This window comes from Miniopterus schreibersii (genome assembly GCF_964146895.1).
Source record: "Miniopterus schreibersii genome assembly, chromosome: 4".
Classification (NCBI taxonomy): domain Eukaryota; kingdom Metazoa; phylum Chordata; class Mammalia; order Chiroptera; family Miniopteridae; genus Miniopterus; species Miniopterus schreibersii.
The window spans coordinates 75,002,809-75,121,853 of NC_138105.1; the positions used below are offsets into that span (position 1 = coordinate 75,002,809).

Here is a 119,045-nt window from a genome sequence, read left to right on the forward strand (position 1 = left end):
AAAAGGGATGTTGTAATAAATCTAACCAAAAGTAACCTTGCGAGGTGATCTGATCAAAAATTCCTAACTGGGTAGGTCATGGTGGGTAGTCACACCCCAGACATATAACTTCTTTAGTAAAAGGTATATCTTGGCCTTAAGCAAGCCTGTCCATTGCTTCTGTGCATCTAGGTCAACACACCTTTGAAACGCCCCCTTTCATACCCTGGAAGTGTAACCATCCTTGAGAGCACATAATCGTGTTAACTAACTACCCTGTAATTCAATCCCCACCTTGCTTTCCCCACCTTCATATAATCTTCCTTATGTTCCCTCCTTAATTTCAAACACATAAAAGAAACTGCAAAACAGTCATTCTCTGAGGTATTTGAGGATAACAATTATCAATTCCCAGCAATTTTTGTCAGTCTTCGCTCAAATGAACTTCTAAAAATTCTCTACAAGTTTGGATATTTCTTACATCAACAATTATTTTATTTTATTATTAGTTATCATTGTTAATCTCTTACAATGCTTAATTTATAAATTACACTTCACCATAGATATATATGTGTAGAAGAAAAACATAGTATATATAGGGTTTGGTACTATCTGGTGTTTGGGGCATCCACTGGAGTCTTGGAAGGTATTCCCCATGGATAAGAAATACTGTATGTATTCAACTCTGGACCCAGTTTTGATAACTTCACAGAAAAGAGGACTATCTGCACCCATTATTTAGAAAATCTTACTTTGCTCTCCAGATAAAAAATTAATATTTCTAAAAATAGCCCTTGGTACCCATCAGTAAAAGCACTGAATAAAGAGAGGAGAGACCTGATTCTACTTCTTAGCCCGATCTTCCTTATCGTGTGACTTCTCTTAGGCTTCCTGAATAAATTGTATAAGATTATCTCTTTCAATTTTAAAATTCTATACCTGCCCTGGCCGGTTTGGCTTAGTGATTAGAGCGTAGGCCTGGGGACTAAAGGGTCCTGGGTTCGACTCCAGCCAAGGGCATGTACCTTGGTTGCAGGCTCGATCTCCAGCCCTGGGCAGGGCTTGTGAGGGAGGCAACCAATCGGTCACATCGATGTTTCTCTCTCTCTCTCTCTCTCTCTCCTGCCCACTACTCTCTGAAAAGTAATGGAAAAAATATCCTCAGGTGATGGATTAAAATAATAATAATAAAATAAAAAATTCCATACCCGATTTCTAAACATCTTAGCAAAAGATGGCCTCTCACCCTCAGGGGAACCCTCGGGAGAGCCACAGAGACGCTGGCCCCCAACAAAGAGCCTGGCTCACGTGCTCTATTACTACATCTCTCTGCAGAGATGGCCTGATCATCAGGAATCTTGGATATCTGGCTCAGTGTTTCCTTTTCAGTCAAAGGTCAGTGATTTCCCCATGTCTGTCCCTGAGACAGAGGAAGATGAGAAACACAGAAGCAGCTGGTTTGGGACTCTGGCGCCCGAGACAAATGGGAGCAGGGACGTGGGTGTACTGAGGCGCAGCTTTGCGTTTCCAAACCCTCGGGACCCGTGAGCCATGGGAAACAGATGGGGCAGCAGAGCAACCTTCCGAAACCCAGTGGTTCTAACTTAAGCCCACCTTCCACCAGATGACCCTTTCGAAGAGGAAGCAAGAATTTAGGCAGACAGTTGGGGACATTCAGTGCTCACAGCGACTTACTGACTAGGGTGTTTCAGAGCAAGGCTGTGGGCCACAGAAGTGAGGAGACAGGAAAGGTCTGTTGGGACAGAGGTGAGTTTATATCCCAGCTCTGTGGCTTTCTTTTTTAAATATATCTTTATTTTTTCATATATGTCTTTATTGATTTCAGAGAGAAGAAGGGAGAGCAAGAGAGAAAGGTAGAAACATCAATGATGAGAAAGTCATCATTGGACACCCCCAGCTGGGGATCGAGCCCTCAACCTGGGCATGTACCCTGACCGGGAATCGAACTGTGATCTCCTGGACCCTAGGTCAATGCCCATCTGCTGAGCCATGCCCGGCCAGGCTAAATATATCTTTATTGATTTCAGAGAGAGGAAGGGAGAGGGAGAGAGAAAGAGAGAAACATCAATGATGAGAGAGTCATTGATTGGCTGCCTTCTGTACGCCCCCAACTGGGGATCGAACCCTCAACCCGGGCATGTGCCCTGACCAGGAATCGAACTGCGATCTCCTGGATCCTAGGTCGATGCTCAACTGCTGAGCCACCCCCGGCCGGGCGACAAGATATTTTCTGAGCCTTAGCTTCCTCAACTATGAAATCTTTATTACTCACCTGACCTACCTCCCAGAATTACTACAAAAATGATATTACAGGTGCGAGAGCAAATCACAGCAAGGCTTATTTCTCAGTGCACATCCTAGATGATCTCCACAGCAGACATAAACTTATTTGCCTCATTGCATTCAACAAGAAATGTGGCCATGTGAGGTGCTTAGAGTAATTGCGGACACATTGTTTTCTTGGTCTCCATTCCCATGGAGCGATCCTCTCGCAGAATTCTGCTGGGATCAGTCTTGGGAAGGGAATAAAGAATAAACAGAGGTCAGGGAGGGACAGGCTCTGAACCAGTAAACCCCAAACTCTGGAGCGCCTGCAAGGCCCTGGGCTCAGGGGGCCGCTCCTTCGCGTGCTCTGTGTTTTCAGCCATGCAGAACCCCGGAAATGGTTTCTGGATCGTGGGTCTTTTGGAATGTACTTGTAGGAAACTTTTTGCTATAAACAGAGCTATCCCGAGAGTGTGACGAATCACGGAATCTGTCCAGGGCCCCAAGAGAGCCGGGAAAAGAGATCTGATGGGTAAACAAAGTGGTTTTGTCAATGGCATGTAATCTTTGAGGGCAATTTCTTACACTGATACACAGAACGGAAAAGTGTTTTCAGACACATCACCTTTTAATTTTTCCCTTAACCTTTATTGAGCTCTTACTGTGAGGTTGGCACTGTTTAAAGGACTTTTGGCCCTGGCCGGGTAGCTCAGTTGGTTGGAGCGTTGTCCTGATACACCAAATTTGCATGTCTGATCCCTGGTCAGGACACATGCAAGAATCAACCAATGAATGCATAAATAAGTGGAACAACAAATCTCTCTCTCTCAAATCCATAAAACAAATTATTTTTAAAAGTACTTTACATGTGCTAATGTATTCATCATGTAAATTTAATCATGTCTGTTTCCATAACCACACTCCCTCTCCCATTATTATTCGAGTGAAAGGGTAAAATGTTCTGATTCCCTCGTTCCCTGTTGGTTGGCCTGACAGAGAGCACCCCCAAGCTCCCTGCGCTTCCCTTGCCAACCACACAGCTGTTCAAGTAGCTTAGGAGAAGATCCGTGGAGCTCCACATGCTTCTCTCAGGACTCCACCCCCTACCCAGCACCCACAGCCTTACCCCCATAGTCTGCCAGAAACCTAGGGCTCATCTCATGCCCCATACTGGTCAGCCTGCAAAACTCCTGATCACCTCTCACTGCCAGACCCCTTGCCCAGATGACCCTCCCACCCCCCAGGCTGGCCCAGTGCCCTCTGCAGCTTGTTTCCACTCATTAGGAAATGCTATTTAGTCTTAAACTCTTCCTGAACTTTACCTTCACTTTCTTGGTCTAGCTCAGTGGTTTTTATCCCTGGCTGCATATTAGAATTGCTTGTTATGCATAAAAATAATTTACAAAAATTTAAATCCATCCCCTCTCTCCCAATAATTAAGTCAGAATTGGGGGAGGGGGAGGGGATGGAGTTTAGGCATTTTTAGAAAGTTCAAACAAGAAGGCGTTTATTAAAGGATATTAGTGTCCTGGGTCTCCAGGAGAGCCAGAGCACCGGCTGGGTCCGCTGGGCAGCCAGGAGCAAAGCTGAAGCCTATTTCCGGGGGCTGCCCTGGAAAGAGGGATATCAACGCTACCACCTTCACCAGAAAAAGGAGTCTGCTCACTGCATGGCCCTCATTACCAGTAAGAGTCTTTTTTTGGGGGGGAGGGGGTATTAATATACAGTAAAATTGACTTTTTAATTGATGCATAATTGTATAAGTTTAACACATGTACATAGAACTGAACCCCTCTATAGTCACACCCTCCTCCCACTACCACCCCCGGAAACCACCCATCTGTTTCCCATCACTGTAATTGTGCCTTTTGGGTAATGTGGCTTAATGGAATCATACAGTATGTGACCTCTTGAGACTGGGTTCTTTCACTCAACATAATGACCTTGAGATCAATTCAAGTTGTGCATGAAGCGCTTGCTCTTTTTATTGCTGAGTAGCGTGGTCCATGGCATGGACGCACCAGTGTACTTGACCATTTGTCTGCTGAAGGACATTTGGATTGTTTCTGGTCTTTGGTTACCAGGAATGGAACCGCTATAAGCATTTATGTCTAGGTTTTGGGGTGAATAGAACTATTCATTTCTCTTGGGTCAATACCTTGAAGTGGGATTGCTGGTTCATAGAGTAAGAAACTGCCAAACTGTTTCTGAAGTTGCTGTGCAATCTCCCCAGCAGCACGTGTGGTTTTAGTTGCTCTATATCCTTTCCAGAAGCTGGTGTTGTCAGTGTTTTGTTTCTTTCTTGTGATCAAAACCTTTCTCTTTTCATGAATTATTGTTGACGTATAATGCATTTCAGGTATACGAGGTAATGATTTGGTATTTGCATATATTGCAAAATGATCACCACAGCAGGTCTAGTTAACATACATCACCACACATAACTGCAGAATTATTTTTCTTGTGATGAGACCTTTTAAGATCTACTCTCTTAGCAATACAATATAGTATTGTTAACTATCGCTGCCATACTATATGTTACATCTCCATGCCTTTTTTTTTTATAACTAGAAATTTGTATCTTTTGACCCCCTACACCTTTTTGCTCAACCCCCACCCTCCACATCTGGCAACAACTAATCTGTTCTCTGTGTCTTTGAGTTTGTGCCTTTTTTTTTTTTTTTGGTCATTATATTTTATCTTAGCCATTCCCATAGGTGTGTAGTACTATTTTATTGTGGTATTAATTTATATTTCTCATTGATATTTTTTAATGTCCCCATGTGACTCTAGTAGTAGCTAGAGTTGCAAACTACTGAAAAACTAAAACTTGGCTGCCCCACAGGACCGGGCCTCTGCTACCAAATCTATCAATGAACCTGCACATATATGCTATGTCTCTGTTACAATGGCTGATCTGTCCCTCTTCCCACCAACAGCTCCATCTACACACTGGATTTGTCCCTTCTTCCCTGCCCAGTGACATTACTTGTGGGTTGTTCCTTCTCTTTCCTAACATTATAATTATTTTCCTACTACTGGATCATATTATCAACAACATATAAATATGCTGCGGTAAAAAAAAGTTCCTTTACCCACCACATCCTGCCCAAATCACCACTTCAATTCTCTGCTCCCCCTTTAACAAAACTTGGTTGAAATAGCTGTCTAAAGGTACTATCCCCACATCCTTCTTCCACTCTGTTTTTCCCCTGATCTTCTTTTATATCTACTCCAGTCAGGCTTTCATCTTCGCCATCCATGAAAACTGCTCTTGTCAAATTTACCAGTTACCTTTATGTGCCAAATCCAAAGTTCAGGCATTCTCAGTCCTTAACTATTCAACTATAACCAAGAGAATTGACCTCTGTCTCTCTTTCTTAATTTTCTTTGGACTGGCATCAGGATTATCCTTCCTGATAACCTCAGTAGCTACTCTGTCTTGGTTTCTTTTGCTGGTTCCTTCTCATTTCTTTGAACTCTATGACTTGGAGTGGTCCTGAGCTCAGCCCTCATATGGCTTCTTGTTATACTCACTTCCTAGGTAATCTTCCCACAGACTCTAAAACCATCTACAGGTTGGTGACTTCCAACTTTATATCTCTAGTCTAGACTCCTCCACTAAACAGTCCACTAGGCACCTGCATTTGGGTGGCTAATAGGCATCTAAAGCAACATATGCACAACTGAATTCTGAAATAATTTCCTAATTATGTTTCCCAACTGATCTCCCCCATCTCAGATAACAGCAGGTCCATTTTTCCAGCCACCCAGGTAAAAAACCTTGGAATTCATGCTTGATCTCTCTTCCTCAAATACCCTACATCCATTCAACCTGCAAATCTTGTTGGCTCCATCTCTGAATATATCCAGAAGGCAGATAATTTTCTCAATTCCCATTGCTACATCCCAGTACAAGCCACCACCAGCTCTCCCTGGAATATTGCAATGGCCTTCTCAACGATCTCTCTGCTCCCACTGTCCTCCTTCAGTTTATTTTTCACACAGCTCAAGAGTAAGCACTGAAAACATTCAAACTTTCAAAAGCGTTAGTCAGAAGATATTACCCCTCCAAGCAAGAAGCTCCAGCGGTTCCCCACCTCATTGTGAAGAAAACGTGAAGCCCTTTACACCGACCTCTCTGTGGCCTTTTCCTGCGGCCTGGCTAACCTCTTCTGCCCTCCATCTGCCTCCTGCACGTCCCACTCCGCTCATCAGCCATCGCTGTGGCTGGCAGCTTACAACAGACACAGAGTGGCTGTATTCTTAGTGGGTATGACCTGGCGAAGGGGGTGATCCCGGGCTTACCTTAGTGTGATCACTGGCCATGCCCAGCAAGCTCCCCGTGCTCACTTGCTTTTCTCTCTGCCCGGATGACCTTCTGGGCATCTTCTTGACACCTCCCTCCCTGTACTCAGGTCTCCGCTCAAATAACATTCTATCAAAGATGCTTCCCTGACAGCACTTTCTAAAACAGCATCTCTCTCTGCCACTGTTAGCCCAGTTTTTCTTCAAGACACTTATTACCCTCTTACATAGGATTAACTCATTTATTTATCATAGGTCTCACCTCTACCTCCCACTTGAATGTGAGCCCTATGAGACAGGGATCTTTCCAGGCGTGCTCCTTGGTGTACCCCACTGTGAAACAAAAAACTTTCCCAGGTGAAAGCTTTTGTAAAAGAAAGGATTTTTGGAGCAGATGCTGCCAGAAAAGGACCAGGCTCTGGGGTGTGAAATCTAAGCCACCAGCAGCAGGGCTAGATGTCAGAGCAGACAGCATTCTGGAGTCCGTGGGTGCTTCTATACATTATGTTGGGGGGAAGAAAGGTGTGACTTGTTTTGAAAGCATTTACATTGGTTACAGATGAGGGGAATGGGAAAAGGTGAAGCAGGTCAGTTCTGTGAAAGGTGCACAGGCTGTCAGGAAGAAATATTTACTATTTTTGATTGGTGGCAGGCAACAGTCCTGAAAGTTCACGCACACACAGGATGTGTTGGCATCTGGTGGTCACTACAGAAGTTGATTCAAAGGCCCAACATACATTCAAGAATATGAATAATCTTTTGTTAGTTGGCCCACAGTTTTAACTTGTTCACTACTCTTGTCTCTTTCTCTCACTCTCCAGCCTGCTGTCATTAATCAGGACATCTCAGAATTTTTCTCCTTTCACCGTGTGCCCAGGACAGTGCCCAGCACATTAAAGGAGTTTAATAAGAGTTGAATAAGTGAGTGAATCTTCTCTCACTTAACCATTTAGTGATGCTTTTTCTCTCTAAACATTCCTAACTATCATCTGAGCTGAGTTTCATCTGTATCACAACTCTCAGAGGGCCCCGTATACTGTGTTTTTCTAACCATATTGCCTCACGATGACTCTGAGTCCCTGAGGCCCTCTAGAGATGTCTTCTCTCTAAATTAGCTTATAACAGCATCACTTCAAAGGAGAATTATATTTGGAAAAGTTAGGTAAGTGGAAATTAATCATAAATAAAGTGCTCTGGGTTAAGAGTTCACACACACACGCACTAAATATTCACACACACACCATCACACACACTCATACATCAACAATTTAGCCTCTTGGTAAATACTATATTTTGTCAACAAGTCAAAAATATGTTCTATTTATCCTCTGAAACATGTCTTTTAACTTTTAAAATGTTTTAAATAAGAACCAAAGAAGTTCAACTCCACAGGGATCCTTACTGGAACTAGTTGGCAGATTCAGTATTTAAAACTAGGTCATCCACAATGTGGAAACTGACTAAACACAAAGCAAAATAGAACCCAAAATGCATGCATGTGTGTAACAAATTTGTACTTTTAGGATAGAACTTGATAAAATTTTAATCATGTTGATTTTAAAAAAATTTTTCAAAGTCCTAAAATGACATCATAGCAAGTTACAAAATTACCTGCTGACAAACATGCCTTGTATAGTTAACAACTCCATAATTAAACTGGTGCTATTATTTTGAGCTATTTCTATGTGGAGTTATATTTTATAAATTTGCCCACCTCAGAACTCTGTATTTACTCCATTACTCAGCTTATTTGCAGATATAATTACAGTGTGTCTGTAGTATTTATGTTTTAGAGGAATAAAGGTAAAAGTAAATTAGCCTAAGCCTAAACATTTGCACCTTTCTCTCTTCTGAGCATTTTTTTTTCTTGCTAAATTGTTAGAGTATTCTTAAGACACTGTGTAGTGTAAGCCCTGATGATATAAGCTTTGACTGCTGAGACATCCACTTCAAAGGGGGCTATAGGGCTGTCTTGCCGGCCACTGGACTCATTGAAGAGCTAGGCCACTGCTGCTCCCACCCTCTGCCCCAGGATCCTTTGTTTTAGAAATCGAGGTTGATTTCATTAAATGACCATTTGGGCCACTATGTTTGTTTTTTCCCCCCCAGCACTTTATTTTGTTTAAAAAAATAATTATCATATTTATTTTTTATATTTTTATTGATTTTTTAGAGAGAGAGGGGGAAAGAGAGAGAGAAACATCGATGTGAGGCTGCCTCCTGCATGCCTCCTACTGGGGATTGAGACTGAAACCTGGGCATGTGCCCTGACTGGTAATCGAACCGGCAAACTTCAGGTGTATGGGAGGACACCCAACCAACTGAGCCACACCAGCCAGGGCTCTTTCAGCATTTTAAATTCACCAATAAAATGAGCCCTAGCCCCTACCCTGGACCCTAATAAAAGCAGAGTCCCCTAGTCTCTCTTTCTCTATCCCCCTGACCTCACTGTGTGGCACCTGGTGTGCCATGTAGTTTCCAGGACTTGTGAATAATAAACCTTTCTTTTCAAAGTTTCCTGCTGAGAGTGTCTTGTAATCATAGTAAGAACTACAAGGGCCAGTCCAGCCACAACACTGGTTATTGATAGGCTGAGACTGATTGGCACAAAACACTTTGGCACCATTTTAATAGCCCATTTCTTCCCCAATCCACTCAATAAATATTAACTGAGACCTACTGTGTACCTGTTTTAGGAATTTGGTATATATTCATGAAGATCATTAGACAAAAATCTCTACTGTCGTAGAGCTTACTTTTTATTATAGGGAGACACATAATAAAATGCATTTGTTTCTATTGTTACATAACAAATGACATGAACTTAGCAGCTTAAAACAGCACACATTTGTTACTGCACAGTTTCTGTGGGTCAGGAGTCAATGCACAGCCCTTGCCTTTTAGGAGCTTTCAATCGAGCTCTGGAGAAGAAAGAGACGTGGAAAAATTACCAATGATTCAAGACATTAGATAGTGAAAACGAACAAACAAAAAAAGACCTTAAATGTGTTAATAAATAGGTACATCAATTTAAGACCATTCCATTTTAGTTTAGGGACAAAGAGGTCATCTCTATAATTTCCAGTGTCCTTAGGCCCAGGCTGGAATCACTGTTGTCCCAGTCCCACCAGGACTGTATTTCTAATGGTGACCCTCAGTCACATGGAAAAAGTAGATCCATGTGATCTGTACAAAAGGCTGCAAAGGTATATTTTAATCTGATTTCTATCCCAAACAGCTAGAATGTGTTCATATTTTGTATATTTAAAGGCATAGACCCTCCAGTATTAAAATAAAAATTGGTCCTGAGAAATAGCTAATTTCCTAAGGTTCTGAGCATTCAGAATTTGACTGCGTTTTGAGGCTGGGGAGGGAAGGCCGTGGAAGGTGCTTTGGGGAATGGGGCGGGGGACTTCCTGCCGTCTGGGTGGTGCGGAAGGCCCTGAGCCCCTGACCTCTGGCCAAATTTCTGGTGGATGTGTGAGTTTAAGGCGCTACTTCTCCTTTCTCCTTAAATTATTTTCCACTTTTTCTTTTTTAAGACAAGTGGCAGCATGACTCATGCAGTTCCTTCCTCCTCACCCCACCCCACAATGTCTTAGAAAAAGCCTTGGAGGTGAAAAAGAAAAAGGAAACAGATTTCTACAGCAATTTAGTGGCAGGCCAGTAAGTTAGCTTACTGACTTGCGAAATCCCCCCTTCTCCTTTTCATTCTGTTTTATTCTAAAATAGGAAGAGTTGGGTGGAATGTATTTGAGCGTTTATGTCCTGAGTGATGTCCACCCCCAATATGTTCCATTCCTCGTGACCTAAAGGACAGGGTTTCACCCTGTGATGCGCAGTTCTGCATGGCAGCTTTATTAGGATGTAGATATTCTAGCATTCATAAAATATTTTTTTTTCTAATTGCTGCAAATAAGTTAGACTACAAGAAACAAAATATATATGTGTATATATATTCATAGTAAAAGCAATGTTGGAGCTTAGAAATGTTACTTTATGATTAAGGGAAAGTCACCTAAACTCAATGGGCCTCAATTTCTTCAAAGGAGATGAAGAATATATGTTTTGCTTAACTTACAGGCTTATTTTGAGGATGAAGTGAGCAATACTTTATAAGGGTGCTTAATTATAAGGATTACTTGAGTAACTTATTTAAAAATATATCTGTTACCCAAATTCTTATGCTTTCCAGAGAACTGAGTACCGTAACCCCTGCCTACCCATGAGAGACATGTTCAAGACCCTAGTGAATGCCTGAAATCACGGGTCGTACCGAACCCTGTATTTTGTACTATGCACTATGTTTTTCCTATGTAGATATGCCTTTTCACTTAAAGGAGGCACTTTACAGCTTCCCTTTGGCACATCCAAATTGCCAGCGTCACTACTCTTGCGCTTTGGAGCCATTCTTAAGTAAAGAAAGGGGGATTTGAACACAAACCCTGTGCTAGCACAAGTCGAAATGAAACTGGGACAGCTACTAAGTGACTAATGGGCAGGGAGTGTCTACAGTGTGGACACGCTGGACAAAAGGACAATTCACATTCCTTGTGTTATAGTCACTGACATGTGAATAATTATGTGTGAACTAACAAGAGGACACTTGATAATTAAAAAAGAGACATAAGTGAATATGTGTAAACACATGTAAGGGAGATACCGGTGTGGGCAAGAGCAGCCACAAAAAGCTTCATGAAAGCTTTATTTTTATTCTTCTTGTTATTCTTAATGATAAAAGTTTTATTATCTTTAATAAAATAAGACAAAACATGTATATTTTAAAAATCAATAGGACCCAACAACAAGCAATGGGAAGTGAATTCTCCTCCTGAACCGGATTCCCAATCAGTCCTTTCTCAGAGGTCAACTTAGTGAATTCTGCATCTCATTTTCCAGAAGTAGTCCATTCACACACACATGTGCACACACACAAATACCATGAACACAGCTCTACTCGGTCCTTTGTTTTTTTTCAAAGATAGCTCATTAAAATATCTTGTAAATCAATTCATTCAGCACATAGAAATCAACCACATTGTACCTCACATCTGTAGAGTGTTTCATTCCGTTGCTCCATCACTAACGTTATCATTCCTCATGTTGAACATTTGGAAGGCTTTCATTTTTTTGCTGTTAACTAACCACTAAGCAGTCTTTAAATGAATATCCGTGTACATAAGTCTTTGCAGGTATCCTACGGGTTATCTGTAGGATACATTTTTGTAAATGAAATGGCTGGATATGCGTGTAGACTTTCCAAAGACATTGAAAGACATTGCCAAATTGTTCTCCTTTTAAAGTGTAGCTGGGTATTATTTTCCTAAACTCATAAAAATTCTGTTGATGAACAGCTTTTTTGATCTTTGACATTTTGATAAAAATGGAGTCTCATTGTTTTCATTTATGTTTTTTATAGTGAGACTGATTTTGAGACTATTCTGGGATTTTTACTTCCTTGTTTTCTGGAGTTCTTGTCCATGACTATTGGTCATTTTTCTATTTGACCTGACTCCTATTTAATCATGAACTCTTTATATTTTAAGGAATTAGCCCATTGTTTCACCACATCTTGCAAATATCATTGCCAGTTATTTTTGTCTTTTACTTTGTTACTATGTTTTTGTGAAGCACAAATTTTTATTACATAAAATTATCAGTATTTTCCTGTTATGGCTCCTAAGAATTATTCTTAACAAAATACTTTTATTTTTTTCTTAGCTTTTACTCAAAATACTTTTATTTATTTTTTTCTTGTCTGTGGTTTTATTATTTTTTTTATGAACTACCCAGGAAAGGATTTAATGTAAAAAGTAAGGTAGGGATTTAGTTTTCCAGATAGTGAACATGTTGTTTTGACACCATTTATTGAACAATCCATCATTCCCCCAATGAATTGAAATGCCTTCTTTATCATATGTTAAATTCACACATGCATTTGGCCACATTTCTGGTATATCTGTTTTGTTTTATTGATTCATCTGCAATTGTACATTGCCCCATAATTGCTTTAATTACTATACCTTTATACTATATTTTAGTAACTGTTAGGATTTGTACCTCAATTCTCTTTGACATTTTTCTAGTTATTCTCACTTGTTTATTTTCTATATTACAATTTAGAAGAACCTAAGTCTAGCTACTAAAAATATTCCCTTGGTATATTTACTGGGATCATATTAATTATAAATTCTTTTAAGGAGACCTGATCTGTTTGCAATATGAGGGTTTTTTTTCCTATCCCAAACTAGGTTATATCTTTCCACTTATTCAAATTTTCCTTGGGTGTTTGGAGAGGAGAGAAACAGAAATGTAAGAAGAGTGGTAAGACTCAGATGCCATGAAAGACACGCTCCAGAAACCCTGGGCAAGATGTACTGTTTGGAGTGAAAGGGAGAGTAGATAGGCTGGGAGGTAGAGGAGGCGTCAGGTTGTTGAAATGTCTTTAGTGTCACATCAAAGAATGTGCACTTGGCCAAGCTGGTGAAAAGCTTGCTTCTGGAAGATTCCTAGTGGTCCCCAACTAAGGGTGATTTAGTCCCCAGGGGACATTTCACACTTTTAGAGACATTTTTGTTTGTCATAGTAGAGGGGAAGGTGCTACTGGCATTTAGTGAGTATTGACCATGGTTGCTGCTAACCGCCCTGCAATCCACAGGATAGCCCCCCAAAAAGAACTGTGTGGCCCAAAACATCAGTAGTGCCAAGACTGAGAATCCCTTTACTAGAAGGGTTGAAGGGCAAACAGACTATAATCAGGAAACAATTTCAGAGGCGAGTGTGGGCACAGTGAGCTCTGACCATGCCTTAATGTGGTTCCAGTTGGCATCTTCCTTCCCAGAATCTCTGTGCAAAAGCAGATGGAGCCCGTGAAGCCTGGAGGGCCCTGGTCTGGCTCTCATGCCCCTCCTGGCAAATGAATTGTTATTTGGTGGTTTGCATACTTCATACTTAGCTACGTTAATTAAAACAAACACATAAAAAAACCTCAGTCCTTTCATCCAGAAAATGTGTTGAGAAATTCTTGCTGCAAAACTTTCTCTGAAAATAAAAGCTTGTTTAGAGTTTAAACACTCAGAATTAGGGAAACCTAATTCAGGGCTGATTTTAGAAAGGTCATAATTCAATGCATATGGTGTTTTTTTCTGGTTTTGAGAAAAATGAACAGCATTTCCTTCTGAGGAACCACATCCCTGAAAGTGTGATGCCTCCCCCTTCTCTAAGTGGGCCCTGATCCCGGGCTTCTAACACACACTTAGCATAACGCATGTGATCGTAGGCACTGGGTTGACAAAGGTGAGTGGATGCACAGCATGGGGAATGTAATAATATAACGATTTTATTTGAAGCAACTTAATAATAGGAACGAAGAACAATAACTAACATGTATTTTGCACTTAATATGTGCAAACACTCCGAGTGGATTGTCTCATTGACTCGTCATGACATGAGGTGACGAGGTTGGTATTATCATTGCACATGAGGAAATAAGGCCCAGGAAGTAAGTGGATTCCCACCATCACCCAGTCGGGGAGTGAAGAGCAGGGACTCGGGCAGCCTGTCACATGAACACGTCATTGTAAACCCCGGGCTGTCCTCATGCTGCTATTCCTCTTGTTAATGACACACAGTTCCCACCCTCTATCTTGTTTGATCCACACACTGGCCTTGAGGGGTAAGGATGTCAGATCCCATTTTGAAGTCATACGATTTAAGGCTTGGAATGTGGGCTTGCTTGATGTCCGGTGTCTGCTGAGCCACAGTGCTGGGTCTAGAAGCTTGATGGTCCTCTTATATGTCACGGGCTGTGTCAGTTATCAATTTATTGCCTCCACTCAAAAGCCACCCTTCATCTGTGTAAGTGGAGCGGGTCCTGTGACTGTCTCTCCTTTGAGAGCTGGCACAGTGTTAACCTTGTTAGTAGAGGGCGCTGGAGGGACACTGTCAGGAAGGGGGCTTCTCTTCCCGGCCCAGAGCGCTCACTCCTCCAGGCCCAAGGTGTGCAGGGTCTGTCCAACATCCCACTCCTGTGTGAGTGGCCCTTCAGGGCCCAGGGCCCAGCTGCCCCCTCCGAAGTTTTGCAGTGAGTTCTGAGACCTCCCAGTGAATAGCCCTCCCTGACACCCCAGAGGGCAGGTTTCCAGCAAGTTCTGCCAGCGTGTTACCTCAGCAACTTCATGGCCATTGAGTGAGCCAGGACTGTACCCTCCAGGAGGTCTGAATCTCAGCCGCAGGGTAGTGACTGCTCTTTAGATCTGCAAATTCTATAGCCTGTAGGGCTCTTTTCCTCCTTGCTAAACAATTCCTCATAACTTCAGTATCTTGTTATAGTTAATAATTTCTTATCTTAAACCTTCCCTGTTCATGTGACTGTGTGGCTTTTGTGTCCTGGTTGGCCCCTGACTGAGACAGGTTGGTGCCCTTCAGAGCATCTTACTGCAGAGATTAAGACCTGAAAATTACCTGGCACCCCATAAACACGAACAAGAGAATCATGAAGCCAGGAGCCAAGGGAAATTTGCTCTCATCTTTTTTCTCGACGTATCATCTAAGTTTCATGGAACGCAGGATAAAAAAATCAACCACACTGCGCTTTTTATCAGCGATACCTACAAAAATACAGATTGTTATATGCTCGAAAAACAATTCAAAGTCTTTTTTATTTCTAAGCTATGTTTCAAATAGATCTCTGAGTACAGTATCCAGCACCCACTTCTGCAACCATCTGACTGATGAATTTCGACCCCTTTTCATCTCAGTATGTTCCCTCTCCCAGGAATGAGAGCATTTGCTCAGCTCTCATGCTAATGACACTTCCTCACGTGCACACAGCGGCTTCACATTAGTTAGGCCATTAAACCATTAAAGCAGCTCCTGGGATGTCCATAGTAAGTTGCTGTCCCCACTTTAGACACACAAACCTGTCACTGAGAGAGTTCACTGACTCCAAAAGGGCATGTGATCAACAGCAAAGCTGCCCCTGGGACTGAGAGCCAAGTCTCCCTGTTCCCTGGTCTTCCGTTGCCTCCCTCCGTGTCTGTTTCTTGGGCAGAAGCTTTACTCTCTGCTAAGGAATTTCAAAGATCAGCAAATGGGAGTGTGTGGGGACTACTGGGGGGGCTGCCAGGCTCTTCCAGCACCCCTCCCATCACTGCTGATCAGGGGGCATCTCATGCACTGGGCGCAGAGGCAGGGGTGGGCGAGGGCTGGGTGCAAAAGGGGGTGGAAGTGGTTGCCCTGTCTGACAGGGACTCCTAAGGGCCTTCCCCAGGGGGAGCCAGGGCGCAGTGGGGGAAGAGTGTGTGTGTGTGTGTGTGTGTGTCCGGTTGTTCTGTTGGTCCTGCTTGGATGCTAGCATAGCCCTGCGGGAGAAGTTGCCTGCCATCCGAAGGTGCACGCTGGCTGCCCTCGCATGCTGGTTTAGGACTTGGACACAGCAGAGAACCAACCCCACAGCATCCCTTTGCAGATAAGGTATTGGCATGCCATACTCTTGCACCCACTCTCTCTAGGGCAATTTCTTTCCGCTGATTAGTTTTGGCACCCCTTTTCCTCTCACCTTTAATTATGTGGTCCCCCTGTTAGGTCCCCCACACACAGCAGACACTGGAGCTCAGGACCGAGGCCTGCATAAAGCTGCCACCACTCTGAGGGTGTGTGTTCTCTCCAGAGAAGCGCACTGTGCGTACAGTGATTCGATGTTCTTTGAGTTTCCTTCATTTTGTGAAAAAAATTCTTTCTTCCTTTTTACATTTCTGGTTCAGTTCTGCTTTAGCACCTCCATCCAAGGTTTCATAGGTTAAACTCAAATTGAATCTCTGACTAATTCTGTGGTCCTTGGATAGTATCTAAGGACACATTGATAGATAAATAAATAAACAAACAAGTAAAGAAATAGATAAAACCTAATTTTAATTTCCTAACAAATTATGGTACAGTTGAGTAAGAATCAAACTGAGAAATCTGTAACTGGGAAGAAGATATGTGCAGCTGTGAAATGCGTGTGTGTAAACAGAAAATCCCAGGCTTCCTTCACCAGCTTGTACAACCACGATGGCAACAGTGAAGATGACGATAGCAGTGACTGGCATCTATTCTAGGCACTCACCACAGGCATTTTATATGCACTATTCCACTTACCCCAAAATAGACGTATAAAGATGTGAATAAAAATGTTATATTTAATATAGCATTCAAATGGCATAGGTATTAGTTTCTACCTGGAGGACATCTTCACTCTCCCACACCTTACCGAAGACCACCTCCCCTCCCCACCCCACCTGCTGTTATTTCTGGAAGGCTGGAGAGTCTCACAAGCATTTGTGCGGTTTTTGTTTTTCTTTTCTTTTTAAAAATTTTTCATTTTGAAATAATTTTAGACTTACAATGTAGTTGCAAAAATAATATAAAGAATTCTAGTACAGTTTCACTCGTCTCTCCCAAATGCTAACATTTTATATAACCACAGTACAGGGATCACAAAGAAGAAATTATCACTACTATCTGATCTACTAATCACTCACTAATAAAACTTTCTGGCCCAAGATCCAATTCAGAATCACATGTTGTATTTTTTTTAACCCTCCCCAGAGGATATGCTTATTGATCCTAGAGAGAGAGGGAAGAGAAAGAGAGACAGATTCATGTGAGACAGAAAAACATCTCCTACCTCCTGTATGTGCCCCCAACCGGGGATCAAACCCAAAACCTTGGTATGTGCCCTGACCCAGAGTCGAACCCCAGACCTTTTGGGATAGTTTCAGGTGTACATAGTGGTTAACCTCTCTGATTTTAAAGTTTGTCTCCAACTGAAGAGGAGATAGGTGATTGTATGACTCAAGACCCTTCAGCAGAGACTGCCAGACACAGAGCCCTCTGTCTTGGGCTGAATGTAACTCGGCACATGATAGCACATGATATAATAATGCTATTGCTTCGACAGACCCACTTTCAGGACAGGTGGCTTGTCAGTCAACTTCTTATCCTGGGGGGGTCTTCAGAACAAGGCTGACTCGACAGTGGACCACTCTCCAGGAGCCGCTGGCTTTAGTGTCAGGAATAATCATGTCTTTACATATCTAAGGCATGGAGGTAACAGACTTGTGGGGAAAATCGAGGCAGAGATGGCTTGCTGTTATATGTTGATTTAGGCCTACAGAGCTGTGTGGAGAGTTTGGCTGATACAGTTTAATCAGATCCTCTTTCACCTAAAAGGATGTGTTTCTGGCTTTCCTTGCCAAATATAATGAAATTCCTTTATCAGGGCTCTCGGGGGAAGAATGGTCATATATTTCAGGAGCATTTGGCTCAGCACTGTGAATTGTGAAATGATTTTTCAGAGAACCATCCAGCGATATCCTGTTTGGATAGAAAGTTAATATATATATATATTTTAGTGGAAAAGTGAATCTTACAAAATCAGGCCAATTCCCTATGCTTTCTCTAGTTCACTACCCCTGTGGGTAGGGGAGAAGCGCAGAAATATTGGGAATGTCTTCATGCTTTCTAATAGGCAGGAGAAAATAGGTTTTCATCAGTGAGTGCTTTAGCCCCAGAGTAAACTCTCTAATCAGTATATCTTGTCAGAGTTGTATGTCTCCAGCACCTGGAGGTATTTGCTCATGTTCTCTCTGGGCTGGGGGCTCCTTCTTGGCTCTCCTCTTGCTGTTTTCCCATTTTCTTAGCCCAAATGAGACAAAGATTTTGAAAGAGCCCCTGGGACTTTTGCACACTCTACCGGGTTGTGCAATCTCCTCAACTTTGAGAGAGAAAATGCAGCCAAGAATTGCCAGCCACAACATGGGCACTCCCGCAGCCTCCTCACCAGTTCACCTGTCTCCTCCATCTACCCTGCAGAGTCCCCCCAAAGTGGTCTTCCTGGGCCGTCACGTTCCCTGGGCTCCCTCCACACCACCAGTGAGGTGAAGCCAGCTCCCTCCAACATGGCCTTTGTGGTTCCTCACACCCCAGGCTCAGCAAACCTCTCGTTCTTTACCTCCCATTTCTGCTCAACATGAAGCTTCTTTCCTGTCCTCTGCCTCTCTCCTGCCCACGGTCATTTGGGTTTTGCTCAAGGTGTCCATTTCTGGCTTTCCTAAGATATGTTTCTGAGCTTCTTTGCCCAACCCAAAGTGAGCTCCTTCTTGAGAGTGTAGCTCAAACTTGGTTGCTTCCACAGCACCTTCCTGCATCCAAAGTGATCTCCATCCTATGTTTCAGAATTTTTTTCATGTTTCACTTCAGTCAATCAGTCAATCTCCCACAACTGTGATCTTCAATAATGTTATGGCCTGAATGTTTACATCCCTCAAACTTCATATGTTGATGCCCTAACTGGTATGTGATGGTATTTGGAGATGGGGTCTTGGAGAAATAGTTAGGATTAGATGAGGTCCTGAAGATAGGCCTCCTGCCTGATGAGATTAGTTCTTTTATAAGACACCAGAGTCCTCCTTCTCCCTGTCCCCCCCACCTCCATCCCCCGTCTCTCCCCCTTTCCCCCCTACTGCATGCATGCAGGACTGAGGAAGGACCGTGAGGGAACATGGGGAGGTGGTGACCGTCTGCAAGGCAGGGAGAGGGCTCTCACCAGGGCCCAACCGTGCTGACACCCTGATCTTGGACTTCCAGCCTCCAGAACTGTGAGAGAATAAATTTCTGTCGTTTAAGCCCCCGTTGTTGGCATTTTGTTATGGCGGTCTTAGCTGAGACAAATAATATCTTCTGCTGGGTAACTTTTCCTCCCCTTCCACTTCCTACTTTCCCAAGAGGCTCCTCACTCTCCCAGGGAGCCAGGGCCTTAAGCACCACAGCACCCCGCAGGGCTTGGCATTCAAATGGGAGTTGGTCTCATTTGCGGTCAGCTTAGCATTTCAGGCCAACTGAAGAAAGAGCTGTCTACAGTGATGGAACTATGTTTTGGTGTTTTTTAAAAAATATATCTTTATTGATTTCAGAGAGAGGAAGGGAGAGGGAGACAGAAACATCAATGATGAGAGAGTCATTGATCGGCTGCCTCCTGCACGCCCCCGACTGGGGATGGAGCCTGCAACCTGGGCATGTGCCCTGACCGGAAATCGAACCCCAATCGCCTGGGTCCTAGGTCGACGCTCAACCGCTGAGCCATGCCTGGCCTGGCAGAACTATGTTTTTTAGGAATAATTCAAGAGGTTCAATTTTGTATCTTCAAGATCGTATTCTAACTAGAACAATGCTTCCTAAAAATGTCGTTCAAGAGAACTTTTTCTGAGACTTTAATATGCAAACAGAAATTACTTGTCTGTTCCCTTAGTCACTGGGTACTAATGGGTACCCTACTTTTGACAAAACTTAAACATCCATTTTTCAGCCTCCTGGTGTGTCGTTGAACCTCCAACCTGCCATCTTGTCTCTGTGGCTCCTTCACAGCAGGAGGTTTTAATCACAAAGGTTAAGGCCGGCCCTTCCTGCAGCCTGGACCACTGTGGTTTTCCAGGAAACTGGATCAGAATCGGTGAGGTCTGTCCATATGTGCATTTTACAAAACGAGTTATTTCTCCGTATCAGTCCACATTTTGCAAAAGCTTTATTTTTTTCTTAGTGTTCCCACTATGTGGGGGGGCAGGGCAAAAAATGACAACAACAACACCACGTTGCTGAGGACTGATTTCCCACCCTCTCCTACATCTGAGGCGGTTCTGGCTCTTTCACTGAAAGGTGCCCTGAGACCGTCTGAGAACAGCAGGAAGGAGGGGACGGGCTTCTGGGAACTCACTGCACCTCCACCTAGAAATGGAGGGAGGCTAGGTGACCCAGAGGCCATCGGGAGCAAGGATGGCCTGCACTGCCTGTCCTAAGGGGACGTTAGTGTGGCAGGTGTTACCCTCAGGAGGCATATTCTGAACGGCTGTCTGTTGAGGGCCTCGCCTGGCTCGGGGAGCCCGTCCCTTCTCTCCTGTGATGGTTCCCGCCATATCCTCTCTGACTGCTGTTCCCTGCTGCCTCCGCAACCGCTGGCCCCAAGTCACTGCTCAGAATCCTTGTTCAGAAACATTCAATGGTCTCTTAAGTGTCTACAGCATTAATGCCAAATGTCTTCAAAACAGTATTGAAAGTCCTTCCTAATTTTTTTCTATTCTAAACATTGCAGCCTTCTATCTTATTATAACCTCTCATGTATGTTACTTGTAACCCCTGGGTCTGAATATACTCTGAGGCTTCCTATTTGCCTTCCACATGCCCCTGGCTCTTTACCAACGTGTTGTGCTCTGTCAAACCATATTGGATTTGAGGCAAAATTAAAAATACATGCGTCTATGCACACTTATCAGCTATGCTCTCGTATGTGGAATTGGGTGCAAAAGTTAATGGAAGTTCTGCAATCAAAACGCATGACTCTATAAAGCTATGTGTTGCCCAATCTGTTTGCAGGTCACTGTCAACCCTCGTAAACTCTCCCAGTTAGGGGACTGAGGACCACAAGCTGATTGAAAATGACTGTTCCCGTCGTCTAAGAATGCAGGGTCATGAATCAAACATCCAGTCTTTATGGAAATTTTTATGTTTTGTTCATCATAGGCTTCTTGAATTTGCCATTATGTTTAAAAATATTTTATTAAAATGTCGTTAATCTTGATTGCTTTCTAGCACTCCTTTACATTTTGCACCCCAGTCAGGTGTGTCACTAATCTTACCCTAATCCCCACCTTGAATCTGGCAAAGCAAGGCTTTGAGATCTGCTTAGATTCTATTTTCTCTAATAAACCTTAGCAGATCTCCCTGCTTAGACTCGATCTGTCCATCTCTCCTACTTCCACAGCATGCTGCTTGGACCTGGTTCTTGGTCTTAACGACTCTGCTCTTTGCCAGGTTATGATGGAGAGGCCTTGTTCTCTAAGCAGCTGAGGGCTCCTGGGGAATGAGCTTCACACCTTTTTATCCCCATATATTCCATGCTGTGCTTAACACACTGCTGGGCCTGCATAACTGTTCAAGATGTTACTGGTTCAATAGTCTTGGCTTGATTAACTATTTTTAAGCCCCTGCCCTGTAATCTCCCTCAGATGTTATTTGTTGTGAGATGGAACTTAGTGGAAACTCTTCTGTTGCAACTGATGGGAATTTGGTTCCTGAAGTTCTGAGGATACCAGTTAAAAAGCAGCCCCACTCTGAGGAGGCTGGAGCGTGGGGGGAGAGCACTGAAGTTCCTCACAGTCACCTCCTGGTCCTCGCCTTTAGTGTCTCTTTCAAATGAACCTCTTTCTGTTTTCCCTGATTTGATCAGTTAGGGATCCCCCACAATGAGGGCTCCCAAATGCCTTACTCTCCATAGAATTAGGCATGGGGTTCAACGCTTCTCATGTTCCTCATATTTACACTTCCCAAGAGCTTCTCTCTCCAGGCAGTGCCTCTCACGTGGGGTAGGCCACTGTGTCCTCAGATCAGTAGGGAAATAAGAGCTCCTGCTCTTTCTTACTGAGGCTCATTGAGCTTCTGGACCGGAGATCACCCTGCTACAGAAGGGGCTTTGGAAAGGTGAGCCCAGGGTCTTCCACACCCACTGTCCCTCATGATGGGACTTGGGTCTGCTGACATTTCTCTAGGCAATTTGAAGACATTTAATGATATACTTTTGCATGTTCAAATTAAGCTGTTATGTGTAAGAATTAAAGCAACTCATAACAGTAAAAACAAATTTCTAAACCATAAGAATGAATTAGCAGCTGAGAAAGTCAAAACGAAGAAACCTCAATGGTCTCTCTACCTCCTTGAAGATGAAATAGTCCTACACTCTGGGGAGGAAAGAAAGAGATCATGGCCTGTTCTTTCCAACAGAGTACAGTACAAGGTTTTGCAGGATACTCCTGAAAAACCTCAATTGGTCAAGGCCATAGAGGAATAAAATGAGGAATGAAGTCCCTAGAATCAAGGACCCTGACTGACCTGATGCTTCTGGGAGCCCAAGGAGCCTGCAGGCTGTTCGGAGGCTCCTTCTTAACTCTGCAACCTGTTTGCTGCTGCCCGCTGCGGACAATCACCGCAGGCTCTCTTGCCTGCGTGACACCACTGATTCCGCCACCCAACACGCAGCCCAACCCCCTGAGCGGAGCCCAGAAATGCCTCAAGAGAATCAAACCAGAACCCCATGAAAACTCGAGTTACCATCATACTTGCTCTATTCAGGCTGCTCTCATTCTCAGCCCCACGTGTAGAGAGCCCGCTGGGTGACTTTCCTGGAATAATTCCCTACTTGGCCTCTCCCATCCAGAGACAAGCCCTGCAAGAAGTCTTTCTAGGAAATGATTTTCTCAATATTCTAAAATCCACCTTCTTGCATTGTGTTAAGGGGCACAGGCATTTGGAATTCTGTGAGGCTGATGCCAACTTCCAAGGCCAATGGTGTTAGGCACACATTGAAATATACATGCTGGCTTGCACGGTCACCCTGCCTGGTCCCCACACTGCGACTTAGCAGTTTAGCTCTTCCCAAGCCCATTTCCATTGCTACTCCATGCTTCTCTTTGCCTCTCGAATAAATGAGCTAAATCCATTCATTCTTACCCTTATGTGTCCACCTCCTCATCAAATATGTTTTGAACAGTGTACTTGTCCAAAGCACCAGCCAGATGCCTTGAGAGGCTCAGATATGACTCCCAGGGCACCAGAGAGCCCTGCCAGCTGTCACTGTCTTCTCCCTGCCAGGCCCCGTCACTGCCAGCACCTTTGGTGTTTAACTCTCCCATTGCTCCCACCATTCCCTGGATGAATTAAATTTAACTCTTCCTAGGAAACATTTTGGAGACAGGAAGGGTAAAAGCAAGATTTCTAAAACCAGCAGACTGGTGTTTCAGTGAGGAAACGAAAACATCAGGTTAGCTAAATATTGCTGGGCACTAGGAACTGTGGGCAGAGAAACTGCACAGCCCGGGCCAGGGGACCCGCTGCTCATGGGAGGTCAGTATGGGCCGAGGATCTGACTTGCCAGGGGGTGCTTTCTAAGAAAGATGGCAGAACAGGAATTTTCTAATGGGAAACATGCTGTTTTTCCCAAGCTTGGTTCCCCAACTCCCTCCCCTGAGCCCACTGAATGAGAGAGTTTAGCAGCTGGGTTTTTGAGCCCTCGGGCTGTCCAGCAATGTACTAAATATCAAGTAACTGGGGTGAGCAGAGGCTCCATTTCCTGGCTGGGAAGATCCCAGACCTGGGTATTGGGAGATGTGTGCAGAGATGATCACAGATACACAGAAACAGGACCAAGCAAACACCATCGGGGCTGCCAACAGCCTGAGAAAAAAAGCACTCTCATTGTCAGGGGGCCCTTATTAGGATCAGCGTGGAGAGAAGAATCTAGACTCTACCTGCTTCTGAGGCAAGATGTTGGGTGTTCTCACACGGGGCATATTATGAGGCCTCACACAGCCCCTGGAAGGCAGATGTTCCTCTCATTTTCCCAGGGAGACAATGGAGGTGCAGGGGTGATGTGGCAGGACAGGGGTGGGCCCCCAGTTCTGTCTGATTCCCCCCTCAGGCTTTTCCCAGAGATAAAGCCCTGGCGTAATGCCCTCCTCTCAGACACGCAGGGCAGGCGCTGCCACCCAGGCCCGGGGAGACCTCGCTGTTCTGGGCGGGAGTTCAGGGGTGCCCCTGGCTGCAAGTTCCCCTCAACAGCTTGCCGCAGCGCTGAGAACTCACACCAGAATTGTGCCTTTCACTGTTCAAGTTGTAAATATGGTTACCTGCAGCCACTCACTCACTGTGGCCGGCCGCTTGCCCTCAGCCACGTCTGTATGTCCTACCGGCCCCTGATTTAAAGTCTGTCCCCTCTCTCGCTCCTTCCTCCTTTCATTCCCGGTCTGGGCCAGAGGCTTCGGCGTGGAAACCGGCTCCCTAATTCAGGCACTAGGCCATAGCTTTGCAGCGTCCTTCTGGTCTTCACTCTCCTCACTCTCCGCCTGGACAAAGTCCCCCAGATTCTACTTTTCGGGGCTCCTCGTGCTCCTCCGCTGTCTCCGCTCCAGCTGCTTCCCGGGCCTTCTCTTCTTGCTCGCAGTGAGGAGACTCCTAACTCATGTCCCTGCTCATAGCAGCCCCACTTCAAAGAGAGCTTTTAAAGTACAGACATGGCGCCCCAGCCTGCTTGCTCAGGGGTTAGAGCCTCGGCCCGCGGACAGAGGGGTCCCAGGTTCTATTCTGGCCAAGGGCACCTGCCTCGATTGCAGGCTCGATCCCCGGCTGGGGTCAGGGTGCGTGCCCGAGGCAAACAATCGATGTGTCTCTCTCTCTTCCTTCCACTCTCTCTGAAAAGCAATGGAAAAAATATCCTTGGGCAAGGATTAAAAATAAAATAAATTAAAATAAAAGTACAAACCTGGCCATGTCAGGACATGAGTAAAACTCTTAAATAATCCTGACTGGCCGGACTAGCGTGGCTCAGCACTAATCCTGACCTAGGATCCAGGAGATCGAGGTTCGATTCCCGGTCAGGGCACAGGCCCCGGGTTTTGGGCTCCATCCCCAGTAGGGGGCGTGCAGGAGGCAGCCGATCAATGACTCATCATTGATGTTTCTATCTCTCTATCTCCCTCTCCTTTCCTCTCTCTGAATCAATAAAGATATATTAAAAAAAGAAATCCTGACTGACTCTAAGTTAATGCCTGAACTCCTTGACTGGCCTTCAAGTCTCATTACAAAGAAACCCTGCTGTTCTTTGCCGTGTGTGTGTGTGTGTGTGTGTGTGTGTGTGTGTGTGTGTCCATAGCCATGCCCGCCATTCACCCAGCTCTCCAGGCTCTGGCAAGGACCTGCTGCTCCTGAAAAGCAAGGTGCTGGGCTCCATCTTTGCTGCACACCCTCCCCTTCATGAGAAGCACACTCTTATCCATCCCTCAAAGTCCAACTCCAATATCACCTCCTCTGGCCAAGTCTCTCCCTCCGTGAACTCCTCCCTCCAGAATGGTTGAACTTAAGTGTCTCCTGCACCCACAGCATTTAATCCTGTGCTAACAGCCCCAACCACAGACCCCTCTTTAACATTGAGTCGTTGGACAGGTAGGAGCCAGGTTTTATCTAACTTTGTTTTTCTAGAACAGTTACTGATACATCATAGGAGCTTAATAAATAACAATGATGATCATGAAAATATATGAATGAATGGATGAACTAGCACACTTAAATTCTCCTTCCAGGATTTCAGGGAGCAGGGAAGGAGAGGAATGGGGGCAGATAGAAGGGGAAGCAGAGGCAATGAATGAAGTGGCATAAATCAGCTTATTGGGTTACCAGCTGGATTTAAATGAAAGGGCCAGGTAGGTTTTATATGGCAGAAAGCTAGCTGGCTGGCAGCTCAGCACTGGGGTGCTCCCCCCGGAGGCCCAGGCCAGGTAAGAAGCTGCAGTGAGCAGACCTCGGTCCTGGAGGTAGACGTGGCGATACCGGCCTCTCTGCATTCTGAACAGAAGGGAGTTAGAGAAGTGACCGAAACAACGACTTCACAGATCTCCCTTGAGCGTTTTTGTAGAGTGACAGTTTTCTACGCCTGGAGAACACTCCCTGAACATGGAAACGCTGGATGAGGCTGAGGAGAGGGAGTTTCAACAGCGTGCTCAGGGCTCCTCTTGGTGGATAAATGAAAAATGAGAGGGAGATCTTTCCTAATTCTCTCCTTACCCATCATTCAACTTTCTCTCCACCAATTTTTGTATCTGTATTGGTTATATATTGATACGCACTTAGTGGCTTAATACAACACACATTTATTACCATGTAGTCCTATAGGTTAGAAGTTAAAAATGAGTTTCCTTGGGGTAAAATCAAGGTGTGGGCAGGGCTGGGCTCCTTCTGGAGGCTGGAGGCTGGGGGCTGGGGGCTAGGGGTGGGGGAGAGGGAAAGGTGAGGGGTGGGGGAAGGTGAGGGGTGGGGGAAGGTGAGGGGTGGCTTCTAGGGGCCTCCCACGTTCCTCGGCCAGCCGCCCTTTCCTCCATCTTCCAAGCCAACAATGTGGAATCTCTCTGACCCTTTCTGACTCTGACTTCAGCTGCAAAAGGCTCTCTTTCAAGGATTCATTAGGTTTAATTGGACCCACTCCGATAATCCGGGATAATCTCTCCATTTCGGGGTTCTTGACCTTAGTCGCGCCCGCCAAGTGCCTTTTGCCACGTGCGATGAACAGTCATTAGGGGGATTGGGGCTGGAGGTCTCCAGGCAGCCGTTACTCTACCTGCCCCGCACCCACCGTAATCGTGGCCGTCTGCCTGGTGCTCGGGTGGAGAATGAATAAGCTCCTTCCCTCGCGGGGCACACGCAGCGCAGCCACAGGTGCTGCGGGCCGCAGGTGCTGCGGGGCCCTGCGGAGGGAGCGCTGCTCTGCCCTCCGGCCTGAGACCGCTCCCCAGGGAGGGTGGCATTTCAGCGGAGGGCCGAGGACCAGCACTTTCTGAACCCCTTATCCGTGGTTCCAGCCTGCTCTCCCCACTGTCTACAGGCCACTTTCCCACTTGGCTTCCAGGAAAGAGGGAACTGTATTAAAACAGGGAATTCTTACGTGTCCAAAGAAAAGTGTTGTTCCTAGGAGGTAGGGGAGCCATTTATATATGTAGCTTTAAATTTTTTAAAGCTGTTTCCCTCAGAAAGCTTTGTTCAGATGAAGTCTTATCTGGATGTCCAATAAGCAAAACAAGTGAAAATAAAGCTTCCTGAAATAATGGTCACCCTGGGGCTTAACTGGCTGGGTAAGGGAGCCTTTTGGGGTGTTGGTGAGGCTGCATATCTTGGGGGTAGCTCCACACATGTAATATACTTTAAAATGCTGGGGCTACATAAAACTCTGCCCTGAACCCCCTGGTCGGCTCTGTGGAACCCTCTGGCCTGGAAAACGGTTTGAAGTCCACCATCCTGTTTTGGGAATGCAGACTTGGGAGGAGACTTCCTCTGCCCCGTGAGGGATGGTGCACATTCAGGGCACATCCAAGCTCTTTGATGTGATTAATCCAGAGAGGAGAACACAGCTGTTTCTTCATTTCTTTTTAAGTAAAATTCTAAATAAAATATCAGATACACACAGAAAAGGCACACAGATCTTGAATAAATACACCCACAAATCCATGATCAAAATCAAGGAACAGAACATCACCATCCGGGCAGCAACGCCCCTGCCTCCTCCCAGGGTAACTACTGACTTCTAACCGCACAGATTAGCTTCACCTGACTCTGAACCTTGTCAGTGAACTCTTACAGAATGTGTCTTTTTTATCCAGCTTTTTTCTCTCAACATTGTTTTGAGATTCATCTATGTTTTTGAGGGTAACTGCATAATATTTCTTATATAAGAATGCCACTATTTATTTATCTGGATTGTTTTCAGCTTTTCCATCCCCCCCACCCATAAACAACAGCTAAGAAACCTGAAACCGAGAGGAAGAGATGTTTTTAAGATCCTAGAGTGAGCTAGGAGCAGGTGGGCCTGGAGGCTGGGTCCAGCATTGGATTCCAGCAGCACCCTCAGGCCCTGTGGCAGTTACAGAACCTAACACAACTTACTGACTTAATGTCATGTCCTCCCACCTGTGTGTGTGAGCACCCAGCCCTCTCCAACCAGGCAAAAAACTCAAGGGCCAGAGCAATGTCTCTGGTTAACACCAGCCCCTCACACGGTGCTGGGCACATGGTGGATGCCCATAGGTGTTTGTGGAAGGAATGCCTGCTCCCCACTGCCTCCCATGGCAGGCTCAGTACCCCTTTCCCTCTCAATACTTATCTTGCCAATTTGCCAAGAAATCCAAGAGGAAGCTAAATTTCTGTTATCAAAATGTGAAGGGACTTGTAAAGGGAGGCCTGAAGCTGTGGCCATCCCTTGCACCTCAGTGTGAATATTTATGAGGCCTGTCCCTACTGCTTCATCCCACCAGCCCACTGGGGAGAGTAAGAGGCTCACAGCAGAGCTCAGAGACCATCCAGAGCAGTGGTCCCCAGCTTCGTGTCTTTGCTCTCCAAGCAGCATAATCCTTGGTTTAAACCAGATTTTAGATGAACATTTTGGGGCGATCCCAAACTTTGCCCACCCATCTCCATGGATCATATAGAGCTCTGGGAGGCACAGGTCTGATCTAGACCAACCACAGATGATAACCAGGGCCCAGAGGGTAACTGTTGCTCCTGTGGATGGTCACCTTAATACTGCCTCACGCTGAGGCTGGAGCACTTGCAGGGGCTGGACCACAGGAATTTGAATGCCTTCCCCAGCAAGGAGGGAGCTGGGGTGACAAGGTTAGCCCCAAAGCTTCAAGCTAAGTCTGGAAATTAATTCTCAACAAGTTGTCAGGAAGCACTCTTTTACTCTTGGTTGATTGCAAAGTGCACGGATTTCAATATTCCTCGCAGAGCAGGTGGCACACACCTCTGGGTACAGAGGGACAAAGGTGGGGGTGCGGGTGAAGGGTTTCTAATGCAGACTGTCTCTCATGCCACCTCAGGAATCCACCTCGGTAGACACCTTTGGATATAATACAATTTAGTGCATTCACCACGTACTTATAATTAATTTGAATGCTATAAAACAAAAAGGTTTACAGGCTGGGCAGGGAGATGAAAGTAAGAATGGGGATAATACTTAAATTAAATAACAGCTTTCTTTTTACTTAGAGATTCAGATGTTCTCTTCAAATAATTAAATTTTTTAACTTGCTTTTAATTTGTAAGTTGCTGATACTAACTCTAAGTTTAAATGTGCACCAAACTATACTTTTTCAACAGCTTTAGGAGAAATTCTGAACCTCTTACAACTACAGCTGATTCTGAGGGCATCCCCATCTGTCCTGCACAGGCAAGAGCTTGTGGCATCTGATTTTCACACTGTGCATCTCCATTAATGCCAGAGGATGCTGAGAGGCCTTCATGTTCTGTACTTGAGGGGTTCCCCTCCTCCTTCCCAACAGTTGTCACTCCTCTGGGTGAAAATCCAGCCTCCAGAAGACCCCACTAAACTCACAAAGATGTTCTGGAAAGGAGGGACATCTTTCCAAAGTTCTTGGGGCCTGTGACCTGTCTGTCAACAGACTCATTACCATTTGTGTCTTCCCACACACGACCCTACTGGCCCCAGGACTCTGGTCCAGGTGTTAGTCGCACCTCCACATATAGATAGAAAACAAGCCTGTGAGTGACACCCTCTTGCGGACTCAGTGAATTGCAGGTGCAGCAAGGATTTGCCCCTGGGCTTTTGAACCCCGAGGCCTGGAGTCTTTTCCCACACACATCAGATGGCCCGTTGAGAATGGCATGGCTGTCCCCTTGGAAAGGGTGATCAGAGTGCTGAGGGGCTGGGTTCCAGGGACAGGAGTTGTGGGCAGAGGAAATCCCAGGGCATGCAGGTCTGGCTGGAATTCAGTCTTATGCTGAGGAAGGCTCTGCTGGCGACTGGGTCTCATGGCCCTTTGGGGAGCCGTGTTCTCCGGTTCTCTGCAGCCTTTCAGTGCCACCATCTGTAATGCTTCCGTTGTTTTTGAAGAGGGAGGCACAGGTCAAAGTGGGTGCTGCAGTGAACCTCCTAGGGATTTCTCCAACCAAAACTTCCTGTCCCCTTTTGACTGCTCAGAACAGATCTGGTATTGATATGAAAAATGACCATGCTCAAAAGCAAAAAACCCAGAAATTAAACAGATTTGCCAATCACAGGCCAGGAAAACATTCCTGGTCTCGCCCCCAGGTGACTGCTGGTTTTGTCACTCATCGTTTCTCTACACAGACCCGGAAAAAGATGAAGCAGGACACAGAGCCTAGAGCTACAGGATTGGTGAGGATTAGCCTCCCTGTTTCATAGATGACGACACCTAGACCCAGACTGGGGACATGCCAGCCAGTGAGCACTAGCAATGGGACTCCTACTCTAAGTTCCAATCAGTCAAGATCTTCTAAACTCATGTATGTATAAAAATCAGAGTGTATAAAAATCCAGGTGAATGACAGCCATGAGGGCTGCAAGACATCAGAGGTGGGAGGTCATTCACCCTCGTGAGGTTTAAGTAGGTCAGGGAAAGGCTCTGGCCCACTGAACCCAGATCAACAGCAAGTTTGGCACCAAAGCAAGCTCTCGGGTTGCAGAGATCACCTTCCTCCGTGGTGGTGCTGCTCCCCGAGGTCTCCGCCTCCTCCCTGCTCTTTGCACCGTGAATTTGGAGCTCACCTGCCAGTGCAAGGCTACGTGGGTGCTGTAACTGCCTCGGTGGGCTCTTGTGTTTAAAAAGTGCCTGACACTTAGTAAGTGTGAGCTTCTTTTATTTGTAGTTATAAATGTGATTTTTTAAATTCTCTTATAGATTTGCCCAGTGCTGTTTTGATGTTAGGCAATGTTTTTTGCACTGAGGTCAGTCATTAGCAGTTACTTTGAGGTAAGTCATTCACACAAACTGCTGAACAACTTTCTAGGATCACCTGTGGATGAAAACAGAGCCCAAAGAGAACAGAATCCTCACCAGCTCCCTTCAGGGCTGGGAGGAGGTGGGAAGCAGGGGGGAGTGGGAGGCTTGGTTCAGACAGGCCGAAGCTAGAAGGGAATGAAGGGTGCAGACGAGAGCGAGGGGGGAAGGGAGCACAGGGTGCAGGAAATAAGTGTCACTTAAAATTTGTAAGTGTGTATAAGGCTCACAAAAATTAGTGAATAGTCACCTGCGTCAAGTCTCATTGGAACTTGGTTTAGGCAGAATCCTTCGCTTGAAGAGTTCAGGGTCTGATCAGTGTGGGATTTACTGCCCTCTTCTGGAAAGGACGGGAAATTGACCTTTACTTCTGCTTGTGCAAGTGGGTGGTAAATAAGCATGGGGAGTCTGAGGCTGCTTTCAGACAGAATCCGACAGGTGTCTCAGGAGGAAGGGAAAGCCAGCTTGGAGAAGCTATGACGGTAACATAGCACGTTTCTCAAAATATGCAGAGAAGTTCCCTCGGCCCTTTAGTAACTTTTGTAACACTTCCCTGCTACAAAACAGTGCCCTGTATTAAGTTCTGTTCATGAGCAGAAGGTGTTTGTTGAGGAGGAGCCAGTCCAACCGGAGTTGAAATCTGGATTCTGCTGCCGTTTATGTGAGAAAGTGACTGAGCTCAAGCTGATTGTTTAACCTCTCGGCCTCGATTTTCTCATCTGTAAAGTGGAGACAGTAACGCTTAACCCAGGAGGGGGAAGTGAGATGCCATATTTCAGAGGACTAATGTCTCATAGATTTCCCTTTAAGAAATCTAGTTGAAATTATAAAATCACATTGAGAAAAATAAAGAGAGACCCAAGTCGATGGAAAACTATGTGTGAAATTCAAGAGCAGGTCAAAGCAGTGGATGGGAACAGGAGTGGGAACGGGGATGCCCTGGGGAAGGGGCGGGTGCTGATTGAGGAGGCGAGGGCAGGGCCTGTATGGCAGTTTCACACACACACACACACACACACACACACACACACACACACACACATTTACCCAGCATGCACTTAAAATTGGTACCTTCACACATAATTTTCAGCTGGAGAAAAGAGGAGGAAGCAGAAGCCAAGAAGAATGGAAAGGAAAAGGGAGCAACGACTGAGAGACCTGCGGTGCGGTGTGTGTGTGTGGGGGGAATCCTAGAACTTGAGTCAAGACAATCATCTAAGCATTTTAACTCCACCTTACTCCCCCAATCCCCCCATCCTGAGTGCTCCTTAAATGACCTGTATCCGTCCTGGAAACTATGGGAGGAGACAACCCACAGGCAGAGACTTTGAAGAATTTCTGCTGGTACCCATGTGACCAGATAGAGTAGAGGTAGGACAACCTGTGACCCCATCAGGTGAAAGGAACACCCGTGGGGAGTGAGAGAAAGCGATTGCCATTAGAAACCCCTGGACTCAGAGGCCAAGATGGGCCAAGGGGCTGCCAGGGTGGAGCTGGATGGTAAGATTTGCTGCTCCCACAATTTCTGGAAAGTGCTCTGGATGCAGGTGTCAACACAGTGGCGATCCCCAAAGTCACCCCCCCAGCCTTGCACACCGGGCCTACTGTGCATACAAAAGCCAGCTCAGCTGTGGCTCTGCCCCAGCTAATTGCTAACAAAATTGTCAAGCCAATTTGAGAAATAAGGCAATTAATTAACTTCACGGGACTGCAGACACCAGTGAATGTGAACAATCAGCGCAGGCACACACACCAAACTCTCTTCCTACCTGTCTCCATTCCTGCTCTTTTCAATGTCTTCATGAGCAAATTTAAATTGAGTAATCCCCCCTCCCCCCATATTCTTTTAAATAAGCAGGAAAGATTTGAATAGAGAGTCATATAAGCTCCAATAGCTACCCTATGGAAGGGTTCAGAAGAAAAGATTTGGGCAAAGTAGGTGATAGTTCATGAAAGAGAGCAACAATGTCTTTCATGGAAATTATTGGGATGAAAATGTTGGATAAAAGTGGATGAGACAGGAAAACGCCGCTCCCTCGCTGCTCCGTGCTCACTGCTGTTTGCTGTCATTGAGGAGCGATGGGCGAGGAAGCTATGCCACGGACCGAAAGACACTCGTTGGGACCAGAGCTGGCGAGTCACCGAATTAGGATTCCTCTAACCAGTTGCAACGTAAATTTGAGAAGGTGTGTGCTGACTTGAGCAGAGGTGCAAAGGAAAAAATCTCAAAGTGAAAGGGCCAGTTAGGATGCCTACCAAGACTCAGTCACCACAAGAAAAACTCCTCATGGGGAAGGTTCTGAGACGCGATCTGTTCCAGATGAGGACCCACAAACGACTCATCGGCTTCCACAGTCCTCCTGAGGCTGTTCAATAGATTACTCCCATCAGCATGGAGCCAGGAGTCGAGGTCAAAGTCCCTATTGCAGATGTTTAAATCAACCTTTTTTAATGAATTGACTACCAGAAAGTTAGCAAAATGGGAGGTCCAAATAGCAAATTCAGGCAAAAGGAGATGCCAATAAAAAATAAAGTTAATTTATGTCACAGAACTGCAGAAATAATTAGGAATTGAAGGTGGTGTAAGATAAGAGGCTGAAAAAAGGCAGATTGTTGGGGGGAAAAGTGTATATAAGGACACCTAGATCCCTTCCACCATACCCTGAAGCCAGCAAATAGCCTACCTGTCACTGGGGCAGAAGGGTTTATTCTGTAAAAAAATGGAACCAGAGAGGCCAGCAAACAAACCCCCAAACCTGAGGACATTACTCACAGTGGAAGGCAGAGGAGATGTGCCATACTTCAAACGGTTGTTAGAGCAGGCAGCTAGGAGTTAACAAAAGAGAGGGGGGCTGGACCAGTTGGGCTTGATTAAGTCTGAAAGTTACACTTAATTGATGTCAGGTCTGGAAGTTACAGCATCAGACACCCCAGGAGATAGCAGCATCCCTACCCTTCCCCACGTAGGGAGGAAGGATTGGCTTTCCAAGCTCCCCAGGGAACCCCGGATCTGTTCCCCGCAGGCTACTGGGGGTGGGGCGTGGAGAACCACTAAAGGGGAAATTCCTCTGCTGGGCGCCTATAGGAGCCAAGATGGTGACCATAAAATAGAGGCATCTATCTGGGAAAAGAATTGGACTGGATAAGGGACACAAACCCCTGGGAACTCTAGGACAGGGATTGGATAAAGAGGAGGACCTGCACAAGCCCGCAAAGAACCAGGGGAGAGATTGGCAAGTTTCGAAGAAAGCTGCTCTGGCCGGTAGCTCACGGGGTCAGAGGGTCGTCTTGCTACATCATGGTTGCAGGCTTGATCCCGGTCAGGGCACATGCAGGGATCAACCATTGAATCCATGAATATGTGGAACAACAAATTTCTCTCTCTTTCTCTAAAATCAATTAAAAAAGAAAACAAAGAAAGAAAGCTTACCCCGTTCCCAAGCCTGAGGTAATATAGTTAAAGCTTAGCCCAGGCCTGTTGTGGTAGCATGTGTTCACCCACTCATTTGCCGGGTCATGCATGTTCTCTCCATAGCAGCCACGCGGGCACAAGCTTAGGTGGGCTCCAGGCGTGGGCCTAGGTGAGCAAGCAAGGTGCCCGCCGTAGTGCAGCCGGGAACAGAGACTAAGCTGGCAGGATGGGGACAGAGACTGAGCTGGGCTAAGCTTTGTCACGGACTAACTGCCCTATGGCAGCCTCAGATTCCCTGCAATGCCCGGTAATGGTACAGCACCTCTGGACTGTGGCCCTTCTTCTGGGCGCGGTGAAGACAAGGCTGGACCTCTTCCACAGCACGACAGAGCTGAGCCGTCTGGTCGTGACTGAGACGCCGGACACCTGGGGACACTCCTCTTAGTCCTTGGTGGTTGTCCAGCTCCAGTAAGTCTTACTGCCAGGGTCCAGCCCCAGCGGTCCAGGGGTCCCCAAAGATGCGGACAGCGTCGGCGAAGAATGACGGAAGTATAGGGAGGCAGGGTTCAGAGCATCGTGACAAACGGCTTCTTTTTTATTGCCTTGTTACAACTGTATTTATACCATTTGATTTTGTTGCTGGTTAAACAACATGACATCGTGCTATGTTCCGGTTTCTGTTTTGGCCTTTCACAGTTAATGAATATACCTTCTTATCTGACCTTTTAAAGAATTTACATCTGTTTAGGTATGTTAATTTTTGTCTCACCTACTGTTTTATTTATATTCTGAAGTTACTATTTTATTGCTCTACCACATAGCTAAAAGGAGAATAACTCAGCCAGCTTTTCTATGTGAAGGTTTTGCGAGTCCTAAGTGAGGGTCTGTGGCTTGCCTGTGATTGTTTGTAGCTGTGGTGACTGACCGCCTGCCTGGCACCTGCCTCAGTCTCCCCGCTGACATTCCCTGCAGCAGTCCGTCCTCATTGTAATATTCTGTGTATGATTATTCTGTGTATGTTAAGGGGTCAGGTGTAGATTGAAATAATCTCTTTCCTAGACTGCTCTTTCCTTGTGGGGATTCCCAGAGTTTTCCATTAATATAAACATCCCCCAGTAGTACATTCCTTGTGGGAACTCGCTGGTGGACTCTCTGTGGATGGCCCTGCGCCCGCGAATCAGCAGGGGCCCGACCCAGGCCTTTCCCGGGTGGGGAGCTTCCTGCGGTAGTGGGCCTAACAAGTCCTAAACTTTCTGCTGACAGTCTGAGATCCTCATAAGTGGCACAAGATTTTCCCGTACTCCTTGGGGCTTTTACTGAATCATTGTCTTTTCCAGTCCCATCCGACTCCCCTTGCTAGGGAAAAGTTTCCAGCTAGGGCAGTGCCCTTTTCTGGTGCAGTGACTCGGGCAAGGGCACAGAGCGTCAGGAAGGGGAACAAGCATGGGAAGAGGGATCTGCCACACGCCAAGTCCCATGGAGCATTGGCTGTGCAGATGTCTCCTCCTTGAAGAACCGTGTCAAGCAGCAAGGAGGGAATGGCTTCCGGCATCTTACCCACTACAAGTCACCCTCCCATACATGGGTCCTCGAAATGCTTTTCATGTGACTCCATAGAAGAACCCCATTTCCACCAGCAATACAACCAGGAGGGAAGAGTTGAGATCCACTATGTGCCCTGAACTCCCTTAAGCCACTTTGCTCCAAATACGTTAACTTGACCTATCCCCCACACCAGCAGGAAGTGTTTGCACTGAGAAATTTAGAGACAAGACCAACGGACACTGATACTGGTGAGCTCTCCAATGAAAGAGCAACTCCCACCCAGGCACCCCAGGAGTTCATAGCCCCAGTCATTACAGTTCCAGGAGCTTTTCAAAGGAGAGTCTCCATAGTGCAAAACAGCTCCAACAAGCCAACCGGAGCCAAAGAAACATACAGATGCAGGGAGCGAAGAACAATTTGACCCACTCTGAGAGATAAAAAATATTGCAACCATGAAATGAGATTAGGAGGCTATAAAAAATTGGAGAGCTCTTATAATTATAGCTAAAGTGGAAAAAAAAATATTATAAAGAACAGCTGCACGTAGAATTGAGGAAATATCTCAGAGAGCAGAAAAAAGTAAGTTAAAAAGAATGAAAAGAAGGAAAAAAGAAAGAAGACCAATCAATCCAGGAAGCCCACAGCCAACAAACAGGATGTCCAGAAAGAAAGCAAAAGGCAGACACAGAAGAAATGATCAAGGAGGTGGCACAGCAACATTCCTGGAAAGAAAGAACGTGGTCTTCTAGACAGAAGAGGTCTATTGGGTTGCAGCGCAATGGCTACAAACACCCTCCACCAAGAGTCCCTACTGTGACATTTCAGACCTGGAATACGATCCTAAAACCCCAAAGCAACAGCAGGTGCTGTCCAAAGGATCAAACGGCACCCGACTTCCAGCAGAGGTGCTGCAACCCTGCGAGCGCTTTTGGGGTCTCCCTGCGCCACCCACTCATCATCTCACGCGCGCCCTCCGCATATTCTCTCGACTCCACAGTCACGGCCTTCACTCGAGGCGCCGTGGCTTCCATCCCAGGTTCTGGGCTTGGGAAACAAAACGTCTGCTGGTTGTTTCCAACCCCGACAATAGCCCATTTGTTCCGCCCATTTGTTCTTTGCTGCAGTGTAACTGGTTCAGAGCCTCTCACCCTTTGCGTAAGTTTGGAATCCCCACCCCTCCTCCCTTCGTCAGGGGAAATGCATGTCCTCAGCCTCCTCACAGTGGAGGCCATCTGACATTTGATGGTATTTTCTATAAAAGAAAACTTCTTGTGGCTCATTCTTGCTGGATTGGTATTTTCATTTTTAGAAGAACTTAGTGTCATCTGTAAATGTGGGAAGTGTAGCCCACACTCTTTTCTTCATGACACGTGTAAAGCCATGCCATTTCATAAAGACGAATTCCACTGTCTGTTTTTAGGTGATTCTCCTTGTATGTTTCATACACAGCCTATGTTTATGACCTATTTCTGACCGATAACAAAAAATGTATCTGGACTGACTTGGAGTGTTTGGTGTTGACTCTTGTCTGAATAAATTATATCTATTGGTTTCTCCTTAAGAATGTTTTTATATTGCTCAAGCAATGTTAACTGGCAAGTCAAGAATGTCTTTCTGCTTTTAAAAATCTTCTTAATTTTTTAAATGTGTTAACAATTTCTGTAACAAGCCCATCCTTTATTAGAAATCCTCCTCTTCGTGGACGTGAGAACCAGCAGTGCTCCACTGTCAGAGCCCCTGACCTCTCCGTACCCCGCCTCCTATCTTTGCACAGCTCACAGGGGCCTCTGCTCAGTCTACATCTGTAGTTACAACTTTTTAAAAAATATATATTTATTGATTTCAGAGAGAGGAAGGGAGAGGGAGAGAGATAGAAACATCAATGATGAGAGTCATTGATCGGCTGCCTCTTGCATGCCCCCTGCTGGGGATCGAGCCTACAACCCGGGCATGTGCATGACTGGGAATCGAACCTTGATCTCCTGGATCACAGGTCAATGTTCAACCACTGAGCCACGCCGGCTGAACTGTAGTTACAACTTACTTTTTTTTTTAATCCTTACCAGAGGATATTTTTTTCATTGCTTTTCAGAGAGAGGAAGAGAAAAACACTGATGTGAGAGAGACACATTGATTGGTTGTCTCCCCACGTGCCCCAACTGGGGCTGGGGATTGAGCCTGCAACTGAGGTATGTGCTCTTGACCAGAGTTGAACCTGGGGCCCTTCAGTTCACAAGCTGGCGCTCTAACCACTGAACCAAACCGGCTAGGGCACAACTTACATATTTTGACACATGATTTCCTAATTTTATCATTGAGCTTCTTCAAAATCTGAGACAAGTATCATCCTGACTAAATGACGACATAAGCACATGGGTTTTGCATTATCAGGCAACTCTAGTTAATGCCAACCCCCTAGAAACATATCCATAAATCAGTCATCCACTGTCCAAGTGATAAGATTCACTGAAGTTCAGCTTGAATGTGTTCTGATGACTCGGAGCTTGTACTGAATCCACCACACTCCTCCACAGGTGCAATAATGAGAGCCAGGTAGCATTTCCCCGCCAAGCCCAAACACCCAACCTGCTACCAGGCACCCAGCGGCCTGTGCCTGCGGGTCTTCCCATTCCTGCCTCTGCCCCCAGCTCCACCATTATTTCCCACCCAGATCATAAACCTCCCTGCCTTTTGTCCCTGAACAGAGTGTACACTAACTTACAGTACTGATCATTGTTAGACTGTGCACATGCTATTTGCCCAAATAGGTGGGAAGCTACTTAAGAGTGGGTGCCACGTCTCCCATCTCTTTGAAACCCCATCACTCCATAACTGTTTCAAAAAAGCAGCAAAAAGTAAAAATGTTTCTAGTACCTGATGTATTTGCCCACAGACTTCCTTTGCTATAAAAGAGCGTCTAATTGGCCGTGTCTGAATTGTGCAATAACATTCATTGGCAAGTGTGAACAATGCCCCATTCTTTCCTCAGGAAAGATTCGGGAAATCCAGTGGGAAGGATTTTAGAGCAGCTGCTTTGTACTTCTTCCCATGAAATCTTGGGATTAGTAGATTTTTTTCTGTCTTCCTACTTTTATTTCTTAGAGTCTAAGAGGGTTAGGAAAGGTGGAAACCCACAGGGGAAGCAGTGAGAATGCCAATAACTCAAGCATAAGAGAAACAGGTTCTTTCCCTTCCATTTGGTAATGAAGAAAAGAGTCCTCCATTCACTGAGAAAAAAGTCACATGATCAGCCATAGTCTTTGCCACAGGAAAAAAACCACTAAACACTAGGCAAAAGATTTCCCGAACTGGCAATTTAGCAGCAGTACAATGTTGAGGATGCTTTCTCAATCTAGCTGGGAAAACTCAGGGCACAAAACCCTGAGAGTCTGTTGGGAACATGCCAAAGAAAATGAGACAACAGATGAAACGAGGTTTGTCAGTCACCCCACTGGTTTCAGGGGCACACTGTGCTCCTTGCTGCCTCCAGGAAATGAGTCACCCCTTGCAGAACCTGTCATAGCGCAAGTTTAATCAGCCTCCCAGAAGCCTAGGAGAAAGCATCACTCTGCCCTCCCACCAAAGATGGGCCACCTGGGGCATCAAAGCTGGAGGGAGAGTGGTGGGTTACACAGGGGAGGAGACAACCTGGCTTGGCACCCGTGGGAGGGGAGGTTGAGAGACACCCAGGGGAGAGGGAAGTGAAGCCTATTGAGTGGAGCGTGGTAATCTGGTTCCAGGGAAAGAGGTGGTCACTGAAGTTCGAGCCTCATAGAGCCACGTGTGACAGGCTCAGGGACCACCTTCTGCCGCTACTCCTCACTGCCAGGCTCCTCATCGCTGTCCTCCCCCAGTGGAAATGCCCTCGGGGACTTCTGGACTGCATGTATCTGGGTCTCCATGGGGCAGTCCTGGCTCAGAATTGCCTGCAGGGAGAGGTAGGAAGACAAATCACTGCACATCTTTACTCAGTCTTCTCACTCCCTTCCCAGCTAGCTCATCCAAGCCTAGGGTTGTTCAGGAAAGACTCAGGAACAAGCATAGGACCCTCTTTCTGCTTCAGGTAGGTGCACAGGCCTTCCAAGGCACCTAGCTGTAGCCACCCCAGTCAAGACAAACATCTGATATCTTGTAATTGAATCCTAACAGCAGTTGTGCAGGCTACAGCTGAAATTGGCACCCCTCCTACCCATCAGACCTTCCTTTCTTCCACTGTTCCTTTCAGCAGCCACTATATCCATCCCTAACCCAACCACACCCTCAGGGTGCTCATGCTGCAGTAAGAGGAAAGTATCTTGTTAACTAAAATCATATGTTGTGGTTCTCTCCCTGAGGTTTTGGTATTTTAAGAGATGACCTGGTAAGGATCATGGTAGATACGAATGAATGAATGGATGAATGAACGAACGAGCCCAGTGGAATTCTATCCATTTTAGGGAGATAATTTGGTAACTCATGCTTTGCTAGTAATGACAGCAACTATAAAATGCCTCTGATGGGTCCCTGCTCCCAACTCTTTACAAACTTCCCTCTTACCTTGTTTACTTAGGACCCTGCTTAACCACCTGGTGTAAGAGAGGAAGTGGTTATGTATAGAAGGGAAAACAAAGGAAAGACAAATATGAAACGGGGATCAGAAAACATGGCAAAGCCGAAAGAGATTAAAGAGGGAGGAAGTAAGAGCACAGAATGAAAAGGAATGAGAGACATGGAAAGAAACAAGATTTTTCTTGGCAGTAGTCAGAGCCCCTTACCAGTTTCTCCTCTCTGGCTGGGGGGCTCCTCAGGTAGCAGCAGAGAGGAGCATAGACGATGTTGATGACCCCGATGATGACCATGAGCCAGGGGAAACCAACAGCATGCACAATGGCACCCCCAGTGGATGGGCCTGTGAGGAATAAATCAGTCACCAGTGTTTACTGAGCCTTGATCACGCAGAAGACACCATGGGGGGGTCAGCAGGTGACCCAAAAGATGTCCCAGGGTCAAATACCTCCAGAACCCTGGGAGGATCAGCCTCCCAGCTCCCAGCTGGTAAACTGTAGAAAAGGGAGAATGGGACACTAGGTCCTGGGTGCTCGCCTCTGCCCCACCAACATACCTATAGCAAAGCCCATGCAAAAAGCCACATCTGCAATGGCGTAGACACTCCCATACACAGAGGTGTGGCGCAGGTCCACCAGGTGTCCCATGATGGGCATCATAGAGGAATCCACCATGCCTGTGGTCAGAGCAAACAGGACACCTCTGTCAGCAATGCCCCCAGTCGCCTCCCTGTCAGTGCACCCTCGCTACCCCTTCCTTTAGTCCACTGCGTTGGCCTGCTGTCCCCCCACTCAACACGACACCCATTCCAGGTCAGCCTTCCCACGGCCCTCCTCTGCTCTGATGCAAAGCCAGCATTCAGGGTCTCTTGTTTCCTTTGAGGGCACTTCTTACCTATGGCGAAGCCAAGCCCTGCATTGGGAGCAATGAGGCCAAAAATATTACGAGCCAGAGGAACCTGCAGTGGGAAAGGAGGGAGAGGTCATCAGGAGTCCAGCCAGGCCCTGTGGGGGCAGCGAAACAAGAAGCGTTTTCGCGTGAACGGCACTCACGTGTGCTCTGCGCCACGTATGCTACCTATTTGGATCCTCACACCTCCTTATGAAGAAGACTCTTTACCTCCATTGTAACGATACGGAAACTAGGCCGGTGCTGCTGGGTCAAATGCCCTGTCCAAAGTTACAGAGCTAATAAGTGGCAAGATCAAGTGTGAACCTCAGATGTGACTGCATCGTATCATCACCATGGTCCTTTTCTGTTGTATGGGCTCTTCCTCCCTGTTCCCCACCCCCTGGCCTAGGTGAAGTCTTAACCTGGTAGCCACTGAAGCAAGAGAGAGAGGAGATACCAACAACCAATTACCCGTAAGCAGGTCCATGGCTTGGTGCCACATCAGCAAGTCTGTGAAGCTCATTCTCCCGCCCGCCCTGCCATCCACGGGAGCCTCCCTTTCCTCGTCTGGTGGTTCCTCACCTTCCTCCCTGGGCATCTGTCACCCAAACTTGCTACCCCAACACACTCACGTCTCAGAGGTTTAATGTACCACTTAGATGTTAGTGGTTGATAATAACTTTGGGAAACATTCCTCAGGGGGTATTTATATCTTATTAATAGTATTGGCTAAGATTCCCTGGGACACACTATAATGCAGACACTGCTGTGTTCTATGCGGAGTACCTTGGCAACCCTGTAGGAGTGCTTATGATCTCCATTACGGAGACGAGACAATGAGGGCTCAGAGAGCTTGAAGGGGCCCTTGAAAATGGAAAAGCCCTTATTTCTTCTATCTAATATTCTGGTGCTGGAGGCTGAGGCGCAGATAGTGGTTGACCTAGTGGCTTATGGGGTTCTGTCAAGGTGGGATGAATAAATGAAGGCATAAAATGCACCATCTTCCTGGCTCCATAAATTGATACCAACATGTATTGCTTCATATGCCCATACACAGAGACTTAGACCTCTGACTCCAGCCTTCCCTCTCTCCAATGGGATGCCTGATGGCATCTCTCTCAGTGCTCAATTCCTGCGTATGTCAGAAATGGGCTTTCTCGCAGTGCTTGCCAAGTCAATCCTCTGCTCATTTTAAAGGAAAGTGGTATTTAAATATCTGGGCGTCTCTCTCAACCAGACCTTATTATACTCACACAAAGCAAGCTGGTACCTACTACCACCATGCCAATCAGGGAGCAAAGCCACCTGGGGGAAAAAAGCTGTCATTAAATAGTGCCAAAGGGAGAGATCCCTTCCACCTACCACCTCGTCACCACCACACTGGCTAGTCCTACCACACCTGATCCCAGGAACCCTGTTGGACATCAGAAGATAAATGCATCTCTACATGACCAGTTTGTACCCAGGTGAGCCCTTTCTCTGTCCTTTCCTTCCCTAATCTCTTCCCTGGCTCCATGCCTCTTTCCATAGTAGAAGTGGAGGAGGTGCAATGGGAACTATTCTCCGTTCCCTTAGAAGAGGAACCAGTTGACTGAGAGGGTACTGGCCCCTTGGAAGTCATGCTCAAACTTAATTCTCCCTGTTTCCCAATTCAGACAACCTCTCTCCTATTCATATTTTATTTGGTCTCAAAATCCATCTCAGAAACCACAAAAAACAAAAAGAAAAAAACAACAACGAACTTCTTTCATTCTCTGATTTCCTACAGCAGTGGTGTTTAAACTTATTTTAAAAATCTATATGCTGAACTACAAAGATAAAATTAAAGCTATTCTCGCTGTAATGGAGGAAAAGGGTCCACACTCAGAGCTCTTAGCCCCCAACCCTTGGTGGCCTCTGAGGGATCCGTGGGACACAGTTTGGCAACCACTGACCCACAGTACTGCTTTTTTTATACCTGATCTCTGTGGGGTTATTTTATCTCTTCAACTGGACAACAAACACCTGGAAAGTATAGGTTGTCCCTCAAACACTCACTGCCACATCTATAGCAACCAGCTCAGGACCACCCTTCCTCTTTATAGCCCTCACCACCTATGCACCCCCATGCTCCCAGTGGGCAGTCTTAGTCTGTGTGTATTTGTCCTAAACCTTCAACCTCAGAGAAGTTGTTCCTCATCCCAGGTGCAGGGACAACCTCAAAAGGCTGTCCTACCTTACATTCCTCTTTTTCTTCCCAGATTCCCAGTCTACGTACCGACCCATCTTGTTGGCCAACACACCAAAGAGGTTGGTGCCAATGAGGTAGGACACACTGGCAGGCAGGAAAGCTAGACCTGTAGAAAGACACAGGACTGCATCTCAGGACATGCCTGTTTACTCTAAAACACCTTGCTTCCTACAAGACAGCGAAGTCCCCCTATTACCTTCAAGGATTGCAAACCAGTTTGTTTTGTGGGTTGGAGATCCTCATGAAACCCAGAGCAGATGACATAGGGTCCCACACCTCCCGATCCTATATGCCTGGAAATGGAATGGGAAGTTTTGGAGGGGAATGACATATTCTGATTTGTTTTTTTAAAGTCCCTGTTTGTAGTTAGGAGAATGGCTTCATGGGACAAGAGTGGAAGCCAAAGGACTACCTGAAGAACCCAGGAGAAAAGAGATAATGCCTCAGCTCAGAAGTCACTATGCAGAAGTGAATAAAATGGGAGGCATTTTGCAGGTAGAGCCAGTGGAGTTTTCTGTTGGATTGGGTACAGGCATAGGAGTGGGGGAAAGAGAGAAATCAAGGATGACTCCCAGGTTTTTGCCTTAATGAACTGGGTGGCTGGAGACTGGAAAAGAAGGAAGAGCTTGGAGGGATCATGAAAAGCTTGAAAGACCTATCAGATGTCCAACTGGAGACATCAGGCAGTTGGGCACACAAGTCTAGAGTTCCAAAGACCCTCAACACAGATACGTTCAACTAACTGATTTACGCATGGTTCTTACAGCCGTGGGAACGGCTGGGCTTACCTACCAAAGCCCAGGTAGAAAAGAAGAGAAACCTAAGGTCTGAGGCTCTGAGGCCTCCTACCTTTAAAAGTTAGCAGAGAGGAAGGATACAGGAAAGGGGGAAATGAGCAGCCAATGGAGTAGGTGAGAGGGAACAGAATCCAGGAGAAAAGGGAACAAAAGGAGTTTGGGCTTCTCTAGGAGCTGAGACGCTTCAGCCATAAAGAGAAGGCAGTGATGTGCACAGGTGCAGGCAGTGAGTACGCCTAGTGATGGAAGCGTGTGAGCTCCCTTCTCATTTCTTCCATTTCTCAATGACTGGGAGTTGAGAATGACAAAGGTGAAGGGATGCGGTTGTATAAGAGGTCTGAATGGAGAAGTGTAAAATAGTGAGTTTGTAAAGTGGGAAGGAGAACACAACTAGGGGACTTATGGAAAGATTGTTGGACGGTGTAAAAACCAACTATAAATAAAAATATGGGAAGATTGTTGGACGGTGTAAAAACCAACTATAAATAAAAATAAATTTTTAAAAATGATTATAGCGGCCCTAAATCTAAGGTGAGACCAACAGCGTGGTTGCATCTTTCACTACTTGTGTTCAGACAAGTTGCTGGCAACCAGATGGGCGTAGCCAGAATCAAGGCTTTGCCAGGTGACAAGCCCAGGGGAAGAGTGGGCAAAGGAGCGGCGTGATGGGATCCAAGCTGAGTAAAGGAAGAAATGAAGACGTGAGTGGTGATGGAAACAGAGCAAGAACTGAGGCCAGTAGTGATCTCAAAGTGGCCAAAATGTGTTGATAGGGGGCTATTACAGTACCTGAGCAGGGGATACGTAAGGTGGTAACTGGACTGCTTGGAATGGAGATTCAGAGGTGATTAATGGTGATGCCAAGGTCAAGATTATATAAAGGTTTGATTGGTTAAGGTGGTGAAGAGAAAAAGATCATTGCAAAAGAGTAGATTAAGGAATAGGCCAAGATGTTAAAGGGTTATCCACTTGGCTATCGAAGTCACCAAAAATGGTGACAGGAGTAGAGGTGAAAAAGAACCGAGCCAGGTGTTGACAGCTTTAATGAATGAGGAGGGATAACTAAGGGGCTGGTGGATGATTGCAATGAAGAGGGGTGGGTGGTATAATTTAACGACACGATCTTCAAAGGAGTTGCCGTCTTCACAGGAGAATGAAGAAGAAATGATTCAGAAGCGGCAAAGGAGAGCAAAGGAGGAACATGGACTTCCACCAAGAGGGCTGCATGAAACCGTGTTCTCAGGAATCATCCAGGTTTCAGTTAGGTCAAGGAGATGAAGGACATGCACAGAGAAGAGGCTGAGGGCGCTGGGACCTTGCCCATGACAGGCAGTTCCATAAGGCCCAGGGTTTGGGAGGGTAATGGGAAACTGGGTCAGACTAAGAAACCTCTGAACTTTGGGGATAATAATAATTCCTATTAGGTAGGCTGGCTGAGGGGCTTGAATGACATGATGCATATCAACCATTTTTGCATAGCTCCTGCCACAGATTAAGTACCCTCTGAGCACTGGCCTTAATTAGTATCATCTGGTGAGAAACAGGGTCAGGACTTGGACCCAGGCCTTCTCACTCCGCCTCCAGGTGTTTCCACCACCCACACCACCAGTGTGGCAGCCAGATGGCTCTGGCACAAGGGACTACTTGGAATCAGCAGTGTGAGTTTCCGTGGGTCTCACCAGCCTGTACTGAGAGGAAACAGTGCTGCCTCCTAGAAACTGTTGTGACGATTACAATTAAACCCAAAGTCAACAATTCACCAGTTAGGCTGATAGCTTGTTTGCTTTTAATATTCTCTTCTGTGGGTGGAAGTGAAGTATATACCTCAGTGGATTTGCCTAGTCAACCTGTACAGTGTGGCCATCTGTTTCAAACTGTATCCATTTGTTTATGCTTAATTGCTTTAAAAAAATTAGAAGTTATAAGTGCTCAACTGTTTACCTGATTATCTGGAAACCAGTTCCTCTAGGAAGCCTACTAGCTTCCCAGATCATGCTCTTAATGTCATTTTGAATCATGCGCACTTTTCTAAATGAGGCTTTCCTTAGTCAGAGTGGCTTGTTCTTTAGGACCCGGTAATAGCTTGCATTTCAGTGGCATCTTGTGCAAAATAGGTGTCCCAGACTGTATGTCCATAGACACACACCTGTTTTTCACAGCACATCTTCAAGGAGTGGGGATTACACATAGTTGTAATTGTCAACATGATTTAAACAAAAATAATTACGAAAACAGTAATGATTTTAATTTATGGAGTATATCCTATATTCCATGTGTGGTGTGAATCCTTTTATAATTCATAGATCCATTTAATCCTGAAAACAACTCTGAAAAGCAGCTCCATTTTTTACAAATAAAAAAGTGGAATTCACAAGAGGTTAGGAAACTTATCCAAAGTTACAACGAGTAAGACGCCACCAGGCGGGCCTGCTTCCAAAGCCTGAGCTTTCCTTCCACTCGCTGCTTGCTCAGTGAGAGCAGCAGGCACGTGGGACATTAGAGAGAGCTCAGTCACAGATGACAGTCCCTCCCAAAGCCTCATCCTTTATTCCCAACAGGTAAGAGGTGTTCTGCATCTAGAGCAATATGTTTCAGTGTGGTCACTGAGGCCATCTCAGCACCACCTGGAAACTTACTAGGAACGCAAACTTGTTTCACTGAATTGCTGGGTGGGGCCCAGATATCTGAGTTTTAACAAGCTTTCCAGGCAGTTTGAGACAGATGGCACTGAGGACTGCAGTAAAGGATGGAGGAAGACAAAGCATCCTTGAGCTCTGGGGAGTGTGTGAAATCAGCCTGTGAGCTTCCTCAGGCCTCACCTGCCACTCTGCCTCTACTACCACGGGGCAACGGCACTGCCTAATAGAAACTACAGTGCCGATTACAATTAAGTCCAAAGTCAACAATTCACCAGTTACTGCCGGATGCTGGTTTGCTTTTAATATTCTCTCCTTTGGGTAAGGAAGCCTGGGGAAGGGCCCTTTTGAGCCGTGGCTCCCACCTACACAGCCAGAGCCTCAGGGCAGGGGATGCTGGCTGGCACCGAGCACTGACTAACACAATTAATTGTCATGGCCAGAGGCAGCTGCAGGCCAGGAAAATTCAATTTGGGGCTGGGAGCCTTGCTTAGAATCGTCCCCTGAAAAATTAGATTTAGTGCTTTTTATTGCTTGCTGAGCAGTATCAGGTCCTTATCGGCTTCCCCTCTGGCCCCAGAAGCCTCTCCTCCCTGCAGTGACTGAGTGATTTGCACGTAGACTTCTCTGTCCCTGTCCTCAGGCTTCCTGGAAAGGGCCAGCACCTCCTCTTTAAGCTCAGATGGGTCACAAGGACATCTGTCCTCAGAGCAGAGGCTGGAGGCCTCTCTCCTGGGCCCAGAGCTCTCCACTGGGGTACAGAGCCCAGCACCTTCCCTAGGTGAGGGCCACAGAACATATTCCATAAACTACTTTTTAGAGGTGAAAAGATAGCAAAAAAAAAAAAAGTAATGTGGGGGAAGGGGAGTTGAAGAGAGAAAATGTGGATGGTAATGGTGGTGCATATGAATGCTCTACAGGTACAAGACTTCCATTTATTCCTCAAATTACCCTTGAACTAGATAATATTCTGATGCCTATCTTGGAGATGAGAGAAGTGACGTTCAGAAAGTCTCTGATTTGCGCAGTTTGCATAGCCAATCAATAGAAATGAAAACCTAGGTCCTCTGACTAGAAATCATTAATGGTTCTACGACACAGGAAACTGTTGCTCCATAGCCCTGTCAACCCCTCCTACCCTGTCCTCCTTGGGAAGCACATTGTCTGTCTGTGACCTTAAAGACCTGGACCTAGTGATGCTTTTCTATTACTCGAGAAAGGTCCCGAGGACACACCTCTGCTCAAGCCTGAGTTGGGGACCAAGGTCACTTACCCAGCTGCCACTCAGGGGAGCACATGGTCTGCATCATCCAGATGGGCAGTGTGGGCTCCAGCATGGCCACTCCCATGTTGGCAAAGCAGAGGGATCCTGGGGGGACAGTTCTGTGAGCTGCAGTGGCTGCCCTGAAGTCTGGACTCGCCCAACCCGAGGGGGGTATTGTCAGCTTACCTGCAGCCACCAGGATATAAGGGTCTTTGAGAAGTGTAAGGAGGGGAGTCCCCTTGGCACTCTGAGAACATGGACAACAAAAACTTCCATTTGTATAGTATATAAATCTCTCCTGTTTTCACAGAATCTGAGAATGTACAGACCTGGAGTCAGCACAGACCCCACAGGGTAAGGGCTCAGTCCCTCAAGGCTGCCCCAACTTCAGATGCCAATCACAAGTAGTGGGTTCCCAGGTCACCCACACTTTGGTCTGACTTGGCTATAAAGCCAAGGTATTTAGAATAAACTTTCCCATGTTTTTTGTATTTTTTATCTTCCTTCCTTCCTGGTTTGATATGGATTTCCCAGAGCCATCTCTGGTTTGGAGTCAGAAAAATACCAACTCTGATATTTAACTGAGACAGAATGATGGTCTGTAAGGATGCTCTTGGGAGAGAGGTTGCCTGGATGGCGTCTAAGGTCTTCTCTGGCTCTGGGATGTTATAACTATGAATGTACAAGTCCTAAGGTCATTGTCTCCTTCCTGGTTCTGAATATATATATATATTTTTTTTTTCATATGGAAAATAATACAATAATTAATAAATAATAATACAAGAATAAACTGTTTCATGTGCTCACAACTATAAACCTACTTTTGCCACACCCTGTGTATTAAATACATATATTAAACTCATGACTGTATATATGTGTATGTGTGTGTGTGTGTGTGTATATAGTCATATACTGTTTAACAACAGGGGTGCATTCTGAAAAATGTGATTAGGCAATTTTGTCTTTGTGTGATCACCATAGAGTGCACTTACACAAACCTACACAGGATAGCTTACTGCACACCGAGGATATATATAGTACAGCCTACTGCTCCTAGTCAACAAGCATGTACAGCATGTTATTGTACAAAGCAACACAAAATTAAATCAAGCACAAGAGAAAATCATGCAAACATGAGACTCAGTAAACAGGAGATATATGAGGCCGCTGCTGGTGTAACACAGCATACTGTTGTACAGCAAACTCTTTTTTATAAGTAGATAGAGTACACTCTAGCCCTGGCCAGTTTGGCTCAGTGGCTAGAGTGTTGGCCTGCGGACTAAAGGGTCCTGGGTTCAATTCCAGCCAAGTGCACGTACCTCAGCTGTAGGCTCCATCCTCAGCCCCAATTGGGGCTCTTGTGGGAGGCAACCAATCGATGTGTCCCTCTCACATCAATGCTTCTCTCTCCCTTCCACTCTCTCCAAAAAGCAATGGTAAAAATATCCTGGGGTGAGGATTGAGAAAAAAAAAAGAGTACACTCTAAAATAATGATAAATAGTATAGTATAGTAAGTATATAAACCAGTGACATAGTTGTCTGTTATCATTATTGTAATGTACTGCACATAATTGTATGTGCTATACTTTCATACAACTGGCAGCCCGGAAAGTTTGTTTACACCACAAACACATGAGTGACACTGGGCGCTACAACATTACCGTGGCTATGATGGCAGAACAGCTACAGTGTTATTAGGCGATAGGAATTTTTCAGCTCTATTATAATCTTAAGGGACCACCATTGTATATGCAGTCTGTTGTTGACCAAAACATTGTTATGCAGTGCATGGCCATATATAGGTATGTATGTGTGTATACATATGTATATGTGTGTGTGTGTGTGTATTCTATAAGGTTTCTTTGAGTCTTCATAAGGCCCTTCCTCCACCTTTGTCCAATATCAAGACAGATTCCCACACCCCCCCACACACTACCCTAAATATGACCCTATCTGGGAATCAAAGTACAATTCTCACATCCCCCGACTCCATTCCCCTTCACCTCTCTTGTTGTGGTTTGACAGGGATGATCTAGGGATGCCTGGATCACTGCCCGTAGCCATTCTATATATCTCTTGGCAATGGGGCTTGGTGTCTACTTACCTCAGGAGAGAACTTGGAAGGCTGTAAAATGCAAAACTGGAGTGCTAAGAAAGAAAGAGGAAGAGAGACAGTTCCAGTTTATCCACTGACTCGTTGGAGGCTCCAATAGCAGCCACACTGCTGCCACTCTATCACATGTAGACCTAGCTCCCTAAGTTTCTTCATTCTTTCCTAGGATGGGGCAGTCCTTGATCCATTCAAACATGTCAAGACTGACACCACAGCACAATGCTTTCCCAACCTGACCGGGACTATCACCTGTCTGGTGACTTACCTCCATCCAGCAGTGCCAGGAAGGCCAGGATGAGGAAGGGTGCAGACTTCCCAACAAACTCATACATCACACTTCCAAAGGGAGCTCCCACTGCAAAGGCAAAGCAGGCCCAGATTGCAGAGATGAAGGCCAGTTCCCAGCCAGTGTGACTTATCCTCATGGACCAGTGAATGTGTACTGCGGCCTACTTGGGGCTGAGCTCCACATGAGGCTCTGGGGACTCAGATGAAGAAGACCTGGTTCCAAGGTCTTCACATTCTAGTGGAGGAAAGGAGCATGGTGGTGGTGGGTGGGACGACCCAAGTAATTAGAACATGATAAAAAGTAAGTTCAACAGTAAAGGCTCCATCTACAAAGAGCTGTGTGAGCACAGTGGAGTGAGTTCAGGAAGCCACACAGGCTTTGTCAGGTGGATAATACTGGTGGGGAAGGGTCATGTGTAAAGAAGACAGAGGTGTCAGAAAGGAGAGTGTGGTTGGAGAAGAAATACAAAAAAATCAACTCTACTAGGGTATGAGTATTTGGGAGAGGAAGAGTAGAGGCAGGGAAGGTTGAAGCCAAATAGTTAAGGGCCCCATATATCCAGATAAAGCATCTACTTGGCCTTGAAGGCTGGGGAGAAACATCAGTGCTTTGTAGCAGGGGAGAAATGCTGCCAGCTCTGGGCATAGGGAGCTTCCTCTGGAGCACCTTGGAGGAAGGAAAGACTGTGCAAGGAGTCAGGCAGGAGGCTGGTGCCATATTGCAACTGAGACCTGATGAGGAGCTGACCTTGAGGAAGTGGCTGTAGAGAACACAATGGGTGTACTCATTTGGGAGTGAGAGGAGAGAAAGGAGAGAGGGACCCAGCGGTTTTAGCTCGGGTGTTTGGGTAGGTGGGTACTAACAAGGAGCAGAGGTTTTGTTCCATCTCTTTCCTGTGGTGGCAGAGGGTGGGGTACGAGCCAGGGAAGAGACTTCTCCCCAATTAGCTCACAAGCTCCTACAGGGCAGGAACCATGTCTGAGGCTTCTTACTGATATCCCCTCTGTGTTAGCATTGTGGTTGATATGTAATAAGTGCTCAGTAAAAGTATGTGGCTTGTCAGACTAGTCAATTAAACCATAAGAGGGATGAACCTCAAAGAAAGGACAGCCTTATGGTTTCACATTTGGGATTCAAGTCCAGAAAATCTGCATCTATATCCTTGTTCTGGCATTTCCTGGCCGTGTGACCTTGGATGACTATCTAACCTTCCCTCTTCTCATCTCTATATCAGGGGCAATCATCCCTCCGTCGCAGCATGGTGCTGAGAATTGAAGATTATGTCTGTAATGCATTTAGTACAAAATCTGACAAAGCATGTTCTACTGTTGAAAGCTGGCCATGTGCAGAAGCAGAAGTGAGGCAGTGGCTGCTAACATGGGGATAGTCACTCCCTTGAATAGACTAGGTTTCTGGACCATTTCCAGGACCTCAAGGGCTATTCAGCTTCTTAAAGGAAAAGGGATTTCACCTTCCCAGGGCAAAATTTCATAAGGACTCAAAACATGATTGGACAGAGAAAGAGGGAAAATATTGTCTTCCATGACCTTAGGAACCCCTGCCTCCTGGAGCCATCTTCAGAGAGTCTGTAGTACCCCCACCCTACGACTCTAGATCTGGGGCCAATGCCACTTACCCAGCACTCCCAAAGCCAGGCCCCCCAAGGCGATTCCCATAGCGCGACCTCGCTCATAGTCGTCAGTATAGACACTTGCCAGCATCCCAAGACCTGAAGGAGGTAACAGATGGAGTCAGCATGCAGGAGCTCTCTGCCTGCCTCTCTCACAGGGTTCCTGGCCTTCACCTTATTATATCATCAGGGATCATCTTAGCTAGAGTTTCAGCTTCAGGGGTTTTGCAAAACTTAGCCCATAGCATTTTACAAATATTTCCCCACTATTCCCCCAAACTCCCACATTGCTCATTCCCTCTGTTCAGAATATTGTTGGAAGTGCAAGTCTCTGGGAAGGGGACACAGAATACCATTGTCCTACGACATAGTATTTCATATCATCTTATCATTTCCTAGCACATTTCCCTGGATAAATAGATACAGACTAGGTCAAGGAAGGGAAAACCTACAAACACAGAGCACTGCTCTATTTAACGGGGGAGCCCGAGGAAAAGTAGGAAAGTATCAAATACCTGGAAGAGAGCGTGGGCTGGGCTCTCATGTCTGTTCACTCATGTAAAACGGCAAAGGATTACATTCATATTGTACTTGATAACACTTTGCAAACTGTGAGGGTGTTACTGGCAGTATTAACATTACTGTTACTATAAAATGGTAAGAGGGGACAGAGAAAAGACCACAGAGTGGCCTTAAGTAAAGGCTTGGCTTTACTGTTTTACCTCGGGCTTGCTCTGGCCTGAGCTAGCTGCATCTGAACATTATCGGAGGAAGTCATGTCAGCCTGAGGAATTTATAGGCACTGCCAGCAACTCCAGAATTATCTTGGTTTTGAATCCCAATTTCTGCCTTCCAGGATATTTTCTTTAATTTTTTCATATAAATTGTATAATAGGGTCTGACGGTAGTAAGAGATGGTAAACGAGGCAGTGTGTGCGTGTGTGTGTGTAAGATGTCGGTGTTACCTGCAACAGATGAAAATGAAGATCCAATGCCTTGAAGGGTTCGAGCCACAAAGAGCAGTGTATACGTACCAGAAAAAGCAAACACTGGGCAAAGAGAAAAGCAAGAACGCTCCAGTTAGCAAATTGCCTTTGTTCCCTGGCCACCAGAAAACCTGCCCGTGATATTACAAAGATGAGCCATTATGCATATGTCTTAATAAAGCAGGCTCACTGCTCCCTGGAGCTGTCTTTCTGATCTCCCACCCTTCATCAGGACTGCATTTTAATTGGTATGAAGACTGAGGAAGCACAGAAACATAAACAGATTCACCACGCGGGAGATGGAAGGCTGGATTTCCACATTTCTTGCCCAAAGCTCAACCTCCAACATTCTGTCCACTGGAATCAGGCTGTCTATGAAGTCCAATGCCCTGGACTGGGAACTTATCCTTCCACCCTACTTCTGGATCCTCCATACCCAACACCTAGATTTGACCTTTGCCATTGTTGGGCCCTAGTGGGTCATCTGAAGGATGGAGATAAAAAGCTACGTGTACTTGAAGGGCCATAGGCATTGGGTAGATATTAAAGTAATACCTTGCTATCCAATCGGATCCTTCCCCTTACCTTACAATGGAAGACCTGTTAGCCAGATCAAATCAGCGAGTGTTTACTAAGCAATGCTGAGCAGGCAGCTGTGCTAGTCTCTTAGCAGATGTAAACTAAAGAGACATTCAGTTCATGCCCTTGAAGAGATTTGGTCTACTAGAGACTAACATACACAAAACTGAGAACCAAAGAGAAATATGTTATAAAAAACTAAATTACAGGGTGCTGGTGGTAAGGCTGGTAAGTGCAGACATGTCTCACCTCCAGTTCCAGGGCAAAGGCCCGGAGAGACAGAGGCTCCCTCCCAGAGTGTCTGCATCAGCAGACTTGAAATCCTGCTGCCCATTTATTACAGAGGTCTTTGCTTGTTTATGTCTTATAATCTCCCACTCCTTCCCGACATGATCACACTGTCTCCCAAACATGCACGCGCTTGGTCTCTCCTTGCCTGGCCTCCAGTGCCCTCTCCCAGGCCTTCTGATTTCCAATCTGTTCAAGGTTGGTTCTTCCTATATCCTTTCCCAAGAAATGATTTATTACTCTTACCTCACCTCCGACCAATCAGCTCCCAGCATGATCCTGAGCCCCCTAACCCACGGTGACCTGTGATTTTGCCCTATATAATTGTAATGCGCACGCCGTCAGAGAGTTTGGGCCTTTAAGCCTTAGCTCCCCATTCTCCTGGGGGTGCCATTCACAGTAACATAGCCATATTTCTCTACTGCCATTCTCGGTGTTTAGGGTTTTGCTCTGCTCGCGCTGGGTGGACAAACTCTTTCTGTTTGGCAATGGCATCATAAAGCCCTGGGGACTGAAAACGTGCCTTTTTATACTTGACATTCCTTCAGTGAATTTTGCCATCAACTCTTATGGAATGAATTACGTCTCATTTGACGGAACAGCGCAAATTATTCATTTTTAATTTAAAGTTTAGTGTAGGCTGAGCCTCTAGAAGTTCAATAAACATTTCTAACTTGAGTATCTTTATTTTCTTTGATGCAAGTACGCTGCAGTTCTGAGACAGAACGCCATCCAGCACCTGCACTTGGCAGCCGTCTGCCCTGAAGGAGACAACCTCTCATTAAGCACTGGTTGGTAGGTGTCCAGCCCTGTGTTGGAAGGGAACACCTGAGGAGAAGCAATAAAAAAGCAGGAGGCACAGGAGGTCTGTGGTTCGGGTCAGAGAGTCTGCAGAGGCACCAGGAGCCGCCAGTGGGGCCACAGGCTGCCTCCCCTGTATGAATCCCACCCCATTTGGTCCTGCTTTATTTTAATTCTCAGGGTCAATTTCCAGACCTGTTTTTTTCTCACTTACTGTTCTTATCCCATCTCCATTTTATCAGGAACATTTATCAGTTACCGGATAGACTATTTGTCTTTCTTTTTCCTGTTTCTTTAGCAAATTTATTTTCCTAAGTTAGAACATTTCCTAACCTTTAATGGTCGAATTTTCCAATATGACCTCTTTCCAAAGATACAAGGTTTGTTCTGAACTCACTCAAGGGTTTACTGATACACACACACACAAGCACACACGCTAGAGCAGACCCAGTAAAACAGCCTTCATGATTTTCCGCAGCTGAAGGAAATGAAGTGTCTTCTCCTAGAGCAGAATACACAAATTCCAGCTAGACCGTTGCCATTGCTGCTCTGGTTGCCAGACCAAACACTTGCTCTCATAGGCACTTGGCCAGCTTGCCCCTGCTTGCTTCCCGCAGTGCCCATGATAAAATCAAGGGCAATCGGGGAGAGGAAGAAAAGAGGAAGCAAGTTACTTACTAACTGTAGACAGAAACATGATAATGAAGCCAGCAAACATGGGGAGGTGATATCCAATCCTAAAAGGGAATTTAAAAAAAAATACAGTTCCAGGAGGCATCCAGATACCTGGACGATATGTTTTCATGTAACTGGGAAAAGAAACTCAGTTATTTGAGTACATGGTAAAATGCGTCTCTGAATGCAGGTGTGGAGAATGGACATGACACGTGAATGTATATAAGCAAATAAACGAACATGAACAATTACTCACAGACCAGGGCCCAAACCTTCTTTTCCAGAAAGGCTAGCCTCCTCAGAGCGCATACCCCTTTGGAACATCAAGATAATCCCAAACACACCTGCTAAGAAGCCAGTGCTCTAGATCACAATAGGCCTGTCCCATTTCCATCTTACCCTATGGGAGCCATGCTCTAGGGCACTGAAAAAGCGTGAATGGTGTACTTCTCTTCACTGGTTCTCTTCTTGGTACTCTAGTCATTACATCACTAAGAATATCCGAAGCCCATGGCATTTCTTCAACATCATGCTATCCTTTGGGGTAACCAGCTTTTCTAGCAGCTGACTGTCCTGGGGTGCAGACGAAAGAGTTTCTTTTTCCCTTCTAACCACCTTTGGAGTACCTCAGCCCATTCTCTTATTCCTGAGCCCCTGGGCACCCACGCATATACCTGTTGGTGAGAGGCCCCACAAATGGGTTGACAAGAAGCTGCATCAGGGCCTTTGAAGCAAACAGGACCCCGACTCGTATGTTCTCTTCCTCCAAGAACTCTGTGTGTTGCAGGCAGTTGTTTTTATGGGATGAGATGGCTCCTGTGACTGCAGGGGGGATGGTGCCAGAAGTGCCATTTGTCCTTGCGGTGCTGCTGGGCACACTCTCTTCCACAGCCATGGTGTTGTTGTCAAAGAAGGAGAAGACAGTGGAAAAGGCAGGAGAAGCGAGGGCGTGCCGGGAAGCTGCGGTGGTGCCGGGGAACAGGGAAGGGTCGACTGCTTTGAATTCTGTGGCATATAGGAAGGTGGGCACAATGGGCACTGAAAGTCAAGAAGGACAAGTGGTAAGGGCTAAGGACACATTGTCTTTTTACCACTAGTGGGTCCAGGGTCATTGCTATGAGGTTCAGTTTCATGCTCAAGGCAGGTTTCTAAGTGACATGACCTGAAGCCCACTAAAAGATTGTGCCCCCCAAGTTATGCTATCAGCTAAAGTACCTAAATCCTAACTATCATACAACTGGGCCTCATCATCAGAGATCCCATATGGACTAATTCGCCTACTGGCTAAAATGTATTTGTGATCACAAAGTCAACACTCGCGGAGCTGTCATAATTTTTCTTGAATATATGTACAGAGAGGGGAAAATTTTGTCACCAGATGCTCATTTTCCCAGCTGAGGTTGACTAGGCAGGCTCTGCCTTTTTATTTCTGCTCTCATGCAGAGATGGCAGAGCATGGAGACAGGAACAGCAGGCCAGTGTCGGGCAAGAAGCCCCAGCTCTGGGGCAGTTGGGCAGAGCTCAAATCCCAACTCTGGCACCTGTGAGTGAGCTGGCCTCAGACAGGCACTTAACACTCCAAACCTTGTTTTTTCTTTTGTAAAGAAAATAGAAAACAGACCCATAGATACAGAGAACAAACTGATGGTTGCCAGGTAGGAAGAGGTTTGGGGAGCTGGGTGAAAAAATTGAAGGGATTAAGAAGTACAAATTGATAGTTACAGAATAGTCATGGGGTTGTAAAGTACAGCACAGAGAATATAGTCAGAAATATTGTCATAACTGTGTATAATGCCAGGTGACTAGACTTAGAGGGGGATCATTTCGTAAGTTATATAAATGTCTAAGCACTATGCTGTACACTTGGAAGTATTATAATATTAAACGCCAACTGTAACTGAACAATTTAAAAAGTTTAAAAAATAGAATATACCAGGATATATGTTTTTAGGATTTAAGATTATAATCTATATGGGATGTGTGTGTATTTAGTTCCCCTAGGAGTAATGATTCAGTGTTGGCTAAAATCAGTGTTTGCAGCTACTTTAGAGAGCATAACTACTATGAATGATGAGAATGGACTATATTGGATTAACAATTTGTCTCAGAAAGCTTCTTGCTTAAGAGTGTACACCCAAGAAGGGCAACATATTAGCAACCATTTAGAACTGGCATAACCAAATGTAAAGATGAGTAGACTACCAACTAAAAAAAAGCAGGAGTCTGATGGTGGGTTTTGATATAAAGATCAATAGCCATACAAAGTATGTTGTTTTGGTGGAGCAGAAGCTGGGAAGGGGACAGTGAGAAGAGGCTCACTGTCCCAGAGGCCACTTGGAGTCATTAGCACCTTGGGAAGATAGCATGGGGAGGGAGGAATGCCAGTTCTGCTCTAGTCAGCCTCTTTTTTGGTCAGACACTCTCTGAATTCCTTCTCTTTGAACCTCTGGAGCTTTCAGCAATGGTTGGCAAGCTCCAGACTCCTTTTCCTGCTGTCTCCTCCAATTCCCCGCAACCTCCGTGCTGTTTCAAGCATGAAAGGAAACATTCTCAAGTCCATTCACTGCTGAAAGCTAGAGGAGGGTGTGTTGCCGGACCCAGAGCAAATTACCCCCGACACCAAGACCCCAGACGTACCCACCACGGTAAGCAGCATGTTGTCCAGGAGCAGAGCCACAAACACCACCATCAGCACCAGCTTCCGGGACTCTCTCGCCTTCTGCAGCCAACGCGGAGGGGTGTCCCAAACCGCCCTGAGCATGGCGAGGACCGGACTGGGGCGTCTTCTCCTCCAGGTTCTTAGGGAAGGTCCTGTTACACCTGTAAAGGTCTTCTGCAGCCTTTACAGAAGAGGGAGAAAGTCTGCCCAGACCAGTGCAGCTCACTATTAAAATAAAAAGTACAGAATTGCTAAAAATAGGATAGTATTTGAAAACTTTCCCCTCAAAAACTTTTTTTTTAATCCTCACTCGAGGATATGTTTTCTTATTTTTATTTTTATTTTTAAAAAAATATATTTTTATTGATTTCAGAGAGAAGGGAGAGGGAGAGAGAGAGACAGAAACATCAATGATGAGAGAGTCATTGATCGGCTGCAGTCTACAACCCAGGCATGTGCCCTGATTGGGAATCGAATCCCGATTGCCTGGATCCTAGGCCAACGCTCAACCACTGAGCCATGCCCGGCTAGGCTGTTTATTGATTTTTAAAGAGAGGAAGGGAGAGAAAGAGAGAGAAACATCGATGTGGGAGAGGAGAAACATCAATCTGTTGCCTCCCGTAGGTGCCCTGACTGGGGATTGAACCCACAACCTAGGTTTGTGCCCTGACTGGGAACAGAACCTGCCACCTTTTGGTATACGGAACGACGCTCCAACCAACTGAGCCACCCAACCAGGGCTCTGTTCATGTCTTATACAGCTTAATAACTCTAGGTGGATCCCACAATGCCTGCCAAGTAAGCACTGCTTACCAGTTTTTCATACTGGAATTCAATCTAGCATATGATGAGGATTCTGGAGACCATCTAGCTGTTTCTCAAAGGTCAGACACCTGCCTATCGCCTCGATGGTTACATCATATCTCATCATATCTGAGGACAACTTACACTATTACTTAATCTTTTTCTCCAAATCCACTTAAAATAACAAACTGAAACACTTGTTTTAAAAAAATAACTTTAGCCCTGCCAGGGGTGGCTGAGAGGTTGAGTATCGACCTAGGATCCAGGAGGTCACTGTTCAGTTCCTGGTCAGGGCACATGCTCAGGTTGTGGGCTCGATCCCTAGTCGGGGCATGCATGAGGCAGCCGATCAGTGACAACTCTCTCATCATTGATGTTTCAGCTCCCTCTCTCTCCTTCTCCCTTCCTTTCTCTGAAATCAATAAAGATATATTTTAAAATAATAATAATAAAAAATAACTTTTGGTGCTGTGCCAAAAACAAATTATGGTCTATGTCTATGTATCGCACAAAAATATCTCATGTGACTCATACTGCCGACTGAAAAACACCAACCTAGACCAACCCTTTTATCTCATGGATGAGAAATCTGAGATTCCAAGCTGGGAGGTTTGTCTCAGGTCACACAATTGGTGTCAAGCTGGAATGAAATCCCAAGCTTTTTAACTTGCAGGCTTGTACCCCCACCACCTCCCCTTGCTCTGCAATACTGGAAGTGCTCCTATCCTTTTGTTTAAGCTATAAATCCCTGCTCAGAAAGGTGTGTTACTCTGTGTAAACAAAATATTAATGTTCACAATTAGTTTTCTACTCAGGATTTCATATCATTAGTCAGCATTAAGTAACAGTATTTTGTTAAACTTCAGTTAATAACAGTTTCTGGGAAATTTTTTCTTTTCTTTTCTATGGCTTCTGTTATGCTGTCAATAATACCAACCATTTAAATTTTAAAATATATTACTGCCATAAAATGCATCAGACTCTAAGGATCATTTATCCTTTGATTTGGTAACTCTACTTCTAACAACATATCCTAATGAACTGATCAGAAGTATAGTCCAAGATTTAGGTTTAAAGTTATAAATTGCTGAATTATTTATATAATATAAATGAAACATTTTAATGGTGAAATATAAACAGCTCTTAAAATCATGTTTTCAAACAATTTCAATGACTTAGAAAATACTCTTAATATGATGTTAAGCTTTTAAAAAAAAATTGAACTGTATTTACAGCTTAACCTCAATAATATAAGAAAAAAATTTATTTGCATATTTTCAAAAGACTAGAAAGATACATACCCCAATGTCAGCTGTTATAACAATATTTAAATGATCTTCTTTTTCTTTTTCTGTAATTTTTAAATGTTTTATTATCAACTATTTTCATAATACAAGAAGTAAATATGTTAAATATTTCTCACTGGGATTCAATAGTCAGCCTCAAGTGTTGCAAGTAGTATACCAAGTACTGAGCTACTCTCTTCTGTTCTAAGACCAGGGCTGGAAGAACCTTACCCACACGACAATTTTAAGTGACCAAGAGGTGCCCACTGCACCAAATCCCCAGATAAGTTTTAACCAGAAAATGCATGCAATCATCTAAGATCCTGTATAAATAAGGCATTTCTAAATACAAATTTAGTTTGAACACATAAGGAGGGAAATAAAGAGACTAAAAGGAAAGCAAAAGAAAACAAAAAAGACGTAAAATGGCTTAAAATAGGTACTCTAAGGATAGACCAAAAAATGAAACAAAACCAGGAATCTGCTAACTAATCAGTAGTCAACTTTACTTTAGAATAAAAATTCTTTGTTGAGAGACACAAATGACAAGGAAGGATTAAATCTATCCAGAGAAACTTCTTACCATAGAGCCAATCTTGCGCGAGGTACTCAATGAGATATTGGCAGCTGTTCGCAGTTCAGCAGGGACTCTGTTCTCTGAAAGTGGATGTGCTGATGGATTTATTGCCACCTGTTATCTGAGGGAGTTGTGTGTGCCCTTTGTCCACAAAAATTTAATTGGATCCTCCAGCAGGTTCCATTCAGACCCTTAGCTCCCTGCGTCAGAGGCAGGAAAGCAGGGCTGGAGAGAATGGAGAGAGAGGAGAAATTACCCTGAGCAAAGATGCACTGGCCGCAATGTTTCTCATCTGCGCTTATCTATCATCAAACTCTTTAACTCCTGCCTGAGTCTAAATATAAATTGGAAGACAAAATGAGCCGGAGTGCAGTTCCTGTCCCTTGCTCCCTAGTCAAAGAGGCTCCCACATTCCCAGTTGCTTTCTGGAAAGAAAGAAATCCTAGAACACCCACAGGACCAAAAAACAAATGCATAATAATCTATGCATGTTGTTCTCAAGTCATAAAAGTCCAACATTTATGACGTCTGCAAAGTCATAGATTGCACACTAGCATCCCGATATTAGCCCGATGCCTGGCCCGCAGTAGCCTCCAGTAGACATTTGGTGGACGGGTGGCTACATGGATGGCTACCCAGGGGGTGCGGCTCACTGTGGGACCCCGGCGGCACTGTAGGAAACAAGATGGCGGCGCAGGGAACCGCTGCACCCGCCGCCTCCCGCCGCCACATCAAATTACAGCTAAAATGCAGAACTGCCACCACTCAGGGCCTCCTGAAATCTGGCTGGACAGAAGCCCCACAACCAGGGACCTGAAGAAGCACCGAGACCGGGAGGAGGGGCGGAGACGTGGGCGGATCGGGGCTGAACTGAGGAGATGCAGCCGTGGGGCCACACCCGGTGCCGCGGGTTAATCCAGGAGGGACATCTCGGCGGCAGAGGTTTCCTGGAGGAGGGAGGGGTCCCAGCCCCACACTGGGCCCCCCTCCCAGGGCTCCAGGGCCGGGAAGAGAAGCCCCCACAACTCCGGGCTGTGAAACCAGCGGGGACTGTGGCTGAGGGTCTCAGAGGCTGCGGGAGCCCCAGCAGCCCCTCTCAAAGGGCCCGGCACGGACTCACTCGGACGCTCCCTCTGAGCCCAGCGCCGGGCAGCAGCCTGAAAGGACCCGGGACACTCGGGGAGGAACTAACCTGCCTGAAATTGGGGCGAGAGGTGGAGGGGCGGCTTCCTCCCGGGCAGAGGGGCTGGCGGAGGCCATGGCTCCTGTGGGGAGTCCTCCCCGCACACAGCCGGCAGGCAGGCGCCATATTTGAATCACCAGCACCTCTCACCTTTGGCCCCGCCCCGTGATGCCCGGAGGCCCCGCCCCTCCCCACCTGCAGCTCATCCAGGCCATTTCCAGGGGCTTTTCTGTGCAAGTGGCCTCTCAAGCCTCATGCTTAGGACTTTCCTCAGATCTCTCAAACAAGCAGCAGCAGGCCCCATACAGCTTGATAAATGGCCCCAGGCCTGGCACTAGCGGCAGCCTGCATTGGTTCATAGCTTGGCCTCTCCTAAATATCTCTAAGCCCAGCACAAGTAACAGCCAACTATAGTTTGCTATGTAGCTCATGCTGGGTGGCCCTGGGCAAGGCACTGGTAGAGGCTGACTTTGTACTTCCTGGGAGGCCCCAGAGACAGTGCACCGCACTGGATTACAACCCTTCCATATCCATGAATGACACACTCAAGGGGCACACATGGTGAACACCAAAGCTCCACTGAAGTAAATCCTGCTCCATAGGGGTGTCTCTAGCACAGCAGCTCTTTGGCTGTAGTTGCAGCTGGTCTTCACAGCTGATTGGCCTGGGGGTCAATTCCTCCCAGTAATGCTAACAGCAACCAAGGCTCAACTACAACAGGACAGTGCACACAGCCCACACAGGGGAGCACCTAGAAGGTCCAGCTCAGGTGACTGGGGAAGCTGAGCCACTGGACTCTACAGAACACCTACTACACAAAGCCACTCTACAAATTCCAGGAGACATAGCAGCTCTACCTAATGCATAGAAACAAACACCTGGAAGCAGCCAAAATGTGGAGGCAAAGAAACATGTCACAAAGGAAAGAACAGAAGAAATCTCTAGAAGAGGAACTAAATGAAATAGATCCAAGCAAGATAACAGATATAGAGTTCAGAATTTTGTTTATAAGGATGCTCAACCATATTAGTAAGAGTATTACGAAAACAACTGAGAAAATCAATGACATAATAAAGTACCAATTTGAAATGAAGGCTACATGAACTGAAATGAAGAATAATTTACAGGGAATCAACAGAAGAGTAGAGGCAATGAGAATCAAATCAGCAATTTGGAACATGAGGAAACAAAAAACGCCCAACCAGAAGAGCAAAAAAAAAAAAAGAATCCAGAAATATGAAGATAGTATAAGGAGCCCCTGGGACAACTCCAAGTGGCCCAACATTCATGTTATTGGGGTGCAAGAAGGAGACAAAAGAGAGCAAGAATTGAAAACCTATTTAAAAAAATAATTACAGAAAACTTCCCCTACCTGGGGAAAGAAATCGACTTACAAGTCCAGGAAGCACAGAGGGTCCCAAACAAGAGGAACCCAAAGAGGCCCACAGCAAGACACATCATAATTAAAATGCCAAAGGTTAAAGACAAAGAGAGAATCTTAAAAGCAGCAAAAGAAAAGCAATTAGTTACCTACAAGGGAGCAGCCATATGACTGTCAGCTGATTTCTCAACAGAAACTTTGCAGGCCAGAAGGGAGTGGCAAGAAATATTCAAAGTGATGAAAAACAAGGACCTACAACCAAGGTTGCTCTACCCAGCAAAGCTATCATTTAGAATTGAAGGTCAGATAAAGAGCTTCACAGATAAGAAAAAGCTAAAGGAGTTCATCACCACCAGACCAACACTACAGGAAATGTTGAAGGGTCTTCTTTAAGAAGAAGCTAATGAACAAAAGAATCTGATGAACTAAATAGATCCAGAGACATTGATGCATGCAATAGACGATCATATTTCAGAGGAAAGAGGGAAGGGGGTGGAGGGTGAGAAGAGATTAACCAAAGAAGTTATGGGCATATATGCATAACCCATGGACACAGTCAATAATGGGATGAAGGCCTGGGGAGGGGGTGGGAGCGAAGTGGAGGGGGTCAATTGGGGGGGAAAAATGGACACCTGTAATACTTTCAACAATAAAGATAAATTAAAAAAACAAAACAAAACTCAATTCAACTAGAAGGTTAAAACTAAGTGAATGGAAAAATTATATACCATGCAATCATTAATCAAAGGAAAATATGAGTACATATACGACTATCAAAATAAACTTCTGAGTAAAGAAAATTATCAGAGATGGATTAGAACATTTTATAATAATAAAATGGTCAATTTACCAAGGGAAAAAAAAAAAAGAATGGCACTATAGGTCTATATTTTTCTGATATTAAGAGTCAGTGGGGAAAAGACCATAAACAGTTTACAAAAGAACAAATACAACTCATGAGCAAGAGTAGAAGCAGAGGTTTTCTAAGTGGGGAACTGGTGGGACTCTCCTAATTGTATGAAGTAACTTAGAAACTTTCAATGAAGGACTAAAAAGGTGGAAAGACCTTTAAAGAAACCTGCAAAGAGAAATAGGGGGAGGAGGCAAGGACATTGGGGGAGTGTATGAGTTTCTTATGGCTGCTGTAACGATTACCACAAACTCAATGTCTTAAAACCACAGATTTATTACCTTGGAATTCTGAGATCTTATTGGGCTAAAAATCAAGGTGTCTGCAGAGCTGCAATCCTTCTGGAGACTCTAGGACAGAATCTGTTTCCTTGTCTTTTCCAGCTTCCAGAGGCCGCCTGCATTAACTCTCTCTCCATCATTTAAACACACTGTCCCTCCCCCGCCCCCCTCTCTGGCTCTCAGCTTGTTGTCCCCATCCTTCACTTATAAGAACTGATGTAATTACATTAGGTCCATCCAGATATTACAAGATAATATCCCCTGACCTTGAACTTAATCAGATCTGCAAAGTCCTTTTTACCATGTAAGTTAGCACATTCACAGGTTCGAAGAGGAGAATGTGACCATCTCTGGCAGGGGGCTGGGCATTGTTCTCTCTACTGTCGGGATACCAGCCACTTTACACACCCTGTGGCCTGAGTCTCTATGGAGAGAGGGGGTTAGGGGCAGAAGATGGGGAAACTGTATTAATAAAATTACAAAACTCTGAGCACAAGGCAGTGTCCTGTTTGGAGTCCAGGTGACACTTCTGCCACCAAGCTCTCTTTCCTAAGTGCGGTTTGGTTATTCTGAGGGCTTGCAGCAGCCACCAGCCAAGCAAAACTGTGTCTAGTAGAGAACTCCAGCAGCCGAGGGTTTAGGTAGAGCACTTCCACAGGGAAGAAAAAGCTCTTCTGAGATATCACCAAACTGAGAAAGCCCCAAATAATTGGAAAACCATGGTTTGGGGGAGCTGAGGGTCTGAGAGAGCAGGCACAGACTGACAGTCATCAGATTTTGGGCATTAATAGAAACAATGGCAACAATAATAATAGCCATCATTTATTGAGCACCTACTACATGTCAGGCATGTTTCTAATACATACATATATATTATACATTACACACACACACATATATTTCAGTCAATTGTGACCATGCTAGTATTCACAGGTTAGCCAAGACTGGGTTGTTCTCACAAATGCCCATCACTATTAATGATCAGAATGTTGTTTATTAAACAGAAATGAGCTCTATCTTCCTCCTGTCTAGTTTTTTAATGTAAAAACCCCCACACCCAGTGAAACTGGTGTGAGTATGGTGAAAAGGAACTTTGTAGACACTATTAGTAGCAATGCAAGTGGGTACAATTCTTTTAGAAAGCAGTTTAATTTTCTATCTTTTGTCTTTTAAGTTATAAAACATTTATACTTTTTTACTCAGTAATTTCACTTCTTAGGGATCTATTCTAAAAAAAGCTAAAATATGGGGGGGAGCATATCCTAAGTACTACATTATTATCATAGCAGTTAGGAAAAATTGGAAATATCTCAAGTATCCAACTGTAGAAAAATATTTAAATCCATGGGCCTGAAGAACTGTCATGTTATTAATGAAACAGAAAAAACATTATCATGAAGGCTATATATCAACTTAGAAAAAAATTTTTAATCCTCACCTGAGGATTTGCCTTTTCATCGATTCTGGAAAGAGGAAGGGATAGGGAGACAGAGAGAGAGAAACATCATCAATGTGAGAGAGAAACATCGATTGGTTGCCTCATGCACATACCCCAACGAGGGGTCAAACCTGCAACCTGGGTATGTGCCCTGACTGGGAATCGAACCCGTGGCCCTTTGGTGCACAGGACAATGCTCTAACCACAGAGCCACACCAACCAGGGCAACCTGGAAAAAATGTTATATATATGTACATTTATATATATATTTATACACACACACATACACACACACATAGATATTATAATTATAATGGGAAGTGTAAAGGTAGGATGTAAAACCTTATGTACATTGCTAGCAGCATTATGCACAATAGTCAGAAGGTGGAGGCAACCCAAATGTTCATCAGCAGATGAATGAATAAAGAAAATTTGGTATATGTAAACAGTGGAATTTTACCCAGCCTTAGCAAGGGAGGAAATTCTGACACATGCTACAACGTGGACATGGACAATCTTGAGGGCATTATGCTAAGTTAAATAAGACAGTAATAAAAAGACAAATACTGTATGATTTCACTTATATGAGGTATCTAGAGTAATCAAATTCACAGAAACAGAAAGTAGAATGGTGGTTTCCAGTGTCTGGGGAGAGGAAGAAGAGAGAAGTTGTTTAATGGATTTAGAGTTTCAGTTTTGCAAGCTGAAAAACTTCTGGAGATTGGCTGATTGTACAACAATGTGAATATGCTTAGTACTACTGAAATTTACACAGAAAAATGGCTCAGATAATAGATTTTATGTTACTTATATTTTACCACAATCAAAAATGTTAAAAAAACTATGTAATTGTAATTGTAATTATATACCTATAAAAGCTCTATATACATTAAATACATGTCATTTATGTTAGTGGTTTTGCTAAATCACAAAATTATGGGAGATTTTAGTTTATTATCTAAATTATAGTGGGAAAATTTTTTAAATAAAAACTTACCAGTAAAAAGTAATAGCTCAGTCTATATGTATATAGACTAGTGGACTCTGAGCCCTTGATAGGGACTAATGATTTCCGGCTAGAGTGGGGTGTTGAGAGCAATCGAGACTGCAGTGGAAGTCTGAGGCTCCTTGACAGTGGCTCTGTTATCACTCCAGTGAAAGAGGCTGGCACACAGTATCATCAGACAGACAGCTTTTTCTCAGGACCAAATAACATGTATAGCCTAATTATACTTACCGTTGGCTGTGGCTGATATGGCCTGCCAGAGTAGATGGCCTTTGACTCAGACCTGGAGGGTGTTTTGGTTTCTCATTGCTTCCTGTTTCTCTTACTGTTCAAACACTTAACAATCAGTTCAGACTTCCTCTTATATGGAGCATATGTCAGTGTTCCAGGCTTGGACTGGAGAGATTTGGTTTCTGTCACAGGCTTCTGAAAAGGCCAGGAAAGCATTACTCTATGGCTGCGATGCACACGACACTGTGGACCCTGAGGGGTGATCTGTGTCCAAAAAAGGTAGGGAATTGCTGGACATGGCAAAGTGAGAGAAGGGTTTTGTTTCAGATCAAGGGAAATCAGGTGCTTTGAAAACCAAACTCAAAATAAGCTGGAATCTTATTGAATGATTGTATTGTAGGGACACAGCAAACTCAGCAATAAATCGGTCGACTGGGGATTCGTCAAATTCAGCCCCCCTCCCACAACCAGCATCCCTTCACCTCAAATGCCCTTGAAGAGATAGCCCTGCCTGTGGAGACAGCAGACTCAGAAATGTTTAAAGCCAAAGAAGATATAGAGTCTGCCCCTGGGAAACCGGATTCCTCAGCCCTCGAGCCAGGTCCCTGCAAATTCAGTCTGGATTTCCTCTGGCCAGTGCAACCGGAGGGGACCTACAGCTGTCCCATTATAACGCAGAACTTGGCAGTAAGTTGTCCTGGTAGGGCTTGCCCTTGGGGGCTCTTCTGTCTGTTGCTTCTCACCTGCTACTCAATTTATAACCTTTGTGTCCTCAGCACAGACTAAGTCTCATGTGCACAGTCCTGCCTGTTTTGTGCTTGCTCCCGCTTTCGACTTCCTTCATGGCTGCTGCCCCGGTGAGCTCCCTCCATTCTTTCTAGTTCTTTCCTGCTTCTCAGCATATCTTTTCAAAAGTCCTCTCTTACTATCAAGTTTCAGTCTGGCCATTGTCCCCTGATTACCAGGATGTGCCATCTCTGTTTGACTCAAGCCTGCTCTGCTCAGGAAATGCCGCCCCAGCTGCATTCAGCAGTCAGTGCTCCCACGCCTCTTCCTTCAGTGCCCACCTTGGAGTTACTCAGGAGTTGGTTAAGAATAAGACTAGCCAAAAACCAGAAGCAGAGATATGACACTTTATGACACTGTGACATTTTTCCTTGAACTATAGTTCTGTGATTCGAGGCCGGAAGCTACTTAAAGGCAGGGTTTTAGCCTCCTGACCTTTGTTCTGCCCATGGGCCTCAGCATCTTGCCCGGCAGAGGTGCTCGGTAACTACTTGTTGATGGTGATGATGACGAACACTCTAGCCTCTGAGCTTCATGGAAGACTGGCTGAGGTATTGGAAACCTTGAAGGAGACTTGCCCTTTCCCAGAGCCTCATAGCTGAAGAATAGGAATGTTATTTCCATCTTCCATTTGGAATTTGGATCCCAAATCTACCCATCCTGGAGCATGGGAGCAGAATTCCACAAGCAGAGCTGAGGGTTTTGAAATCCAACGCTGACCCTTGGGATCTTAGCCTCAGCCATGACTCCTTATGAACCTTAATTCATGGACCACAGATGGAAAATCTACCATCCCCAAAACCATTGTGCTATGTCGGAGAGCCTGTGGAGATAGCCATGACTTTCAGTGGGGTATGAAAGGCCAGTGGTAAAGTCTCTTAGAAACAAAGACCATGCTTTTTTCTTTTTCTTTTTTTTTTTTAGTATCCTGCTGTAAACACCAGGGAATGGAAAAGGAACACCTGAATTAGCAGGGTTTGGGTCCTGGTTCTGCTGTTCACTAGCTGTGAGAATTTGGACAAACTACTTGGTTTCTCTATGCCTCAGTTTGCTAACTGATAGTTCTTGTGAGGATCCAATGAGTACACTAACGGTAAGAACTTAGAAGAGTGGCACATAGTAGGCACATAATATTGGATTCTATGCATTTATCTATCAGAAAAACCATAAAACATGGACTCTGCTCTGACTAAACTTCTCTATTTGTTGGGGGAATTTCCAGACCCTAAGTTCCCTAAAATAAATTCCCCTTCTAAATGCAACCTCCATCATGAACTGTGTCAGAGCTGTTACTTTTTGCCGACCATGAGAATTTACATGCCTTGTTCAAGACTCACATAGGACACCCAATGTTGTTCCTCTAATCCAAATCCCTCTACATTCTGTCTACTGAAAAGATTCACCTTCCCGTGGAGACCAACCTGACCTAAACCAATCCTAACTGACCTTTCTCTTACTGGTTAGACAATCCGCAATGCCATTCTATGCTATTTTGCATATACTCTCATATTATGTGTATTAATCTTGTCTCCACAATATTGCCTTTGCAGTAATGTCATCTTTGCTTTAAAGATGTGACATAGGCTCAGAGAAATGGCCTGCCTGAGGACACAGCTCAGTTCAACGCACTTACCACTGGAGAGCAGAAACATATCTTGAGTTCTTCCAAGGCTTTTCAGCGCAAGCACCACATTGAGTTCATCATCAGTGTTCACTCAACAGAAAATGCCATTCAGGCTTTCACTACACTCTCTAATGAGTACATCATAAGTAAGCCAGAAAATGAGGCCTTTTCTGTCACTGGTCAGATTCCGACATTGAGGCAGTGTAGGTACATTGCCATAACTAGTGGGAAATTTGGAAATTAGAATAAATCCCTAGAATTTTTCCTGAGAATCTCAGATTTCTGAGCCCAGCTTGTCCCTAGGTCATCTCTGACACTAGAGAAGGGGCTTCAGGCAGATACCAGGTCAGATCCTGGACCTTACTTCTCTTTTCAGACGTTCAGAAGCCCCTGCCTATCTTCGAATTAGTTTCTCCTTCCAAAGTTCCCCTAAATGGGGGTAGAAGAGATCATCTATAATTACCCTGCATCAGAGGAAATCTCCCAAGCTGATTTATTGTGTATACAGGCCACAGAGCCAGAACTGGGCAGCTATGGAGAAAAGAGCAACCACAACATGGTTTAAAGTCTGGGTGGGTTACATTGTCTTCCTAGCCCCGGTACTATTCTACTTCTGGGACTTAGGGAAATCACTCTACTTCTCTGAGCTTCAGTTTCTTCATCTGTAAATGGGAGAGTTAAGTCTAGTTGATCCCCAAGGTGTATCCTAGGTCTAACCATCACAAACTAGTCTTAGAGGCAAAACAATGGGTTCTCATTGAATGTTGACTCTGTGTCATCTGTCATTACTTCCTCTGGCCCAGGTCCCTTCCAGGTCTCTGTAACACAGAATGTTTTATTTGTCCATGCTTGTTCTACCACTAGTTTAACCTGCTGCCTGTTAAAATAAAAACTGTACCATCTTAAACAGATGTACCTTAACAGTCCCAATTTTATGTCTGATTAAAAAATGTAATGGATGCTCATGCAAAATAAATTTTGACAAATATTAAGAATACAAAACATCCCATAAGTCAGAGATAGTCACTGTTAACATCTGTATGTTTTCCAATATTTTCTCTGAGGGTAAGTGTACACCTAGATATAATAGAAATTATACTGGGTGTGCCATTTCGTACAAAAGTTTTTACTCAGTACTGTATGTATTGTAAAACTTCCCCCATGCTTAAAATATTTTCCTCAGTGTCAGAATGATATTCCATCAAATAGATGCACCAGCATTTATATAAATGATTCTGTTTTGTTTGGAACATTTGGAATGAGAAAGGGCTGTCTTGACCTGGCAACAAAAGAAAGCCTTTGACAAAGGAAGGGCAGCTGGAGTTTCAAGGGCACTTTCCCTCACTTCACACTGGGAGACAATGAAACAGCCAGCACCTGCAATGGGAACTTCCAGCCATTGGCCCCTTCTTGGGTTGACAGGTTTAAACACTTGCAGGGCTTGCTCTTAGGTAGCCACTGTTCTGATCAGAGGGGGCCCTCTGCTGTTCCCTTTCTTTCCACAACACATCAGTGACCCTAGTCACAAAGAAAGTAACATGGAATAGAACCAGAGATCTCAGCTTTCAGGAGATCAAAGTAGAGTTTCCAGCCTGTAAAGCTCACTCCAAATTAGAAAACAGCCAACACAACAACAAAGAGAGAAATATATACAAATTAATTAGTTTCCTCTCCCATCTGACCCTGAAAATTTTATATTGATGATATCATATTGGTTTATGCCTTGTTACATGGAAATGTACAGGCCTATTTATTAAATCTGCTGCAGGTTGTCATTGCTGTGTTTTCCCTGATTAGGATTTTCCAGCAAATGAAGAGAGATGCACATTATGCGGGGAAAATTAGGTCACTGGCACGAGCTTTCCTTCCCTTCCTGTCTCTAATTTTCTTCGGCATTAATCATTTGTAATAAAAGAATAAGTGTTTGCATTTCTGTCTGAGATGTTGCTTTATGGAAGCCTGCTTTTAAATCCTTGAGAACTATGACATAAATTCTTCCCAACTGTCCAATGAAGACTCAGAGACAGAAGGAATTGAGGATTGGCCAGAGGTCACTGGGGTTAGTGACTCCGAGTCCCATGTTCCGACCACAAACCCTACTGCTGGGGCCAGTCAATCTTGCATTTCTTGGGGGTAAAGTAAGAACAGGATTTCAACATATAATAGAAGGACTATAACCAGGATACTAGCTGAGCAGGGTGAGTATTCCTTAGGGAAAACCCCTCTGTATCAACAAGACTGGTGGAGAACTGCTCATCCTTGAGAAGGGAGTGACACATTTTCGTTCATCTAATAGGTATTTATTAAGTGCTATGTGCAGGTTACCTTGCTGGGTGTGACAGATAGAAGACACAAGAAAATGATAAGATATAGTCCCTGCTTAATACAAACTAGTCAGGAAGAGGCGTCATTTATAAAAGCTCTTAGAAAAGAGCCTGACACATAGTAAGTAATATGTACATACTTGATCAAGCAATCCATCAAACTATATAACACTAGTTAAAACATATTTAGCCTTTGCTATGGCAACCACTTTGCATTAATCTCTTTCGATGCTTACAACAAGTTTATGAAGAAGGTACTATTAGACCCTCAGCTTGCAAATGGGGCCTAGAGAGCATAAGTAGACAAGCAAATTTTTGTTCAAGGATAAGTAGACAAGCAGAACTTTAGCTGTGGGGCTCTAGAGCCTCTTAACCACAGTGCTGCATATCCCCTTCCCCCAGGCAATGCTCTTTGTGTGAGCGGATGTGACTTTGGATATTTAATGTCCATTTTAGAAGGAAAAAAGACACACCCTCAAACTGCATTCTCAGTTATTTATCACTGCACAGTGTCTTCTGAATTTTATCAGTGTATAAAAATGTTTTGCACTATTGTAATTGGTCTGTATACGTTTAGCTCCTTTCACTCAGTATTATTTTGTATACATAATTCCATATGCTTAAATTCTACTAACTATATATCATATGCATGCCAGTATCCATAAATATGGAATCCTTGTCCAGTTCACTGTTGTTAGCTATTCAGGTTACAACTTCATTTTCACTATGATGAGTAATAGTATTGCCATAATAAGCTATAAACATATTCCTTTGGTCAATAATCCCATTTCGAGATTACCAAATCAAATTATTGAATCAAACATGATGAACAATTTTATGATTCTTGGCCCATACCAGATTGCTCTCCAGAAGAAATGGCCAATTTATCAAGCCAGCAGAAAGGTGATGGCACACCTCTTAGTCCCTAACTCTATCAGCACTTAAAAAGAATTACTTGGTTAGTTTTGCTAATTTAACAGATACAGTAGAACATCACGGTCATTTCAGTTTCAATTTCTTTATTATTAGGAAAACTAACATTTCCCATACTTTCCTGCCTATATTTTTATGTGCAAAATATTTGTTTTACCCTTTGTCTTTCTTATATATTAAGGAAATACTTTTTGAAACCTGAGGAAAAGTGTTTAAATATTAATGCTTTAAATATCTCTGAGAAACTCTCATGTTCAATTTCAGTTGACAAATATTTTTGAGCTACCTGCACTCTGCACAGATACTGTCATTAGACCATAAGAAATTATAAAATAAAAATAAATAATTGTATTTGTCTAAGAAGTTGGAGATGGTGCCAAGTAATACAACTACCTGACACTACCAGAGAGAAAAACAATTTAACACACGTGATTCAATAAATGAAAATACCATTTCTCCCATTACTGGATGCTGCTTAGCTATTTTTTCTTTAAGAGTTTCAGGCTCTTTTGAGAATCTGATAGAAATCGATGGGTTACCTCCATGGAAAATGACTATATGCATACATTTTTCATAAGGTTTCAGATTTCTATGCATCCCCAGTTCAAGACCTCTGTTTTACAGCAATCTTGGCCTTATCTCTATCATTTTTTTCCTTCAAAATATTTCTGCCTACTTCCCTCTTCTCTACATCTCTTTGTTCTACAGCAGGTTATAGAAAGTAACAAAAGAGGAGAAAACGTGAATGGACAGTTGTCAGTGCTGTCATGACAGTGATGAGCTCTGCGATAGAGGTAAGGTCAGGGTGCTGTGGCAGTGTGCTGGAGGAGAGCCATCACTCTGGCCTGAGTCAGCACCGTTCACCTAGACAATTACAATAGCTTCCGAACTGGTTTTTCAATGTCTCTTTTGCCTTCTGCCTCAGTTCATTTTTTGCCCAATAAAACAAGGTTTAGTCTTTTTAAAGCCTAATCAGGTCACGTTATCTCTTTGTAAAACTCTCTAATCACACTAAGAGTAAAATTCAACCCCCCACCCGTTGCTTCTAAAGCCCTGTTGACCTGGCCCAGGCCTCTCTCCTACTGCTCTCAGTGTAATCCTTTCTAGCCCCGCTTTCCTTCTGACTCAGGACTTTTCCACTTACTTTTCCCTCTACCTGGATCAAGCATCTCCTGGAGCTTCCCAGGACTTTCTCTTTTCATTTTAGGTCTCAGACAGCTGATAGGGGCATTCCCTGACCATACCATCTAAACTCTTCTATCCTGATCACTCTTACCCCTAGTCTTGTTTTATTATTTTTTATCACACTTGTCTCTACCAGGCATTTTATTAGTATGTTGTTTGTTTTCTGATTTCCCCCTTTTGTAAGTGCCATGAGGATAGGGACTTTGTCTATCTCTAGGACTTAGAACAGTATCCAATACACATAATAAGTTGTTCAAATATTTGTTCAATAAATGTTAAGGTTAATGCTTTGCTTTTGTACTAGAGGCCATAACTGATTCCTGCTCACAGAGTAAAAAATTTAAAAAAAAAAGTAAAAAGTAAACATCTTGAACTCCTAAAAGGATAAAAGGTTTGTAACAATAGCCAACAGTCTGATTGTCATATCTGAAACTTATCTATTATCATAAAAAAATAGCATGAGAAAAGCAGATTTATAACTTTTATAAAAAGGATGTCATATATTGTATTTGAAAAATATCGAGGCAAACACATATTAAAGGATTGAAACAACAGAGGTTATTAAATTAAAAGTAGAAATATTTGTCATATACACTCATATTACACACACACACACACACACACACACACACACATACACATATATATAATTTTCCTAAGGATAGACTAAGTTTCTAACAATGAAATATTTGAGTCTAGTACCACCAAATTGCTCTTACAGATATCATATCAATTATACTTTTAGCAATAAAATATGAAAATTCTTGTTTCCTTAATTTCTTGCCAACTTTGGATATTAGTTAAAAATTGTAGTCAGTCTCATGAACTGAACAAAATGGTGTTTTTTATTGTTTTGCCTTTCTTTTCTTTAATTATAAAGATATACTAAATGGTGTTTAATCTCACTCAAAATTAAGGAATACCTTCTTCAGTGGTGTGGTTCTCACTCAAAATTAAGGCATATTTTCTTCAGTGGTATGGTTCAAAAGGGTTGTGGGCATTTATTACAAAGGGCATGGAAATGAGATGCATCTAAAATAAACTTTATGTAATTAATTCTCACTTCCTTTAGGATATACCACCATTGTATACAGTTCAAACCCTACAACTTTCTCCTATGCAAAACAATTTATTGTTCTTCATTAAGCATCTATCTTCCCATTGTAACATAATGGTCTTCTAATGGCCAAATGCAGTGGATACTAGTAGTGCTCCTGTTACTTGCCTTCTCTTTGGTTTTTGGCATTATACAATAACCCCTCCTTGAGATTTTTTTCTTTTCTTTTCTTGCTTGTAGGACATGTGCTCTGGATTCTCTATAACTCTAATATCAGTCCAAGTTTGATTGCAGTATACTTTTTAGTACATCCCCTAATCTTTTTAACCTTAAAAGTTGATCTTTAGCATCTTCCCACACAATACACACACTCTCTGTTTTATCTCTTTTATTTCCATATCACCATCATGATGATAAGTCACAGTTTTTTTGTTTTTTTTTTTGTTTTTTTTTTAAAAAACCACATCTTTATTGATTTCAGAGAGAGGAAGGAAGAGGGAGATAGAAACATCAATGATGAGAGAGTCATTGATCAGCAGCCTCCTGCACACCCCTGACTGGGGATCGAGCCCGCAACCCGGGCATGTGCCCTGACCAGGAATCGAACCACAGTCTCCTGGATCCTAGGACGATGCTTAACTGCTGAGCCACGCCGGCGGGGTGATAAGTCACAGATTTTGATCTCAGTTCAGCTCAGATATCTTCTGGTATATTTACCTATAGTCCAATGGAAATATCCTTCTGAATATTCCACAGGAAACTTAACTAAATAGATCTCCTTTCCTCCTCCACCACCAGCAAAATTCCTCACTTCCTTCTCCACCACCGTCCATTCAACCACTCAGGCCTCAAGCCTGGGCTGTCACCTTCCACAGCCAGCTGGCCATTCTTCTGTTAGTCTCTTAGTTTTCAAATACATCCCACTTTGTTTTTCACACTGCTACCACCACCCTAAAACAGCCCAATATATGGTTTTTGAATGATAGATTAGTGAACAAATTGAACAGGAAGATAGTAAAGTAAAAGATATGATGGCACATAGCACCCTATTTTAATAATCCCTGAATAGGTTTTTTATTGCTTCTGTTTTTCAAAGTGTTTTTAGGACTGGAGCTCTCTTCATTCAACGTCATGAAATGCCATTATAATCTGGACATTACTTGATGTTTCCTTGTACATGCTTGCCTTTCTTCCCCCTGCCTCCCTTATAGGCGTGCCTTTTCCCCATTTCCTTTTTTTCTCCCTGAAATCTTGCCTTTCTCACTCGGTCCCTCTTTCGCTTCTGCTTCCCTGTCCTTGGCCAGGCGCCCTTCCTCCCAGCACCCTGGTCAGCTCCCCCAGCTGGTGCGCAGGCTCAGTCCCGCCCACGGAGATCGCCAGTCACGAGGCCGCAGGCGGAGAGCCGCGAAGGGGGCGGGGCGGGGGCGGGGCGAGGCCGAGGCTCCGCAGCGCGCATGGGCGGAGCCGGGAGCGCGGGCTGCCCCTGCTATATCTACGCCTGCGCGGCGCTGCTGCGGGGCCAGTCGGGACGGAGGAGACAAAATGGCGCTGCGGGCGATGCGGGGTATCGTGAACGGGGCCGCACCCGAGCTACCGGTGGCCACCAGCGGGGCGGTGGCGGGATCTTGGGAGCAAACGCTGGCAGCGAGCCGGAACTACCTCTCCCAGCCTCGCCTCAGTGAGTATCAGAGAGCAAGGGGGATCCTGTCTTTGCTCCTTAGCCCAGCCCCTTGCTCCGGCTCACCTGCTTAGCCTGTGGCTTGGGAGGTGGGGGAGGACTTATTTTTCTCCCTCGCGTCCCCGTCTACCCTCCCCCACACGTCTCTCTCTCTAGAAGAAGCTGTGAGTGTACTTTACATTTCCGTGAGGGGAAGAACGCCAGCGGGCGCTTGCTCCTGGGGTTGGTGGGCTGCTGGCTGTTGCCCCGCCCTCTCCAACATCCCCGTGCTGGAGCATTCTCTGGCCCTTGCTTCCTGCCTCTGAGGGAAGGCCGCTTCGTGTCACTCCAATCTGTATCTTCGCCTGACCTCATTTGGCTATTTAGGGGTCGAGGGAACGCCCCTTCTCAGTGGCCTGGACCTCAGGGCAGCCCCTGCCGCGGGCGAAGGTGTCGTGCCATCGCTGACGTGGTCGGGCCTTTCGTGGATGGAGGTCGGCCGGTTGCCGGAGGGAGATGATGGTCGGTGGAGGGGCTGTTCCGCAGCAGGACATCTGCATATCACTGAACGCGAGAGCTGAAAAGTACTCTGCAGGTTATCTAGTCTAACCCTCTCATTTTACAGTGAGAAGCCTAAGGTTCCTGGAGGGACAGGACTTGCCAGGCTTTAGACACCTGATTATTGGCTTAGCAGGAACTAAAATTTCAGGTTTCTTAATTCTTGCGGGGCCTTTTTCTACCATTGCCTCTCCCGACCAGTTAAGCTAACTGGATTGAGTGCAAGGCTGTCAAACATCTTTGCTCATAGTATATAGCACATGTGCAAAGCATGTACACAGGCATGTTTAAGTGTTGTTGTGACTATAAAAAGGCCTTAATAAACCAGGTTTAAGTGAACTGCTCAAGAAATGGCCCTTGGTTACTAAACAATACAGTTGTGTAGCATCAGACCTCTTCACACCTTTCTTAAGAACGGGATAATCCCTGGAAATAGACTCCAAACTTGGGGAAAGCACCTGATGTTTCCCCAGATGGCAGTACTATATTTGCACTGGTTAATTGCCATAGTTCCTGTTTGTGGGTGGCTCATTGGTTAAAAAATTTCAGATGAAGGATTTTTCTCCTGCCTGACTAATCCCATCCTGATCTGTCACTGGGTCATGTGACAGCACTGCAGTGTGAGGAAAGGAAAAAACACTTGATTCTATGGTTTGCTGAGATGTACTTTTTACACTGGAGCTTATCTGAATTTTAGAGAATGCTTATTGGAGGTTTATGTGAGCTGATATACATGTTTCAGGAAATTGACAGATGTTGCATTCTTATGTGGACTTTAACAATAAATTTATACTTAACAGTTATGAATTCCCTTATAAATTGCATTTGTGTGTTTAAGGGTGCAATAGTCAATTTACATATAATTATTCATTCAGTGTCAATTTGGAGAGTATCACTGAAATAATAACATTATTTAGAGAGTTCATGAGTAAGGTTGGAAGCTCTTCAGGGAGATGAGTATGATATCACAGTGTGCCTAGCCAGTGACTGAAGAACTTCTGCAGATGAGATTCCTCCTGACAGAATTGTTGCAACATAATGCTTAAAACTGAACCTTTAGAGGGCCAGAATCCTTTTTGTATCTTCAGTGCCTAGTACAGTGCTTGACACATGGAAGTACTTACCATGGCTTGTAATTTGTTGTATAACTTGCATTTAAACCCCTTGTTCTGATAGTTTAGTGTATAGATTCTTAACGTGGATGGAATCAGTAGGGAGTTGGGATACCTGGTTGAGTTGAATTCCCTGCTGTGTCTGGATTATTCTAAAAAAGCATAAATGATATCATACGTAGGCTAACAGCTAATTGCATTTGCAGAATATCTTTTTTCCTGCATTGCCACATTCTTGATTCTAGTTAACAGTTTTAATTGCTTGTGAATAAATATTGATTAACCCCTTAACTTTTCTAATTAAAGGTTGACGATACCATCTTAGGTGATACGGTATAGTTATTTAATCTGTGCTTGTTTAACGAATGGAGTAATCTCCCTGAATGGAGTAATATTAGCAGTTCCACTGTACAGATCGGATCCTGTTTTAAAACAATTTCAGGATTATGGGGCTATTAACAAGAAATGGAAAATGAGATGTGCAGGATTGATATAATCTTGAGCGCTTTAGTTGAATTTCTAAAGTCACAAGGAAAGGAAACTTGATTTTCTTTTAAACTTTGAGCAAGGTTGAATAACATACAATAGAGCCTTTGGACGCTAAACATTTTTAATTAGACAATCTCCATTTTCTTGAGATCCTGGCTAGGTTACAGTGTAAAGCAGAGCTAGCCCCAGAAAAGTCAAATAAAGGAATCATTGGCCTGCTTTTTTCTAGAACTTCTCTCTCAGTGCCCACTGTTCAGGGTGTGGATCTGTGCTGTACTCTTGTGCAATGGAAGGTGATTGCTCTGGATTTTTGTTTTGGTAATAAGGTGGAGGCTGAAGGAGTAGGTCTCTTGTGCAATGGCTGTTTAATTTTCTCTTTAAAAATTGCACAATCATTAAGTGGCTGTAGTAGTGTTGAACAATCTCATCTCCTGCAGGAGGAAGAGGATGTCGTCTTACAAAATATTTGCCTCTTAAAAACCTTTGTAGAGTTTGGCTTTAAATGTTACTCTGTAAATATATATTGCCTGCTTGATAGTTCAGAGTCAAACATGTGACTTGTTGGTTGTAAAATGTGTTTGGGGTATAATGTAAACATGTTATCTGCTGTGTTGTCATTCCCTGCAGACCCAAATTCTTGTTCATTTGAAAATTTTCAAGAGAAGAATGGTCATTATTTTGTTAAATAGAAATGTTCATGTAATCTTTGAATGGGTTTTTACTTTTTTGAAGAGCAGCTTAATGTCTTTGGCAGCCTTACTCTAAACTGTTATCTCTGCTTTGGGTTGTTAATGATAATGGTGAAGAAAGCTGAAAATATTCTGGGAGATAAAAGGTAGTGTTTAATAGCATTTTCCCTGCTTTCCCCCCCCTTCTTTTGGAAATAGTTTTATTATTATGGAAAAGAGCTATAGTTTGTACATAAACTTTCTTCTAGTATTTATTTGTAGTCCAAGTGCTTGGAACTGTGTCATCTCCATATTTTTTAATTATACTGGAGACTAAATTCAGAAATACTATATGGTCATAGGGTACCAGTTTTAGAATTAGGGAAAAAAACAACCAACAAAACAAAAAGACACTTCTAATCCTGGCCTTCTCATTTAGTAACAAATTTCTCAGAGCCTTAGTTTAACTGTAGGATGGGTGTATCAGCCTTTCCTACCTCCCAGCATTTTGTGGAGCTGAAGTAAGGTAACCTTTCCAAAGATGCTCTTTAAAAGTGATGCACTCTCCAAGTTTTTGTTTGGTAATGTTTTTAATTTAGTTTGGGTTATAACAGTTACTAGTTTACTTTGTGTATGTCAGTTTAATTTAAACCAAGCATGTTGCTTAACCTCTGATTTGTATCTGAAGCAGTCTCCTCCTGTTTTTCATGTTTTCCAGTGAGGGAAAACTGCTGAAGCATCTCCATTAGATTCTTTCCTTTACTTAAACTCTCCAGTGGCTACACTCCATTGAAGAAAGATTGTTTTGCAGTAATGACAAAATGTGGCCACAAAGGGAATTATTGTACAGTGCGTTAAGTAGTAAAAATAATTTATTTTTTCATAGCTAAAGATGTAGACTCATGAAATTATATTGAGTGATACAGCTACGTAGTCTTGCAGATAATTATGAGTGTACCATACCACAAAAAACCAATTCAGTTTTATAATTAGAGCTGCAGTGCAGAGTTAAAGAACAAATGACTCTAGAGCCAGACTATATAAGTTCAGATCCTTGGGCAAGTTACTTAATTTCTGAGAATCATTTTTCTCTTCTAAAACTTGGGATAATATTAGTTAACTCACAGATCTGTTATGGAGATTAAATAAGAATTTCGAGCAAGTACTTAGTAGTGTTGGTATTAATTAATTTGAATGATTACTTACTGGCTTTTTAAAAGGCTGCATAGGGTGTAAAATACAGCATAGGGAATATAGTCAGTAATAATATTGTGATAATTATGGTAGGTACTGGAAATATCGAGGGGGGGTATACTTTGCAAAGTGCATGATTCTCTAACCACTGTGCTGTACACCTGAAAATAATACAAAATAATACTGAATGTAAAATGTAATTGAAAAATAAAACTTAAATTTAAAAAACTTGTTGCAAATTTAGAAACTCTTTTGATGAAGTAGAACCTTGTTTTGTGTAGAAGTCAGCTTTATTCACTGTTTCTGGGAAAAGCAATGACTAGTGTTTCTTTTCTTGGTCATGCTTTTGCTCGTGACTGGCAAAACTTCGTAATTTTGAATGAGCTTGAATTTCAACATGAGATTCTGAAACATCATTGTTGTAGAGGATAGAAGTTTAAAGGAGATGCAAATCTTGTCCAAACAATAAAGACACTTTCAGAACCTGAAGGATTTTATTGATGTTACATTTGCCTATAAATCTCAAAACTAGATCATGCCCCCCACCCACCCTACTCCCTCCTTTCATCCCCAACTGTTTAAGTAAAAGTTTTGAAAACGTCCATGTTTAAAAACTGGGTTCTAAGAAAACATGTTTCTAATGTAGCTCACTTTGCATTTCTACATAGCAATTTTAGAAGTCATTGATAGAATGTTTGAACTCTAAAATGAGAACAATGGATACTCTTTCAGGGGTAGGAATTCTTTTTAAGGGTATTTGAGTATTTTAAATCAATGGAGTAGATTATCATAAAAGTAGCAGAAAATAGGACATTTGGGTCTTTCTAATAATTTTTAAGTAATGACTAATTCTATCCATTCAAGTGACTTAACTTTTTAAATTTGTGACTTTCCTTTTGTCTACAGTTTAAAAAAAAAAGTCATTTTGAAGCCTCCAATGAGATAATTACAATTACATAGATATTCAAGCAAATATTTGGTGTTGGGATTTAAATGTCCTATGAGTATGAAAGCCAAGGGGCCCTGATAGTGCTTGCCTGCTCTGTCCCCATGTTTTTTCCAGGGCACTGCTCCCAGGCTGAAGAAATTATGTGTTGAGTCCTGGAGCCCCTTGGTGGACAGACTGGTTATTAAATGGTTTCCTCATTCTCAGGAATCTACATCTGTGACAGAAATCTCTGCAAGACTCAATAAGAAAGTGAAATTTTTCGAGCAAGTGAAAAATTCCCAATTGGTTGATACTTCTTAGAACTTATTTTAGGCCTTATACTAAGTTTTCCTCATATATTCATTTTATTTGTTTTTTCAGCTGTTCTGATTACAAAATTAAGTTAGTTCTGGTATTAGAATTACTCTCTCTTGAGTGTTCTGTTTTATACCTGATTACCATTATACTTAACAAGTTGTGTGATGTGTGATATGGTGGAAGGATAGCTACCCTGGGGATAGCTACCTTGCAGACTGGCAGTTCATTCCTAGGGTATAATTTCCAGTGGAAAATATAAGCCTCTAAACTGACAGTAACATTTGATTTTTTTTTTTTTTAAAGGATACTTACTTTATTTGATCCTCTGGCCTTTCATTCCATTGCCTACTCCCTCAATTCATAAAGCAGTTTGCCTATAGTTTTTAAGATTCCATTTAATGATAGCTTTTTACCTTAACAGACTACATTTTCTCAGATTTCCTTCGTGAGTTTTGTCACTTGTGCTTAAAGTTAAGTTTTCCCTTCCCATTCCTTATCTACTTTGGTAAGTGCCACCTCCTACAAAGCTTTCTTTTTCTCTTCAAAGTGAGAATGACACCTAGGTTTTTCCTGTGTTCCCACAAACCCTCTGCACATCTGTTAGAGTTTCTTAACTTCCCCTTTCTCCATATAAAACTGAACTCTTGAGGGAAATCTGTTCCTCTGTCACTTTTTTGTGTCCTGGGTTATTAAAACGTGACTTACTCATAGTAAGGATTCAAAATGTTTTTGGTTGGATGTGGGTGGATTATGAAAAGTTGTACAGGCACAGACATACTTAATAAATTTTTCATTGAAAAATTTTGTAACTGTTTGAGTGTTCCATATTGTAATGGGTGTGATAAAGTGGAGAGAGGTTTTTGTGTAATCCCAGAGAGATGATTTAGGCTGTTCTATTTGACTAAAGTGGACTCTTCTGTTTTTTTTCCAGCATACAAGACAGTATCAGGAGTCAATGGTCCGTTAGTGATCTTAGATCATGTTAAGGTAATATACCACCATCATCGTTTAACCACTTATAAAGTTTAAAACGTGGCATTAAGCCCTGTTTAAGTATACTTTAAATTTTAGGTTATGATTTTTAAGCCATTCCTTGGTCTGAATATCAGTGCTGTGTAGGAGACAAGAGTTTTAGATAAAAAATCAGAAGACTGGATTCCAGTGCTGGATCCACTATGGGTTCTGTTTGTGACCTAGAGATTCTTGTTTGCAAAAAACCAAAAAAACCCACAAATTTGTCACTCCTACCTCACAGGTTTGTTACGGGGGGAAAAACAGTAATATTTATGAGTGTGTTTTTTAACCTGTAGGATATTATATAGATATATAGTATCTTATGACTTTTTATAGACTGCCGTGTGTTGTAATTACTTGTTATATTTTTGTCTTGTGTACTAAAATTGTAAGGGCTATGAATGAATAAAGGAAGTTCCTCTTGGTTCTAAACTTTAATACTCTAAAAATTAAAGAATATATAAAGAATTTGACAGCAAGCCTATTTATGGCAATTACCAAAAATATGAGAATTTACAAAACCACACTATAATTTATCAGAAAAAATACAGCAAGTTGTTTTGTATATCATACAACTGAATTGTTTATAATGTCACAAATACCGCAAAAGAGTATATTCTTGGTTGGAAAGAAACACATTTTCTGTTGACAAAAAAGAAAAAGTATCTTTACTAGACAGAATATAGACAGTCACCCTGGCCGGTGTGGCTCAGTTGGTTGAGCATCGTCCCATGCACCAAAGGATCGACAGGTTCTATTCCCAGTCAAGGCACATGCTTGAGTTGTGGCTTGGTCCCCAGTAGGGAATGTGTAGGAGGCAGTGGATCTGTTTCTCTCCCTCTCTCCCTTCCTCTCTCAGAATCAGTAAAAACGTATTTTTAAAAAAAGAATATAGACAAGTCACTTCCAAAAAGGGTTTATGATATGACAACAAAATAATATTGAGATACTTCCTACCCAGAGAGTATTTTTAATAAAGTGAAATCTATTTTATTTTTACTTGTAAGAATATGCCCATTCCATTTATAATTTATTGCAATGGCAACTTGAATCCTCAAAGCTACTATTTACCTTTTAATAGTCATAATCTTTTTCTTTGTTTAGAGCAGTAACTGGCACTAGAATAATTAACACAATTTTGAATGACTTAAAAAAGAAAAAACTCAGTCACTTTGGGGAAGTTCACAAATTCAAAAAAACTGTCTAATCACAGATACGTCATACTATTTGGCTAGTGGTCTTTTTAAAAATTTATCTTTATTTTGAAAGTATTACATATGTTCTCCCTCCCCTCCCCCCCCATTGACCCTCCTCTACCCCGCTCCTGCCCCCTCCCTAGGCCTTCACTGCACTTGGCTAGTGTTTTGAACATGGAAATCATCTTGGCTATAAATGGTAAGGCAGGCCAGAAACAAACTTAGGATAATGATAAAGTAATAACTTTTTTCTGGAATGTTTCTAATCATGTTTTATTCCCCTTGTTTTGCCCTGCCCTTTACCTCCCATCCAGCAAAGGCCTATGCTAGGTTGATCCCATTCCCACAGAGTTTTCTCAACTAGGAGAAAACCCACTCGAGTGCCTTATGTGAACTGGTCAAATGGAATAGTCCATCCTGGAATATTTTAATTTCAGTAAATCATCATACTAAAAAAAATAGATCTTTAAGTGGATTATTTTTCAGAGCCTGGAGGATAGCGAAAGTTTAATGTTTCTCCTATGTACCAGGCTATTCTTGAGAAAAATAGTAGTGATTAGCCCTATTTTGCTTACAAGCTTTTAGATATACTCTTTTTAAAAATTTGTTGACTCTATTACAGATGTCCCTTATTTCTCCCTGCTCTGCCTCCCTCTACTCTGCCCCCCCTCCCCAGGGCTTCCCATAAATGTCTAATTAGTCAGTGCTGTCAGGGGTAAGTGTATAATGCTATGAGAATCAATAATGTAAAGGACTTAGAAAACATCTTTGAGGAAGTAATTTCAAGAGAGCTAAAACTTAATTGAATGTATGTTTGGGGTATACTTCCAGCTGAGGAAAAGCTGGTGAATTTTATGTAGTTTTAAGAAGGCTTTATACCACCAGATTTAGAGTGATTTTTTTTTTGGTTTGTTTTTAGTTCTTGGCTTTTGTTTTTGACTTAAAGCATACATATAGGATCAAGGAACAGGTAATGTTATACAGATTGTATCAGTATAGAAGAAGATGGAGACTGCTACCCAATTCATCTTAATGAAATTAGCACATCTTTGATTCCCATACCAGACAAAGGGTAATAAAAGAAAAATATAGCTATTCTCACTTATAAACACAGATTCCAAAATTCTTAATAAAATATACTCATGTATTAGATATTAGCAAAAATATGCAAAAAACCCCCAGAATTACGACAGAGTAGAGTTTTTCCAAGATATATAGAGATCCTTGATATTAGAAAATGTATCAGTGTAATTCAGCTAATTCATGGGTTAAACTAGAAAAAGCTCATGCCCTTCTTAATAAATACAGAAAAAGTATCTGATAAAATTACACATTTTAAAAAAAGTCTCTTGGAAATAAGGACTAGAACAAACTTCTAGGCTCTTAAAGGACGCCCTCCACAACCCACAGCAAACAGCATGCTTAAGGGGAGAGCAAGGGGAGAATGCTTATTGTCACCACCACTACCCGCCTTTGTGCTTGGAACCTAACCAGTGCTGTGGGAAAAAGAAATTAGGGAGTAAAGGGATTACAAAGAAAAGGCACAGCTAATCATTTCTTGGTGATATGATTAACTAAACAGAAAACCCAAGTCATTCAGTGGACAGACGATTAGAAACAATGTGTAAAGCAGAGTTGCTGGATACAAGGACTGGTCTACAGAAATCAGTAGTGTTCTGTACCCCAGATTAACTAATTAGAATTTTAGTACCTACTTACAGAAAACTATAAAACTTTTTTGGAAGACATAAAAGAAAGCTTAAAATAAGTGTAGATTCCATGTTCATGAATGACAGAATAGCAAAGATGTTGATTCCCCTAGGTAACAAAATCAGTTAGAGATAATCAGGAATAGAGATTTGGTGCAGGAGTAAGCAAGTATATCAGTGGAGCAAAATTAAGAACTCTCCTCACACACGAGAATTGGCCTTGGCAAATGGTAAAGGCTACATTACAAGTCAGTGGGAGACATTTTGTACTACTCAGTAAATATTAGGGTATTTGGCTTCTTATATGAAAAAGAATGAAAATGAGAAAAGTAAAATTAAATACCAAAAATAAGTCCAGATGGATTAAAAGCCTGAAATGAGAAACCTATTTTGGAAGACAGTACAGAGGGCCATTTTAATGACTTCAGATTGGAAGATTTTTCTCAATAATACACAAAGGCACAAATCATAAAGGAAAAATTACTTTATTACATAAAAAGTTTTAAAACTTCATGCGATAAGATACCATAAACAAATTAAAAGATAAGAAAGTGACTGGGAACAGATATTTGCAAAAAGATCAGTATCCGGAATCTGTAAAACTCCTACAAATAAATAAGAAAAAGTAGATCCAGTTGAAAGTGAAGAAAAGATTTTAATAAAACAGTCAGGAAATGAAGTCTGAATTGTCGGTAAATGTGAAAAGATGCTCAATATTAGTAGAATCAAGAAAATACAAATTGGAAAGATGCTATTTTTTACTTTACCAATGGCAAAAATTAATGTTTAATAATAATTATATAAGCTAGCAGAGATGTAGGGAAAAATACTTTTGTATACTGGCTAGGGAGATTGTAAATTAATGCAATTCTTTGCAGAGTAATTTGGCAGAAGATGGGCACAGCCTGTAGCCCACCGCTAGGTAATTAAATACCTTAGAGGAACTCGGGCACACTTGTGTGAAGTGCACATGTGAGAATGTTCATGGCAGCATGTTTGTAACTGCAAATTTGGAACAACCTTGAACTCCATTGGTGGAACAGCTGAATAAAATGTGGCGTCATTTGACTTTATTTTTACTGAATCTATTCTAACATTAATTCTGAGATGCCCATACATTCACATGTTAGCATTTCCAAAATCAATGGTCTGTGATAGTTTAATTGGCAGATGTTTTTCTTCACACAAAATAGTAGTGCATCTTTCAATAGATTATATTGATAAAGTAAGGTCAGTATTACCATGACAGATCCAAAACACAAGGTCAAGTGAAAAAAAAGTTGCAGGGTGATATATTTAGTATGTTGCCATTTATATAAATGAAACCTCACTATATTTTTGGAAACATGTATTTAAAATATTAAGAATGGATAGAAGGAATACATATCTGGTTAGGAGAATTAGATTGAGGGGGGAACATTAATGTTATTGTACTGTAATAGTCATTATTTTATTATTTAGTTGCATTTATCCCCCTGCTCCCAAAGCACACAGGAGATTACACAAACAGCCCAGATTATACACATAGCAAACATCAGTTCTGAGTAGGGAAACATGCTTATTTGTAAGTTCTGTACCTTTCTGTAGTCTCAAAACTTTAAAATATACACAGAAGAAAAATATTAACTACTGTGTTTTCACAGATTTAAGACCCTTCTCTCTGTACCTTATGCTGGTTTGCCAGTGTGTATACCAGTGATTAGTGTTTCAAGGACTTAAACTACTTGAGAATGTCATAAACTCCTGGGTGTACCTTTGTGTGTCAGGGAGGTAGTGGGATTGCATATGGATATATGCTTTGATCAAGATAGAGCATATGGAGTATTTTGGGGAGCTTTAAACCCTAACCCTAAATCTAACTAACCCCAACCCTATAGTTAGTTATTGATCCTTTATTTTTTCCTATTTAGTTTCCCAGGTATGCTGAGATTGTTCACTTAACATTACCAGATGGCACGAAGAGAAGTGGGCAAGTTCTAGAAGTTAGTGGTTCCAAAGCAGTGGTTCAGGTAAGCATCACTTTTAAAACCTGGCCAGTTGAACTTTTTCCTAATCAGAAAAATGTAAGGAACACCGCATGTTTTTTCTAGTCATCATTGAATAAGTGTATCTGGGGGGGGGGGGGAGTGGGATTATTTTTGCATGTTTCTTGCCAAATGTCAGCCACTTACGTCCATTCTAGCCCAATAGCTCCACTGGTAAAATGGCTTGTTTTTTTTTAAATGGGTAAAATGAAGCAGGTAATCAAATAGAAAGAGAGAGATGAAAAGCAGAAATCACAGCTTATGGGATGAAACCAAAACAAGATCTGCGTCTGTTTCTTTAAATTGTCTCCTATAATTCTTGGTTTTTTAGTGTTACTGATTATGGGAAATGCCATTTTTCGCAGAGAACATTGTTCACTTAAAAAGTAATTTAGAGCAAGGGTCAGCAAAATTTCTGTAACAGGCCAGATAGTAAATTTTTTAGGCTTTGTGGAGCCACCTACGGTCTCTGATGCATATTTTTATTCTTTCTTTTTTTAAAAACTTAATTCTTTAAAAATGTAAAAAACGTTAGCTTGCTTATAGGATTAAATGTCTTACCGGCACGACCCTTGTCAAGAGGTTGTGTTTGTGATATTAAAAATAGTGTACGTTTATGTATTTGACTTTATAAGGGCTGACAAAATCTAAGTGCTTATGATTTAAATTTCTTTTACACTCCTGATTACTTCTCTTTCTTGGTAGGTATTTGAAGGGACTTCAGGTATAGATGCCAAGAAAACATCCTGTGAGTTTACTGGGGATATTCTCCGAACACCAGTGTCTGAGGACATGCTTGGTAAATTGATATTATTATTCATTCTGATCAGAGATCTGTTTTCTTTTCAACATGTTTCCATGAAGTCTTTTAAAAAACGAATGTTTGTGCTATTGTCCACTTGTACTGTCGTACTGCTTTACAGGTAGGGTATTCAATGGATCGGGAAAACCGATCGACAGAGGTCCTGTTGTACTGGCTGAAGACTTCCTTGACATCATGGGTAAGGACAGTTAATGGATTTCTATCTTTTGTGAAAAATGGCCTATATCTGTCTAGCTTATATTGTTGCCAGATAGTGATTTTTATAACAACATGCTTCATAATTATTTATTATTTAATAAATTTATTTTTCCTAGAAATCACCTTAAAATTTTATGTAAATATCTTAAGATATCACTAGAGTATATGTGAAATGTAAATAGTAAAGCTATGGCTTTGAAATTAGGATTGCTTTCTTATTTGCTATACCTTTATTTCACTTTAGGAACTTGGGTTCTGCTACCATGTATTTCGTGAGCTTACGTAAGACTAATGGAAAAAATTATCTAAACAGTTCCATATTTCAGCAATAACTGATAGTTTAAGAATAGAAAGAAATGCTTTATATGGTTTTAGTCTTCATGTACAGACATATTAAAATTTTCCCTTTTGGAAATGCATTAGGCCAGCCAATCAATCCTCAGTGTCGCATCTACCCAGAGGAGATGATTCAGACCGGCATTTCGGCCATAGATGGAATGAACAGTATTGCTAGGGGGCAGAAAATTCCTATCTTCTCTGCTGCTGGCTTACCACACAATGAGGTGAGAACTAGAATCTGTTTGATATGAAATTTTACAAGGAACAATTTCTAAATGCTTCACATTAGTGAGAAACTAAAGGGTTTTCAACATGAGTCCCCAGTGTTACTGTTTATATAATCCATGTACTGTTTATCCACTCATGATAGCTGTCTTCTTGCTTACTCTTAGGATTCTTTGCAAAAAGTGCAAAATAGTTTTGTTGGGTAAAGCCCTTAAAACATCCCAATTTCATTTATAATTACAATTTCAAAAAGTTTAGGATAAAGGTATTTTGTTGTAGAAATGTTATTTCAGATTTAAACTCAGTGCTTTTGTACTCCTCAGATTGCAGCTCAGATCTGTCGCCAGGCTGGTTTGGTAAAGAAATCCAAAGATGTAGTGGACTACAGTGAGGAAAATTTTGCAATTGTATTTGCTGCTATGGGTGTAAGTACAATTATTTTCTGGTTTAGTATGAAATAGAAAATTAATTGCTTAATGTTGTTAGAATAGTTTAGAAAATTACACATGTATCACTGAATTTATCTCTAGGTAGAAAAGTTGCAACTTGGCATTTTAGGCAAACTAAAGATTAAAATTTGGCATTTGACTATAATAATAATAATTCTCTTTGTGCCCAAAGCAGGCTTTTTACTCTGTTGGCTTTTGTGAAAAATTTTTGAGTACTTGAAAACTTTAAAGGAAGGAACAATGCAGATCTATAGCTTGGTCTTCATCAGAAATGCATATTGAGAATGTTTCTTCTCCCAGTACTGATGAAATCATTGATTGCTATTTAGGTAAACATGGAAACTGCCCGGTTCTTCAAATCTGACTTTGAAGAAAATGGCTCCATGGACAACGTCTGCCTCTTTTTGAACTTGGCTAATGACCCTACGTATGTAAATAGAGCTATTTCTTTCTGTTCATCCAAGCTTTGGGTCTAAACTGTTACCTAAGACTAGGGAGGTAAAATATTATAATGAAAGCAACTTGGGCTTAAGAATGAGATACCTGTATTTAAATTCCAGTTCTATTTTTCGGTAGTTGTTTAGCTTTGGGCAAATCACTTTGGCTCTGAAGCTCAATTTCGTGTTCCAGAAAATATGACAAATAGCACTTGTCTCACAGGGTTGTTGTGCATATTAAATAATACATATAAATTACCTACCACACAGTTTGTACTCAATAAATGATCTTTTTATCTTATCTGAGAAATCTGGCCCCTATTCCCCCCCCTCCCTCCCTCCCTCCCTCCCCCCCCTCCCTCCCCCCCCCCCTCTCTATTTTGAGAACTATATAGTTCGGAGAAATCATTTATAAAATAACCAATTCAACTTTGTAGAAGAAAGTAGTTCTTATTATGTAAATACATAAAGTAACTGCCTTACTTAAGAATTTTTAAAGTAATAATTGCTTTACCCCCCTCAATTTATTTAAAATTTTTAGAAGGAGACGGTACCGTTATTTCCAGAATCTCATTTTCTTTTGTTTTTGGCCTTTTTGTTTGAGTGACAATAGTACTTAATGTTCCATTTCAGTATTGAACGAATTATCACTCCTCGCTTGGCTCTAACCACAGCCGAATTTCTGGCCTATCAGTGTGAGAAACATGTATTGGTTATCCTAACAGATATGAGTTCTTATGCTGAAGCACTTCGAGAGGTAACTTTTTTCTTAATTAAAATGGCTTAATTTTCAGGCTTATCTTGTCCCTTTGCAAGTATTCATTTTTCTTTCATTATGTTTTTAAAACGTCTGTCACTTTAGTTGAAATGATTAGAAGATTTAAATTATTAACCTATTTATCATACTGTCACTGTCTCCATGGATTAAGACTTGATTCTAAAAGAGAGTAAATGATAAATGATGCAGGCTATTTATTCAGTTACTCTCCCAGGAACTTCTGCCTCTGTGTACACTGTCAATTTTTAACCTTTTTCAGAATTTTATAATATTAATATTTGAATAAATAAAGACCATATTCTGGCAACACCCTTCTTAGAACCTTTTCTTTCAGAAAACTCAGTGTTTATTTAGGAACAATATTGAGATTCTTGAGTTATCACCCAGAAGTTTAGGGTGTTTGTTCTAATGTAAGTTACTGAAATTTTGAGTAAGCTACTTTTTTAAGCACGTTAAAAGCTTCTTAAAATTCCCTGAGATCCATCACCATATCTCTCTCTGCTACCGTGTTTTTTTAGTGGAGGACTCCCCCCACCCTGCACCCATCACAGACCAATACTTTTTCTAAAATATAATAAAAATGAACTTAGAAAAGTGAAATTAAAAAGTACATAACTTACAAGCCCAGATTTATTTTATTAGAGTCACCAGACATAACATTATTCTGTTAAATTGCCATTAAAGTTTTCTAAATGCTTATTTTATTTTTTATATTTTCTCATTGCACATTGATAAAAGCTGGTCTGCAGACCACACTTTGAGTGGCGCTGCTGTAGCACACTCTTTTGAAGGTGCCAAAGTAGTACTTAAACTTGGCCTTAATGCTTTTGGGTTTTTAGTGGTTGTAGATTAATAGGTATGCCTATATTCTAGCATGGATGTCTCTTAGAGAAAGACCATTAGTTACTATTCACTTTTTGTGCAGTGAATGGACTCCTGGCTCTGTGAGTTTGGGAAATCATTTATCTGACCTTTGGTTCTAACTACAAATTGGCATTAACAACATTACCTTCCTCATAGTGTTGTCGGTAGGATGAAATAATGAATGTAAAGTATGTCAAATTACTCCTGGTATAGATTTCCTTCCCTTTGACCTTTTCAGGCTTAGCTTACATATATATGGCAAGGTCCTTGGCATAAAATAAATCTTGTGAACTAATAAGTTCTCTTAGTTTTAAAATTAACTTCCTTTGGTTTTTAAAATTGCAAGCACATTTTCTAGAAAGCTATTTGAAGATTTGTGTTATGGCAACACAATCTTAGCAAAAAAACTTCTGGTCCCAATTTTCAACATTTTTGTTGCAGAATAATTTGAACTTGTGTTGCTAGATTTTTCTAAGTGATCTCTTAGAGACTATTTAAAATGAAAAAGATAATATTCCAGCTTTGTAATTAGTCATGTTCAAACAAAGCTTTGCTTTCCATATTCTGGTGTGTGATATTCTGCTCCTTGGCTTACTGTCAGGTTTCAGCGGCCAGGGAAGAGGTTCCTGGTCGACGAGGTTTCCCAGGTTACATGTATACAGACTTAGCCACAATATATGAACGCGCTGGTCGAGTGGAAGGTAGAAACGGCTCTATTACTCAAATCCCTATTCTCACCATGCCTAACGATGGTAAGTTTTTGGTCTTTGGATTATAGCAGACCTAACCCTTATAAGGGTTTTGATTCTAAGAGAGAAGACTACCTTTCTGAGAGAGTTTATCCTTCAAGGGTTTACGGTAGCCAGTAATTGGTACCTAAGTAGAATTTTTCATTTGAAAACTGCTCATAATTATCATTATCCTTTTGTGTAAGAAAAAAATCCCAGTTTTCTTTATAATTTGAATTTTAAATTTTCATTTACTATGTACTATTGAGTGCCTGCTGTTTGCAGGACACTGGTCTAGATATAAGTAATTTAAAAAAAACTATGATCTCTACCTAATTTAAGTTGTTCAGTCTAATTGGATATTATATGTATGTACAGAAATAATTTAAGGTAGCTTAAGTGTCAAATGAAAAGCACAAATAATAAATGCCACAAGACTTTAGAGACAGATGATCACCAAAGGCTCGTTAAAAATTAGTTTCCTTTACTATGTGTGAAAGCACACAGTGCAGTGCCTGTCTAGTGGATGCTCACGGTGGCCCTGGAGCAAAGACTCAGCCTTTTAGTTCTTATCTTGGTTTTTAAAGGCACTTTTAGCAGATATTTCAGAAACAGTGATAACTCACTATAATCGAGGACTGTTTTGAGTGCTTTGTAAATATTGACTCATTTGATTTTCATAGCAACTTCGAGATCTGAGGCACAGGGAGGTAAAGGGATCTGTCAAGGTTAGGAAGTGATAGCTTTAGAACCCCGGCAGTCTGAATTCATAATTCACACTAACTGGTATACCATACTGCCTCTGACATGAAAATTATTTGTTCTAAGGAAGTAGCTACAAATTACTATTTGTAATTTAGCAGACTTAGAAATGTCTTGACTTGTGTGACCTTTTTGGCATTGCCTGCATTGTGTCACTTTACTTGTCTAGCATCTCTGTATTTTCCATGTTGAAATAATTTGTGAGTTAAGAATATTCTCGCAGTATATATCCCATTAGCAGTCCCTGTAAGGGGACTTGGTATTTAAAATGGAATTTTTTTTTAATATTTGAGGGAGAGATCACATAACTAGAAGAAATAGTACTTTTTATGAATGCAGCTAATTTACCTCATGTGCCAAGACATATCTACCTATGCTACAACCAAATACTGTTCAATATGGTAACTTCTAGCCACATTTGGCTACTTAAATTCTAAAGTTTAAAATTAGATAAATTTGAAATACCGTAAAGTTTTCCAGTTACATTATCCACATTTTTTGGTGCTCAGTAGCCATAGTGGCTACCATATTGTATAACACAGATACAGAACTTTCCCATCATCACAGAAAATGATGTTATATAGTACAGTTTTAGGTAATGCTGTAGGTAATACAGATTGACATCCTGTGGGTTTGTTTATATGAAATGGACACTTTAACTAACATCACATGTCTTCCGCTGGTAGATATTACTCACCCCATCCCTGACTTGACTGGATATATCACAGAGGGGCAGATCTATGTGGACAGACAGCTACACAACAGACAGGTATTTGACATTTGAGCGGCACCGTAAAGCTTACAAATCTACTCTTTAGTTACTCTTCAGTGACTTGGACTGTGCTCTTAGGGATTATTTTATTTTATTTTTTTTTGGAGAATAGCAAATTGATTTTGACATGGCTGTAAACTTGTCATTTCTTTGTACAGTAGATCATCGAAGATCATTGTTTAACTCAGTGTCATTTTGTCCTAAAGTTGATGAGATGCCATAGGCACTTAACTCTTTTATATCAATCAGCCTGTGGTAAAAGTGGTTTTGTTATATATCATTTCACTTAAAGTCACAGAACCGATCAGTGACAACTACAAAATCCTGGTGTGGATAAGAGTGCTAGAATTAAGAATTAAATTTCCACTTTTCTTTATTGTGCCTTAAAATAGAATCAGTTGTCTTAAGGAACTTTTTTGGGTATTCTATTCCATAATAGCCTAACCTACCAATCTTGTTAGTAATACAAAAACAAAATTTTTTCTGTTTTTTTATTGAGGGATAATTAATCTATTAGTTTCAAGTGTACAGTGTAATGATTCAGTATTTGTGTATGTTGCAAGGTGATCACCGTAAGTCCAGTTAACATCCATCACCATAGGTAAAAATTTATTTTCTTGTGATGAGAAATTTTAAGATCCACTCTCCTAGCTACTTTCAGATATAATATGCAATGCAGTTTTGTTAACTATGTTCATCATGCTGTACATTACATCCCTGTGACTTGTTCATTTTGTAACTGGAAATCTGTACCTTTTGACCCCCTTCATTATGTCTACCCACTCCCTGCCTCAGGCAACCACCAGTCTGTTCTCTGTATCCATGAGCTCGGGGTTTTTTTTGTTTTTAGATTCCACATATAAGTGAAACCATGTGATATTTATCTTTTTCTGTTTGACTTATTTCACTTAGCATAATGCCCTCAAGGTCCATCCATGTTGTCGAAATGACAAGATTTTATTTTTTTTATGGGTGAATCATCAAAAACAAATTTTTGATGTTTCTCTACTAGATCACCTTTTTGGTGGAATTACTGTTAATCTTTTTATTTTGTATATCATAATGAGTCAGAGTTCAGAAGACCACTTAGATTTGATAGTGTAGGCAGATATCGAAAATTCAGTTATTCAATATATAATCTTGTACTATTGTTGTATAGGTTTCACTTTTTGGATTTGATTCTCAAAAGAAATATTATGTCATAAAGAGTTTCATACCAGGAAAACATGTTAAAACTCATCTAGGAAACAACTGCAGCAGTAAGTCAAACAGAAAAAGATAAATACCATATCATCTCACTTATATGTGGAATCTAAAAACAAAAAAATCCCCGATCTCATGGATATAGAGAATAGAAGAGTAACTAAAGGGATAATAATGAGTTTTGAACTGCTTCTTTACTACCAGTAAAGCTTAAATTTTGTACTTAAATATAATATTTTTCTCCTTCCATTCCCAAGATTTACCCTCCTATTAATGTGCTACCTTCGTTATCACGGTTAATGAAGTCTGCTATTGGGGAAGGTATGACCAGAAAGGATCATGCCGATGTATCTAACCAGCTGGTACGTATATCATCTTAAGGATGGCATTTAAAGAAGTAAATGCCTTTCTTGGTCCATTTTTTCTGCTGTCTTATACTTCTTGTCTTTCTCCCATATCACTTTTCTTTTCCCTGTCCACATAGAATTTTAATATAAGCTTCATGTGAAATATAAAAACATTCATTAGAGCCTGGCTGGGTGTAGCTCAGCTCTTGAGTGTTGACCTAGGATCTGGGAGATTGCGGTTTAATTCCGGTCAGGGTGCATTTTTCTCCTTCCAGGTTTCAGGCTCGACCCCCTGTCGGGGGCGTGCAGGAGGCAGCCAATCAATGACTCTCTCATCATTGATGTTTCTATCTCTCCCTCTCCTTCTCTCTGAAATCAATAAAGATACACTTTAAAAACAAAAACAAAAAAATATTCATTAGAACCAAGCAGTCTTTTTTTTTTTTTTTTCATAAGGATGGGTGCTGATAACCAAGATTAAAAATCATATGCTTGCCTGACCAGTGTAGTTCAGTGGTTGAGCATTGACCTATGTATGATCCTGGAGATCAAGGTTCATTTCCCTGTCAGGGCACATGCCTGGGTTGCAGGCTCAATCCCCAGTGGGTGTCTGCAGGAGGCAGCCGATCAATGACTCTCTCATCATTGATGTTTCTGTCTATCTCCCTCCCTCTCTCTGAAATCAATAGAGATATAAAAAAATTTTTTTAAATCATATGCTTGAAACTTTATTTAATCTTATGTAAAGTAGCTTCTAAATAAAAATCCAAGCCATAAGGCTATTATAAGTTTTTATTAATAACTACAATAATAATTATGGAGTATTCCTGAAAGGATACTCTAACATTTCTTGCTTAACATATTAAGCAACCACTGGAATACTAAGGGATACAGCTTTATATATTCTGTGAAATCCTTGGTTTCCATAGTCATATGAGACTGTATAGCACGTACAAATAAAGAAAAATACTTTTAACCTTAAAGTAGAAATGGTACACCTGATAGCACAAGTATTTTTCTTGAATAGAACTTCAAGATGGATTATTCCATGGTACGAATTCTGATTTTCTTTTTTTAAAATTTTTTATATGTTTTTATTGATTTCAGAGAGAGGAAGGGAGAGAGAGAGATAGAAACACTAATTATGAGAGAGTCATTGATCAGCTGCTTCCTGCATGCCCCCTATGGGGATCGAGCCCAAAACCTGGACATGTGCCCCAACTGGGAATTGAACCGTGACCTCTTGGTTCATAGGTTGATGCTCAACCACTGAGCCATACCAGCCGGGCTGAGTTCTGATTTTCAAATGTTCTATAAAGTGTAAGCTCATTGACACATTGAGGAAGTGTATTTCATGAGTTTTATTTATGTGAATTGTGTTTGTAAATAACGTGAAATTCTTTCTGTGGTCTCTTATGAAGACAGCTAAAGCAATACACTTATTGGTAGTAGCCCAGATTACTATTAACATATATACAGTCTTCTCTCTGTTTATGTAAACCGTTTTTCTCTTTAGTATGCGTGCTATGCTATTGGTAAGGATGTACAAGCCATGAAAGCTGTGGTTGGAGAAGAAGCCCTTACCTCAGATGATCTTCTTTACTTGGAATTTCTACAGAAGTTTGAGAGGAACTTTATTGCTCAGGGTAAGATGACTGTTTTTTTACAAATATAAAAGCCTCATATATAGTTTTAAAGACCTCTTTCCCAATCTAAGAGATTTTACACTGGTCTCTATATAATTTTCCTTCTGATTAGAGAAAAAGGTCCTTCAACTCTGTCATGTCTTTGTTCTTAGTGCTCTGGTGCCTTCCCCTCTGCTTTCAACTCCATTATCCAGTTATTTAGCTCCCACCTTATTTTCTCCCTTCCTTACAACTGGCTTTCGTTGCCATGTCCCCTTCCTCCTAACTTCTCTGCAACCATCTCCTCTGGCTTTGGGAGTTTGGGACTTTTCTGACCCATCTGTTTTCATCTCCTTTTTTGATTTATCTTCCTGCTTCTTAATTGTTTATGTTCCTAGGGACTTAGTTGCCTGTGCTTCCCCCATCCCCTTACCCCCCAAGCTTTAGCTTTTTCCCTATAGGTTGACTGAATTGCCATGTATGATCCTTACCCTCTTTCTGAAGCCTGAATCCCACATTTTCAACTGGGACACCTTTGTTTATGCCACCATCCCTAAGGCTTGGCATGGTCAGAACAAAAGTTTTTTCCCAACTGACCACCTGCCTAGCAATTCCCTCTTCAGCTTCTGTCTACCTCTGGCGTGACCATTGTCTTGGTTAGCTCAAGCTCAGTAATGGGGCATTGTTCCTAAGTTCCTGGGTGATGTTGAAGCTACTGACCTCTGGTCACTCTTTGAGTTGGACCACACTTTGAGTCTTAAGACCAAATCTACACCTTTGGTTTCATCATCCCTGGCTGTTAATGCTAGTTTTTTCACCATTCTCCCTGATTCCCTATATACAATTTCCAGAGTAAATTTTATTGATTGTCCAAAATAGTTTTTATTTCATAGCCTGTGTAGGGTTTTCAAGCTGCTTGGTTTGGTTTCTCTCCTGCCACTCCTACTAATGCTGCTAATACTCTTCCTGACCTCAGTGGTACTTAGATGTGTTTATTTTGTAGTAATGCATAAAACTACACACTTAGGATTTGTGCACTTTTCTATTTACATGATGCATTTTTTTATTAACATTAAAATCCCCCAAATATATATGAGTGTTGTTTTTTTAATGCAGACCTTCGTACTTTAAAAGGTAAAAATGAAATTCTTCTGGTAAAGAAAAGAATCCGGAACTTCGGCCACTCTGATTCCTTAGTTAAGAAATGAGGTTTATTTGCATGATAAGGTTTATTTCTGCTATTAAAAAAATAGCAACAACATTGAAAACCACTGATCTATTCAGATGCTCAGTTGGCCTTTCAGGCTTTTAAGTATCTGTCAAATTCAGCCTCTGTTCCTGGGAAACTTTTTCTCACTACTTTCTGGACACAACACTGGGTTTGGTTTCCATTGCGCAATAGACTACCTGCCTGCTGTCTCTAGCCCACAGGCCTCTCCCTTTCCTCTGATTTGCAATGGTGCTTATTATCTGTGCCCTCATTTCCACAATTAATCACATCCAGTTTGGGGAGACCTAACTGCTCTATTTCCTTTTATATACTCCATGTTCACAGTGCTGGTCATATAACAGAATTCACCCTGAATAACCTGATAAGTTGGAAGTAGCTTGCCTTTATTCATCCGATCTCAATTTTTTATAAGGTCCTTACGAAAACCGCACTGTCTATGAGACTTTGGACATTGGCTGGCAGCTGCTCCGAATTTTCCCCAAAGAAATGCTGAAGAGAATCCCTCAGAGCACCCTGAGCGAGTTCTACCCTCGGGACTCCGCAAAGCACTAACTGCCATCTCATCGCTGGTTCGATACTCTCGTGTAATACTGGTTCTGTTTTCTTGATTCCTTTGCACTCCTCCATCCCCACCTTTGTGTTGGCATTTACCGTGTTACCCTGCAATTAAAAACAAAGAATAGGTGACATATTGTGCCAGTGTTGCAATGTCTTAAACTGCTAACAGACTTTAAAATGTCCCCTGTTCAGAAAACCTGGATCTTCAGTGGTTTATTTAAAGTAGCTTCAGGGATGGAGGTGAAGTTTTCTTACTCATGTGTGTATTTGTAAATAGTGGGGTAGTTAGTTGCCTAATAATGTCTTCATTATTTGAGTCTCTCAGACCTTCCCTCTCCACCCTCTCGAGAGTATCACTATCTGAAGTTATAATGCTTTGTTCTCCAAATTAGGGGCAGGATCAGGGCTGAAAGCCTCCTCAGAAGAGCCAAGAGCTCTCTCCTGATCATTTGTTTTTGGATTGTTAGTGTACCTCTAGCTCTGTGCTGCTGCTCTAAGCAGATGGTTTTTACTGTCCACCTGCTCTTTCCTGTTTAATTAATAGATTAGAAAAGGAGTTGAGACTCCTGTGTCTTACTGTTCTCCCTCCCTCTGAGTAACACACAATCATGCAGCTTTTGCACAGCTGGTGTTGATCGGATAGTAGTGAGATGCCTTGTCTTGATGATCCTTTCTGGGTTTTCATGCAGAGGAATCATAATTAAAATGATCAGTATAATTGTTGCTTGGAAAGAGTTTGGGGTGCAATTAAAAAAAGAGAAGAAAAACCTACTCCCATTCTACATTTGGACATGCTAACAGTGGTGTAATTTTCTAAAGTGTTTGCCAGATGCTGAAGGCACGGTGGGAGGAAAAATTCTCCTGTGTATGGACATTTTAAACTGTTAGAGAGCAGCCTTTGGAAAACACTCTTATTTGGTCCTGCTTTTTGACCTGTCTTTGCCTCTTCAGGGTAATCTTATGGCACAAGTGATAGAATTTAAAAGCTTTAGCCTTTTAATTCCTGCTCCTTCCTGCTGTGAGCCCTGAGCTGTCTTCTATGCACTCTGCCATGTCTACTGTGTGGTCTCTGTGTTCTTTGTTACTTGGGTGCAATAGCAACTTCTCTGTGCATTCCATCTTTCAAGTTGTGTAAAGTTCTTCACTTTTTTCTTAGAGGGTGTGTGTGTGGGGAGTCAGCATGATTATATTTTAATGTAGAAAATGTGACATCTGGATATAAAATGAAAATAAATATTAAATTAAATGGAAGTGATCTAAAGTGGCTTATATCTTCTAATCAGAAAAATCATAGCAACAAGCAAATATATATAATAATGCACCTCTTTGACTCACAGTTTAGAACACCATAACCAGCATTGTGAACGAAACCTTTGGGTTGTAAGGAACATGGCCCAGGTTGTGTACCCTCTGTTTCAGGCTGCCCTGTTCAGTGATATCTCTTCCAGCATACTGTAGTTTGATCCAGTGTTGAGAGTTACTGCAGGTGTTCTATAGAGTTCTTTGTTACAGACATTTTCAGGACCTCTAGAACCCATCTGCCAGAAATGAAAGTGGGTGATAAGTAGAAAATGAAATACACATTGAAGCAAGTCAAAGCTTGCTTCAAATAAAATTTTAAATAGAGGTCCAGTATATCAAGGAAACACCTTGGGTAAAGCACCAGGGTATGGCATTGGGGCGGCATCCTGTCTCTTATCTTCAGCAAGGCAGTTGGAGATGTAGAGGAAAGGGCTCAATCATGGCAAGAACTGGCCAGGCCTGTGTTCTAATCCTGGTGCTGCCACTAACCATATAGCCTTGCTTAGTAATTTGACAAGTTTGGGTCTGTTTGCTTATGTTCCTTTTAGGGTTATTCCAAGGACTAAAGACTGTCTATAAAACACTAGAACAGCATCTGGTCCATGGTAGGTGCTCAGAGTAGGCTACTTCTATTAAACCTTTATTAAGGCAGATTGACTTACTACTTTTACATAACGCTTAGGATTAGTTGGTTAAGTAGTATCTTATTAGTTTGTTACTTATGTTTTAGTGAAAACTTTTCTTAGTGTATCTTTTTGTACCAGTAATAAAAGTTAATTAAAAGACCCATTAAAATTATGCTTTAATATGAACCCTCACTGTGATCAAATTTTTTAAAAAGAAAAAAATTTTCACTTCAGTTGGCTTAAAGTATTTGGAAGGAGAAAAAGTATCTTCCAAGTTCAGGCGAACGACATGACTCATGAAACATGTGTTGCTGGCAGTTGACTGTCACTTCAGTTTGTGAGAGTCCCTGTAAATAAAAAAATGTTTTAAGACTAATGTAGTAAATGCCTCACTAGGATGTTTTCTTTTTAGCAGGTGTGGATGATGCAAGGTATCTGAGGTCAACAAAACATTGTCTGCTTTTGAAATTTTCCATTATACTAGTAAGGGAGAGTTAGCTTAATCCAATATTAGGGGACAACAGAGAATTGTTCACCACACTAAACTAAAAATGCCATTTAGAGACAACAAAAGCTTAGCATGTCAGTTCTTGAAAGAAAATTATCTTTTGTGAGAAACCTAAGTACAAAGAAACGCATTTTAAAAATGAAAGTCATATGATACTATATATAGAGAACCCTAAAGATTCCACCAAAAAACCCTATTTATTAGAACTGGTAAATGAATTTGGTAAAGTAGCAGAATATTCAGGTATCAGTTACATTGTTATACACCAATAACGAACTATCAGAAAGATAAATTAAGAAAACCCATTTATAACTGAATCAAAAAGAATAATATATCTAGAAATAAATTTAACCAAGGAAGTAAAAGACCTGTACTCAGAAAATTATAAGACATTGAAGGAGCCTGGCTGATGTAGCTCAGTGGTTGAGCATTGACCCATGAACCAAGAGGTCACCAGTTCGATTCTCAGTCAGAGCACATGCTTGGGTTGCAGGTTTGATCCTTGGCAGGGGGCGTGCTGGAGGCAGCCAATTGATGTTTTTCTCTCATTGATGTTTCTCTCTCTCCATCTTCGTCCCTCTCTCTAAAAAATTAATAAAAAACATTTAAAAAAAAAAGACATTGAAGGAAGAAATTGAAGAAGATAAAAATAAATGGAAGCATATTACCTCCCGTGCTCATGGATAGAAAGAATTAACACTGTTAAAATGTCCATACTACCCAAAGTAATTTATAGATTCAATGCAGTCCCTATAAAAATACCAATGGCATTTTTCACAGAACTAGAACAAATGATCCTATAATTTATTTGGATCCACAAATGACACTGAATAGCTACAGCAATCTTGACAAAGAATAACGAAGGTGGAGGTATCAAACTATACTACAAGGCCATAGTAATCAAAATGGCATGGCACTGGCATAAAAACATGCACAGAGATCAATGGAATGGAATAGGGAGCCCAGAAATAAACCCCCACCTATATATATGATTAGTTGATCCTGTGACAAAGGAGGCAAGAATATACAAAGGGGTGAAGACACTATTCAACAAATGGTTATGGGAAAACTGAGCAGATACATGCAGAAGACTGAAACTAGACCATGTTCTTAAACCATATACAAGAATAAACTCAAAGTGGATTAAAGACTTAAAATGTAAGATCTGAAACCATAAAACTCCTAGAAGAAAAAATTGGCAATAAACTCTCTGACATTGCTTAGTAATATTTTTTTCTGATATATCTCCTTGGGCAAGGGAAATAAAAGAAAAAAATTAATGGGATTACATCAAACTAAAAGGTTTTTGCACAGCAAAGGAAACCATCAACAAAACGAAAAGACAACCATTAATTGAGAGAAGATATTTGCCAATGATACATCCGATAAGCAATTAATATCCAAATTTTATAAAGAACTCATACAGCTTAACACCAAAAAGCCCCAAAACAATCCAATTAAAAAGTGGGCAGAGGACCTGAATAAATATTTCTCCAAAGAGGACATACAGATGGTCAATAGACATATGAAAAGATGTTCAACATCACTAATCATCAGAGAGATGCAAATTAAAACCATGAGATACCCACTTGTCAGAATGGTTATCAATAAATCAACAAGTGTTCTTGAGGATGTGGAGAAAAGGGAACCTTTGTGCACTGTTGGTGGGAATGCAGACTGGTGCAGCTACTGTGGAAAGCAGTACAGAGGGTTCTCGAAAGATTAAAAATAGAACTATCATATGACCCAGCAACCCACTAGGTATTTGTCCTAAGGAACCCAAACCATTAATTCAAAAAGATAACATGCATTCCTGTGTTCATTGCAACATTGTTTACAATTGCAAAGATAGGAAGCAATGTAAGTGCCCATCAATAAAGGATTGGATAAAGAAGGGGTGGTACATATATATAATGGATTATTGCTTAGCCATAAAAAAAAGAATGAAATCTTATCTTTTGGGATAACATGGATGGACCTAGAGAGTGTTATACTAAGTGAAATAAGTCTGACAGAGAAAGACAAATACCATATGATTGCAAGATGGGAGGGGGTGGGGGACTGGGTGTAAAAGGTGAAGGGATTAAGTACAGATTGGTAGTTACACAGTAGTCATGGGGATATAAAGTATAACATAGGGAACATAGTCAATAATGTAATAACTATATATGGTACCAGGTGGGTAGACTTATTGGGGGATCACTTTGTAAATTATATAAATTTCTAACTACTATGCTGTACATCTGAAACTAATAAAAAGTAATATCAAATGTCACTGTAATTGAAAAAAGTGAAAGAAAAATAGAGGAATTCAATACTTTTATGTAAAAACTGAATAGAAGTGTAAATATAGCATTTTCTAAGGGCTTTATTACAGTATTGTTTGTAATATAGAAAACTGGAAACAACTCAGATGCCCATTAATAGGATTAATTAGATAAATTATAGTAAATTATTACAAAGGCATATTATGGAGTCATTATAAAGATTGAAATAGGTAATATATATTTCAATATGGAGAGATGTCCTGAATATACTGATGTAGTATAAAGTTAATATTTAATGCAAAATACTCTTTGTACTCTGTTTAGTGTGGGGGACTGTTTAGTTCCTGGAAATGGGAACTCTAACTGAGGCAGGTAGTTACAGCTCTGCCCTGAAGGAGCTGCATCTCTTACATTCTACACTGGAAATTGCTTTTCCCTGCCCCTTACATTCCTTGAGATCACTACATGATCTCAGCCATAGTTTATATAATTATAGGTCTATTCTTCCAGGCTAAGATATTGTTTATGGTGCCCTTCATGATGCCCAAGAGTTTCCACAATCACTAGTTTCCTGGTAATCTTTATTCTCTGTTTCCGTGACTCTCATTAAAGTGTCTTGAAAGTTCATAACACAAAATAAAAGTCATGTTTCTCACTCAACTACCAACTGTGATTTTATTCCAAACCATTTTCCAGTTTGGTGTTTGAACACCTACCTACCTAGCACTCTAACTCTATGGTGTCCTCAGCTGCCCTCCCCATATGAAACCCTGCTGTGGCAACAGTGAGCTGGTGCCTGACGCTGAGAAACAATGACAGATCACTTCCAGTGACTAATCAGTCACAGGGCTTTGTATTCTCAGCAAGAATGGCAAAACCTGTCTGGAAAACTTGGCCAATGTTTTCAGGCACCTGAGCAACCTAGGAATTGTTGGTTCCTCTCTGATCAGTCCAACACAGTTCCTTTTTAAGAGAAAAGAAAGACTTCTGCCAGTGGCAGTCCCTGAGGTGAAAGGCACAGATAAACAAGATCTGGGGTTGGCCAGTCTCCTTTGAGGGTCCCTAGACGAGAATAGAACACAGCCATTTGCTGTGAAGAGCAGCTGCAAGTAGTATGCATAGGACAGACCACTTACTCTAGAGGATCTCGTCTCCAAACTTCAGAGCTTATTTTATTTTATTATTATTTAAATATGTTTTTATTGATTTCAGAGAGGAAGGGGGAGAGAGAGAAAGAGAAACACAAACATCGATGAGAGTCATTGATTGGCTGCCTCCTGCACGCCCTACTGGGGATCGAGCCAGCAACCCCGTTCATGGGTTGACCCTCAACCACTGAGCCACGACAGCAGGGCAGAGTTTTTAATAAATGTAATAAATTTGTGACTTGTTCACAGTGAAGGAATGGCAGAACATGAGCTAGAACCTAGGCCTTTAAACCTGATCTAGTGCTCTTCCATAGCATTGTGTTAACATCCAAGTTCACTCCGTAACTTGAAATAGGCAGGTGCAAATTCCAACCACTCCGTGGAAACCAGGACTTTATATTGTGGCTAAAAGTACAGTATTTTAAGGGACAGTTGTTTTGTGAATGTAAACAAGAGGCCCTGATGACATAGGGTCAAGAGCTTCAGGGGTCACTGCAAAAAGTGAAGAGGTTGGGAGAAGGAAAGATGGGGTCGTGCATAGACAATAATCTCCAAATGCATCTTGCTTGCTTTCTAAGCAGTTGTGTTCGGCTTTTCCACAAGAGGGCAGCAGCTCCCGAGCCGGCATGTGCGGGCAGAACACAGCTCCAGTCATGGAGACAGGCAATTTCCAGGGGCAGTTCACTGAATCAAACGGTGGCGGGGGTTTTGTTGTTGTTTGGTGTTTTTGAGCTACACACTAATTTGGGGAACATGCTCTAATAAAAATAAACGAAAACAAGCCAAAACTGGTGCAAAGAGCCCCGTGGAATCAGGAGCTCTGGGTTAGAAGGATCAAACAGATGATCCGGTCCAACTCTCTCCTGATGACTGAGAGCCCTTTAATATTTGATACAGTGCTACCCAGCTTCTGGTGATAGTGGAGCTTCCTCAGGAGGCAGTCCACTGCAGGGACGGACCTCTCTGATGGCTGGAATGTTCTTCCTAAATCAAGGTATAACTTGCCTCTGTAACTTCACATAGTGCTGTCTGTGGCCTGTTTCCCAGGGCTCTTCCATTTGATAACTATCCACTGCTTTGAAGATAGTTGCCATTTTTTCTAAGACTTCAGTCTAAATATTTTTAGTTCCCTCAACCATCCGTTGATGAAATTATTCACCTCTTCAATATGTGAGTAGGATTAGGACCCAGATCTATCCTTCTGGAACAGGGGTCTTTATACTTCTGTTCTTCCAAATGGGTAACTGGAACTGAGGTCATGAAAACCTTGAACATGGTCTTCAGAATCAACTTCCATGGAAGGCGGGACTCTGATTCCAGCTTCGGTTACTGGAAACCTCAGTATGCTCCGAGCTGAGACATTCTGTTCTCTGGTTCTGTTGTACTTTTCCCCAGGACCTGTTATTCAGTAGCACTCATGTGTAACCTAGCACTGGGGAAGTTTCACCAATGGTTTACTTAATAATACTCATTGTTCCAATAAGACTCAGAAAGTGCAGGTAAGTACAAAGAAATAAGAATCCCATCATCCTGCTACTCAGGAAACTTAACATTTTGTTATATAGAATCCCTTAACAGTCATGGCTTTGTCCGCCCATCTTGTTAAGCAAAAGCCCAAAGCAATTATGGCTTCTTTCTCCCACAGACCAGGTATACAAGTTAATGGGAATCATGTCAAGAAGACAGATGTGTAAGCTGTAAACTCTCAATACATACACTTAGGAAACAATGAGCTATGCGGTTCAATCTGTATGGTGTCATAGTTAAAACAACACAGCTCATATAATAAAAGTAATTTCAAAATAAAGTTCTTTTGTTTGGATTACTTGAACTGCAATGAGGGGAAACATGGTCCCCTAGAAGAACTTCAAAGCCCCTTCCTATGCATCAGTCCACTACTCTTACCTACTTCATCTGCTTGGATCAAAGGCTCGGAGGGTGGAGGGATCCATTCTCCATGCTTCTTTCTGTGCTTCCTCCCTCATCATGAGATCTCAGGACTAGAGTGGGGAGGCTGAGCCCTAAGGAAGCATGAGGAGACCAGGCTGAAGTGTGAGCCAAGCTAGAAGCCCACCCCTCACCCCCACTGGAAGGGAGGTGCAGGGTAAAGGCTGAAACGTGCTCATTTCTGGACCAGCCAGAGACTCAGCCCAGGAAATATACCCCTAAGTGCTTTGACAACCTGTGAAAAGACCAGGCAGTTACCTGTGCGTTCGCCAAGGATTCTGAAAGATACAAAAGCATGCGTGTGAAAGGTGTTTTAAGCCAATAAGGGCTGGCCTGCAGAAATTTCATCGCAGGTTCAGCGTGCATGCCACAGTTTACAGGAGAGTCTGCTTTGACAGGTCAGGACCTGAAGCCCCGGCTGTGCCCTGGACCAGTACAGGTCATGTAGGAGCATGGCTACTACCGTGTGGGTTTTATTTTCAATAGCTTTGTTGTGATACGATTCACATACCATACAAGTCACCCATTTAAAGTGTGCCATTCAGTGTTTTTGGTATAGTTGCAGAGTTGTGCAACCAGCACTACAATCAGTTTTATAACATTTTGATATTCCCTCCCCCCAAAAAAATCCTGTACCCACTAGAAGTCACTTCTCATTTCCCCCCAACCCTCTCAGTCCTAGGAAGCCAGTAGCCTATCTGTCCCTATGGGTTTGCCTGTTCTGGACATTTCATATAAATGGAATCATTATATATGGTCCTTTGTCGCTGTGCCATTATGGATAATGCCTCTGTGAGCATCCATGTACCGGTTCTTATGTGACGTAGGCTTCACTCCTCCTGAGTTTATGCCTAGCAGTGGAATTGCTGGGACATAGGGTAACTCTCTGTTAAACCTTTTGAGGAACCACAGAGCTCACAAAGCAGCCACATCATTTTTATTCCCACCAGCAGTATGTGAGGGTGGGTTTCTCAATGCCAAAGAATTTGGTTTGCTTGGGCGATGAGTAACTTGTAGAATTCTTATTTAAAGATATACTTAATGCCTCCCCCCCTTTTTTTTTTAAACACTAGACCTTTATTTATTATGAGACTAAGTGCTTAGATACAGTTGAAACTAAAGATACATAAATTTTGCATCCTGCTTTTTACTTAATTGCATGGGAAGCTGCACTTATTAAGCATTCAAACAATTTAGTGACTCTACAATACTTTATAAATATACCATATTTCCTCTATTGTTTAACAGGCTATTTTCAACTTTTCATTTGTGCTGTGAATATATGTATTGTTGATATGTAAATACTTTTCTGTATTCTGAGATATTTACTAAAGAGATTTCCAAAAGTGTAGACAGAGAATGCGACACTACCAAAGCTCTTGACTTACAGTGGCAACGTGCTTTTAAAAAGTACTCATGGCACTTGTGGTCCCACCATCAGTGTATGGGTGTCCTCATTAGTACTGGGTGTTCTTTCTTATTAAAAAAATAAAATTAAAAACAAAACCTTAATTTTAAGAAAAACTTTCCATTACGGTAACATACAGAAAATCACACAGATCATTAATGTATAGCTGATGGATTTTCACAAAGCGAACATGCCTGTGGAACCAGATCCTACTCATCAGACAGGACATTGTCAGCCCCTCAGAAGTTCCCATCATGCCCTCTTCCAGTGCCCGACTCTTTCCACCCCCTCCCCAAGGAAACCACCATCCTAACTTCTAATACCAGAAGGGGGAAAAGGCCTTGCTAATTTAATGCATTAAAATGTACATTATGTTAATGTAAACCAAGTTACCACAAGATTCCCAACCTTTTAGCCGTTTGTGTTTGTTTTGGAAATCCAGGGTCTACACTTTGCAAAGATAGGTTTTTTTATTTCAGGGTCCCCAGTGAGGCCAGAAAATAGGGAGCCCATGTGATTTCTAAATTCCAGGACCCCGGGTTGGCCTGGGCCAGTGTGCATGCTTGTGCTCAGTGTCCCTTTTAGGGATATGGTGGGGCTTCTTTCTTACCACCTTGCTTAGGCAACAATGGGCTTTTGTCTGCCCCCAGTTTTATTGAGATATAATTGACATATAACATTGTATAAGTTTAAGGTGTACAACATAATGATTTGATATATGTTTGTATTACAAAATGATTGCCACAGTGGGATTAGTTAGCATTCATCACCTCATAGTTTTGATTTTTTTCCTTGTGATGAGAACTTTTAAGATCTACTCTCTTAGTAACTTTCAAATATATAACACAGTATTGTTAACTATAGTCACCATGTTGAACATTACATCCTCGGGACTTAACTATCTTATAAATGGAAGTTTATACCTTATGACCCCCCCTTAACCCAATTCTCTCACCCCCAGCCCCTGCCTCTGGCAACCATCAATCTGATCTCTATTTCTGTGAGTTCAGAATTTTTATTTTAAAAAAAATGTTTTTATTGATTTCAGAGAGAGAAAGGGAGAGGGATAGAAACATCAATGATGAGAGAGAATCATTGATCGGCTGCCTCCTACATGCCCCCTACTGGGGAGTCAAGCTGGAAATCCAGGACCGTGCCCTGACTGGAAATAGAACCGTGACCTCCAGGTTCATGGGTTGATGCTCAACCACTGAGCAACACTGGCCAGTTTAGTATTTTTAGATTCCACATATAAGTCAGGCCATACAGCATTTGTCTTTCCCTGTATAACTGATTTCACTTGTGCCCTCAAGCACCATCCATGCAGTTGAAAAGAGGGCCTGGATCTTAATTCCTAGATGGGTGGCTCACATCATGGCGTCCTCAGGGAATACCAGTTGTTTCCTGGTTTTCAAGAAAGGGTCAGATGTGATCTCAAACTGTTCTCTGTTCCCTTCTTGCCCCCTTCTCCTCAATTCACAGATTCATCTTCTCAGGCAAGACTGGCCGTGGTTGCCCAAGCCGCAGCCCTGGGGACGCAGGTTCACCCAGGGCTGCTTTTATGAGCTGTGGGCTGTGGGTAGGGAAGGGTCGCGTCAGGCAGGCCTCCGCAGCTGCGACGCTAGGGAGTTGTTACGGGCGCAGAAAGGATTGAGTCTAAAGCTCTAGTGATTCTCGCTGCGTTTCCACTACTCACCACAAGGTGTCAGTGGACTGCATGGGAAAAGGGGGTGTTCTTAGGGGCAGGGAGGCACTCCAGTCCTTGTGTGCCCTCCTTCTGAAGTCCTGTTAGAAGCCCTGAGTGGGAGTCGGCAAGGGGCTCCTTTCCCCTTCCGGCCCTTTTCCACCCCGGGGTCTCACTGTAGTCCCAACTCGTTTATACCCAAAGATGCCTGTGTGTTCTTTTCAGGACATGCACTCCCCAGGGCTGTGTACCAATGGCCGGAATGTACATATTTACTGCATTCCAGGCTGAGATTGAAATACAGAATCACTTGATTTAATTATTGAAACAACACTATGATACAGGCACAACTAGTTACCTGTTCGACAGATGAGGAAGTGGAGGAATGGAGGTTAACAGTAGCAGGATCAAAAACCCAGCCAGGGCTTTACCTGGGTGGTTTCCCCTAGAGGCAGAGCCCTTCCCCGTGGTGAGCTCTCTCTCTCCCCCTTAGATCACTCACAGGCAGATTCCCAATTACCGTGAAAAAGCCAGGGCTGAGGCTGGCCTTTCATGTCTCCCAGGTGGCAGACAGACAGGTGTGCCACAGTGATTGTTCTGAGACAGCGGCCTCCTTCCCACCTCGAGGTCCTGGGGCCCAGGCACACTTGATTCTTTGCCTTTTCCTCAGTGTGTTACACCTCCAGCTCTCTCATCTTGGCTTTGGTATCATACAAGGGGCTGCTCCTTTTCTGCTCAAAATCTTATTCTACCCCCAAGTCCTGTTATGGGACGGATAATGTACCCCCAAATTCCTATACTGAAGTCCTAGCCTCCCATACCTCAGAATGTGACCTTATTTGGAAATAGGGTTGTTACAGATATAATTAGATTAGATGAGATTATACTGGAGTAGGGCCCTAATCCAATATGACTGGTGTCCCTTAAAAAAAGACTGCCGTGTGAAGATGGCGGCGACACAGGGAGAGCAACACTTGGAGACTGGAGTTGTGCAGCTACAGGCCGAGGAGGGACAAAGATGAGCAGCAAAGCACCGGATGCTAGGAGGGGCCCGGGGCAGATTCTCCCCCATACCCTTCCGAAGGAACCAACCCTGTCCACACCTTGATTTGGGGCAGGACTTTGACATCTCAGTTTCTGGACCTCCAGAATTGTGAAACAACACATTTCCTTTGTTTAAGACACACAGTCAGTGGTTCTTTGTTACCGCAGCCACACAACACTCATACAGACCCAATTCCAATGCCCTCTCTCCAGTCTGCTGTGGGTCAGGACTAAGATCCCTGAGGGGCCCAGGAAGGCACAGGCTGGTGTCAGCTCCTTTATCCTGCAGGCTCCAGAGTCTTGGTGGCACCGCCCTGTCCCCTCTAAGAGAGGGTGCCCTCCTCTAAAGAGGGGCTCTGGGAAAGGGGAAGGCAGCCTTGGCCTCACTCCCAGGCGACAGCTGTGTATGCCGAAGAGGGGGTCCTTAGAACCTAAGCCCAGTTGCCTCGGCTCCTGGCCGGGCCACTGACGATCCATTGTGTTGGTGGGCCTTGCATCTCAGGTGATGCCTGTCTATCCTCAGCCTGGGAGCCGTTTGAGGACCAGGGCCTGTTAACCTCAGCCCAGACTGATCCTAAATGGGGCCCTGAAACAGGCAAGTGACCCCACAAAGTGGCAAAGTGAGCAGGGCTGAGAAGGAACAGTTCCATGGGATAAGGGTAGAGGGAGAAAGGGACAAACGTTCCTCCCAAAGGCCTCCATTTAGCACCAAGATGACCTGAGGCCAACACTACCGTTTCCCTCTCCCCTCACTTAGCCCACCGTGGGGGGAGGGGCGGCCAGTTAAAGGTGGGTGCTTTCCCTTCACTCGCTCCAGCTGCTCCCAGTGACTGATGAGTAGGCATTATGGTTCCTATTTCACAGGTGAGAAGACTGAGGCTCGAGGTAATTAACTTGACCAGAGGTTGAGTATCAGCAGCAGCCGCTCTATCGGAGCCCCGGTGGGTTTTGAAGCAGAACACCCCTTGTCTGGGTGCTGGCTCTGGCCCTGGGTTTGAGGAGAAGCCAAATAATGTCATGGAGCAGCCAGCAGGGACCCCTTCTGCGGCAGAGGACCTCTGTACCGCCTCATCACCAAGTTCACTTGCTGATTCTTATCATAGCCACTCGTAGGAATCTTATCATTACCCCTCTGTGACTTCTGTGACCGAGCCCGATGCCCCGCAGGGCTGCCTGTTAAACAAAGGGCCACTGTGCCCCCCGCCTCCCCCCCAGCCTGGCGGGGACAGCAGGTATCCCAGCAAATGGGGAGGCAGGCCCAGCTGCCGCCAGCACGTCGCACACTCAGCCCCTTAATACTCCTCCCGCTAAGTGGTGATTGCGGGGCCTGGGGCTGCCTGGGGCCTGGTCCTCCAGCCACCTGACTGCAGCCGGTGGCCGAGAGCGGGAGCAGCTGGCGGGCGCACTTCCGGGCGCGGTGGCAGATGCCAGGCCAGATTATTCCAGGGGGGGCTGCAGGGGGGCCTGCATTTGCACTTCAAAGGGGTCGGGCCCCAGTTCCACACTCTTGGGACCTGGGGCTATTCTGAGGAAAATCAAGTTGCCTCGAGTGAGTTACCCACCCGGGCCCACCCCCTTCTTCACCGGAGGGCGGCTTTAAACAAGCTGAGGGGTTAACCCGCCCGCCTGCAGACACGCCCAGGCCCCTGCTCCGCTCCCCGGGGCCTGCTTCAGGCGGCGCCCGCACAGGGACCCCGAACGGTGGCCTTTCGGGCTCAGGCCTCCCAACCCCCGTGATGGGCTGAGCTGTGTTGACGTCCAAACCTCCAGGACCTCAGAACAGATCCTTATTTGGAAATGGGATCCTTGCAGCTGTAATTAGTTAAGATGAGGTGGCCCCTAATCCAACATGACTGGTGTCTTTACAAAAAGGAGACACACACGGGGAGAGCGAGGCCGTGTGAAGACACAGGCTCGAAAGCAGCCGGGGGAAGCCGAGGGGAGGGTGGAAGGCTCCTGCTGCCGGGGTTCGCCTGAGGCCACCCGGAGCTGGGAGAAACCGAAGGACCCGTGTCCCCTGGAGCCTCCAGAGGGAGCTGCGCCCTGCCCTGCCCTGCCCTGCCCGCACCTTGATTTCTGGCTCCCGGCCTCGGAATGTGAGGCAATCCAATTCTGTTGTTTCAGGCCACCTGGGCTGTGGTACTGCTTAGGCAGCCCTGGGACACGAACAGGCCCCTGGAAGGTAGGTGGTGTTACCCCAGTTTAATTAAAGAGGAGACAGGCTGAGAGCTCCCCGGCCCCCCCGGGGCAGGAAGCTAAAAGTGGTGGTGGGGGCCTCTGCCCCTCCGCCACCCTCCCGGGCGGTTTCAGCAGGACCTGGCTCTGACAGCAGGCGGTCTGCGGTGGCTGGGGGAGGGGAGACCAGCCTCAGTGCCTTCCACCCCCACCCCATGTAATTAAGGCATGACCAGGGCCCTAAACCACCTAATGAAATGGGACTAGAGCACCCTCCCCCGGCCCCGCCTGGCTCCTCGTGCTGTTTGCACAGTCCATCTTCTAATTACTCACGTCTGTCTCCGCGGCCACAAAGCCGGTCCTGAGCGCAGCTGGGGCTCCCCCTCTCCCCCACTCCTCCCCCTCTGCTCAGGGCATGCGGATTGAATGTGGGTGCCTCCTGTGCTGGGCACTGGGTGGGGATCTGAAAGAAATGAGCACCCTCCAGAGCTCACCGTCTGGAGGAAACCGAGGGAAGAGGTGTTTCAGCTCCTTCCAGGCAGCCAGCAGCCCTCCTGGAAGGCAGCGGGACCAAGGCCCAGCCGGGCTCAAAGCACAGGCTCTGGGGCAGCTCTGTCCCCGCCGCTGGCCCCGTTGGTGAGGCTCTTTGCTGTACCGCTGTGCACTGTGCCATCCCCCACGCCCCAGTGGCGGGCAACCTCATGGGTCAGAAGGTTGCTGGGATCCAAGGGTGGGCTATGTCCCACCCACAAGCCAGGCACCCAGTCCCAACAGAGCAGCCTGTCAGTTTCCTCTGGCCTTCACTGTCAGAGACACTGGCTGGTGGCACTCCTTGCCTGTCCTGGTGCCTCAGGGGACAGATTGGAGCATGGTGAGGGGGAAAGACCACCAGGTGAGAATCTTGTGCTGTGACTAGTGCTGTGACTCCTGTGGGATGTAGACTGACTCCCGTGGGACGTAGACCTGGAGCCACAGAACCAACGTGCTGTCCCTGTGGATGTGGGACAGCATCCCGGTGCCTCTGAGAGAAAGGAGGGCCAGTTACCGTGCCTGCCCTTCCTGGGACAGGAAGCAGGGGACCCCTCCCCATGCTAGTCTCCTCCCAGCCTCCTGCCTGGGAGGCTGAAGCAGCTTAATGATCTCTTGCCTCCTTAGGCGGTTGAATGGGGAGCCCTCAGCCCTCTCAGGCCACCTCCCCAACGTGCAGCCATTAGTGTCCAGCCTGTTCTCTCTCCTCTGTGTGGAACACAATCGCCTGGAAATGGCCACTTCCTCTGTCACTTATAGCCTGAGGTGGCCTCGCCAGCAGCCAGAGGGGGAGAGTCTTCACCAAGGACCCTCTGGATCGTCAGGACATGTGGATTAGGGAAGGGAACCTCAGAGGTTGAGGGGTTTGCTCAAGGACACTTAGGGGAACTGGCAGTGAAGCCTGTGGGAAGTCTAACTGCCATTCAGAGCCCTCTGCCAAGGACGGAGCACCCACTGTGGCCAAGGACGTGCTGGGCTGGCTCCTGGGGCTGCTGCTCAGAGGTTACTGACAGCTGAACTGCTGGGCTGGCTCTTGGGCGACTCAGAACCGCACAGCACAGCGCGCCCCGAGGCCCCTTTCCTTGCCAGTCCCAGTTCTGGTGCCCCAGCTGCCCTGCACAAGCCTAAAGTCTCACCATGGGAGATTTGCTGGGACCACCCGAGAAGTCCTTAAAAGTGCCTGTCACACAGCATGTTGGAGATATTCAACAAATGTTCCTTCTCTTCTCTGTAACTTGCCGAAGTTCCTAACAAGTTTGGTTCTTGGCAGTGAGGATGCTGAGTGCCTGCACCGTTGTCTTTGGGGGCAGGAAGAGGGGCATTGTGCATGTCCGTTGTCCTCCGGCTTTACCCAGGACTCTTGGTTTGGTCTTGGTGATATCCGTGAGGACTTGGAGGTGGGGTGGCGAGAGATAGGATGAAGGCCCCCATCCATACGGCTTTGGTGTGTGGTGCAGGGTTGAGAGGTGGGGGCAGGCAACAATGCGGGTACAGAGAGGAGTGGGGGGAAGAGAAAGAGGCTGTGGGGGGGGACCCCTCCAGGAGGAGACCCATTCCCTAGCTGGGAGTGTAGTGGCTGCAGCCCTCAGCTGAGATTCCCTGAGACTCGCCCTCAGCTCCAAGAGCTCCTGAGCCCACAGCTACAACTATTCCCGGGGGACCACGGGCAGTGGCTGGGATGTAGGACAGATCCCCCCGAGGAGGCTGCATGCATCTGTCCTAGAGCCCGCCTCCTGGGGAACCTCATCAATGTCACAGGCACTTTCTGGAGGTTGACCTGTTTCCTGGTGAGGGGTAGGGATAAAATGGAAGAAATGTAGTGCCCTGCAGCCCCTCCCCACCCGCACCCATGTATACACACACACACCACACCCACACCCACCACATCCCCCCCCCACACACACACACTCACACACCTTGCAAGCCCTAAATTTCAACATCAATTTAAAAATATCCGGAATCTAGAGAAAAGGAGCATTGTCTTTTTTGCAGGTTTACCCTGTGTGTGTGTGTGTGTGTGTGTGTGTGTGTGTGTGTAAGAAGAATAAAGTATCTTGATAGGCTTTTATCTTTTCTATATAGTTGTGCCCTTTGGGAATCGTAAATAGGAAAATACCCTACTAAACTAAGATATTTCAAGATGGCAGTGTGAAACTGAGCCTGAGAACAGTTGCTTTTCTCAGGCTCAGGAAGCAGGAGGGAGCTGGTAACTGACTGGGAAGCCGGCTTTGGGCTGGGGCTCCTTTGGTTTTCCCGTGGCTATGCTTTCTGTGATGCCAGCTCTGGCTTCGAGCTGCCAATGGGCCTCGTTGTGGCCCCTCCCGCTTTCTAAGTATAGCCTTTGAGGCCCAGCCAGATGGGAGACGGAGCCAGAACTTCCCTGGAAAGCATTTGCTTTCACAGGGGCCCTGCAGGAAGCTGGGCAGGAGGCTGGTGGGGCTGGTGGGGCTGGAGGGTGGGCAAAGGTGCTCAGCCACCTCCTTACCTCTTTCCCTGGCAGGCCTGGTTCACTGGGCTCTCTGTCTATACAGAATGGGCTTGGATGGATGGTCCTGAGGCCTGAGTGGGTGGTCCTCTCCCTCCAGTCTGATAGTGGCCAAAGCTGGGGCCAGAGTAGACCAGGCTCAGACTGGCATTTTCAGGGGCTGGAGGATGGGTGACCCTGGAGAGCTTAGGCCACTCTGACGGCCGGTGGCGGTGGGGGGGACACAAGGTGATTTTGGACCAGCTGATCTTCGGCTACTCACTCCTGCTCCCTTACTGTGTCCACACCCAGCTTCCCTGCTAGAGCCAGCGATCTCCCAGGGCCCCATTTGTCTCTAGTTTGGGAAATGCTTCGGAATTCCATTCACTTATTCGGGGGCCACCTCTCCTGGAATATTCATACTTCTGAAAGTTTGGCCCAAAGACATGCATTTCTAAGGTGGAATTTCAGGACTCTGAGATGGGAAGGGATGTGCTGAGGGGATGGTCGGCCTCCCTTCATCAGTCGGTAGGTGGGCAAGAGGGGCTCAGACCACCTTTTTGTGGCCTGTCAGGGACAGTGGATCTGGACTGTAGTAAGGGTGGAAGGAGAGGCAGCCTGGTGTCTGTGCTATGGTCACAACCAGGCCTTGTACCCTGGGGGCCTAGGCTCCCTGAGCCGCAGCATCTATCCGTGTGCAGATTAGATGCAAGTGCAGATTTGGGAAGTCATCAGCCCAGCCAGTGCACGCTAACTACCTTTCTGTGGTCCTGGGCAGTGCCCCCGCCCACCTGGCCTGCTCTGCTGCGCGCTTGTCTTCCTGCCTGGAAAAACCAATCTAGCAAAGGGAGCCTTGGCTTTGAACCCACAGGCTGTACACACAGGGAGCGCCTTGCTGGACCCTGCAGCCCAAGAAGGTGCCACTGGTGATGGGTCACGGCTGGCAAATCATCCTGTACTTCTGGTGTAAGGAATATTTCATTTGCCTCACCTGTCACTGATCATAAATGCCTCTTGAGCTACTTACTGCTCAATAAGCCCTAATTAAGGCAGTGGGGGTGGGGAGCAGGAGGGACAATGTAGGGGGAAATCTGTGCCTGTGTGTGTGTGTGTGTGTGCACGTGTGTGTGCGCCTGTGTACACATGAGTGTGTGTGAGCTCAGGCTGGTGCTGTGAGACAAGGCTGAGTGGGGGAGGGGCCGTGAGAAAGGAGAGGCTGCACTTGGGGTGGGAAGCCGGATGCTAACTGCTCCCTTTGGGGGGGGGGTTGGTGCCACAGGCTGGCTCAGGCCCAGGCCTGTTCCAGGACACCCCCTTGCAAATTCCTCTTTGTTCCTTTCTTCCCCCAGCTGCGCCCTCTCCCCGGTGGGTTTTCCCCTCAAGCCAGCCTTCTGGAGTTGAGAGCAGGGGTGGGGAGAAGGGTGGGGGGAGACAGCTGACCAGAATAGAGTCAGCTGTTCCCCAAGGGCTGAAGCTTTGCTGGGACACCACTGTAGTTCATCACAGATCAAGGCAGTAACATTATATTAACAAACAATACTAATTGTGGTTAACAAATTATGATAGTAGTAATAATAGCAACTCTAGCTTATTTTTATTAGCATTATCTCATTTAATTGTCAAAACAACCCTCTGAAGCACAGGGTTAAGTAACTTATCTAAGGTCACACAGTGCAGCAGGGTGGAGCCTGGGGGTGAGGGCAGCCAGCTCTGAGCCCTCAGATTGAGCACCTGACCCCGTGCCATGCTGCCTCCCATCCAGGCACCTGCGGTCTCAGGTGGAACAGGATGGGGGCAGAGCATAACCGGACCGGGGGAACATCTTGGTGTTTATTGAGCTTATATTGATGGTAGATGGGATGTTTCAGTGAATATACTTTGATCTGCAGGTAGATTCAGGTTGGCGAGGTAGGCGTTGGAACCGTAAAGTGGAGAGGCTTGAAGCCAGCTGAGGGCATTGAACTTTATTCTGCGGTCAGTGGGATTCCTGAAGGGTCTGAGCAAAGGAGGGCCTGGTGGGAGCAGCACGGGGGATAAACCCGACTTGTGTGCCAGTGCAGTTAATGGACCAGAGTGTGGCAAAGGAACCAGCAGGGTTAGCAGGGCCGTCAAGGTGACTGGGTCTGTCATTCACTAGCTGTGTGACCTTGAGGAAGTCCTTTCTAGTCTCTCTAGCACATCTGTCAAAGTGAGGTGGGTCGAAGTAGAAGATGTCTAAGATGTCTTGGGCGTTCTGTGACCCTAACGACCTCAGCTGGGCCAGTGGGTGAGGGAAGGGAAGAGGAAGGAGGCGAGGGCTTTTCGGAGTGAACACTACAGGATCTAGGGTCTGATTAGAGAGACAGGATCAAAGAAAAGCACAGGGCCAAGGACGCTCCCACTGTAAGCCGAGATTGGTGGAATACAGCCAGGCTGGGGAACAGTTCTGATTA

At 43.6% G+C, this 119,045-nt stretch overlaps 2 protein-coding genes across 3 annotated transcripts; one reads left to right on the forward strand and one right to left on the reverse strand.

Moving 5' to 3' along the window:
* Positions 1-39,218: 39,218 nt before the first annotated feature.
* Positions 39,219-58,402, reverse strand: SLC18A1 (solute carrier family 18 member A1; the record flags this gene model as incomplete). Of its 2 annotated transcripts, XM_081135260.1 has the most annotated exons (15): positions 39,219-39,842; positions 40,671-40,804; positions 41,018-41,137; positions 41,356-41,419; positions 42,606-42,657; positions 43,610-43,688; positions 48,289-48,384; positions 48,466-48,526; positions 50,385-50,428; positions 50,659-50,748; positions 52,319-52,411; positions 53,278-53,361; positions 55,645-55,703; positions 56,316-56,679; positions 58,279-58,402. In XM_081135260.1, the coding sequence occupies 15 exons, from the start codon at positions 58,400-58,402 to the stop codon at positions 39,729-39,731; spliced, it is 1,578 nt and encodes a 525-aa protein (XP_080991386.1). In that variant the 3' UTR covers positions 39,219-39,728. The 2 variants fall into 2 exon arrangements, with proteins under 2 accessions (XP_080991386.1, XP_080991387.1); XM_081135261.1 differs by lacking the exon at positions 40,671-40,804 and having other exon boundaries at positions 39,663-39,842.
* An 18,341-nt stretch (positions 58,403-76,743) lies between these two features.
* ATP6V1B2 (ATPase H+ transporting V1 subunit B2) lies at positions 76,744-102,533 on the forward strand. Its single transcript, XM_081134389.1, has 14 exons — positions 76,744-76,984; positions 83,162-83,217; positions 88,060-88,158; positions 88,879-88,972; positions 89,097-89,174; positions 89,618-89,757; positions 90,082-90,183; positions 90,537-90,634; positions 91,278-91,401; positions 92,888-93,038; positions 94,463-94,545; positions 96,009-96,113; positions 97,615-97,744; positions 99,367-102,533. The coding sequence occupies exons 1-14, from the start codon at positions 76,849-76,851 to the stop codon at positions 99,504-99,506; spliced, it is 1,536 nt and encodes a 511-aa protein (XP_080990515.1). The 5' UTR covers positions 76,744-76,848; the 3' UTR covers positions 99,507-102,533.
* The last annotated feature ends 16,512 nt before the right edge of the window (positions 102,534-119,045 follow it).

What these genes read in the sequence shown, in the direction of transcription:
- ATP6V1B2 (XM_081134389.1), top strand. Translation starts at nt 76,849, where the DNA reads ATGGCGCTGCGGGCGATGCGGGGTATCGTGAACGGGGCCGCACCCGAG. An exon ending in CCTCTCCCAGCCTCGCCTCA is followed by an intron (nt 76,985 to 83,161) that starts GTGAGTATCAGA and finishes TTTTTTTTCCAG; the next exon opens with CATACAAGACAGTATCAGGA. An exon ending in GACAGCTACACAACAGACAG is followed by an intron (nt 94,546 to 96,008) that starts GTATTTGACATT and finishes TCCATTCCCAAG; the next exon opens with ATTTACCCTCCTATTAATGT.